The sequence below is a fragment of the Sciurus vulgaris genome (genome assembly GCF_902686455.1).
Source record: "Sciurus vulgaris genome assembly, chromosome: 13".
Taxonomy (NCBI): Eukaryota; Metazoa; Chordata; class Mammalia; order Rodentia; family Sciuridae; genus Sciurus; species Sciurus vulgaris.
The window spans coordinates 38,794,632-38,938,810 of NC_136474.1; the positions used below are offsets into that span (position 1 = coordinate 38,794,632).

General features: G+C 40.3%; 2 long non-coding RNA genes and 2 pseudogenes across 9 annotated transcripts; 3 read left to right on the plus strand and 1 right to left on the minus strand.

The window, feature by feature from the left end:
• Nucleotides 1-2,243: 2,243 nt before the first annotated feature.
• On the plus strand, nt 2,244-4,232 carry LOC306642628 (SREBP regulating gene protein-like; annotated as a pseudogene). The gene has a single exon. The product of its transcript is annotated as an SREBP regulating gene protein-like (transcript).
• A 5,706-nt stretch (nt 4,233-9,938) lies between these two features.
• Nucleotides 9,939-49,499, minus strand: LOC306642745. Its single transcript, XR_013758660.1, has 3 exons — nt 48,988-49,499; nt 46,096-46,228; nt 9,939-10,071 (listed from the first exon to the last, which is right to left on the minus strand). It is a non-coding gene; the product is annotated as an uncharacterized lncRNA (long non-coding RNA).
• LOC306642729 (small integral membrane protein 14-like) lies at nt 13,746-14,466 on the plus strand (annotated as a pseudogene). Its single transcript has one exon. The product of its transcript is annotated as a small integral membrane protein 14-like (transcript).
• Nucleotides 49,500-66,590: 17,091 nt separating the features above from the next.
• LOC306642735 lies at nt 66,591-120,153 on the plus strand. Of its 6 annotated transcripts, none has more exons than XR_013758638.1 (5): nt 66,591-67,088; nt 71,843-71,938; nt 74,460-74,556; nt 116,748-116,888; nt 119,650-120,153. It is a non-coding gene; the product is annotated as an uncharacterized lncRNA (long non-coding RNA). The 6 variants fall into 6 exon arrangements; XR_013758639.1 differs by having other exon boundaries at nt 74,483-74,556; XR_013758640.1 differs by lacking the exon at nt 116,748-116,888 and having other exon boundaries at nt 74,483-74,556.
• The last annotated feature ends 24,026 nt before the right edge of the window (nt 120,154-144,179 follow it).

The following is a 144,179-nucleotide window of genomic DNA, read 5'->3' on the forward strand; positions in this document are numbered from 1 at the left end:
TTACGTTTTTAGAGCATATCTGCCATTTTGTTCCCCATTCTGGTCTCTTACAGTCTCACTCCCCCTGAGAGATTTTATCCTTATCCTTAGTAAGGGGAAAACTTGAGAGTTAATGGGTTAAGGAGACATACAAGGAAGCCAAGTGTTGTCCGTTTTACATGAAATTACTTACTGAGACACCTTCACCTTTCTTGCTGTTTGACAGCTGTAGGATTTCTCATGTCAAATCTGATATCATCTTGCACAGTAGCAGGTTCAGGAGTATTACACTTTCTTCCTCCCAGTGGTTTCTCATTGCCTAAGTAGATGTCTCTTTTGAAATCCTACCAATTTACAAGACAGTTGTTTTTGTTCACAAGTTTGTGAACAATCTCTGCAGTTACAATACCCATGCCAGTTATATGAGTGAACAAAGGCTAATACCCTTTGGAAACCAAGAAATCATGTTTATTCATAGCACCATTGAGATTATTACAAGTACCCTCTACTTCTGGTTGAAGTATGTTGGTTCCACTCCTTTTATTGATGCTGAGATGTTATCAGGTTGTTCCTCTCTATCATAGTTTTATGCACTAAGGAAGTATTTATAATCTTACCATTTTACAAAGACAGTTTCATTATTTGCATCACATCTAATCATATGCCTTTGTATTGTCACCATTATTGTCATTTCAGATAATACCTGTGTGGCCTCTTTTGTTTATTACATACAAAATCTTCCCCAAAGATACTATCTGGAAGGTATGTAAACGAGTCATAACCAGTGAACAGTGGATTCTCTACCTCTTCAAGCATTTGGAGAACTAACTTACTCCTGTGCTAAAGATCATTGTTAGATCTTCCTTGAGTGCTTTCGCTACAATCCAACACAAGGGGAACACGTTCAGCGTTGCCAGGCAGCAGTGTGGCACACTCCACAATTCTAAGCAGTATACATAGTCCCAGTAACCTGTTTATAGGACAGTTATTTTCAAACATCAATAATTTGAAATATAGCACATTCCTAGATATAAAATGACAAACTACTTCAAAAAATACCTTCACAAATATATTTCTTACATTACATGTCTGCTATGTACATACTGTTGTTCTATTGAACATTTAGTAAAAGTGACTTTTGCAGTAGTTTGTCATTTTCACAATAAATTTTTTAATATTCCAAATGATCTCATCACTCACCAATCAACTTTCTCAAAAGAATAACACTCTAAAAATACAATATTTACTTCAAAATTAGCCATAAGTGGTCCATTAGTTGCTCAGTTTAATGTATAAGACACCTCTGAAAATAATACATAGGACAATTGACCTACTGGGTTGATAGTAACCACTACTTATCTTGAGGAGTTTACCCCATGCAACTGGTGGAGTTTAAGTGTGCACAAACTCCGCCCTTCTCAGATCATTAGAAATCGAATGCCTTTCTATTTTTGCATATTAGTGTTACCTTAAGGTAGGTATAGCTGTTTGTTATGGCTTAGATATTAGGTATTCCCAAAAGTTCATATGTGAGACAATGCAAGAAAATGTGCAGTTGACATGATTTGGTTATAAGATAATCAAGGATTTATTCCCTTGGTAGGGATGAACTGCGCTAACTATAGACAGGTAGGGTATGGCTGGAGGACGTGGTGTAGTGGGGGTGTGCCTTGACAAGTGGAGCTCTTTCTGCTTCCTGGTTGTCATGGTCTGAGCTGCCTTCCTCCATCAAACCATTTCACTCTGCTGTTCCGCCTCTCCTTGAGCCCTCAGTTAATGTAGGAGGCTGCCTATGAACTGAGACCTCTAAAACCATCAGCATCAAGTAAACTCGATGATCCTCCTCTAAAATTGTTCTTGTCAGTTCTTTTGGTCACAGTGATGGAAAATCTTACTAAAACACTAATCCAGGGAACAAGAGATGTGATTGCCCCTATTACTCCTACAAGAATTCATCCTCTAGCATGCTTACATCAGTGTGTCCTGAGGTCCTTGTTTTTCTAATAGATTGTCATTTGTGCAGGGACAACATGTCAAAAGAAAAACCAGTGCCCTCAAGGGTGGTTTGGTTATAAATGCACTCCCAATTTCATACAACATCTAAAGCCCTGTCTATGTGTCTGGGAACAACCCATTTGTTCATTGGATAGAAGTTAAAGCCTTGCAAGATGCTGGGAAGCAAAGAGCAATTGGGTGACAGAAGACCCGGAGGGTATGTTTAGCTCTTAATAACTTTCTTTCTTTCTTTCTGAATAGCAGCAGGAAGTAATAGAAACCCATATGTGGAATCTGTATGGATGTTTTTTCTTGTTTTAACTGTAAGGTCTGAATAAAAATGATGACTTTTGCTTTGGGACAGAAGTGTGAGTGGGGAGAACATTTGCTTATTTGCTATTATCACAGTAACTGTTGCATTCCCTGCTTTTATGGCATCTTTTTTTATAAAACTGCTTCACCTGTGAGTCATTTAGCCACAGGATTATCTACAGGCACATCTTTAAGTTTTAGCTTGCTATAAAGTTTGTTCAATAATGTCCCCACATTGGCCTTTTAGAGGGGCTCAGTCTAGGAATAGAGTAGCTAGATTTAAAGTTTGACATCCCTGAAAATGTTTGATGTCAGGAGTGTTTAACAGGAGGGATTGATATTTTGTTAGTCTTCCCCCTGTGAACCAGGGGTGATTCTTGACGTCTAAGACTGTCTGGACTTGGAGGGAGGACCTGGACCTCCACATGCTGTCCCAAGGTTAATTGGGAGACTTGTTAACTACCAAAGGACTCATGGCCATTATTTTTAAATGGTGTGGTAACCCTTGACTCATAGGGTCTAGCTGTTTGGAGAAATGAGTTACTAGTCTTGGGATGTCCCCCACTTTTGTGGTTTAGACCCCTAAAGTTAAACCCAGTTTTTTGCCTATGACTTTTCATTTACTCATATGAGGCATATTTGTCTTTGGGTATACTTTCTGTTTGGGCGTTAAAGACTGAGCAGTTGGTGCATTTCTACTGTGAAGGTCACTCAAGGCTCCTCAGGGGTTATTTTTAGGGTCTTAAATTACATGTAAATAAGATTTTATTTCTTAGTAATCTTATATTTGAATGAACACCCAGGAAGGAGACTATCTTTTTTATTTTTCACATATAAATTATTTTACTACTTTCAACATACAACAATTTATGAAAACACATTGTGTTCCATTCCTTCTAGTGCTTTGCTCATTCTATGTGTTTATAATTGTGCACATGCAGTTGGAATTTTACCTCATGTTAGTCTATTTTCAGGCTATGTAACCAAGAACAGATTGCATCTAAAAATAGAGCATGACTCTATTATATTGTCTTTAACTTTTTTTAATTTTTAAATTATTTTTATTGTAAACAAATGGGATACATGTTTCTCTGTACACGAAGTAAAGGCATACTATTTGTGAAGTCATACATTTACAGGGATAATAGTGTTTGAATCATTCTGTTATTTATGAAAACACATTTAAGAGGCCCAAATGTATTGTCTCTTATAGACTGTAATAAGTCAAGAATATTTGAATTCATAATTATCAATGAATGTTTCAATATTTTAACTTACAAGCTGGGCTGTGGACCACAAGGCATTCATTGCAGCAACTGGTGGTGCTGCTGGGCATGAAGGGGCCATGCTACTGGGTCTCAGGCTCTGGTTTTGCTCCACTCTCCAGCTGCAGCACCCCCATCTCAACCAGGATGGTGAACCTGGCTGCCATGGTGTGGCGCTGGCTCCTGGATAGAAGGTCCATGCTGGTCCTGGTCTTCAGGCTCTGACTGGTCTACATCCTCAGCAGCACCTTGAAGCAGGAGGAAAGGACAGTGAGAGATAGAAATCTCCTCCAGGCTCAGGACCACAACCAACCCATTCCATGGAAAGTACAATTTAACTTGGGCAATGGCAGCCAGCCAAGCATTCAGTGCCAGAACGCCTTTCAAGGGAAGCACCTCATCATGGATGACCTATGGTATGTCTGTGAAAGGAAGAATCTACTGACCAATGGCAGCTGTGATGTCAAGTATCCCCAGCACAAAGCAATGCTACTGCAATAGCTGCCTGCAGCACCTAAGAGTACTGTATGTCCTGCTGCCTGCAGCCCAACAAGCAACTCTTCCGGGAGGGAGAGCTTCCTCAACAGCGCAGTTGTGGCATTGCAGAACTTCTTCATGACAGTGGAAGATCACTTCCAATTGTGCTTGGCTAAGTGCAGGACCTTTTCAGGGACCTCATAGCCAAGTACTGCTAAGGAGAGGGCCCACCCAAGGTCTTCCCCATGTGATGGCCCACTACAGTCTGAGAACTGAGACACTGCCAGAGGTTGCACAACCTGGAACCAGACTTAAGGGACCAGGCCAGTCCTGGACAAGGTGGTGTGGGGACACTTTGACTGTGACCACTTCCCTGTTGTCCACTGGCTTCTCCCACCACCTGGCCTGCAGCTGGTGGAACTCTTCTATGAAGCCAACTGGAACCTCTGGCTAGGCCCAGGCAGGAAAGAACTGCAGGATGAGCTGAGAGTGGTGTTGTTGTCCCTGGGAAACTTAGCCTCGGCACCCACACAGGCACCTGGAACTTGTGTCTGTTAGGCACCATGTGTTCACTTCTGTTTTGATCTGGGCTCTTCCCTGTAAAATTATTTTTTAGATTCCTTTGGAATAGTAGGAATGACATAATGTTGTATGTAGGAATATGCCTTACCATTCTAGTCGAATATATTCAAAAATTTTAAAAACATATTTTCACTTACAAATGACTCAGTTTTTTACCTCTCATATAGTTTTCAGATTTTAAAGATATGATACATAGTTTTACAGATATTTATCTTACTTACATTTAACGTATTTTTAATAGTTGATTGTAGATTACCCATGGAAATCAAGATATCAGTCATTTTCAGTTGCTTCATTGTCAGAGAATACAGTAAGAGTCGTCATACCTGAAATACAGAAAACAATAGACACTGCATCCCTCAAACATCCAACAACGATAGACACGGCCTTGGCTGGCCAGCCACCCAGGCTGTGTGCTAACAATTCTGAAAACACCTTTATTTTTAGTACAAGTGGAGATTCAGAAGAGAGAAACTCACCAAAACCTGTAGATGCTCCCTGTAATTGCAAGTGGAGGATTATTTTAAAATTGTTTATAAGACGTGCTTTAAAGTAGGCATGTCAATCACCCGCCACGCCACACATGACGCATGACTCCTCCAGTGTGCTAACAATCTGGGTTCCTGGACCCCTGTGGGCATTTGGACCCTGTCACTTCATGGAAGAATTATGTTCCAGGTAGTACAAGAGGGGCCCAGGTCTTCTCAGTAGGGACAATCAGTCTTCCCATTGCCAGTGTGGCCATAGGAGTCTGACGGGCATATTTTTGTAATCTTTTATGTATCCTGACTGAGGGCCATAAAGGCCTGCACATAAGGGCCTTCTGTCCATTTTCTTTGTTTTTGCAGTAGAGATCTAGTTGTGAATGGTGTTGAAACAAGGAAGTCATCCCTCTTGACCATCAAGCACATATAGAGGCCAAGCAGTGTTGTAGGAAAAAACATTTTTCTTTAGAACATCTAGTTTGAATTTTTCCCAATTATACAATACATACCCTAAAAGGGGCTCTATTGAATTGCTGTCAGTGTTCCCTGTATCTAAGACCACTATAAATTAGGAGTCCCATAATGAGTGGTGCTGGGGAGGGGTGTCCATCCCTGGAACAAGTGTCCATATAAAGAGTGGTAACATTCAGTCTATGGGCTCTGATTATGAACAAGAGCAGCCTGCCATACCAGAGGCTGGGTCCTAGAGGGATCTATTCAGGGTGTCAGGTTTGAAAGAAATCAAGTTTCCTCTCTGGACATTAAAGCAGTGGTTTTACAGTGGCTTATTTTTAGAGGCACCTTTAAAAATTATATTTTCTTGTTTCAAATGAATCTATGATTTAACTTGTAAGTATTACAACTACCTGGGATGGTTTGAGATAATGGATCTATCAAGTGACCCTGCATTAACTTAGTAAAAGTAGCAGGGGGTGCGGGGAAAGAGGTGGGGAGCTACTAACAGCCTCCACACCTCCACAATTAATTCTATGATTGTAGCCTAAGAGTTATTCAGAAACTGTTTACAAGAAATGCTGAATAAAATGTGCCTAACAAACAAAATATCAGCATACATGTGCAGGGCCAGAAGGAAAGGTTATAAGATGAAATGGATGAGCCTGTTGGAGTAAAGAGCCTGCGTGGCACAGCCCAAGTGCAAGGAAAAGACCAAAAAGGCAGCATGAGGTTACAGAATGTGGGCTCCAAGTAAGTACCCCTGATCCCGTGGCTCAGCTACAGGAATTCTCTCAATTTCCCAGATGCTGGAATGACAGCAGTAGAGCTACTGGAAATTGCTGCTAGTGGGCTATGGGAGTTTCTCAACTCCCCAGAAGGCAGAACCAGGGTCAGGGGTCCCTGGATAGCTGCTGAAGAGATGAAGCATGTTTTGGAGACCCAGCTATAGACATTTCCTTCAGTTCTCCAGAAGCTGGAGCCAGTGCTGGTGGGCTATGGTAGTTTCAACTTTCAGAAGCCAGAACTGGCTTTCTGACACCTGAGCCACGGATACTACTATCAACTTCCCAGAAACTGGAGCCAAATTTGTCTCCTTTTAAGCCTCCAAAGCAGAGGGAGAGCCAGGTGGGCCAGAAACAGAGAGGAGAAAGGAAAGATGAGCATATTCCAAGGCAGAAAGAACCCATGTGCTTGCATGGGTGAAGAGTTCCACTCCATCAGGTGTCAAGGACATCAACCATCACCCTACTGCCATGTGAATCTGAATGGTTCAGAAATTTCTCAGCAACTGTTAAGGGAACAAGCTGGTGAACCGGGCTTCTGCCTTTTATCCTTGTCAGTGAGGGAGGTTAAGTGAGTGAGCAGAGCAAAAGAATAGGATGCATTGCTAGCAGTGTGTTCTGGGTAGACTAGAGGCTTATCCTGTCCTAGTGAGTCTGGAGGAAATAATCAGGTCGGGGTGGTTAGGGTTAGACTTGGCCTAAAGAAGGCTTTCACAGCAGATGATGGGAGCCTTCAAGGAGCACTGGGCCAAGAAGCTGAAAGTGGCACCTCCATCTTGCAGGAGGCTTCCTGGCCTGGTCTGTCCTGCTGGCCACCTCACTGGTAGAGCCCCCTCCTACACTCCCAGGAACTCCTGCTGCTGCCATCCACAGCTGGTACACCAAGTCTCTAGTTCCATGTGGCTGACAATTACTCAGGGCCATAGCAGTGACTGCTTTCATGTGCACTCTTTAGATTTAGCCCTTCCTTAACCATTCACAGGCTTGGAAACAGGAGCGGGACTGCACATCAGGGGTACAGCTCAAAATTCCAGCACTTCTCCAACATTTCCCTTAACCTGGATATTGTCTACTAATGACAGGTCCCTTTGCACAACTGAAAAGGACTGATTTCAGTTTGTTCTTGTTTGGCTTTTTCTTCCAAATTTGCAACTGGTACTGGTACTAGTTTTTCTGAGAGAAGCACCCAAAGTCATTGAGTCTATTCAGGCCTTGGATAGCCTGAGGGGGTCATCAGCCACCATGGCTGGATGCATCCAGCATTTCCCAGGCCAGATGTGCCCTCCCTCAGGATAGGTTTATGCTGATGCCTTTCTTAGGTTCTTCTCCTTGCTTCCAGATTGCTCATTGACCTCTCAGTGGCTCCAAGTGACACAGGAACTGTGCTATTCTGTGTTGTTTCCTGGTCTTTGGTTCCACAATGCCTGAATTGAGGCAGTGGTCCAGACTGACCAGGGAAATGGCAGAAGTCTATTACTGTTGTCCATGTGGCAGAACCATTGAGAAATGAATTGCAGGTCAAGGTTTGTAAATAGGAGATTACAGTCCTCTCTTGATTTAGCTACAAAATCATTTGCCAGGACCTAGAATAGAGCGTCAATGCTGCTCACGGTGTGGAGGATCTGAGATGGTGTTTTGCCAATCATGGGCCAGACATAGCCATGAACTGGCTGCAGTTTGGCTCTATGAGGCCATGTAGGGTGGAGTCTTTCTGAGTGCAAGTGGCCCCAGCGGAGACAGGCAGCTTCTCCATCCCTGGAATGGCATACTGGGACGAGCCATGCTGAGGTGGTCATGGCACTGCTGACATCTCATTCCTCAGTGGTATTTTCTGCATTTAGTGTGGCACAGGACATTGTCACAAGTTCCCCTGGGTTTCTCAGAGGTGCCAGCTAACACCCAGAGAGTGTAACAATGGGGATGAGTATCTGACAGGCTGTCTCACTGCAGGGGGTATCTTGGCCAGAGCCCATTTTGGCTTGTGGGTGGCTCCTGGCTGTGTGTTCCTTCTGTACACATCTGCCATTGGTACTGACTGAATCATACCTGATTTTTTTGTTGTTTTGTTTTTTATTTTCCATGCCACAAGGAAAAGCAAGTTTCCATTTTATACCTAACTTGTGGATTGTCTAGTCCCCTGCTGTGTATCTTCAGTACCCACAACCAAGTGTTTGTGGTGGATCCCCCAACTGTGCATCAGAACATCTGATGCATCTCTTTGTGAGGGTTATTAACCATGGGCTCTTCTTTCCCAAGTTGCTTGATCCCATTGGCTCTTGAAAGCCACCAATGTGCTATAGACTCCCTTCCTGTAGGAATTTCCCAAAGGCCTCTGTGCGATGCATAGTAACAGTCACCAGTGACTAACCCCAGGGAGCTTCCACATCCACCAGCACTACACTGCAGAGAGGGATGAGGCGGGACCAGGCAGCGGCAGCTTCCAGAGTGGCTACCAGGCCCCTGCAGGCATCTTCAACTCTGCAGTGAGACTGAAGTTCTAGGCTAGGCCAGGCCTAATGGGTGGGTAGCCAAGCCCCTCTGAGCTCCTCTGTCCTGATAGCCATGGAGCAGCCTGGAGTTATCCCATTTTACAGAAATGGAAACAAATCCAGAAACTCCCAAGAGCTTCAGTGACTTGCTCAAGGCTCCATGAGAAAAACCCTGGAGGAAGACCCAGGTCTTGAGGGCAGGTCTCCTCTTGTCACCCTCCATAGGGGGAAAGAAGAGAAGTGGGGAAGAGGCTGGAGTGCTTAGGACCTGGGAGAACTGCTCTGAGAGGCCCTTTCTTACAGCCTCCCCAACCCCAATGAGGCCCTGGCTCCTCATGGCACACCCAACCCCTTTCGTTTTGCCCACATTCTGGGTCTCAGTTTCCCTAGGAAGGAGAAATGACTGCCTTCCCCATTGGACGGTTAGGACAAGGGACAAATGCATAGATGCTCAGAAGGTAATCACTATCATAATTTTGAGGACACCTGGGTGAGAAGTAGGGCCCTTCTGACATCCTTGGCTGCCCCTCCACAGTCTCCATGCTAGACCTCCACATCCTCTTGGTTCCTCCTTTCTCCATCTCCCACAGTCACTGTGTTGAATCACTGATGCCGCCAGCCCTCCTTGGGGATCCTCAGAGTCCCTCAGCTGACTCTATGGGAAGTGTCAATGATTCCTGGGCCTTCCTCTGAGGAAGAGCTCAGCCAGGGCCCCAGAGAGAAACTTAATCTACCCTGATCCCCTCTTCCCTGCAAAATACAAGCTGACCCAGTGACCCAGGCAGCCATCTGGCTCTGCCACAGCTAGGTCTTCAGAGGTCCCTGCAGGCAGATGACAGGGCTGCCTCTGCATCCCTACCTGTGCTGCCAGGCCTGAGTCTGGCACATGCATGGCCTCTCTCCACCTGGCCTGGCCTTCCCTGGGCAGCCTCAGATTTCCTGTGGCCTTTGCAATAACTTCCAGCTTTTTTCTGTTACTAAGAGAGGAGCTGGGCCAGTGGTTAAGGCCCCTTGCACGGGGGTTGGGGGGAACTGGAGGGGCTCTTCACAGCCTGTGGTGACAAGAGATGATGAGGGACATGCTCACAACCTGTAGTGACGGAGGTGGTGGAGGTTGAGAAATGCCCCGTGACCACCTACCTGACCCAATTGAGGAGGAAACTATACTCTTCATCACTGCTGGTTTGCCTGCCTGCAAGAACCTGTCATTATGAGATTGGGACTGCATATTTTTCTGAATCCAGCATTCCTAGAACAAAACAGAAAAGAAACAATGAGATAACTTTGGGCCCATCTCATGAAACCGGATTACATGTTTTAGGTCTCTTCAAATCCTTTGTGGGAAGGGATGGGAAAAGAGGGAAGAAATGAACAAAGGAACTAAATAAGTAGTTTAATTCTTTGAGAAAGGTTATGTAACACCAGTGGTCAGTGGGTCAACACTGGAACACTCAGGAAGGCTGAGAGATGTCCTTTCCATGGAAGCAGATGGCAGGCGGAACTGTTGGGCCAAGTGATGTGCATGTGGGAGCCTCATGCCTTAGAGAGCTGTTATGAAGACATTAGTGCTCAATATTTTTCATCTCCATGAGGACTGATACTCTGCATAGAAACCCAATCTTGACATGGGTTAGGGATTGAATATAAAACACAGAGTCCTGATCAGAGAGGAGAGTCAAGGCCGTGTTGTGAGAGCCAGACCTGTTTTTCTAGACTGCCTTTGAACCTCTACAGGCCCCAGTCCACTCAGTAAACTCTTCACCTCCTGTGCTTGTTCAGTGAGTGAGCACCTACTTTGTGCGAGGCTCGGTGCTAATCTCAGAGGAACAACTCGGGCATGGCCCTGGCACCCCTGCCACTGCACTCTAGCAATGCCTCGGCTTCCTTACTGGCTCAGGGGACGCTGAACCTGCCCTGTTGGAAACACGCTATGGCCTTCTTGTGGCAACCTTGCTACCATTTCAGAGGTGGTCTCAAACTTGCCTGCTCCAGGCGGTATACACCTAATCTCTCCTGTCACCTCCTTCTACAGGGACATTTCTTGCTGTCTTTCAGCACTCACTGCTTGTTTAGTTCCTGTTCTTGAGATCCCAAATGGCTCTTTGACCCCATCTAGAAAACCTTTGGCCCCATCCTTATTCTCTAAGATCCAATCACATGACTCATTGTCTTGCTGACCACACCATGGGCTCCATGTGGGCAAATTTGTCTTGAACCACCTGTGAGTGTCCACTCTGTGTGTGCCAGGGACAGTGTTGGATAGCCAGTGCACAGCAACTGTCAGTTGAGTGAGCATGTGAGGGGTCACAGCCAGCCTCTGGAGGGAGTGCTGCTTTCAGTGGTCAGTCACACTGTTCAGTGTCCCACAGAAGAGGCTTGTTGCTCAAATGGCTGTGACCTCAGGATGGTGTTGCATCCATGTCTGTTTCTCCCAGTGCATACTGAGCTTTGCAAACATCAGCACAGGGCCTGGCAGAAAGCAGGCTTAGTGTGTATCTCTGGAATCTTCCACGCTATCTGCTCCTCTGTACCTCAGCACCTGTCAGAACATCTGGCACACAGCAGGCAGGCAGCAGACACTGAAGGGAGTTGATTGGACCCTTTCTATGCCTGTTGTCACTCCGCATGTGCACGTACACACACACACACACACACATACACATATGCACTCACATGACCATTATTTGAGCTTCTCACAGTGACAGACTTTAGAAATGGCACTCATGATTTCTCTCCTCTACTGCCCTCGAAAGGACAGAAGCCAAATCTTTCTTGATGATAGTAATTTGGACAACCTTAGCTTAGGTGACTCTGCCTTATAAAGTATATTAAAATTTGTATATTTCCCTGGAAAGGATGGAAGTTCTCCTCATTGTAGAATTCTAACTATAATCGTTCTCATTTTTAATTAACTGTAAGTATTAATTTGCATGACAACCAGTGTGCAGTTTAAAGTACTTTTATACTCAGATTATCAGATGAAGAATGTTTGATCAATGTCAGTATTGAAGGGGTGAGTGATAATTTTGAACTGGCAATAAGTTTTGTAGGTTGTTTACTTGATGAACAAAAACCTACTGAGTGCTCACTATGAGCAAAGCATAATTTTGAAGCTCTGAGGAAGAAACAAACACCCAGATCTACTAAGCAAACACTTAGGGAACATTTACTGAGGGCAGGCTCTGTGCTAGTAGAGAAAGAGAGCGTGGTGACATATGAGCTCTCAGAGACCTTAGTGGGAAGAGTCCTTAGTGAGCAGAGGACACATTTTTAGTTATGAGTTGTGTGCCTGAGAATGCTCAAAGTGACCTGGACAGAGTGGAGAGGGCACAAAGAGGGAAAGGCAGAGCTTTTCACAGATGAACATCACTCTGTATTAGTTATCTATTGCTTTGTGTCTATTTACTGCCCAACTTAACTGCTTAGAACAAGATTTCAGTCAGCAGGCACCAAAGCAGAACAGCATCACAGAAGGGCATATCAGAGGAAAGCTGCTCAGCTCATGGCTGCCAGGAAGCAGAAAGAGAGAAGTAGGAACAGGTGACAAGGAATACCTTCCAGGGTTCACCCCCAGTGACCTACTTCCTCCAGCAAAGTCCCACCACCTCCCTGAAGTTCATTAAGCTCTGGACGGATTAATCCATTGATGAGATCAGAGCCTTCATGATTCAATCACTTTCCAACGACCCTACGTCTGAACATTGCTGCACTGGGGTCAAGATTTCAACACAAAGACTTTGGGGACTTGCCAGATCCACACCACAACAAGCAACCAACATGTTCATTCACACAGTTAACCTGAGGGTCAGGAATTGGAGGGGCGTAGCTGGCTGATTCCGCCACAAGTTTTCTCATGAGGCTGCAGTCAACTGAGCCCTCCCTTGAGTGGTGTGGGCAGGCTTCCACTGCCCACTGGCCTCTCCATAGGGTTGACTGAGTGTCCTCAAGACACTGCAACTGGCTAAAAACAGAGCTGATGACCCAATTGTGGGGCAAAGGGGTGTGTCACATTGTCTTTTATAACCTGATCTGGAAAGGGACATAGTCACTTTACCGTATGCTATATTGGTCACACTGACCATCTTGTAAAGTGAGGGTGGAGATTACACAAAGGGGAGACACATTCCAGGAGATGGGAATCATTGAGTCACTGTGTCCATCTGGCTTTCACACCCTCCTCTGACTGAGGAGAGAAGAAATGCAGAAGGGCCCACCATGTGGGATACAGTCACTGGCCAGGTGACAGTGAGAGCTGGCCACATCCCGGGGCAGCACTCATTTACATGATGCAGGATCCTTGCCTAGGCTTCCTGGATAACTAATCATTCAGATGCTTCCAAACCTGAGTTCACCACCTGAGATTCATAATGTTACAATACATACACTATAATATAACGTAATAATATGTAATAATATTAATATAGTTACATTTAACATATTATTATTATCATAATAAATTGAAATTTGAGGGAGTTTGAAAGCCAGTATGACCCAGCCATTTCTTGGTATTTATTTAAGAGAATTAAAACTACTACAGCAGTACTGCAGACCCACATTTAGCACCACAATTCACAATAGCCAAGTTATGAAACCAGCCTGTTATGAAACCATCAACAGATCAATGGTTAAAGAAAATATGATGAATATATATGCACAGTGGAGTTTATTCAGTCATCAAGAATGAAATTATAGCATTTGCAGGAAAATGGATGGAACATGAGAGCACAGGTTGAGTAAAATAAGCCAGAGTCAGAAAATGAATTGTCCTATGTTTACTCTGGGAACTTGGGGGAAGACAGGGAGGGCAAGAGGAGGAACTAGGGAACAAAATTGCCCAATTTTTATGTTGTTCTGTCATGCACATGTACACATAGGTAAGGAGGAATCCCAGTATTATAGTGTTATACATAATACAATGTCCCAATTAAAAAAAATAAAAGATGATCCCCAAGGCCTCTTACTTTTTATGCACCATTCTTTCTCTTTTCTCTGTCCCCCAGCACCCCGGAATTGCGCAAAAGGACAAAGGAAAGTGTGGCCCAGCACCCCTTCTGGAGAAGAGGCCAAAAGCTGCCCAGCACAGGGGGTGGTGTGCGCACTGGGCAGCCGGGGCCTGCGGGGTCTCGAGAGGCTGCAACATGATGTGCCAAGCTCCACAGGAACCGACAGTTCGGGGTCTGGTGACTAAGACTGAAGTGGTCCAACAAATCCAAAGAGAGGACGGGGAGGACACGGGTGGCCAGGAGCACTTGCATCAGCTGAGTCTCGAGTAACCGCAGCATTCTGGAAGCCCTGGGTGGTCTTTCTGCGGAGTCTGGGTCTAGCCCCCACTCTCCAGTCCCATGGGTTTTTGTCTGGGTGCATTTAAACAGTCAAGTAACTCAAACTGGGGAATCAGAGCAGAAGGTGGATTCGATCACAGTGAATGTGTCTGCTGTCATGAACATGCAAGGAGAAGACTGGTCAATGTGTACCATGATTCTGGTGACAGTGGCATCAGCATTACTATGATCTTGAAGGCCTGAATGGTTATTGTGATTATCTTGTTCTTGTTGAGACGTCCTTATCAAAAAGGATCCAAATTTTTGGAAAGCCAACCAGTCCTCATCATGGACAGGATCCACCAGCTCCTCCTGTGGACTAACTTTGTGACACAGGAGGTGGAAATAGCACCTTGCAAGACCAAGAGAACTTTTAACCCCATTAGAACTGTTTCTCATTTTGCATCTGCAATATGGGATGGCACTGTCTTCATGAACTTCTAGAAATTTTACTTGCAAACTTATTTTTGCTTCCTGTGTTATCACCATTCCTATTTGCAGTATATTTGAGTAAATGATTATATTTAAAAAGTTATGTGGGGCTTCTTTGGTTGTCCTAAACTTTAAACATTCCACTCATCCTATTTGTCTGACCACAATTTTTGGGTGATTTGTGACTTTGTTGAAAGAAATTTGAGTTTTCTGCATTTAAGTATTATAAGTGGTTTTGATAGGTTTTTTAAGGTTTTTGTCTTCATAAGATATTTATAAAGTTATTTGGGGTGTTTTGGGATTATATGAAAGAACACGAGAACCACACTGTTTCCATTTACTTTGGTAGTTTATTAGGGGGTGGCAGCTTTCTCTAGTTCTTGGGATGTTAGCAACTCTTGGAGTATTTTACAGATTAGAGCTGAAATCTCTATCATTTATTGTAGCCAACTTATGTGGCTAGAATAGGAGAAGTAAATTTATTTTAATAATATTTTTACATCTATTAAAAATGTCTAATGCTAAGAATGTTTTGCCTTTTGCAGTGCTGGGCATTGAACCCAGGGCCTAGTGCATGCTAGGCAAATGCTCTGCCACGGAACTATCTCCCCAGCTGAGAATACTTTAAATGAACATGACTAATCGATAGGGTAGATGACTTACAGTCCAACATATGACTTTTGCCAGCCACTATACCCTAGTCTTACAAGGTTCATGAAAGGAGGGGAAAGGTTCATTCTTTCCTTTTTTGCTAGGAATAATCTATCCAGGAATAACTTAAGCTATAATTTATTTTATAAATGATTGCATCTCAGGAAGCCTCTCTTCTGTTTCAACACTTCCCTGTTAAAGTGAAACTATCTTACTTCTATATTGGGGATTACTAGCTTACTGACATTTGAATGCCTATTTATTTACTTCATCTTATTTGAAGAAAATTTTGAGACTTTTGTTATCCTTCCAACTTCAAAAAAAAAAAAAATTAATGAAGTCTCGGTTTATTCCAAGGGAAAAGGGGGAAAATGAGAAACAAGAATGCTTTTCTCACCCCTTACCTCATTCCTGTTTGGTAATGGGATGAATTGGGGTGGAAAGGAACATTGATATAAGTGAATTTTGAAATGCATAAAAAGGGAAAAGATTACATTGCTTTTGGCCAGTTTGGAAAAAAGTAAATGCAAATGGCATTAAAAAAGTCTGCATAACCCACATGGTTATGGACTGTTTTTCCTTAACAATTGACTATATATGATTTATGGGACTAGAAGATATTTTGTTATCAATGTAAGCATTTTTACCCCCTAGGTCAGTCCAGCTTTTCACTAGATAGATCTGAGAAACTAATTGTGTGAACTAAATACATTTCTCCATATTATTGTACTGTTTAGTAGTCTGATACAATTGTGTGACACTCATAGGGTGTTCCCCCTTTATGGTGATGACATTATAGGCCATAAACACTGTAAAGGCATCATCTCATTATATAATCCAATACTGACGCTTGCATTCCTCCTTGTGCTTCTTGGTTTCCTGCTCAACTTCTTGAAATAATATAACTAAGTCTTAATTACTTGTGATGATAAAGGGGTAATGTTAACACAGGTAAGTTAAATCCTGGATAAATGAACACCACAGAGTAAATATTCATCTTGCAGTGGCCCACTGTAAGCCTTCCCAACTCTATCCAGAGCTAGTAAAGTATTTAAAGTAGAAAGGTCTGAATTAGTAAATATGAACTAACTGCCTGTTGCAGTCCTTTATCTTCCCATGCCCCTTGAACACTGAAGGCTCATCCATATACCCTAAGGTCTCATCCCTAACTTGCTAGAAAACCAATCCTGGGAGAGATGCTGGTATATTCACTGAGTCTGGCACATAATCGAGAATTGGCTTCTGTTGAAGAAGCGGCCAAAATAGGGATAAAAATGTCTAGTATTAGAGACCTGAAAAATTGGAATTCTTAATCTTCATTGTTCATTTTTGTCTCATACACTGAATTGACATTAAATACATTATCCTTTTCTATATAAATCTTCTATTATGTTGGTAATACAAGTTCTTAATGAAGTATTTAGTCCTGGGATTTTTACTTTTAAAATGTCTCCGCATTCCTAAAACGTCAGTGTACGGCACATAAATTGTTCTTGTTAACCTAACTAGTGATTCATGTTATTATATTTAATTTTAAAGTTCCAACATGGGTCCTCTAAATTGAGCACATTCGTAAATCATTATTTACCTTGTAATCATTCATTTGAAATAGGGCTATAATCCTTTAAAAATAATCTGCATAAAAGAAAGATGAGGCTTACATTTTTATATCTCTGAACTCAAATGCTGTTAAGAGTTTGAGGGTTGGGGATGTAACTCAGTGGTAGAATGCTTGACCTGCATGTGCAAGGGCCTGGGTTCAGTCCTCACCATAGTCAAAAGAAAAAAAAAAGAGGTTGTAAGCACAGAAGGAAGGGGAGCTGACCTCAACAGATTCAGAGAACCCTTTATTCCTTCACTGACTCGGGGGCAGTTGGGGTCCACTTTCCAAATGGGAAAATGGCCGTCAGTTACAAAAGGGATTTTGGTTTTATAGGGTATATGTAATCATTGGAAGTGATGTATGTACAGTTTGACTATGAGGGGCTAGTTGAACAGATTAAAACTAGCCTGGGACAGTGGTTGTAAAAAGGTTGAAACTCGTGGTCGTCTGGGGAGTTAAGAGCGTAGATCCCGAGGAGTGAGTACTCAAATCTTGCCCATTGGTATTTGCTGCATTTCCATTTAGGACTAATTTGCCAAGGGAATCATGGGTTAGGGCCCAGCATTCAGTATCTGCCCCTTTCCCCAGGGCCCATTGTTCCTTGGCTAGTTTCCCCTCCCTACTCCTGAGCTGCACCTCTCTACATTTTTCTCATGGGCTATTTTGCAGGAATATTTGTTTCATATTCCTTCATTCCAGACTCTGAAAAGAGGGAAAGAATTGGGGTGTTGGGTCTGATCTAGTTGCTTCAAGCTGAGAAGAGACAAAGTAGGGGTATCCCTCCTCTCAGAATTCTAGAAAAGAGCATGGAGACCCTGGTGGGGAAAGGTGTGGGGTTCCAGCCCTGAGGTCATCATAGGTGGGATCCCCTTTGTGGTCTCAGTGACTCAGGAGGTGAGCAGGAAAATGGCATCCACGTGTTTGGGAGGCAGCTAGGGCCAAGCAGTTAAATTTATTAAGAAATTGTTCCTATACAGAATTCAGCATAGGCAGGAGAAAGGTTACTACAAGTACCGTGAAATCAGGCAATTATAGGAAAGGTGATGATTGACTGATTTGATAATACTAAAAGAATAATTTCAGCAGATAATGCAGTTGGGACCCTATTGTCCTTAGGGCCATGGGTCCTACTCAGATTTAGGGAGCACTCTCCATGATTCCAGGAGTGTGGGTCCTTCAGAGCATAGCAAGCATGATTAGCCTTGAAATCATAGTTTACTGGTGCTTTAATCATTTCCATCCTGCTTGACAAATTATGCAAGATAAGGACCAAGAAAATTGACAGTATAGTTATAACTAGTAACCCAGCTACATGTGTAGAAAAGTATTTAGAAGGGTTCAGAGAAGAAATTCCTTCAGCTAAACTGTCCCAAACTTCTTTATCATTAAGAGTAGGCACTTTTGCATGGGCCATGGCCAGAACATGAGATTGTAATTTTAACACATCTAAAGAGACATTATGAAAAGTGTCTAGTCCCATTATGTGACTGCATACATTTTGCCACTGAATGTCAGTATCATTGTATGGAACCCTAGTAACACAAAATTGGGTAATGCTATAATGACACTGGGGTCTCTAGGCCCATCGTAAATCTTGCACTTGTTCACCTAGCCATTAACAGAATTTTTTAAATGTTAAATTTCACCTAAAATTTCCTGATCTATATGTACTTGAGTTTTCCAGGTCTCAGTAAAATTCTTTTGAAATGTTGAAGGAAATGGGCTGTCCATGCCTGCTGGTGCAGTGCCACCACTGCAGTAGTTGCAGAGGCAATTATCCCAGTCAAGATATCAATGCCAGCTATCAGCCACCAGATGAAACATTTAGTACAGCCTTTCAGGTGTCATAGCAACACTTCCATAAATGCTACTGAAGGTGTTTCTTGACATGGTTCTTATAATTTTACAGGGATTCAAGAGGCTACTGGTCTTTTGAGTAACATAACAGTTTGTCCTGAACTTTGCTGTACAGTCTGATTGATAACATTGTTGTAACATGCAGTTTTCACATTTAACATGATCTATATTTTGTGAGGCATCATGTCGTATTTTAATGGGTATGGACTATAAAACGGGTTTAATACACATGCTGTGAGGTAGGATTTCTTAAGAAAGGAAATATTGAAAATAGGTAACATTTTCAGGGTTACAATATCTAAAATCACCATTCCAAATTCAAAAAAACTCCTGAGTCAGACCCATTTTGCAGATAGTATCCTGAATTGGCTCAAAGTCCATTCTCAAGGCCATAGATGATAATTCTCCCTTGGACCAATGAATCCTGGAGGTGGAATGTAAAACAGTTCTATAGACCTGCTCTAAGTTATCCCCTTAAGATAATCTCCATCCTAAAACTCTAGTTCTGGCATCAATCAGTTACCTGTGAAGACCTCGGTCTATAACCTGCTTTCCTGCAACAAAGATTTTGGGGATGGGATATAACACATTCAGGCCACTGTAATAATTCATGGGAAGGATCCCAGTGTTCTTGGTAAGAGCCATGCAGGAAAGCCTCTGCCAGTGAGGAAAATAAGCCTGGCCTTTTGATCCTGTTTCCCAGGGACATATGTAAGCCAAGTCTGAAGCCCAGTGTGGTAACAATGTGAGTTATTGAGGGAGATGTAAAGTAGGTGATGGGAGGATAACCCTTTATAATTAAACAAAAACTGTTGGGAAGACCCAGCAGTTAACAAAGGACCAAGCGGGAAGGAGGTGGAATTGATGTAAACAGAAGCGGGCAGCTCAAACCAGGCTACTGGGTGAGCAATGGTCGGTTGTGGGATGTGGAACCAGTAAGTTTCTCTGCCATTGGTCATGCTCACCGTCGTACATATTATGAAGATCAGCACGAGGAATCTATTAGTACATTGAATAATGAGTTGACCCATTTTTCTCAAGTTTTCCTTGATTATTTCTGTTGCTTTCTTTTTTTTTTTTTTTATTGTAAACAAATGGGATACATGTTGTTTCTCTGTTTGTACATGGCGTAAAGGCATACCATTTGTGTAATCATAAATTTACATAGAGCAATGTTGTTTGATTCATTCTGTTATTTTTTTCCCTTCCCCCCACCCCTCCCACCCTTCTTTACCCTCTATACAGTAGTTCCTTCCTCCATACTTGCCCCCCTCCCTAACCCTAACTCTAATCCTTCCCTCCCCCCCATTATGTGTCAACCTCCACTTATTAGCGATATCATTCGTCCTTTGGCTTTTTGAGATTGGCTTATCTCACTTAGCATGATATTCTCCAATTTCATCCATTTGCCTGCAAATGTCATAATTTTATCATTCTTTATGGCTGAGTAATATTCCATAGTATATATATACCACAGTTTCTTTATCCACTCATCAATTGAAGGGCATCTAGGTTGGTTCCACAGTCTGGCTATTGTGAATTGAGCAGCTATGAACATTGATGTGGCTGTATTTCTGTAGTATGCAGATTTTAGGTCCTTTGGGTATAGGCCAAGGAGTGGGATAGCTGGGTCAAATGGTGGTTCCATTCCAAGTTTTCTAAGGAATCTCCACACTGCTTTCCATAGTGGCTGCACTAATTTGCAGCCCCACCAGCAGTGTATGAGTGTACCTTTCTCCCCACATCCTCGCCAACACCTGTTGTTGCTCGTATTCTTGATAATCGCCATTCTAATTGGGGTGAGATGGAACCTTAGGGTGGTTTTGATTTGCATTTCTCTTATTACTAGAGATGTTGAACATTTTTCCATATGTTTGTTGATTGCTTGTAGATCTTCTTCTGTGAAGTGTCTATTCATTTCCTTAGCTCATTTGTTGACTGGACTGTTTGAATTCTTGGAGTAGAGTTTTTTGAGTTCTTTATAGATTCTGGAGATTAGTGCTCTATCTGAAGTATGATTGGCAAAGATATTCTCCCACTCTGTAGGCTCTTTCTTCGCATTGCTGATAGTTTCCTTTGCTGAGAGAAAGCTTTTTAGTTTGAATCTATCCCAGTGGTTGATTCTAGCTTTTATTTCTTGTGCTATGGGAGTCCTGTTAAGGAAGTCTGGTCCTAGACCAACAAGATGAAGATTTGGACCTACTTTTTCTTCTATAATCTGCAGGGTCTCTGGTCTGATTCCGAGGTCCTTAATCCATTTTGAGTTTAGTTTCGTGCATGGTGAGAGATATGGGTTTAGTTTCATTCTGTTGCATATGGATTTCCAATTCTCCCAGCACCATTTGTTGAAGAGGCTATCTTTTCTCCATTGCATATTTTTGGCCCCTTTGTCTAGTATGAGAAAATTGTATTTATTTGGGTTTGTGTCCGTGTCCTCTATTCTGTACCATTGATCTACCTTTCTATTTTGGTACCAATACCATGCCGTTTTTGTTACTATTGCTTTGTAGTAGAGTTGAAGATCTGGTATTGCAATACCCCCTGTTTCACTCTTCCTGCTAAGGATTAAAAAGAAAGATCCAACAATATGTTGCCTGCAAGAGACTCACCTCATAGAAAAGGATACCCATAGATTAAAGGTGAAAGGATGGGGAAAAACATACCATGCACATGGACTCAGCAAAAAAGCTGGAGTATCCATCCTCATTTCCGATAATGTGGACTTCAAGCCAAAGTTAGTCAGAAGGGATAAAGAAGGTCATTTCATACTGCTTAAGGGAAGCATAAATCAGCAAGATATAACAATCATAAACATCTATGCCCCAAACAGTGGCTCATCTATGTATGTCAAACAAATCCTTCTCAATTTCAGAAACCAAATAGACCACAACACAATAATACTAGGTGATTTTAACACGCCGCTCTCACCACTGGACAGATCTTCCAGACAAAAATTGAGCAAAGAAACCATAGATCTCAACAACACAATCAATAATTTAGACTTAACGGACATTTATAGAATATTCCATCCAACCAAGAGTGAATACACTTTCTTCTCAGCAGCACATGGATCCTTCTCTAAAATAGACCATATATTATGCCACAAAGCTAATGTTAGCAAATACAAGAAGATAGAGACACTAGCATGTATTCTATCAGATCATAATGGATTGAAGTTAGAAATAAATGAAAGAGTAAAACACAGAAACTATTCCAACATCTGGAGATTAAACAATATGCTATTATATGATGAATGGATAACAGAAGATATTAGGAAGGAAATTAAAAAATTCTTAGAGGTAAATGAGAACAAAGAAACATCATATCAAAACCTCTGGGACACTCTGTTGCTTTCTTAAGCTGTCCCCATGGCATGGGGTGTGTCTTCCAGGTTCAAGGCATTAACTTTTTCACCTACAGGGACAGGATTCTCATTCGGCCATTTTTGTCTGCACTGTACTGGGTCCAGAGTGGCTGCTTGTGAAGTAAAGACAATATGCAGAAAACACAGAGAGATGAAAGCAATTTGAGTAGGGGTTAAGTCAATAAAAGTCCCTTGAAACCAAAGATCCCAAATGAGGTCTAATGCTTGAGGAGAAAGATGAAGGGGGAGTGAATATAATAAATTTAATTCACCTCTGAGTGCTTTAGGAAAAGGTGAGAAGGGGCTAGAGAAAAGGACCTTAGGATTTTTGAGGCTGTGTGGCTCAGCAGCTTCCTCAGGAGTGGCAGGAAGGTGGGTGATGTGGAGTGGGATGGGGCCTGTAGAAAGGGAATGGGAAGAGGCATTAGCAGGAACAAGCTTCAAGTTGCTTAGATGGATCCAGGAGGGGTGGTCTTCTAACCTGGCTGCAGTGGGAGTGGTTAAAACTACCTCCAACGGACCTGTCCGTTTTTCTTTTAGGGGGCTACAGGTTGGGAAGGGAAGAGGTAAACTAAATCTCCTATGGAAATAGGGTGAGGGGCCCCTGAAGATTGGGACTGGGGAAGATGGATGTGGGCATACTTCCAGAGGGCAGCCCTGGGGTGAGCTAGGAGGGGTTTCAGAACATCAGGAGGAATACTAGGTGACTGAGGTAGAATGGTGGATGGGGAAGGGGTCGCCAATAAAGAAGTTCAAAGGGGCTGAGCATAAGGGTTTCTGGGGTAGTGCTTGGATCCAGAGGAGGGGCAAAGGGAGGAGCTTAAGCCAATCTAAGAGAGTGTCTACAGATAATTGGGTTAGACCTGCCTTCAGGTCCTCTTTGTCCTCTCAATTTTCCTGAAGATTGTGGATGGTAGGAAATGTGTGGAAGTTCCACTTTATATTTAAAATTTTTGCCAATTCTTGGGTAATAGATGAAGTAAACTTGGGACCATTATCAGATTGGAGGGAGGCAGAAAATCCAAAGCATGGAATTATTTCCTGGGAAAGTAAGGCTGGAACTGTAGAGTCCCTTATTGTTAATTGGAAAGACTTCAACCCATCCAGTAAACGTGTCTACCAAGATGAAAAGATATTTTGTTCTTCATACAGAAGGCATGTGGGTGAAGTTATGTCACCAGTCCATGGTTGGAAGGACTCCTAGCCTGCTGTGTAGGAAATGGTGGTGGTCTCACATTAGAGTTGGAGTTAGTCTTGAGAAGGGCTGTGCATGATGGGAAAATTTGCTGGTGATACTGTAAATCTGAAGGAGATAGGTTTAGTGAATTCTTTAGGAATATTTAGAGAGAACAAGTATCCAGGTGAAATAAATTATGGAGGTAAGACAAGAGGGTGTCGGTCTCATCAGGGGGAAACTGGAGTTTTGTTGGCATGGAATATAAAACCCTCTGGGGTGGTGGCTAGACTGAGCAGTTTACATAGGAAGCCTGTCTGCCCTCCTGCATCCCCGAATTAATGTAATTTTTATCTGCCTGATGGCCTTCACAGTGTAAGATTGCTACCCTATGGGGTAAAAGTGCAGCTTCAAGCAACTCTGTTATGTAACTAGCATTAAGAATTGGGGTTCCTGTTTGAGTTAGGAAGCCTTTCTCTCCAGATTAAGATGTTTAAATGAATAATACTGTATGTGTACTTAGACTCAGTAAAAAATATTGACTGATTTCTCCCTTGCTAATGATAAAGCTCAGGTGAGGGCCATTAACTCAGCTTGCCGGGATGTGGCTCCTGGTGGTAAGGGAGATAACTCTAATATCTGGGAGAGGATTAAAGGAGAATTTGTTGTAGCTTCTCCTTGAATTATAGCATAACCGGAGCTTCCATTTATGAACCAGTCTGTGGAGTCAGGTAAATGTTGATCTGTTATATGAGAAGATGGACTCATCATAAAGTGCAGAATGTCAGAACAAGAGTGAGACATGACAGGGACAGGGGGAAGTTTTGTTGGAAGAAGACTGGCAGGGTTTAGTGAGGAGTCTTACTGAAACCATACTCAGGGCATCCAGGAGTTGTGCATACAATAATTGGACTCTGGTTGGGGGAAGGGATAAAAATTAATGAAACTGAGAAGATCTGGGAGGGAGTGTGTTGTAACAACTGTAATGGGTTGATACAATGCAAATTTTCTCACCTGAGGAATCAGGACAACTGCTGTTGCTAACACCTTGAGCCACTGGGGGCAGCCTAGATAAACTAAGTCTAATTCTTTGGATAGGAATGCAAATGGGGTGAGGGATATTTGCTGCCTTCTGGTGAAGAGCTCCCAAGGCTTGTACACGTTCTGAGTGGAGTGACAGAAAAAAGGGTTGTTAGAGCTTGGTAAATATAGAGTTGAGGATTTGAGATGAGAATTCTGGAGAGTAGAAATGGTCGAGGAAAAAGAACGGGAAAATGAAAGAGGTTCTGAAAGGTTCCCATTGGAAGCTTCATAGAGGGATTTGGCTATGAGGGAGAATTTTGGTATCCAGATATGAAAATGATTAAAAAGGCCTAAGAGAGACAGTGTGTCCCTTTTGGCGGTTGGTAGGGGAATGTCTTTTGAAGTTTGGAGTATTTCCGAGGGTATGGTGTGGGAGGTGGGGCTAACCGGATGCCTAAATATTGTACCTGAGGGGTTCAGAACTAGGCCTTAGATTGAGAAACCCAGTAACCCCGGAGGACACAGGGAGTTAATCAGGATGCTGTGTGACAATAGTAGAATTTTCAGAAGGGCTACATAGGAGGGGGAATTCACATACTGTATAAGGTGGCTAGGGGATAAATTAAGGGTGGCCAGGTCATGCTGGAGAGCCTGGCCATAGTAGTGGGGGCTATCTCAGAAGCCCTGTGGGAGAACAGTCCAGGTGAACTGCTGCGAGTAGTTAGTGCCTGGGTCTTTCCAGGAAAAGGTGAAAAGTGGGTGTGAGGCAGGATGGAGGGGAATAGTAAAAAAGGCGCCCTTCAGGTCTAATACTGAGAAATGTGTGGTGGAGGCTGGGATATAAGATAAAAGGGTGTAGGGCTTGGGGACTACAGGGTATGTGGGAAAAATTGCCTCATCAAATTTTCTGAGGTCCTGCACTAGTTGAAACTGTTGGATTTCTTTACTCTGAGGATGGGGGAGTTCTGAGGCGAGTGGGTTACTGTGGGTAGCCATCCTTATTTAGCAGACTCAAACTAGGTTGAGACATGGGGTGCAGATGTCTGGCTTTTAGGAACTGAGTACCATGGAAGAATCTCCGAGATTGCCAGGAAGCCTGTGGCACACTGCGTGGGAGTGGTTCCCTGTCTGCTTCTGTGATAGTCCTCAAAGAATGTGGCTCATTTAACTCCACCTCATCCTGTTCATCACAGAAGCCCCTCCCCTTCTGGGCCCCTTTACCTGTGTGACTATAAAATAAAGGAGAGTTGGGCTACTCCATGTTGTTAGAGGCCAGAGCTGGTATGGCCAGACCTCTCATGCCCCACTCATTTACTGATTAGATTAGCTTATGAGTGACTGATTTATATCCAATATCATCCTCTGGCAGTTAATCCTTCTCTCATGCACAAGGTATGTGGCTGAGAGACCCCCACAGGTTGGTATGAGGAATTTGGCTTGTAATAAATGGGAGATGATGGGTTTCAAACCTTTAAGTGTTGAGGGGGTTAAAGAATATTGGGGGAGGGTTGCAGAATGGGTGGGGTCTCTCAGTTGGGTATGAACTGGGGAATTGTGTTTTGCTATTTGGGGCTGAGAAGTATCCCAGACTGTGGTGTTAATCCCAGCCAGTAAAGGACAATTGGGAGGCTTAGGGGTGCAGGGACCAGGTCCAGGCCAGTATGTATTTAAAAGATAGTAGTGGACTTTAAAGGGGGAATGATAATGGTGGCTTTTAATTTGTGAAGGAGATCTTGACCCAATAGGAGGATGGGGCAACTTGGCATAAGTATATAGGAATGGGATAATGAAAGGGATCCAAATGTACACAAAGGGGGGGTATTTGAAGTGGATATGTAGGGGTTCCTGAGACTCCCACAATTGGGGTATTTGATTTAAACCATATCCATGTCATTCATTCAAGAGCAAAAGGCTTGCCCCACTACTGACCACAAATGAGACTGCATGGCTGTGACCCAGGGATGGTGGACCTTCAATGTGCCATTTGAGGTGGCAGGGTCATTTGAGCCCATGCCCCATCATTCCAACTCCATGAGTGGGATTTGGGAATTGGGTGTCTGTACCGGGCAAAGGGGTATTTTCCCTGGGAACAATCTACCATCCAATGTTCCTATTGTGCACACTTGGGACAGGGTTTGGCGGGGTTCCTAGTATTAGGGCTGGCTTTTGCCCAGTGTCCCTGTGGCCCACATTGGAAGCAGGGTCCGGGAGATATATTGGTGTGGCCATGAGTCATGAAGATATTATGTCCTTGGACTCTGGATGGCAGAGGCCAGGAGCAGATATTTAGCTTTAAGATGCTGCTCTTTCTCCTTTTTGGTCTCATATTCCTGGTTGTTAAAAACTTTGAAAGCTGCATCTAAGAGTAACTGCTGAGTAGATGTAGGACTTCTCTGTCTGAGTTTCTTGTGGATGTCAGGTGCAGACCCACTGATGAAGTTTAAATGAAGAAAACAACTGCCACCAGGACTGCTGATGTCCAAATTTGTATTTGGTGATGGCCTCAGTAAGTCAGGCCAAAAACAGAGTGGGATTTTCATCAGGTCTCTGTGTAATTTCCTTTATTTTTTCCCAATTAACTCGAGTGTGAGAATTCGTTGTCATTCCTTCAAGGAGGCAAGTGATCATGTGCAGGAGACTGAGGACCCCAGGGTGTTGAGCCTGACAAGTCCAATTAGGTTCAACTGTAGGGACAGCAATTTCTGCTGCGGGATGGATATTAGGGTTCTGGCATATAGAAGGTCCACATGATCTCTTGCAGCCTGCCAAACTCGAGTGCATTCATTGTTGGTCACAGTGGATGTTCCTATATAGTACACGTGTGCCCAAGTAAGGTGGTAGGCCTGAGTCAAGGAGGTGAACTCCTTCCTATATTTAGCAGGGTTTTAAGAAAAAGGTTCCAATCTATCTTCTATTTGGGACTTCTCTCTCATGGAGAAGGGAACATGAACCCAGACCATACCTTCAGTTCCTGTCACCTCCCAGAGGGAACATGGGTTTTGGTGGGAGATTATTAGACCTTCGATGGGGAGTGTAGAGGAGGGGATTGCAGGGGAGACAAGCAACTAGTGTGTGGGGTCTGAGGAGGTGGATCTGATGGCAGGGCACCTGAACTTTGTTGGGAGGAGTCAGCTATGGGGCAGTGGGAGTTTTCTGAGGGGCACCAGATGGGGTAGCCTTGGAATTTTGGGGTGGGGGGCCTGATGTGGGGGCCATGGGAACCCGGGATCTGTAAGGAGGAGGTTCATCTATTTCTGGGGCTATAAATGAGGAAGAGAGTTGAGAGTCTGTAAGAATTAATTGCAAAATGGGACAAGGTTTTCATAATGGGGGGTTGAGGGAAGGACAAGAAAGGCTTTGAGGTATGGGACCTGACACCATTTGCCATTTTGCAATAAATGTTTTTTTTAATTTTTGGAAAATTTCTTTTTTTTTTTTTTTCTTTTTTCTTTTTTTGGAAAATTTCTTGATCAAAGGTTCCATATTGGGACCATTGGTGCTTTTTACATAATTTTTAGTGTGGCCAAATTCAAGAGCTGAGCTTAATGAGGCATTTAATTTTGAGGACAGTTTATGAGTAAAGGTCTCAAAATTGCCAATGGGACAGCCCAAGGGGAGTCTCATGGAATTGACTAAGTGATTCTCATGTTTTGGAGGGGGTGATCGCGGTGTTAGATTAAAACCAAAGCATTCCCTGGATTCTTTCCTACACTGAGCTAGACAGTGCCACCAGAAATGGGGGAACGCCTTCACCCCAATTTCAATGTTGGAGGGACTCCCAGGGTACCATGGTCCAAAAGGTGGGGTCTCAGGGCAGGGCATCTGTCTGCTGGAGACAACAATGATGGGGGGAACTTCAGGGTCCCATGGGCCAAAAGGCAGGGGTCTCAGGGCAGGGTGCCTATCTGCTAGAGACTTGATGGATGGATGACAGATGGAGTTTTAACTTTCTGGAGAATTTAAATATTGGTGTTGGATGCAGGAAAAAAAATGACAAAGGGGCCTCTAAACTGGAGGTCTGCAGGGTATCTGGAAAGGAAGGATCAGGGAGAGGGTGGCAAGGGTGTGGGAAGGGGGTCAGAAAGAGGGTGCCTCCAGCACCAACAAAGGACTCGATACAAATCCTTGCATTGTCCATGTGGCATAGGCTTCGAAAACCTAGCCCAGGATTGGGTCAGTTATGGGTCTTGTACCAGCAGCTGTTAAGCCAAAGTGGACTCAGAGGGTGTGGAGGGTCTCTTTCCATGGGGTAAGGTGTTGCCAGTTTGAGGATTCAGCCATATTGCAAGTGGTGGCTGGGGGGACTCCCGACAAGGACCATAGGGGTATCAGATTCTCAACAGTCACTCCTGGGTCTCATCAGATATTTAATTTAACTGCAGGGGAAGGGGAAAAGGAAAGGGAAAGAGTCAATTTTACCTTACACACATTTTCCGGTCAGGGAACCAAAATGTAAGCACAAAAGGACTGGAAGCACACCTCAATGGATTCAGAGAACCCTTTATTCCTCCACTGACTCGGGTGCCATTGAGGTCCACTTTCCAGATGGGAAAATGGCTGTCAGTTACAGAAGGGATTGTGGCTTCATAGGGTACAACCATGTCATCATTTGAAGCCGTGTATGTACAGGTTTGACTGTTAGGGGTTAGTTGAACAGATTCAAACTTTAATTTAGGACAGTAGTTGAAAAAAGGTTGAAACTTGTTGTCTGGGGAGTTAAGAGACCAGATCCTGGGGAGTGAGTACTCAAATCTTGTCCATTGGTATTTGCTGTGCTTCTGTTTAGGACTAATTTGCCATAGGGGAGGATCATAATTTAGGGTCCAGCATTCAGCATTTGCCCCTTTCCCCAGGGTCCATTGTTCCTTGGCTAGTTTCCCCTTCCTTCCCCTGAGCTGCACCTCTCCATTTTTCTTCAGGGGCTATTTTACAGGAATATTGTTTTCCATAACCCTTCAGAGGTTATTGTGTTTTAGAGTCATTTAATGTTCCTAACACAATGGTAATCTTGGCTTTGCTTTTCATATGGAAAAGTTTAAAATTGGAACTCTGTATTGAAAAAGATTTTATCACGTATTTCTGTAAGCATTGCCACCATGGTCAGTGAGTCATATTTTACAACTTGCAGACTTTCTATAACATAACCATGGAGTAGATGGTGATTGTTAGCATCTTTGTGTTATGTGATATTGTAACGGTGGTCTACTTCACCTTTTGAATATAGCTCTGAGGCTTATTTAAAAGGGATATGTTTTCCTTTTCCTCTTCGCCCTCTCCCTCTCCCTAAACTGGGGGTGGGGAACAAGATTACCCTGAGTTATCTGTGCTCCACAGGAAGGAGATACCTGCCAGAGGATCTAGGAAGTGACTATCTCCCAAATTAATAAGTGAATGTTAACACACCATCAGGGTGAGCTGGGACCCCCTCCAGAACACACCTGGCCTTTGGATAGCTCCTTTAAAATTCCTATTTTTCCTGATGGATAGAATCACAGGCTCTGGGATAGAAATCCCCTGTGCTTCTCCTTTGCTAGCAAAGCAATAAAAATTTTTTTCAAAACCATGTCCTCGGTATCGAATTGGCATCAGGGACAAGGACTGAGTTTTCAGTTATAAATTTGATATTCCAGGTGGGCCTTGGATGGAATCAGAGGAATTGTTCCTGTTAAGTAAAGGGAGGGACCAAGGGACTCCCAGCAGCCACCAAAGTCAGGGAATTCCTGCCTTCTTTCCCTGCACTGTAAGGATTGCTCCATCTTGGTCTACTTTGAGAAAAAGGAAACTGAATGCAATAAACTTAAGACACCTTGGCCATTCAGTAAGTTCCCCTGGTGTGCACACCAAGATTCTTGACTCTACACATCTGGGTCCCCTTTGTGGGAATATCTGGTCCCTATCCATGGGAACATCAGTGACACCACTTGGTGTAGAAGTCACAGTTGAAGGGGAGTTGGGAACTTGGGAGAATTTCTCCTTATCTAGTCTGTTTTAAAGATTTCCATCTGTTGGCCATGGTTTGAGGATTCTCTCTGTTTGTCTGTCTCTATGTTCTTTGTCCATTTCTGGCCCCTTAAGTCATGGGCAAAACTGTGTTGACCCTATAGATTGTATCTTGGGAAAGATCTTCACTGAATGGGCCACTTGCTGATGTAAACATGTCTAAGAAAAAATAATGTTTTACTGTAACAATTGGGTCTTTAAATGGTTTTCCTGAATTATTATAGAATCTCACAATTCCGAGTTTGTCTGTCAGAGATAAAATAAGTGAAAGATTCTGTATGTACAGGAATGTATGCAATTACGTAATGAATCTTAAAGGCAAAAATTAAGTTGGATTAAAAAGGTACTCCCTCTAATATGTGAGGATAGTAAGACAGCAAAGGAAAATTAAAGAAAAAAAAATTCTTTTTTTCTTTTCGACCCAGTGCTAACAGTCTGAGTACTACTTCTCAGCTTGGTCCCAGGCAGCTGCAAATCATCGTGCTGTGGGTCAGGAACACCAGTCCTAAGACAAATGAGAAAAAACAAAATCGCAAGAAAACTACCTGGTCTATATAGAGAAATGGGCAAAGAGGACCTGGTCTGTACCATGCTTTCCAGCCACTCTGTGCCCTCGGGAATAAAACCAGCATTTGAGAACAAAGCTCAGTCTGCCACTTCTGCAGATAAATGAAATCCGTTATTGGCATCAGATCTGCCATTTTTGGTGAGAAGCCATTTTACATAGGGGGCTCCTATGTTTTGATTCTGAGCCAATGCTGCTTAGCTTCCTGTAAAACATGACTACTACTAAGATGTCAACCGGAACCCAGCCCATGACGCAAGCACTAAGCATGCATAAAAGTTCCTATTGCAGGCTATAAAACTGCTCTGAAAGAACCAAAATGTTGCTGTCTCACCAGGGGGGACAGCATTGTCGGTTAGCCTGTATATGCTAATGACAATAAATCCCTTGTGTGAAATTCCAGTGTGTGGCATGGTGCTTGGACTCTATTAGGATTTTGCATGTGTCCTTTCGTATGTGAGCTGTAGGTCTTACTCATTTTCTTTCTGTGTTCTTGTCTCATGGGTTCAAAGAACGAAGTCCACAGATGTTGGTATAGGACAAAAGGAAAAGAAATATAATTAGCTTTGACTGAGAGGGAGAAGGTGGAACACCCTGTGATGTGAGGGGGAAACTAGCAAACAACTTTTCCACTTGAGTATACCAGTTCAGGGACTTAGGCTTCTGGATAAATGTATTGCTCAGAATCCACACTGACAGACATTAAAAGCGTTAAGGCCAGTTGTTGGAATCTATGTTGTACAGATATTGGGAATGTACCAAGGCTCTTGGCTTGTCCCATGACTTTCTATTTCGCTGTGCACTTTTAGTCCTTAAGTCTGAAATTCTTGTAACCTGCATTTGAGTTCAACCCCATTTCCATTTTCCCTGCCACTCTGGGACAAAGGAGTGGATTGGAATGCTTAACCTCATAGGGTTGCCTTTATGTTTGGGAAAAAAAAAAAAAAAAAAAAAAAAAAACACCTATCTGGAGCCCAATGCATTCATGTCTGCTGTAATTAACTAGCCTATCTTAGTGGGGATGGAATACAAATGCTGCCAATCACAAAGAATGAAACAATGGGTTCCAATATTATTAATTTATAACCTGGGGACAAAGTAGTCTCCCCTTATTATGATCTGCCCTATCTGACCAGGGGACACTTCTGGGTGCAGCCCTGCCTGTTGCCCACAGAGCTAAAGTACAAAAGCCTCCCTGAGTCCCCATGAATTCAAGCACCTGTGTCTTGGACCTGCTGATTTCTGGAGTGAGGTCACTAACAATCTCTGTATAGGTCAATGTGATGTCACTTCACTAGACAGAGTGCATTAGATACGTAGGTGTATAAAGACAGAGTCTCTGGGTATAATTGACATTGGGGAACTCAAAGTTGATGGCATTATGATGATGATAAGGGAGACTGGTCAAACAATAACCCGTGTTCCAACACCTTGAGTGCGAACTGGAAGAAAAAAAGATTTAAGGCACAGTTTTTTAAATATGCCAGATTCTCTGATCCCTCTCCTGGGATAAAATTTGTTGTGTAAACTAAATACACAGATAACATACTCACCCCAAAATTAACTACTTCATTTGCAAGTGCTTTCCAGGAAAAGAAAATAGAACTTGCTCTGCTGGAGGTCTACTAGAAGTGAGTAAGGCCTTTAAAGCCAAAGGGACCTTGAGAAAGGTGATCACTGTTATCTTAACCAAGATTTGTTTTAGGAGGAAACAGCTTGCCCCACGGGGGAAAAAACATAATCCCTTGAGGCAGACGCATTCATTCTCTTCTGTACAGATGTTTAAATTGTAGAATGACTCAGCTTTGCCAGATACCCTACTCTGCCTCTTCTGCCTATTAAAAAAAATTCACACTCATGAGTACCAATTTGTGCAGGATTTGAGAGCTATAAAAATACTAAAGTGTGATGTGCATTGCTTTTAGGATTTTTCTTTGTAAGAGAAACAGATGACTTAAGATCTTGACCAAGCTTGATTTTCATGAATAACCTAAATATACATGACTAGAAGTATAGATAGAACTGAAACTAAATGTTTGTCAGAGTCTTATCTAAGTGTTCTGTAAAAGTTTCTAAACTGAAAGTTCATTTCCATTTAAGCAGTAAGTGCTATCTTCTATATACTGCATCTGGCATAAAAGGGCAACACTGTCATTTAAAAACCTGCCTTGTATCTGTCTGCTTTGACATAGTCTAATTCTGATTATTAACACTATTTCCTAAGTATATAAGAAGTTTAAGGCTCTCCTTGATTTTTGCTAGTACTGCTAAATTCTGCAAGTCTGTAAATATCTGTGTATTCGGGATTTTACTGTGGAAATTAAACCTAGTTCATAAAAGGACACCTGTGTAATGGCAATACTATTAGTTTTTCATATAGTAAGTATACTCATGTTCTTCTAGTATACGAATTTTAAGATATAAAGCTTGGAAGAGCACGTGGCAGAGACCTAGCAGCACTCAAATGGAGAGGTGCAACTCAAGGCAAAGGTTTATAACACGCCATTTCTGGACATCACTGGAAGATAATCATATGGCGGTTATCAGATGCCATACTATGTGATCAGGGGCAAAACCCTAAGAGCTGCTGTACCACTTTCAGCTCACTCAGCTTTTAACATAACAGTCACATACTAACCCTCTGTGCCTCTCAAGCCTACCTCAGGAACCTGTATCTGTCTTGCTGAAGTTCAGCCCTCACCCTGCATGGCAACTTTTCACTACAGACAAGAGACTTCTGGCCTCTGGACCACAGATGCTGTCATCCATGCAGGTGGGCAACTCCTCCTTAGTCTGTGGAGGCGCAGAGGTGATGGAAGCAGTGCTGGAGTCGACTCCACACTGAGACTGGCAGCCTTCCCCTTTTCCTCTCAGAAGCCATCAAGTGAGCACGTAGGGAATAAGGCAACACAGCAGCAACTTCCAGTTCTGGTCTGTTTTGAGTCAGCAAGGTGAGTCAGACTGGTAAGGGCAATGCTGGGAAGCATCAAGCCAGTTCCCCTTGGACAATGCAGTGAACAAGAACAGGCTTTGTTTGAGGAGTCTCTGGTCCAATCCCACATAGTGCTAGAAAGCAGGAGGAGGGATGCTTTCATGATTCCCAGATACCTAGGATTTGTTATATTGGCTAACAGAGGCTACTAGACCAATTTGGAATTCATGGCATGAACATCATGGGACTTGAAAAACTATTTATGCATCTAAAAATGAAAAGACTAAGATTGCCAACGTCAACTATCTCTTTCTTTCCATTAATTTGTGCCATATTTCAAGCCTACTTATGTGCTTGATAGGCTTTTAAAGGATCCAGAGGTACGCATGTATCCTCTCTGTGTTCTGACCTTCAGTGAGGAGGGCCCTTGAACTGGGTCATCATCAAGACAGTGCACCAGGATCTGGGGTATGATTTTATTCTTTCTCTAAATGCCTGTGGTGAGAAACGTGGAACACTGGTCACAGGGCAAGTCGTGGACATTTCTGGTGGTTTCTTTCCAGTTCATTAGTTAGATATTGCATCTATCTTTTTCTATGGCTATTCCACTTCAACCAAAAGACCATAATGGGTCAGAGTGGAGGCTCTGGAGACAGGGGACACAGATTTAATTCTTGGTTCTGTCACTTACTGACCATGTGACTTTAAATTATTGCCTCTCGTTCTTGGATTTCTTGGAGTTAAAACAGAGTAACTGGACATATGTCACAGAATTGTTACAAGGCCTGAGTTTGAAAATACTCATTAAAGTATTTAACAGTTCTGCCCTGTACGGGCCAGATATTTAACACTTAATACACATTGGCTGCTTCCATGGTTGTCATCATCAAATAAGTAAAAAGAAATACAATTGGAAAGAATACTTTTAAAAAGTCTATTCATGTTCATTCATAGATGTCTAATAAGTAACTAAAATTACCCAAGGTAAATCTTGCTTCAATCTTTTTGGTGATCGTGGGATCAATAAACTTGTTTGAAAACATGAATGGGCTCTATAAAGATTTGTTCTGGAGTCATTCATAACATATACAATCACATGAGTGTTCCACAATAGAGGAGGCAGAAGAAATGTTATCACAAGGCTCAATCTTCTTCACCAAAGACTTAAGTCCAGGGAAGAGAAATTTCATGAAGTAGACAGTGGAAGCAAGATCAGAATTCTGGGCTGAGAATATATGCAGTGGTGGAGGACTGGACTAACAAACACAGTATGTGCAAGTCCCTGCAGTCAGTCCCCAGCAACACACACACACACACACACACACAAATAAGGTCTTATGACTTGCCTCAGTAATGAGATGAAGCAAATAAGTCAAAGACAGTCAAGCCTCTTTGTGTAGCTGGGGTGAGGGACCTCTCAATGGGCAGAACAACATGAGCACCCACTAGTTCACTCTTTAATACAAGACATCAAATGTTTATCAAATGCCCAGTCTGGGTTAGGAATGGAAGAACCAAAGATGGTTAAGCCATAGGTTGTACTCAAAGAGTTTCTAGTCAACTGAGAGTCACCAAGTCTAGTCTGCAGAGAAAGGCACCAGAAACAGGGCAAATAGAGAATAATTTGTGTTTCACAACAAGTACTTCACTCAAATGAGAGGAACAGGAGCCCTAAGTTTTAGGCAGCATGTACTGAATTTATTTTCTTTCTTTTAATCAAACCCATAAAACTGAAACTTTACAATGCCAGAGTCTGCATGTGGGAGCTCTGGGGATTTGACTTGAAGCACAGTGAGACTTTAGAATGCTGGACACGTTCGTATTCAGTTTGCGGATTACCTGTGCCAATGTCACTATTACTAGGTAAAGAAGACAAAAAATTGACAGCCCTGAAAGCCATCAGTTTAACAGTACCTGTATTTCACTCCCTAGCATTGTAAAATAATGCAGGAGAGCATACTGTTTTCTTCACTTGAGATTGCGATAATCAGGGCATCATCACCATGATCTGAGCACATGTTCTGGCTGGTTCCAGGTCGATGGCCATCCTGCCTACCTCCAGGGTATGATGCTAACAATGCAGGAGGTGCTTTTCTAAGGCAGTTTTGTTTTCTCACTGTCACCACTGTCAGCAGCAATGCTACAAGACTCCAGGTTGCATGATTCACATGATTCAAATGTAGCACAGTGCACTCCTTGGCCTCAGGTATTGCATAAATATTCTCTTGCTGTCAGCTGAACAACATAACTCTCCCAGCCATGCCAGACCTATCAGTCCAATGAAAAAAGGCTTGATGACAAGCCCGGTGTTCAATGACCATGGAGTGGCCCAGTGCTCTGAGGCTGACCACTGATTATGACAGACAGGGCAGTGCCCAGAGTTCACAACCTGTCCAGGTACCTTCTGCCCCCAAATAGCTAGATACTTTTTATTTGATAAAGTAAACATAGTGCTGGGAACTGTGTTGTATGCTTTTAATCCCTATTGCTCATATAAATAAGTCACTGAACTCTAAGCACCAGTAAGCAATTAGGACATCTAGAAACTAAGCCTGTCCCATCAGGCTCCCAAGCAGGTGTGTGTTGGCCTGGCCTCAGGAGTGGGCTGGGGCAGCACTCAGGCAGCTGGAAGGTGCTGCAGCTCTCTGAGGGAGGGTGGCAGGGCTGTGGTACTACGTGTGTTAGATGTACCATGCTGGACCCTGCTGTGCTTCAGCCAAAAGCAGCAGAAGACCAAGTAGGGTCACAATGCTGTGGATGGGACAGACACTGGACAACTCAGAAATTTCACAGCCCTGGAGATTGTTTTAATTATCTTCTTTAAAAATGGATCATAAAGGGTGGGGTTGGGCAGAGTCTTCCCTTGGTAATTATGGGGGTTGGTCCCAGAAGCCTCTGTGTATGTTCAAGTCCTTTATGTAACACTGCATAGTACTAGCATATAATATACATCTTCCTGTAGATTTTAAATGATCTCAGATGACTTAGATCACCGAATATAATGCAAAGGCAGTGTGTCTAGTTGTTACCAGTTTGTTCAGGGAAGAATGACAAGAAATGTGTCTGTACATATTAAGGAGAGATGCAATCTTTTTCCTAATGTTTTTTGGTGTTTGGTTGGTGGAATTCATAAAATTGGAAGAAATGTGGAAATGAAGAGGTGACTGCATAGGGAAAGAGACTATTGCCTTAGTCTCAGGTGATAGCAGCTTCATAAATCTTACTCCTTTGCAAAGGCAGCAGAAAAGAGCACATGAAGAAATTCATACCCAGGTGTTAGCAGCAGTCTGCTATTGCATGAGTCCCAGGTTTCCTGCTTTCTCACATGGACTGGATGAGGCAGCAGGTGGCCCTGGGCATTCAGGTCTCTAAATAATCTCTCAGGAAGGAGAGTCTGGATGGGAGCTTTCCTTTCTGGAACCATACACAGAAACCAGCACCATGAGTGACAACCCACCACTCTATCCTTCACCAGGGGGTTCTTTTCAAAGATCATAAAGATGATTCAAGGAAACAGGCTTTAAGAAATTTAACCTTCTGAGAAAAGTGGCCTAACACAACTATTTGAAGATGAAGAATCCAAAGGATTCCAGCTTGGAACAGAGGGAGATTCAGGAATCAACAGCAAATCAAAGTGCAGAACGTGGGATTGAACTCTGATGGTCAATGGAAGTGTGCTCATTCACGACCACCTGGCCACAGCACCCACAAGATAACTGGAGCACAGACATCCTTGTGTTTCCAAGTAGGAACCATCCATTCAAACGTTGCAGGCCTGTTGAGCTACCTGAGGGCATTATAGAGCACTGGTAAGTGTGTGAAAAGGAGGAAATGTGGATGAGGAAAGGGCCTACCTCCATCCCCTAGTTTAAGTCACCAGCTATGACCAGAAACATAGGTAAAAAGAGATTTTTAAAATGTAGTCACTTATATTTTCTGGCTCAACTTATCTTAAAATAGAATGAGAATCACAAACTGGTGACTGAATACTTATTTGGTCAATACCACATTAAAAATTGGTTAATTTCTGGTTAATTTCTAAGATAGCTCAGTTGGTAGAGTGCTTGCCTTGTAAGCACAAGGCCCTCGGTTCGATCCTCAGCACCCAAAAAAAAAAAAAAAAAAAATTGGTTATTTTGCAACAAATAAAATTTGAAGATTTAATCAAAGGAATCAAGATTCCTTTCTTCTTGGTGGGAAGATGGGTGACATTGCTGTATGTGACTGAAATTGGAATGAGAATGACTTCTAGACACACGCTCTGTGCCAGGAGCTCACCTGTACTCCCCTGGGTCATCCTTAGGGGCCCCGTATGGGCAGTTATTTCTAATACATTCAGGACCAGAACCTTCCCTTAACAAATCATAAAAGAAAAATCTTGACAGTTGTGACTCTAACACTATGGCATGTGACAGCATTTCAAATACTGCAGTCTTAAAGCTATGGTAAACCATGACAAAGTGATGATGGTGCTGTGCTTTTAGTCAATGAACACAGAAAGATCCTGAGTTTTACAGAGCAAGGGGCCCTGTGAGTTTTATACCCAGGAGTCACTGCAGCAGGGTGGTAAGGATTCAGATACTTTTGCATTTAATCCAGCTTCAGCCATGTACTACTTATGTGCCCTGGGACCAGTTTCTGAGCTTCTAAATCCTTAAGGTATTATGTATCAATGATGTACATACATCAACTACTTTAATCCTCACTGCTCCCCCATGAAATACACTTCATCCACTTCATCCCATTTCACAGATGCAAATTAGTACATCAGGTTAAAACCTCATTTATATTCATACTTCTTCCAAGTAGAAACCTGGAAGGTGATATTCTAAAGGCATGTCCCCTAGCATTCTCTGACAATTTCCTCCAACAAAGGGATGCTTGGTACGTATATTTCCCACCCTTTTAAAATAAAATAATTCTTATAAAGAATTCCAAAAGGATCCCCCAATGAAGCATAGTTAAATAAATCATTAAGCTCGGTTCAGAAATGGGGATTAATGCAGGAGCTACAGTAATCACATAAAGTCCAGGTTAGGAGAGGCTTTTATACAGGTCTATTTGTTCAACCTATCCTTAACTACCAGCCTATTCAGTTATTATGTAGAAACCTGAAGGACAGAAGTTAATTGATAGGTGGAAATGACATGCCCATTGTACATCTGTGTGCACATAGGTCCCATTTCAAGCATGCCAGAGCACCCGCCAGGGCAGAAAGGTGTCAGGATCTGGTTCTTAGATATGACGCCATGTTAAATTCACATATTTAAAATAATATTCAGGAAGAAATGTCTGCATGACTTCCTCCTCGTAGTTTCAAGAACTGTGATTTTGGAACAGGGCTTTGAATTAAGCATTCAGAACTTAAAAGATGTTTTTTGCAAAGAAGTCACTCTTAGCCATAGTGGGGGAAATTCTGTCTCCTTTGTAAAAACGCAAAGGAAGGGAACTAGAGTTAAGGTCGACTTGCCTCCAGCCACATACCACAGGCATCTCTTATCTTTTTGTTTCATGATAACTTCAGCAATATATCCCATCTTTAGTGCAATTTTTTTCATGGTAATACTAGTATTGTTTAAATATAACAGAATGGGCACTAAATATTTAATAATTTATGCTTTATTTGTAAAATGTATGTTGGTTAATGAGTTAAGGAGACAGGGGCACAGTGTTTCAGGATTAAAACATATAGTGTATTCACCTGTAACCAGGGTTGATGTAATAGAAGCTACCATTTGCCTTGTTGCCCAATAAGTCATATCTCTTAAATTATTTCCCAATAATCACACTTCTGTCATTTCAATGTATCAAAATGGCTAAGACAGGAATATTATTGTAATTAATACAAATGTTCTCAAACTTATGAAGGATTTATCGTAATTTTAGAAACAATAGTAAATACAATTAATCATGGTAATACTGACGGTGCTTATTTACTAATGTCTGTGGAACATATAATTGAGATGAATTGTTCTTGTGAAAAGTGTTGAAAATGCAGGTATTTTCATTTATATAAGTATATTTAATGATCCATGGGTAAAATATGGTGAGAAATGTCTTCTACTCGAGTTAATATACACTAATTTTGAGAGTACATTGCCATGGGGCTCTTTATGAAATCTTAATATTACAGATCTTTATCTCCCATACTTCCTTAATAGTCACTGCATCAAAATATTGCACCCTCAAAAGAACACATATTTTAGGATAGGAAAAATAAGAAATTGCTTTGCCCATAGAATAAAATAAAACAAATGTACAGGCCTCATAAAACGTTTTAAAGAAAAGAGGTTTTCATATTTTATTAGTCCAGGCAAGGGTCAAATGTTTTAATACTCAGAGACAAAAAACTATTAATCATTGATTTGTGAGACTTTGTGGGACATTAAAACTGAAGGTCATGTCAGTTTTTAGTCATTATTGCCTATATGCATAAGAATTCCAGGAATTAGTATGCGCTGAACAGATTTCACTTTTCTACCTTCTCCAACTATTTTTGAAGAAGGCACCCCCCACTTCTCTCTCTCTCTCTCTCTCTCTCTCTCTGGTCTTGAGTGTCTTTATGGTCAATGCATATATTTGAGTTGACTGACACAGAATGCTGTGGGTAGAGGAAAAGACGGCCCACACAGGAATGAGCTCAGTTTGGTGGAAATAGGTTCTACCAGAAGAAATGATTAATTATGTCTAGAAATCCAACCTGAGGCTGTGCTTGCCTTTCCCCCTCATTCCACTTTTTCACTTCCCCACTGCTTCTCATTTTCAATTGAGGGCCTCCTGTGGGACAGGGGGAGACGTGGCTGAAAGATCAACTACTCACCAACGAACATCTCTGGGCCTGATGTGACTGAACAAAGAGCATTTGGCAGACCTACTGGGTAGGCTTAAATAATGAAACATGCTTGCTACACATCCAGCAACTTATCTGTGAACAATGTCATGTTTAACTATTCTGTTTAAAAGCACTACTTTTAAAATATAGATGTGAATTTGGGTGAGAAATCCTGAACTATTAGAAGTTTTAAGAATTTCTGTTAAATATGACAATTTGTACCACATGATTATTCAGGCTTAAATTTCACAGGAGTTATTTATTCTAAGAATGAGATATTAGCTAATTTGCCTTATGGAAAATATAGTCTATATTTTAAAAAAAGCAAATACAGAAGTGGTGCACGCTGTGAAGACGGCCCTTTAAAGAATACTGAGTAGTGAATAATTAAAATCTGACAGGACTTACGGGTACTAAGCCTAAAGTTGTATCAAGGCCATATGTTACTGTAGGCAATCCCTTCACAATGTCTAATTTATAACATGACCTCTGTGACTACCTGAGAGACCAAGGTAGAAAGATGAATTAATCCATCAGAAATAGACCCTCAGAGGATTAGTTAACATTTAGCTAAAGTCACAAGGGCAACTGGATTACTAGCTTCAAGCAATTCCTCTCAGAGAGCTTGCTACATGACACAAAGATCCAGTACGTTCCCAGAATTCACAATAAATCACTCAAAAATCTTCAGTTGAATATCCAGCCATGGGAGACCTTATTGTTTCTTAGGTTTAGGTTTTGAGATATACTACTATTACAAAAATAAAGAGATAATTGGTACCAAAAATCAGGTATCTACATAAACATCAAGATGACTAACATCTAGGAAAAAAATCATAAGAGGTGAGAGATAAGGAAGAGAAGAGAAAAAATTAAATATAAGAAATTTGGGGGAAGAAAAGAGAAGAAGGAGCTTATGAAAAGTTCAAGAGAGGTACAGGTGAAAAGGAAAAAAGCATTCAAAGGGATTGCAGCAATTAAATGAAGAGTGGAAAATGAGAAAAAAAGGATAAAGCTCACGACAAGGTACAAAGAACACGAAATCACAAAGACCCTACACCAGTGGTGTATACAGCTATGAAAGGGCCACATTTCATTCTGGATCTGAACGTGAAGAAAAGACACATGGAGGAAGAAGAAAACCAGTGCATATTTGGATATCAATTCACCCCTTGTAAATTGCTATCACCCAGGTTTATCTTCATTCTGTTTTTTATTTTTATTTTTATTTATTGTAAACAAATGGGACACATGTTGTTTCTCTGTTTGTACGTGGCGTAAAGGCATACCATTTGTGTAATCATAAATTTACATAGGGTAATGTTGTTTGATTCATTCTGTTTTTTTTCCCTTCCCCCCACCTCTCCCACCCCTCTTTTCCCTCTATACAGTCCTTCCTTCCTTCATTCTTGCCCCCTCCCTAAACCTAACTCTAACCCTAACCCTAACACTAACCCCTCCCTCCCCCCATAATGTGTCGTCATCATCCACTTATTAGCGATATCATTCCTCCTTTGGTATTTTGAGATTGGCTTATCTCACTTAGCATGATATTCTCCAGTTTCATTCATTTGCCTGCAATTGCCATAATTTTATCATTCTTTATGGCTGAATAATATTCCATTGTATATATATATATACACACCACAGTTTCTTTATCCACTCATCAATTGAAGGACATCTAGGTTGGTTCCTCAATCTGGCTATGGTGAATTGAGCAGCTATGAACATTGATGTGGCTGTATCTCTGTAGTATGCTGATTTTAAGTCCTTTGGGTATAGGCCAAGGAGTGGGATAGCTGGGTCAATTGGTGGGTCCATTCCAAGTTTTCTAAGGAATCTCCACACTGCTTTCCAGAGTGGCTGCACTAATTTGCAGCCCCACCAGCAATGTATGAGTGTACCTTTCTCCCCACATCCTCGCCAACACCTGTTCTTGCTTGTATTCTTGATAATCGCCACTCTAATTGGAGTGAGATGGAATCTTAGGGTGGTTTTGATTTGCATTTCTCTTATTACTGGAGATGTTGAACATTTTTCCATGTGTTTGTTGATTGCTTGCAGATCTTCTTCTGTGAGAAATCTGTTCATTTCCTTAGCCCATTTGTCGATTGGATTATTTGTATTCTTGGTGTAGAGTTTTTTGAGTTCTTTATAGATACTGGAGATTAGTGCTCTATCTGAAGTATGATTGGCAAAGATTTTCTCCCACTCTGTAGGCTCTTTCTTCCCATTGCTGACAGTTTCCTTTGCTGAGAGAAAGCTTTTTAGTTTGAATCTATCCCAGTTATTGATTCTTGCTTTTATTTCTTGTGCTATGGGAGTCCGGTTGAGGAAGCCTGGTCCTAAGCCGACATGTTGAAGATCTGGACCTACTTTTTCTTCTATAATCTGCAGGGTCTCTGGTCTGATTCCGAGGTCCTTAATCCATTTTGAGTTTAGTTACATGCATGGTAACAGATATGGGTTTAGTTTCATTCTGTTGGATTTCCAATTCTCCCAGCACCATTTGTTGAAGAGGCTATCTTTTCTCTATTGCATATTTTTGGCACCTTTGTCTAGTATGAGAAAATTGTATTCATTTGGGTTTGTGTCCGTGTCCTCTATTTTGTACCATTGATCTACGTTTCTATTTTGGTACCAATACCATGCCATTCTTGTTACGATTGCTTTGTAGTAGAGTTGAAGATCTGGTATTGTGATACCCCCTGCTTCACTCTTCCTGCTAAGGATTGCTTTAGCTATTCTGGGTTTCTTATTCTTCCAGATGAATTTCATAATTGCTTGCTCTATTTCTGTAAGGTACGTCATTGGGATTTTAATTGAAATTGCGTTGAATCTGAATAGCACTTTAGGTAGTATGGCCATTTTGACAATATTCTTTCTTCCTATCCAAGAACATGGGAGATCTTTCCATCTTCTAAGGTTTTCTTTAATTTCTTTCTTTAGCGTTCTGTAGTTCTCATTGTGGAGGTCTTTCACTTCTTTTGTCAGATTGATTCCCAAGTATTTTATTTTTTTAGAGGCTATTGTGAACGGGGTAGTTTTCCTCATTATTCTTTCCAAAGATTCATCACTTATGTATAAAAAATGCATTAGATTTATGTGCATTGATCTTATATCCCGCTACTTTAGTGAATTCACTTATGAGTTCTAAAAGTTTTCTGGTGGAATTTCCTGGTTCCTCTAAATTGATAAACCTTTAACCACACTATCCAAGAGAAGACGAGAGAAAACCCAAATCACTAAAATTCAGAATGAACAAGGAAACATCACAACAGACACGATTGAAATACAAAACATAATTAGAAGCTATTTGGAAAATCTATACTCCAACAAAATAGAAAATTTCGAAAACATCAACAGATTTCTAGAGACATATGAATTCCCTAAACTGAACGAGGAGGACATACACAATTTAAATAGACCAATTTCAAGTAATGAAATAGAAGAAGTCATCAAAAGCCTACCAACAAAGAAAAGTCCGGGACCAGATGGGTTCTCAGCCGAGTTCTACAAAACCTTTAAAGAAGAGCTCATTCCAATACTTCTCAAAGTATTCCATAAAATAGAAGAGGAGGGAACCCTCCCAAACTCATTCTATGAAGCCAATATCACACTGATACCTAAACCAGACAGAGACACATTGAGGAAAGAAAACTGCAGACCAATATGCTTAATGAACATCGACGCGAAAATTCTCAATAAAATGTTAGCAAATCGCATACAAAAACATATTAAAAAGACAGTGCACCAGGATCAAGTGTGTTTCATCCCAGGGATGCAAGGTTGGTTCAACATCAGGAAATCAATAAATGTAATTCACCATATCAATAGACTTAAAGTCAAGAATCACATGATAATTTCAATGGATGCAGAAAAAGCAGTTGATAGAATACAGCACCCCTTCACGCTCAAAACACTAGAAAAAATAGGGATAGTGGGAACATTCCTTAACATTGTAAAGGCCATCTATGCTAAGCCCATGGCTAATATCATTCTAAATGGTGAAAAACTGAAAGCATTCCCCCTAAAAACTGGAACAAGGCAGGGATGCCCTCTTTCACCACTTCTATTCAATATTGTCCTTGAAACTCTAGGCAGAGCAATTAGACAGACCAAAGAAATTAAAGGGATACGAATAGGAAAAGAAGAACTCAAACTATCCCTGTTTGCTGATGATATGATTATATACTTAGAGGAACCAGGAAATTCCTTATCTTCATTCTTGATGCTGCTGCTCCTCACTCTATAACTCCCTCATGTGAACCCACGGCTTCAGCTGCAGAAGTGTTGAAGGCGTGTGGACTATGGATAAGATTCCTCCACAGGAACATGCCCACCTACCAGGGCACACCTCCCTTAATGGAACCCTGAACTTGGCATGTGCACAGCTGAACTCACCGTCCTTGCTCCTCACATGGGCTCCAGTTCCTCCTCCACTCCACATTTTGGTGGATGGTGCTGTCTCCACTAACTTGCCCATGCCAGGAGCCACACTCTCTCTCTACTGTTTGTGCTCTCTCCAAATGGCTAATAAAATTTTCCTCTCAACTGTTTCTCAGGTTGCCTCTTCACTCAACTGGTCTTCCTGACTTGAGAACTTCCCCTCCTCACTTAGTTCAACTTCCTACCATAAAATCTGGATCATGTTTCTATCTGCTTAAAGGACACGAGAAGATTTTAGGACCCAGTCCAGCCTCCCATCATGACAAGGTATGACTTTCAAGACCTTCCTGGGAAACCTCTTCTCCTTCACCACCTACTATCCATGACCTCACTCCCACTCCACGACAGGATCTGTAGTCAAACCACAGAGAAAAGTTCAAGACCCATGTATTGCCTCTGTTTTGGAGATTATCCTATCATTTTTGTACCTTCTATATTTTTAAGTTGGTCATTTCTATACAGATTAAAGATTTTATTGCTAAGTATGGTTTTACTTGTTTTACAGAGCAAAATGTTTCAATATGGAAGGTAAGAATTGCTTTCTACAACCATATCGATTGATCTCTTTCTCCAGATGACCCTTTGGCTAGTCAGAGCCAGATCATAACATTTAACTAGCACACTAACTTGTCCTTAATAAGTGTTGATATTCTGCTATTTTTCCTTGGAGCAACACTCTGGGCTCATCTTCCTTATAAAATAATGAGAACAAGTCCTTTCTCATACCCTTGAAAACCTCAAATATACTAGCATGTTAGTAACAATTACTACTAATTCCCTAGCAGGGAAATAACTTTTCAGATTTTCAAGGCTTTATACATGATAAGGCACATAATTCTTATACTATTATGGCATGATATGTTTTGTATATTCAATCAAAACCACAGCCATTTGCTCTAAATTTCTTTCCCATAGCTGTGAACATTACATGATGAAAAAGTAGGCAATCACAGAGTCACAGATGTGTCCCGGTCATCAATGCCAACTTCGTAACGGAATACTTTCACACATGAAGCGACCTGACAAACAATGAGAGAGAATTACATTTTTGGCAACAGCTGGGGACTCACCTTTCCTTCAGTACCAACAAAATTCCAAGAGATATAACAATGAACAGCAAGGTGCCAGCTATGACTCCAGCAATGTTAACTGTGTGGTCTGTTTGTTTCTCAGTTTCTGGAACTGATTTTAGAGTGGCAGCTCCTAAAGGGGGAAGGAAATGAAACAGGAGAGAGAGTGGATAAGGTAATGAAGATGTTACATTTAAGGTTTGTTCTCTGCATTTAACAGAGTAGTAAGACTTACCCGACCCAGCAGCTGGATGAGCTTTGTTTTTTTTTTGAAAGGTGTCATGTGCACTGAAAGGATTGTAATTGTTCACATTGTTCCTCAATATTTTACTAAATCACAGCATACGCATGTCTCACCCTTTTATCAGAGACTCATCTCAAATACACTTTTAAAATATTTTAAAATATTATTTGTCTTTGCTGCTAGTCTATCATTCAAATGCTTGCTAACAACACAATAGCCTTTCCTAAACCTTTATCTAACTTTAATTTACTGGAATATTTTCCTTAATTATTTTTCATAAATGAAGCAACAATTCCATAACATATTAGCCAAAACACATGGAAAAGTAAGATTATCTCATTTACCATTCATTTTACCAGCAATTGTGTTTCAATACAATAGAGATTTTTCTCCTTGCCCTTGGAAATGAAAATTGAGGTCACATCTGGTAGGCAAAAGATTCCTTCTAAGCAATTTTTTCACAAAGTGGGCAGCAGCTGGTGATCACACCACTGGGATGCACGTTTAATATCGGTCTAAATGAGATAACCAGGGACATGTCTCAGTTCTCCTGGTTTCCCATTTCCAACTCCCTGTTTGTCTTGTTTAAGATATAATGTGGTGCAATGTCAAATCCATGTTTCACAAAACATCCCTTTCCTCTGCTAAATGAGTTCATGATGAAAATATTAGGAATACAATGTTGAATTCACTAAACAGAAATCACTTTTTTAGGGCTTCTCCTTGTCGGACCAGGATGGAACAGTGCTTAGTGTTTGAGCTACCATGCCAATCCATAGTAGGTAGAGAAAAGTATTTCATGTCCAAACTTCTGAGCTTAGACTCCTCTTTGTGCTTTTGTTGGTAAAAACACAATTAAGATTGATCAGGGGCTGGGGTTGTGGCCCAGTGGAAGAGCAATTGCCTAGCATGTGTGAGGCAGTGTGTTTGATTCTCAACACCACATATAAGTAAAGGTTCATCGACAACTAAAAATATATGTTAAAAATTTTTTTAAAGACTGAATCTGCTTTTCCTCTCCTTCTGTTGTGGTTTCCACTTAGGGATCCTTGATTCCTGACAACTTAACCCTCATCACATCTTTGCCCTTGTGCACAGCAAACAGGACAAATTCTCATGTGAGTCATGGCTGAGAAATAGGGGGTGTCTAGCTACCACTGTCCATGTGGACCTTCATTCCTTTGGGAACATGCAAATCACGTTTCTTCCTGAACACACTCATATTGAGATTTTTTGCAAGAAGCCTTGCATCCTGAACATGGTTGTGGCCTGACCTGACAAAGCTGGTCAAGGTCAGGTGAGGGACCTGCCAAGTGAAAGTTCCAAGGCCATGTCTATCTGAGATTCTATCACAGAGGCACATTTCAAAGAAGGGATAGTCATAATGACAGCACACTTTAAGTAAAAATCTTTACAGGTCATTTTTGTTTCTGACAAGGTCCAGATATCCTGCTATTCTGTTTGAATGAATATCCCTTGGCTAGTTGTCTAGATAGATGTTGAAAGTGTTCATGCTAATTATTTTTATGGCCATTATACATCTGAAATATCCAACAAACCACTGGAATATACAAGCAGATGGTCATCTTGGAGGAAACTGTTTGGTTAAATCAATTGTTAAGAAGAATCTAAAAGTGAAATAGGAATGTGATCAACAAGAATAAAAAATTTAAAAGGAATAAGGGAAAAGAAATATTTTGAATTCAGAAACTGAAAAAGTCAAATGATTTTCCAATTTGATTTTGTATCCAATTTAAGGGCATACATTTTTATAAAAATGACATGGGTTTTATTCTTCCAAATGTTCACATACTGGAAACCATTCCATTTGTCTCACTAAGTTAGCATGTTACCACTTCTCCAAACATATTTTCTAAATACATAAATAAATGATGGAAGATTTTTTTTCTTTTCTTTCTATTTTGGTAACTAAATTATGTTAGTAAATGCAACAGTTGGGAAAATGTTTAGAAAAGTTTTAGTTAAAAAAAATTAAAAATTAAAAAATAGTAAGATACAACCCATACATTGAAAATACTCAGTGACAGATGATTGTGTTCCATTAATAGTCACATTTGCTTCTGTTGAGTGAATAACTGCCTATCTTTACTCAGCATTGCACTTAGGCTCAGGAAGAACCATTCATGACTCATCTGCTTTGGGACAAAGAGAGGTGGTCACCCTTGCCTTTTTGCTCCCTGTTGGGAAAAGGCAATCACATCCTTATGCAGCCATTGTCAGCTCCATATTCTTTAGGATTCTCTTTTAACTCACTTCCCTTTGCAGATCAAGAAAATAAAATGCTCTCTCTTTGCATGGAACAGGTGAAACGTGATTATGATAGCAATCATTTGAAAATGGCACCGGTGCAAGATGAGGCTAAAACACTGAGAGGGACTGGAGTGGAGAGATCTGGGAAAGTGGTGAGACATGATGTTGGAGGTGACCTCTGCAGAATACAGCAAGGATTCTGCTTTTTCTCTACTTGAGATGGGAGCTACAGCAGAATTCTCAGTAGAGGAGGATGGTGATCTGCCTCGTATTTAAGAGGTTCACCCTGGCACCAGGTGGCACAGCAGACTGTAGGGGTTCCAGTGTCATAACATGGACATTAATTTTAAGGAAAGCACAGTAACTCAAGCACAAACCTAGGATAGTTGGAACATAATGGTGGCAGTTGGGTTAGGGAGATGAGGTCCAACTTGAGACATCTTTTGACAGTGGGGCCACAGGTCAGTGACCTAGACGTAGGGGGCTTCAGAGTAACATCCACTTGCACTTGGCAGGAGCTGCATGAGAGACAAAGGTGCCATTTACTGAAGAGAGTCGGGAGTGTGGGAGGAATAGGTTTGGAGGGTGGGTGGGGAAACCAGGAATTTAGTTTTTAGACCACTCAGGTTTGAGGTACTGACATTCAAAGGAGATATTAAACAGGCAGTTGGATATACTGGGGAGAGATCTGAGTTTGCGACAAATTTTGGCGTTCCCATAATTAAAGAAAATGGTGTGTAATGCCACAAGCCCGCATGAGGACACTTAGGAAGTGAACACAGAAAGAGAGGGTGAGTCATGAGTCATGGTGGGCCAGCCAGCTGAGGAAGGAGGGAGACTGGCCAGGAGGAGGAGGTGAACATAGACAAAGAGGGGCCTTCCTGTAGAGCAGTCAGAAGGTATGCAGGGATGGAGAGATTTTTTTTTTTTTTTTAAAAGATGGGAGATGTCAGAGCATCTTTGAATATAAATTCTAATGATCCAGCAGAGAGAAATTTGTCGACCATACAGGAGGAAAAAGGAGATGCCTGTAGGAGCAAGGTCTTAGAAGGGGCAGGAAGGTGGGCCCCAGCATGCAGGCAGGTAGAGGAAATGTCCTGGGCCAGGGGCAGACACTTCATGTAGATGAGCAGCAGCAAGGACAGCTCATAGGCACAATGGTTTGAAGGCAAGTTGACTCAGTTGTCTAGGAACAGAGCATTCCAATGATCCCCTGTGATGGCTTCATTGTCCTAGTGGAAATGCAGCAAGAGGATGAGGGGAGATGGGAGGTGAAGAAGTGGAGGATATTCAAGAGGGGAGGAGACATGTTGGAAGAGTGATCTGAACAGCCAGGGGTGAATGTGCAAGGCTGGAGGCTGGGAGGTGTGGAATTATAGGTGGTGACCTTGAGTTCAGAGGACAAGGAAGAAGGGTTTCAGGAGAACAACAGAGAAAAAGAGTCAAGGTTTACAGGTGGTAAGGGAACAGAGAGATGGGGTGAAATGAGGGGTGGACTACTGGTTCTTGAGAAAAGGGCACAGTGAGGTCTGTCTTGATATCCTCAATTTTGACAGTGACAGACAGATATGAGGGTTGGGGACAGGGGCTGTGGCTTGGCCAGAAGTTCTTTGACTTGTATTCATGCCTCACAAACAGGGTGAAGGACAAGGAGGGAAAAAAAGGCAGAGTGTGAGACTTACTTGGAGTTGCATTCCAGAGGTGGGAGGGATTTGACCAGTGGCCATTTCAGTAGCAGAACATCCAGATGTTACCCCTTACCACCTGCATACAATGGTCACAGTACTGGACTTATGCACAGCAACCCTGTTCATGTGACACAGTCTTCAAAGGACCACCCTACATTAAGTTCCTCACATGCTCCAGGTATCATAACGAGGCTCTGTGAGGCAATTAGGGGAAAAGAAGCCTGCATTTTCATGCTGCAAGGAGCACGCCACCAAATGCAACAGAAATCATCATCCAAGTGCCAGAAGTGAGCTACAGAGCCAGAGTGTGGAAACACGAGAGAGAATTTGGAAAGGCTTCTTGTCAGAGGTTGCAATAATGAGTGAATTTGAAGGATTTCCACAAAATGGTAGAAAGGGTGCCCCGTAAGACCAGACAGAGAAGTGTCTGTGGTCATACACTAGCTTTGCTTTCTGAAGCCTGGGTACAGGTCTGGGAGTAGTGGAGGCGTAGTCTTGGAACTTGGGCTTAATGGTGAGAGGGGCTTTGCCCACTGGAAAGAACAGTCTGTATTAAATTTAATAAACGAGGAACCTTTTGAGGTTCAATGGGGTTATGCCTTGAGGAGAATCCACAGGATCCACGGGCTCACTGAGGAAGGGACAGAAGGGAATTCAGGAAGTAGTGGGAATGTCACTGCCCCTGTCAGATGAGAAGCTTACAACTTCTAAGGTGAGAGGGTGCCTGGGACTAGAAGTACACAAGGGACTCCTTGGGTGCACAACCAGCTACACACAGGTGGGGACACCCACAGATAGTGCGTGGGTCTCACCGCGTCAGGGATTGGGGCATGGGCAGTGCTGTCTGTGGGACCAAGTGCTTTCTCCTGGGAACAAGCATGTTTGGGTTCAGTGTTTGAATCAAACCCAAGCAACAAATTACATGGTTCTCACTACATGCCTAAGGAATGACAGACCAGGGGCCACAATACCACTCCTGGTGCTTGAGGGAGAATTAAAGAGGGGGTGGGGCAGGAACAAAGGGAACTACTGAAAAGAAAAAGTGAGATAGAGAAACCTGATAAGAGGAAGGAAGAAGAGAAGAAAAGAGAATAAAGTGGAAGCTATGGACACATGGAAGAATGCAGCTTCTCCAAGTGTTTCAAACACCACTTCCTCCACAGATACTCTAGTATTTCAACTGAGCAGTCCTCCACCAGTTTGTAGCAGCATTTTAATGAATTTATGCAGTTGGTCATCTATTTTAATTAATTTTCATAATTTTACTTTTACCAAGGAAACAAGCAGAAATCCTTGAAATGAAGGAAACAATAAACCAAATTAAAAATTCAGTGGAAAGTATCATCAGCAAACTAGACCACTTAGAAGACAGAATCTCAGACAATGAAGACAAAATATATGCTCTTGAAAATAAAGTCAACTGCACAGAGAAGATGGTGAGAAACCCTCAACAGAACTTCCGATAAATATGGGACAACATGAAAATGCCAAATTTAAGATTTATTGGAATTGATGAGTGTATGGAGATATAAACCAAAGGAATGCACAATCTTTTCAATGACATAATATCAGAAAACCTCCCAAATCAAAAGAATGAAATGGAAAATCAACTACAAGAAAAGGCATACAACTTCAGCATTGGACAGGATAATTAGCCCAAAAGGGACCTTACCCCACTTTGAAAAATGGCCCCACTACATCTGGCTACAACAGCAAAAGGCTATTCTCTACAATTGGCTGAAAGTGCCTCCTGCAATTCACCAGTTACCCAGGACTTGGAATGCCAAACAGCCTCCGAGTTGCTTAAGCTTTCACACAAGTACAGACCAGAGCTGAGCAGGAGAAGAAGCAGAGGCTGTTGGCCTGCGTAAAGAAGGCTGCTGGAAAATGGAATGTGCCCATGAAGAGACCTCTGGTCCTTTGAGCAGGGATCAATACCGTAACCCCTTGGTGGAGATCAAGTAGGCTCAGTTGGTGGTGATTGCACATGACATGGCAAATAAAAGGTATACAGATTGGGAAAGAAGAAATAAAAACTGTTTGCAAATGATGTGATCACTTACATGGACTATCTTAAAGAACACACACACACACCCACACACCCACACACACAATCTCAGAACTAATATACAATGAGAGCAAGGTTGTGCAAGATCTGAGGTTAATATAGAAAACTGGGTCACCTTCCTATATGCCATCAATGAACAAGTAGAATTTGAAATTTAAAACAGTACCATTTTACATCAGCACACTTCCCCCTCCCCAAATAAAAATCTAACAAAAATGATCAAGATCTGTATGAGGAAAACTACTAAGAGAATGCCAGAAATCAAAGAACTAAATAAACGAGATGTGAAATGTTCTTGAGTACAAAGTGCTATGGTTTAGAGGTGCTTTGCCCTCCAAGGGTTTTTGTGTGTGTCACAAGAGGAGATATTAAGAGTACTGGGACCTTTAAGAGGTGGGGTCTAGTGGGAGGTTGTTACTGGCTCTTCCCTGTGCTGTGTTTTCCTGTCATGTGATCTCTTCCTCTTGCACACACTGCTGTGATTATAATGCTATCTAACATAGGGTTAACATCAATGGTGAGCTTTTGCCAGTGCCATGAACTTGGAATGTCCTGAACCATAAGTTAAATAAATCTCCTTTCTTTATAACTTACCCAACCTTGGGTATCTCATTATGGTAATGGAAACTGAACAAACAGAAGCAGACTTAATGTTGTCAAGATTTCAGTTCTTTCCCATCCCATTCCATGCAATCTCAATCAAAATTCCAACAAGTCATTTTATGGATAATGACAAAGTGGATCTAAAGTTGACCTCGAGAGATAGAAGACCCAGAATAGCCAACATGATCATTGAAGGAGCAGAACAATATTGGAGAACTGACACTCCCTGACTTCAAGACTTACTGTAAAGCTACATTGCAACATCAACACAATAGTAAAAGATGTTCTTTTAAACAAGTGGTATTGAAATGACTAGACTACATGCTTCTAGAACAAGACTACATGCAAAAGAATATGGACACAGATTTCACACCTTTCACAAAAATGAACACAAAGTTGGCATGGTGGTGCATGCTCGTAATCCCACTTACATTGGTGGCTGAGACAGGAGGATCAAAAATTCTAGACCAACCTGGCAACTTAGCAAGACCCTGTCTCAAATTAAAAATATAAAAAGGACTGAGGATGTTGCTCAATGGTAAAGTACCCCTTCATCCAATTCCCAGTACCAGAAAAGAAATCAATATAAAATGGATCACAGGCCTAAATATAAAATGCAAAACTATGAAACTGCTAGAAGATAACATAGCAGGAAAATCTAAATGACCTCAGGTTTGGTTGTTTAGCTACAACACCAAAGGCATGGCTCATGAAAGAAAGAATTGATAAGATGGACTTCATTAAAATTTTATGTTCTGTGGCATCTTACATAATTCAAATAACCAATAACTGGGTTATTAGTGAGTAACCACTAAACATCACTATAAAATAAAAATAAGTTATCATCCTTCAGGTTCCAAATCAGCCAAGATTTTTAAAAATAAAGTTTAGTGTTACAAGAATCCAAGTTTACACAAACTTTCATAGACATAATGGAAGAGAAAATGAATTTATTCACTGTTAGGTAGCTTCTAACTTGCTTAAAAATGTCTATGAGCAAGGATATTTGGGCAATGAAATTACTCTAGCTGTTACTAAATGGAGAATTCATGTCGTTATACATTTGTCCAAGCCCACAGAAGGTCAAACACCAAGGGTGAGTCTTAACATGATGATATTATGCCAATGTAGCAGATGTAACAGTTAAGTATGTGACACTGATAATGAGGGAGGCTATGCAGAGTGCATTTAAGAGTTCTCTGTATCTTCCTCTCAGTTTGCAGTGAACCTGAAACTTCTCTATAAAAAAAGATTTTCTAAAAAAATGTGTGGAGATTGTGAGTTATTGATGGAGATTATAAGGGCAGGAGAAAGTTATCCCACATTTTGGCCCTCCCAAGTTATCTTTGGCTGCTCCTATAGCTCTTCTGGGTCACTGTGGGATTCCCTTCCCTGGACTTACAGTGTCTGTCAACAGAAGCTTCCTGTTTTTGAGGGCACTACTAATACCTAGGAACATATGGAAGTTTAACCACACTGGTTCCTGGGATTCAAGATGGTAACTGTCTGAATTTATCTGGGTCCCGCAGTAGAACATTGTATGGGGACTTCGTGGTGGGATTTCCCCTCACTGAAAACTTTACAGGGGTAGATACATAATGACCTGACCAAGACTGCACCCTGAGCACCAGGAGATAAGAGGCACCAGTAAAGAGGGGCAGGGAAAAGTTTTAAGATTGAATTTTGCGTTTCCCAAATGAACCAAACAAATTAGGCATGAGATGATTATCATGAAACAATTAGAATTCCTTGGTCTTTTACATGAGTTTCCTAAGGTTACTCTAGCAAAGTACCAGAATGGTTGGCTAAGAGCAACAGAAACTTATTCTTTCAGGTCTGGAAGCCAGAAATCTGTAATTCAGGTGTCACCTGGGCAATGTGTGCTGTGAAACTGTAGGAGGAATCCTTCATTACCATTTCAAGATCCTGATATTTTGCTGGCAGTCCCTGGCGTTCCTTGACTTCTAGCCATAGAACTTCTTTCTCTGTCTCTATGTGTCTATATCCCTTCTCTTCTCATAGGATCACTAGTGACATGGTATTGAGGGCCCACCCTTCTCCAGTATGACCTCATCTTAATTTAATTATATCTGCAATGATCCTACTTTCAAATGAGGCTGCATTCAGAAGTGCTCTGGTTAGGATTTCAATATATCTTTCTGGGGTACATAAATACAACTGTAACATCCTTCCTGTATTTTTGTTGAATTTCATATGTTTTTTCCTTTTGAATTACACATGTCAGGGGAGGTAGTAGTTAAAAGAACACACTATTTAGTGCTTTGGGCTTGTTATGGTTTAGAATTGTCCCTCAAAGTTCCGTGCGTTAGAGGTTTGGTTGCCAATGACACTAGTGGAAGGTGGTGGGACCTTTAAGAGTTGGGCCTTGGGGAAGGGAGCCTGATCATTGGGGGCATGGCCTTGAAGAGGACACAGGGGCCCCCTGACCTTTCCATCCCCTGCTTTTGCTCCTTAGCAGCCATGAGATGAGAGCTTTGTTCTACCACCTGCTCCCCCCCCATGACATGCTTCATCACAAGCAATGGGCCATTTAACTATGGAGTGAAAGAATAAGCCAAAAAAATTCTTCCTTCTTTTAAGTTGATTATCTCCAGTATTTTGTCACAGCAATGGAAAGCTGATATATATTTTTCAAGGTCTTGATTCTCCCTGGAACTTCACAGACAAAATAACATGACAATTGTTGAGAGCTTTGAGCATCATTGACACACTGGTTTTACCCCTCCTTATTGATGATCACCCAGCATTCTCTTTCTCTGTGGGGAGGAATAATCCTCCATCTGTTCAAAACTGAGACCTCAGCCTCTTGCAATGACAGGAGGGTTGGGATTTTGTCCTCTCAGTTATTCTCTCAAGAAGAGTCAAACTTTTTCTTTCCATGAATTATTACCTAAACTCCCAAGTACAAATCAGGAATTCTTATTTTAATGTACATATATTTTATGCATTCATACTTGAAACATTTCTCTTATGTCATGAGGGAAAAGGTCATTTTGTTTTAGCGTTATTTAGAAGTGTGACATTTGGATCTATGCTGCAGATTCATCATTAGTCATGAACTTTTCTAGGAAGTCAACTATGAATATGCATATCGATGAAAATTTTGCTCTTTCATTTTTTCAAGCAATACTCACTGACTTCTGTGTATCAGGCACAATTGTAGGTGCTAGTGCATTCTGGAGTGACTGACCTTCATCATTGGTTTGAAGCAGGGAACATGCTTGAAACTGTACCCTAGGGAACACTACCCCAACCACTACCAATTAATTTTTAATTATTCTAGTGAGGAATGATATGTCATTTGGGGCAAGAGGATCTTCAGTCCTGCAAGCCATACCACACTCATCTGCCTATTAGGACAGTAAATGCTATAAGTCAGAATGGACCAAATTAAAAATCTTAAAATGAGCTTTGTGCAATTGCAGTTTTCCTGAAAAATCATGCATGTATCAAATTAATTCTTTACTTTCATTCCATGTATTAGGATTCAAAACAGACTGCAAGGGTTACTGGTTGGTTTTGCCTGACAATTAGATGAAAAGCAGGTTACTAGTCTCATTCTTCTAGAACACAAAAGAAACAGTTCCATGTCCTGTGGTGCTGGGAGTGGTAGAGTATTTTCTCCTGGGTTCCATCCCCAGCAGCACTCCCCTGCCCTCCAGAAATCTGTTCAAACATTTTTCAACTTGTGATACTGTGATTGCTTATGCAAAGCAAATATTTCTTTTATGAATGTAAACTTCTTTCAACTCACCTTGAAGGCAATGATGGATTTTCACAGATCAGGTTTGCAGTAAAACAAACATGCACTATGCGTTACCAAATGTAGTTCTAAATACAGCTGAAATCTGATGGGTAGTGTGATCATTCTCTTCAAGTGTGCCAGCTCCTATCATATTTAGAACCCTCTATTCAGAAGTGTTCAAGTTCATGCTAAGGTATTTGCTAAACAAATCCCAGGCAAGGTATCAACACAATGATTTATATCCACAAATCCTTTCAAACACAAATGGCAAAACATGCTACTGAGTCCTTAATTCCTACAATTTCAGAATTTCAATCTCTTTATTATTATTATTATTATTATTTAGCTTTTAATTATTTACAGACTGCATTTTGATTCGTCGTACACAAATGGGGTACATAATTTCATTTCTATGGTTGTACACAATGTAGATTCATACCATTTGTGTAATCATACATGTACATAGGGTAATGATGTCTGTGTCATTCCACCATTTTTCATACCCCCCTCCCTCTCATTTCCTTCTACACATTCTAAAGTTCCCCCATTATTCTCTTATTCCCCACTCTCCACCCCCATTATATACCATTCTTCACTTATCAGGGAAAACATTCAGCCTTTGGTTTTTGGGGCTTGGTTTATTTCACTTAGCATGATATTCTCCAATTCCATTCATTTATCTGCAAATGCCATAATATTCTTCTTCTTTATGGCTGAATAGTATTCCATTGTGTATATATACCAGAGTTTCTTTATCCATTCATTTGTTGAAGGGCATCTGGGTTGGTTCCACAATCTAGCTATTGTGAACTGAGCTGCTATAAACATTGATATGGCTGTGTTACTGTAGTTGGCTGATTTTAGGTTCCTTGGGTATAAACCAAGGAGTGGGATAACTGGGTCAAAAGGTGGGTCCATTCCAAGTGTTCTGAGGATTCTCCACGCTGCTTTCCAGAGTGGCTGGACCAATTTGCAACTCCACCAGCAATGTAAAAGTGTGTCTTTTTCCCCACATCCACGCCAACATCTATAATTGTTTGTGTTTTTGATAAAAGCCATTCTAATTAGAGTAAGATGAAATCTTAGAGTTATTTTAACTTGCATTTCTTTAATTACTAGAGATGTTGAACACTTTTTCACATATTTATTAATTGCCTGTGTGTCTTCTTCTGTAAAGTAGTAGGATATAAAATCAATACACATAAATCTAATGCATTTATATTCATAAGTGATGAATCCTCTGAAAAAGAAATTAGGAAAACCACTCCATTCACAGTGGCCTCAAAAAAAAAATACTTGGGAATTAATATAACAAAAGAGGTGAAAGACCTCTACAATGAAAACTACAGAATATTAAAGAAAGAAATTGAAGAAAGCGTTCGAAGATGGAAAGCTCTCCCATGTTCTTGGATAGGCAGAATTAACATTGTCAAAATGGCCATTTTACCAAAGGCACTATAAAGATTCAGTGCAATTCCAATTAAAATCCCAATGACATTCCTTATAGAAATATAGAAAGCAATCATGAACTTCATCTGGAAGAACAAGAGACCTTGAACAGCCAAAACAATCCTGAATAGAAAAAGTGAAACAGGGGGAGGTTTCAAGATGGCAGCCTAGAGGGTGGCTGCATTTCATGTTGCTCCAGGACTCAGGATTCAAAAGAGGAGATATTGAGACACTTGGGACCAACTCAAAGCAGCCGGGTGACTCTCACCCGTTGGGAAGCCATCCCAGATGGGATGGTGGTCCCGGAACGCAGGGAACTATGTGAAGTAGAGCTGCCGGCGAGACGCCCCTCCCCCCGCTGGAGCAGTGAGCTCGGACAACTGAGAGCGCTGTAAAGGAAGCCGCTCGGCACAGCGCTGGTACTCGGAGCAACCACTGGGGCTCCGGCGGCTGCCCAGGGGAGGAGTGGCGAGGAGAGCTGTGTGGACTCAGGACCCCGGGGCCTGCCCTGAGGAGGAGGAGGAGGAGTGTGGCCACTTGGATTCGGAGTGACTGCACCAGAGCTACAGGCGGTTGCCAGAGGAGAAGCTCCGCGGCGAGCTGTTTGGACTCAGAACAACGCTTCTGAACCCCGGGGCCTGCCCTGAGGACGAGGAGGAGAAGGAGCGGGGCCGCTTGGATTTGGAGTGACTACACCAGAGCTACAGGCGGTTGCCAGAGGAGAAGCCGTGCGGCGAGCTGTTTGGACTCGGACCACTTCTGAGCACCGGGGCCTGCCCGGAGGAGTAGGAGGAGGAGGAGGAGGAGCGCGGCGGGTCGTTTGGACTCGCAGTGACTGCATTAGCGCTCCAGGCGGCTGCTCAGAGGAGAAGGCGAGTGGTGAGTTGTTTGGACTTAAAGTGACAGCGCCTGAACACAGGGGGGCTGCCTGGAGGAGAAGCGTGGTGGGTCGCTTGGTCTTGAGTGGCCGCACCAGAGCTCCGGGCGGTTGCCCAGAGGACCCGTGCTGCGGGTCACGTGGATTCAGAGCCACTCAGAGCGACCGCTCCTGAACACTCGGGGGGTTATCTGGAGAAGGAGGAGGAACGGGGAGGGTCACTTCGACTCGGAGTGATTGATTGCCCAAGGCTACGGGTGGTTGGTGGGAGGTGGAGGCACGCAGTGAGTTTCTTGGACTCCTAGTGACTGCACCAGAATACTGGGCGGCTGTCTGGAGGAAGAGGTGTGTGGCGGGTCTCTGGGTCTCAGAGCGATTGTACGGGGCCCCAGGTGGCTGCTCAGAGGAGGGGCCGCATAGCCAGGCGATTAGGTGCAGAGTAGGGTCGGATCTAGGAGGCTTCTGGGTGGAAGAGCCGCACAGAGACAGGCTTAGGGAGGAGCGAAGGCTCCAGGCCTGCGGGCAGATTCTCTGAAGAGGGGCAGCCTAAGGAGATTCATCTGTGAAGGGTGAGGCTCCCAGGCCCAGGAGGTAGGGCCGGGACCCTGGGAACTTTGCAGAGGAAGGCAGCCCAGCCCAGGCGGTAGCTGTAAATTGAGGGGAACCTCTAGGAGGGAACTGACCAGCGAGACCTCCCCACCGGGTGAGTCTTCCCTGCCGGGTGAGGTTTCCCCACAAGGACGGTAAAACTAGAGACTCAGGCCCAAACAGGCCTTGCCTCAGCCCGCAGCCTAGGTCCCCTTTGGATGACCATTGGTCAACAAGTGGAGGCACCTCTGCCCACTAGCAGGGAATATACCCCACCTGAAGGCCACCACTCCTAGAGAGGCAGCTTCCTTGTGGAGCACCGCATTATCAACTTCCTCCAAGACTTCAGCCTACTGAAGGCTAAGGGGGGATATATATAGAAATCTTCAGGGACATTGTAAGTCAATAGAGGAAATCTGCAATATCTCAGCGGTCCACTGATACCTGAACAATATGAGAAAACAAGGAAAGAAAATGCTGCAAACAAATCTAGATGTTACATCAATAAAACCCAATGACAGCATGGCAGAAGAAATGACAGAAAAGGAGTTCAGAATGTACATAATTAAAATGATCAGAGAAGCAAACGATGAGATGAAAGAGCAAATGCATGCACTGAATGATCGCACCAATCAACAGTTAAAAGAGCAAATACAGGAAGCAAAAGATCATTTCAATAAAGAGTTAGAGATATTGAAAAAAAACCAAACAGAAATCCTTGACATGAAGGAAACAATAAACCAAATTAAGAACTCCATAGAAAGCATATCCAATAGGATAGAACACCTGGAAGACAGAACCTCATACATTGAAGACAAAATATTTAACCTTGAAAACAAAGTTGAACAAACAGAGAAGATGGTAAGAAATCATGAACAGAATCTACAAGAACTATGGGATATCATGAAAAGGCCAAATTTAAGAATTATTGGGATTGAGGAAGGCCTAGAGAAACAAGCCAAAGGAATGAAAAATTTATTCAATGAAATAATATCAGAAAATTTCCCAAATCTGAAGAAAGAAATGGAAAATCAAGTTCAAGAGGCTTATAGGACTTCAAATATACAAAATTACAACAGACCCACACCAAGGCACATTATAATGAAAATACCTAACATACAAAATAAAGACAGAATTTTAAAGGCTGTGAGAGAAAAGAACCAAATTACATTCAGGGGGAAACCAATACGGATATCAGCAGACTTTTCAATCCAGACCCTAAAAGCTAGAAGGGCCTGGAACAACATTTTTCAAGCCCTGAAAGAAAATGGATGCCAACCAAGAATCTTATACCCAGCAAAACGTACCTTCAAATTTGATGATGAAATAAAATCCTTCCATGATAAACAAAAGCTAAAAGAATTTACAAAAAGAAAGCCAGCATTACAGAACATTCTCAGCAAAATATTCCATGAGGAAGAGATGAAAAACAAAGAAGCAAATCAGCAAAGGGAGGAATTATCCTAAAGGAATCGTCAAATAAAGGAGGAAACAAGTTGTGTCAAACAAATAAATAAATAAAATTTAAAAAATGAACCAAATGACCAGGAAACCAAATCATATCTCAATAATAACCCTGAATGTTAATGGCCTGAATTCATCAATCAAAAGACATAGACTGGCAGATTGGATTAAAAAGAAAGATCCAACAATATGTTGCCTGCAAGAGACTCACCTCATAGAAAAAGATACCCATAGACTAAAGGTGAAAGGATGGGGAAAAACATACCATGCGCATGGACTCAGCAAAAAAGCTAGAGTATCCATCCTCATTTCAGATAATGTGGACTTCAAGCCAAAGTTAGTCAGAAGGGATAAAGAAGGTCATTTCATACTGCTTAAGGGAAGCATAAATTAGCAAGATATAACAATCATAAACATCTATGCCCCAAACAGTGGCTCATCCATGTATGTCAAACAAATCCTTCTCAATTTCAGAAACCAAACAGACCATAACACAATAATACTAGGTGATTTTAACACGCCTCTCTCACCACGGGACAGATCTTCCAGACAAAAATTGAACAAAGAAACCATAGATCTCAATAACACAATCAATAATTTAGACTTAACGGACATTTATAGAATATACCATCCAACCAAGAGCGAATACACTTTCTTCTCAGCAGCACATGGATCCTTCTCTAAAATAGACCATATATTATGCCACAAAGGTAATGTTAGCAAATACAAGAAGATAGAGACACTACCATGTATTCTATCAGATCATAATGGATTGAAGTTAGAAATAAATGAAAGAGTAAAACACAGAAACTATTCCAACATCTGGAGATTAAACAATATGCTATTATATGATGAATGGATAACAGAAGATATTAGGAAGGAAATTAAAAAATTCTTAGAGGTAAATGAGAACAAAGAAACATCATATCAAAATCTCTGGGACACTATGAAAGCAGTACTTAGAGGGAAATTTATTTCATGGAGCGCATTTAATAAAAGAAGTAAAACTCAACAAATAAACGACCTAACACTACAGCTCAAAGCCCTAGAAAAAGAAGAACAGAACAGCACCAAAAGTAGTAGAAGACAGGAAATAGTTAAACTCAGAGCTGAAATCAATGAAATTGAAACAAAAGAAACAACACAAAAAATTGACAAAATAAATAGTTGGTTCTTCGAAAAAATAAACAAAATCGATAAACCTTTAGCCACACTAACAAAGAGAAGACGAGAGAAAACCCAAATCATTAAAATTCGGAATGAACAAGGAAATATCACAACAGACACGATTGAAATACAAAACATAATTAGAAGCTATTTTGAAAATCTATACTCCAACAAAATAGAAAATTTCAAAGACATCAACAGGTTTCTAGAGACATATGAATTCCCTAAACTGAACGAGGAGGACATAAACAATTTAAATAGACCAATTTCAAGTACTGAAATAGAAGAAGTCATCAAAAGCCTACCAACAAAGAAAAGTCCGGGACCAGATGGGTTCTCAGCCGAGTTCTACAAAACCTTTAAAGAAGAGCTCATTCCAATACTTCTCAAAGTATTCCATAAAATAGAAGAGGAGGGAACCCTCCCAAACTCATTCTATGAAGCCAATATCACACTGATACCTAAACCAGACAGAGACTCATCAAGGAAAGAAAATTTCAGACCAATATCCTTAATGAACATTGATGCAAAAAATTCTCAACAAAATTTTAGCAAATCGCATACAAAAACATATTAAAAAGATAGTGCACCATGATCAAGTGGGCTTCATCCCAGGTATGCAAGGTTGGTTCAACATCAGGAAATCAATAAACGTAATTCACCATATTAATAGACTTAAAGTCAAGAATCACATGATTATTTCAATAGATGCAGAAAAAGCATTTGATAAAATAAAACACCCCTTCATGCTCCAAACACTAGAAAAAATAGGGATAGTGGGAACATTCCTTAACATTGTAAAGGCCATTTATGCTAAGCCCATGGCTAATATCATTCTAAATGGTGAAAAACTGAAAGCATTCCCCCTAAAAACTGGAACAAGGCAGGGATACCCTCTTTCACCACTTCTATTCAACATCGTTCTTGAGACTCTGGCCAGAGCAATTAGACAAACCAAAGAAATTAAAGGGATATGAATTGGAAAAGAAGAACTCAAACTATCCCTGTTCGCTGATGACATGATTATATATTTAGAGGAACCTGGAAATTCCACCAGAAAACTATTAGAACTCATAAGTGAATTCAGTAAAGTAGCAGGTTACAAGATCAATGCTCATAAATCCAACACATTTTTATACATAAGTGATGAATCTTCAGAAAGAGAAATTAGGAAAACTACCCCATTCAAAATAGCCTCGAAAAAAATAAAATACTTGGGAATGAATCTCACAAAAGAGGTGAAAGACCTCTACAATGAGAGCTATACAACACTTAAGAAAGAAATTAAAGAACACCTTAGAAGATGGAAAGATCTTCCATGTTCTTGGATAGGAAGAATTAATATTGTCAAAATGGCCATACTACCTAAAGTGCTATACAGATTCAATGCAATTCCAATTAAAATCCCAATGACGTACCTTACAGAAATAGAGCAAGCAATTATGAAATTCATCTGGAAGAATAAGAAACCCAGAATAGCTAAAGCAATCCTTAGCAGGAAGAGTGAAACAGGGAGTATTGCAATACCAGATCTTCAACTCTACTACAAAGCAATAGTAACAAAAACGGCATGGTATTGGTACCAAAATAGAAAGGTAGATCAATGGTACAGAATAGAGGACACGGACACAAACCCAAATAAATACAATTTTCTCATACTAGACAAAGGGGCCAAAAATATGCAATGGACAAAAGATAGCCTCTTCAACAAATGGTGCTGGGAGAATTGGAAATCCATATGCAACAGAATGAAACTAAACCCATATCTCTCACCATGCACGAAACTAAACTCAAAATGGATTAAGGACCTCGGAATCAGACCAGAGACCCTGCAGATTATAGAAGAAAAAGTAGGTCCAAATCTTCACCTTGTTGGTCTAGGATCAGACTTCCTTAACAGGACTCCCATAGCACAAGAAATAAAAGCTAGAATCAACCACTGGGATAGATTCAAACTAAAAAGCTTTCTCTCAGCAAAGGAAACTATCAGCAATGTGAAGAAAGAGCCTACAGAGTGGGAGAAAATCTTTGCCAATCATACTTCAGATAGAGCACTAATCTCCAGAATCTATAGAGAACTCAAAAAACTCTACTCCAAGAATTCAAATAATCCAGTCGACAAATGGACTAAGGAAATGAATAGACACTTCACAGAAGATCTACAAGCAATCAACAAACATATGGAAAAATGTTCAACATCTCTAGTAATAAGAGAAATGCAAATCAAAACCACCCTAAGATTCCATCTCACCCCAATTAGAATGGTGATTATCAAGAATACGAGCAACAACAGGTGTTGGCGAGGATGTGGGGGAAAGGCACACTCATACATTGCTGGTGGTGCTGCAAATTAGTGCAGCCACTCTGGAAAGCAGTGTGGAGATTCCTTAGAAAACTCGGAATGGACCCTCCATTTGACCCAGCTCTCCCACTCCTTGGCCTATACCCAAAGGACTTAAAATCAGCATATTACAGAGATACAGCCACATCAATGTTCATAGCTGCTCAATTCACAATAGCCAGATTGTGGAACCAACCTAGATGCCCTTCAATTGATGAGTGGATAAAGAAACTGTGGTATATATATACAATGGAATATTACTCAGCCATAAAGAATGATAAAATTATGGCATTTGCAGGCAAATGGATGAAATTGGAGAATATCATGCTAAGTGAGATAAGCCAATCTCAAAAAGCCAAAGGATGAATGATATCGCTAATAAGTGGAGGATGACACATAATGGGGGAGAGGGAAGGGTTAGTGTTAGGGGTAGAGTTAGGGTTAGGGAGGGGGGCAAGTATGGAAGAAGGAAGTACTGTATAGAGGGTAAAGAGGGGTGGGAGTGGTGGGGGGAAGGGAAAAAATAACAGAATGAATCAAACAACATTACTCTATGTAAATTTATGATTACACAAATGGTATGCCTTTGCGCCATGTACAAGCAGAGAAACAGCATGTGTCCCATTTGTTTACAATAAAAAAAGAAAAAGAAAAAGTGAAACAGGAGGTATCACAGTACCAGACATTAAACTACACAACAGAGCAATAGTAACAAAAACAGCATGATATTGGCACCAAAATAGCAGGCAGACCAATGGTACAGAACAGAAGACACAGAGACAAAACCACATAAATACAGTCATCTCATACTAGACAAAGGAGCCAAAAACATACAACGGAGCCTGTTCAACAAATGGTGCTGGAAAAACTGGGAATACATATGCAGTAAAATGAAATTAAACCTCTATCTCTCAAACTGCACAAAATTCAACTCCAAATGGATCAAAGACATAGGAATTAGACCAGAGACCCTGCACCTAACAGAAGGCAAAGTAGGCCTGAATCTTTATCATGTTGGCTTAGGATTAGACTTCCTCAATAAAACTCCCAAAGCACAAGAAAACAAAGCAAGAATCAATAAATGGGATGGACTCAAACTAAAAAGCTTTTTCTCAGCAAAGGATACAATCAAGAATATGAAGAGAGAGCCTACAGAGTGGGAGAAAATCTTTTCCACACACACTTCAGATAGAGTACTAATCTCCAAAATTCATAAAGAACTTACAAAACTTTACAATAAAAATACAAAGAACCCAATCAATAAATGGGCCAAGGAACTGGACACTTTACAGAATTTCAATGTCTTATCCAGTTTTAGTGTTGACTCATTTGCTTCTCGAAGGGTGCATGCCATTTATTACTTAAAATTTTAAAAATTAAACGGAATAAAATTTTCTGAGCTTTGAGAGTCAGCAATGGAGTTAAGATAACTCATTTCCTGTGATTCCGTGGAAAGTGCAATACAGAGGAGACATGGAAAGACCAAGCAGTCCGCGAGGGCTTCCTCCCCTAAACGGTGTTTATGCATGAAAGTGGGTCTAGACAAAAACATAACGTTGGCACTGCGTGATGCAGGAAGCCTGGCTTCAGGACCTTTGCGGAACCCTGCAAGACACTGAGTTTAGTTCAGTGATTCAAGAGACCATTCAGTAGAGAGAGAAAGAGAGCTAATAAAAGCACATAGTGTTTGGGGGCCGTGCAGAGTGAAAGTACGGAAAGGAGTGAAAAGAGAAAGGACAGAAGAAACATAAAAGCCAAAATAGCCGACAGAAAGAAGAGGGAAGCGAAATCTGGCGAACAAGAGGAAGCAAGAGCAGAAAGGGTGGATAAAAGGCCAGAAGTCTTCAGAGCGGTCCGCAACGGTAGGACTGCAGTCCTCTGGCCGGCAGGGGGCGCGCGCGTGCTCCCCACGGGCTCCTCCCCTCCGCGCATGCTCGTCCTGCCCCTCCTCTTCAGAGACGCTGTTGCAGTTACTGCTCGTTAGCTGCTTCTCTTCCTCTTCTACTGGCTGTGGCCCGTGGCTGGGGCGACTGCGGCGGTGAGCGTGGCGCGGCTTCTTTCTGCTCTCCAGGAGGCGGAGGGAGCTGGACGCGGGAATCAGTCGGCCGCGCGGCAGCATCGCAGAGGCCGCAGGATGCCGGGCCGCCGTCATGGGCGGACGCCCAGTTTGGGGCGAGGCCCCGGGCGCGGCGGAGGCCAAGGAAACTCCGGGGATCGCGGCTCGCGGCCGGGGTCAGCGCGGTGGGCAGTTGGCCGAGCGCCAGCCGTTTGCTTGCGTGGATCCGGAGCGGTGGTGGCGGTAGGCAGGCCCCGGTGTAGATAGCCAGACACGTCGGAAGAAGCAGCCCCTATGGCCGGCGGACTTCAAGCTGCAGGTCATCCTCATGGGCTCCCGCGGGGTGGGAAGACCAGCCTGAGGGAGCATTTCACCGAGGACACCTTCTGGAGGCCTGCAAGTCCACCGTGGGTAAGACATACTTAAACAAGCTCCACAGTGCAGTGTTCCTTAACTATTTTTTGCCGGGTAGTTCGTAGTGTGTGCTTACTTCACTCTTTAACTTACTGTATTACTCTTACGAGACTGGTGTTGATTTTAGGCTTGAAGAAGTTGTACTGGATTAAGACTCTCACAACCCAGTCATTTGTCCTCTGAACCCTCTTGCATTATCTCACACATGAGCTTTTGGGGGACACCTCATATCCAAACCATAACAGTGCCCAAAAGAGTTTCATAGGTTTTAGTAATACACCTAGAAACAAACCTACAAAACCAATTATGTAGAGAGAAACAGGAAATTTTGCACAGTAAATGTTGGCATCTAAACATTTATTTTAGTCTAAAAGGAGTATTTTGCAGAAGAGTGTAAATGAAATGTAAACATCATCATTTGGTCTAGAGGAAAGGGGGCTCATGGGGACAACAGGAAGACTATGCCTAATTTTAGTATAAAAAGTTATAAAAACTATGAAGGAGTAAAGTCAATCTAGAAGATATATGGCAAGTACCTGCGAACCAGAGTGAGCCAGGTAAAGGACACTGATTTGTGCAGCAGGAAAACCTATGCCAGCCTAAGAAGGAATTTGTCGACATATAGGAGCCACTGAAATCTATTAACAGAAAACACTAATGTCATCATTTAAGTCATCACTTTCGACAACCCTTCTAAAAAGGTGTCTTTTGTTGTACCTCTAATGCCAATTTTCTCTTCTTTTACTGTCACCAACTAAAATTACAGTGGACTAGGGAACTTTCCCAACCCTGTAATTCTGCCAAAGTCTTTCACCTGAAAGCTATCCTTAGAAAATGCTCTTTTAACAGGTTACCAGTTCTATTTTTGAATCTAGGCTAAACAAAATATTCCCAAGTTTTCACCATTATGGAACAATTCTTAGTGTGATTACTTCTCATTCATTAGTTAATTTGATTGTTTCTTTTAAATGGTAATTTTCTTGGGGTATTCTTACCATTTGAGAAAAAGAAGCAGATCACATCCCAAGTACCTGGCCATCTCAATTTCGTTTTTCTTTGCAGCTGAAACCAAAAATTATTCGTAAAAATTCTACAGTTCTAACATAAGTAGCCTCAGGGGAGAGCAAATGCATCTATCAAATAAGCGAGGTTAAGGATTATTAATGCAGAAGACACTGTTTTCAGTATCACCATGATAACTTCAGTTGGTAAAATGCAGTGGCAGATCTTACCTTTTATATTTCACTTATGCAAAAATGGAAATATACTAAATGTGAAATTATGGATGTAAGTTTTATGGCAGTATCACATTGGAAAATCACATAAAGTTTTATAATAAAAACTTATGCAGTAACCGCTGAAGGGATTTCCAATTCACTGTTGAATAACTGATTTTATAATGCTTATTATAGATTATTGCCAGGAGCATCAGTAGTAATAATGGATCAAAAATTTAGGGCCACTTTTATGTATGTAGCAAGAGCTTTAAAATAATGCATAAACCTCAGGCTTGTCTTTTTTCACATTCACGTTGCACCACCAGTGTCTCCATTTCTCATGGAGTGAACTGCAGACTGAAGAACATGACAGTGTAGCCCAGTGCCTGGCTTTTCTGCAACTGGGCCATCCTGGGGCCACTCTCTTTCCCTCTGCCCTTCTGCCACTTTCTGTGACTCCCACCACCCCCTCCCTCCCTCAGCTCTCAACCTGTCCATCAATAGTCCCATCAGAGCATTTCAGGGCTGACATGCACAAAGGGCACCCCCTGTTCTGGGGTTGTTCAGCTCCTTCACCATCCTACTCCTGGGTCCTCCTCGTTCTGTCTTAGGACAAAGGTCTTAGGACCTTTTGCCTATATATTTGCATACAAAGCACTAGGGACAACAGGAGTCCTCCTGGATTTCAGAACTCTCCCACAAGAGCAGCTCCAGTTTTTCCCACTCAGATTCAGATGGAAACTTTGCTAGTTTCGGGACCAAACTATGGAAATGTGAAGGAAACTGGAGACGGGTATCTGTGGCCAGGGTTCAGATGATCAAGAGATTAGTGTGGAAGCTGGGGTACAGTCTATGAAAGTACTCAGAAGTCATATAACCCAGTGGTTCCCATACCTACCAGCTCATCAGAATCACCATGAGCCATTCTGTGTTTTTAAATGAAATTCCCAGGCCCTTGCTTAGTTCTGTTGACTCATATTTTTGACAGTAGAATACAGATAATTTTTCTAAGTTTTATAATTATTGCATGTGTTACAGACTACACTGTAACAAGGGGAAGAGAATATACCTCTTGGATCTACAGAATCTAAGTTTCATGAAGAACTTTAATGTCATCTAATTTAATCTCTTGTCTCTGACCCAGTCTGCCTCCCTATTACAACTTCCTTGATAGATGGTTGTCTAGCCTCTCCCAGACCATACCCATGGATGGTGTCCAGTTAGGCAGTTCTTATTATTTCAACCCTTGTGATGAGTTGAAATATGCTGCCTTAAGCCACCCACTGGTTCTAGGCAGTTTTCTCAGATTGCATTCCTGATGCCTTACCAGTGCAGAGTAGAGCTGGAAATAGTACTGGATATGTTCTGTATTCTGTGGATTCAGTGTTTGGGGCTTACTGTGCCCCTGGGTTTTTTTTTCCCCTATACCATGTGTAAGTGTACATTTTTAAAACACAGTGTTAGTACCATTACCTTAAAATAGAAAAAAAATAGGAATATAAATGTATTTTAGCTAGTCTGAATGATCTTTTAAGAAAAATCTTTAATATACTGCTGTTCTTTAGTAACATTGTCTTTAGAGACAACCTAATCTTTAGTAACATTGTCTTTAGAGACAACCTAACATTTTTAATCATCCTTTTCCCTGAAACAATAAATTATTTTAAATGTTAAATCATAGTTGAAACCAAATCAAACCTTTTCATCTTTTTGAAGATAATCATTTTAAATCAAAGATAATTTAGCAATATCACAAAACATTCAGAAATGAGAACAAGAGAAAATCCTCGTCCTAATTCTTCTACTTTTAAAAAACTACCATTCATTTTGGTATGTGGGTATAGATTTTTCTCCTCTTTTAAAGAAATATTTTGTTGAGATACACATACAGTTTTGAATCCTGCCTTTTTTACTTAACATCATATCATAAGCATTTTTCTAAGTTATTGTAGTCATCATAACCATTGTTTTTAATTGCACTATATTCTCTCACAAAGCTTAGTGATGGAGAGAACAGACTGTGGAGACAGACTCCCTGGGTTTGTATCTCAGCTCTGCCATTTATTGGCTCAGTGATCCTGAACAAATTATTTGACTTGTTTGTTCCCATTCTATAAAATGAAGATAATGTAATTTATCTCATAGGGTTATACGAATTAAATGTGTCAGTGTATTTATAACTCTTAGTGTGCCTGACATATAGTAAATTCTGTACCTGTTATTTAAAAAATTACCGTATCACCTTATTATTGAGTGCACATATCAAAAATTACATAAGTGTATCTATTTTGGACTTTAGGTTGCTTCTGTTTCTTGTCCCTGTAAAACTTTGATGTCAGTGACAAAGTGTACCTTTTAAGATATACTTCAGAATTATTTTTCATAGGTTATTTTTCTCTAAAGTTTTAAAAACTTTTTAATTGGTTTGTGCTCCACCTGAAGGTATTTGTACTGTATCTACACCTTTTGTATTGCTGGGAAACGTTTTGGATTGTCTTTGGATCAATGTGACACAATATTCACTTAGGGAAAATAATGTTGCTACATGGAAATCAGTAAGTGCATTAGTTTCTTTTACTGTTAACATTATCTCTGAATAGATCCTGAGTTCTGAGATTAATTTTGGTTTTTTGATTATATTTTTAATATTGCTGATTGCCAAAATGTTTGTCCCCATGAAAGAATTAAATACTGTGCTGTCTTGGGAGAGCCAAATAAGAACCATGTGGAGAAAAATTTGAGTGCAAAGCTTGATTGAGTAGTAAAAAGTAACTTGAAGATACATACTTTCAGATGTTTATAGCAGATACTCATTGTTGTGTTATGTTATATTCCTGAAAATATTCTTACTCGAAAATGTTATTAGGCTGACGGAAGTGAAAGCACAGTAGATTATCAGTGCCCATTGATATTTAATATTTTACTTCGTGTGACTTATTATTGAAGGGGGTGTGACAGCTTCTGAAGAATATTAATAATTTGTGTCTAAATTCCAGAGTACATTCTATTCTGCTGGGAAGAATTATTGTGGATGTGCGATGGTAAGTGATTCAGTGAAAAATGATTATTTTTAAAAATGTATATGTGGCCACAAAAATAGGCGGGTGAATTACATACCAGTGGTAACATGAGTTTCTTTTGTTGTTGTTGTTGCTGTTTTGCATTATAATTATATATAATAGTAGGATTTGTTGTTACATATTCTTCATTTGGTCACTTTTGTTCCCCAGTTCCCCTTCAATGATCACATTTTAAAGATAGACATTACTATCTTCATTTTTAGGAAGCAGTCTGGTTTATTAAAACTGATCATTAACGTTAAGCTGTGTTCTAGGTGCAAACTATGAAAGTCAGAAAAATGTAGTAAATTTATCCATGCTGAATTTGTTTTGTTGCAGATAATAATTCTTGTGACAATGGTTTCTTCCTCCATTTTGAGAATCATTTCTTTAGGAAAACACTCAAACTGGTTAAGAAAGTTAGATATTGTTGTAAGACACATTCTGTGTAACATTCAATTCTCTGTATTGTTAGATCTTCTAAGAAGATAATCTAAATCTCAGAGCACAGTCTTCTGTGGACCGATTCAACTCTTTTTGGCCAGGCTTTTTCTTCTATCTGAAAAATCAGGTAAGTTTTCATATGGTAAATAACTTCTTTGCAGAAAGTTTTCTAGTTTTTACTGGATTGAATTCTGTGATAATAATAATAATAATGGTTCTAAAAAGTTGAAAAATAGTATAGAAATTTGTTACTGTATTTTATTTTACTTGTAAACAGTTATACCTGTCCTAATAGGTAAGTTATCCTGAAACAATATTATTGATTCTTTATTTTCAAAGATTATTGATAATAATATGCAGTTGAATCACACTGAAATATGTAGATATGTACCATTGTGTCTGTATTTCTTTCCTTTTTTTTTTTTTTTTTTGATATGAAGGAACCTCAGGGTGCTACATCCTCAATCCTTTTTATAACTTAGAGACAGGATCGAGCTATGTTACCAAAGGGGGCTTCCAACTTGTGATCCTCCTTCTCAGTCTCCAGAGTTGTTGGAATTTTAGGCATGTACTACCACTCCTGGCTCTCCTTTATTCTTGTAGAATAGTTCTAGTCAATTTCAGATTCTAGGTTAGCACTAAATGTAAGATTTCATCTCATGGGAAATAATCTTTATTTTATATCCTGTCTTCCCTTGTTCTATAGATAAATCCAGATATCTAGCTTTTTCGATGGTAATTTAGGTTTTTTCTCTGTCCTTAAGATTTTTTTCTTCGGTTTTCTTTAGTTTTACTATGATGTATCTATGTCTGAGTTTCTTCTTTATTTATCCTGCATGGGATTTGTGGGCATCTTAAATCTGTAGATTATTGTCTTTTATCCCATTTATGAAAATTTTAGCCAATGTTGCTTCAGATGTTGTGTATGCCTCTTGTTCTGTGTCTCTATTTGGATTTCTAGTTAAATATCCATTATACTCTGTCACCAAATTCCCTGTGAACCCTAGATGAATCTTGAAGATGTGAATTTCAGACAGTCTGTTATGGTAGTACATGCCTATAGTCTTACTATAGGCATGGGAGGATTACTTGGGCTCAAAAGTTCAGGACTAGCCTGTGTGCCATAGTGAGACACTGTCTCAAAAAAAAATTTTTTTTACAAAGTATGTATGTGAAAATCAAGTGTGCTTTTATTTCTGACTTGATCTTTTGTCTAATTATGGATTTAGCATTTTATATGTTTTGCTTATTTGACATGAGTTATATTCTTACACAATTGGTTGTCAGTGGATTTGTTCTGAAAATCTTTTTAATAGGTCTTAACCTGCAGAATCATTTTAATCTGGAAAATGACACTGTTTTCAATACTAAGGAGCAAGAAAGCACCCAGGGTCAGAAGTTGAGACCGATAGTAAACCTCACAGAACATCTCTGTAAGTTTGTTGTTGAAATAATTCACATGAATGAGCCTCTTAAGTCCTCAAAATTTAAAAACCTTATTTCTAATTCATAGAAATAATATGTTTTTGTGTAAAAAAGTTCAAACTATTTAAAATAGAAAGTATACCTAATCTGTAATTTAAGGTAGATTACAGAGTATGTGTTTTTCTATTGGAGGGGATTTATACAATAGTTATACTTAATAGTAGTAATGTAAGGTAGATTATGGAGTAGCTATATTTGTGTTTTAAACATTTTTTGAATTTTTTTACACAGAATACATATTGTTTTCTAACCATTCATATTGTTCTCCTCCTAACCTTATAGGACTTTGCATATACTTACAAATTTATGTTGTTTTTTCCAAAATTAGATTATATAATACATACTGCTCTTATATTCATTTTCTTCTTTTGATGTGTTTCTGTATCAGTACATTTAAATGGTTCATGATAAGTCCTTAAAAGGATATGTCATAATCCCACATCATTAGACATTTAGGTAATCTCCAAAACTATAAAAAACTATTAACAATTGCAGTGAATAGTATTGTATATATTATTGTTAAATTATGCAGGTGTTTCCTTAGGTAAGTAAAATTGCTGGGTAAAAATATATACACATTTCAAATTTTTGTAGCTATTGACCAGTTACTTCTCAAAAAGATTATACCAATTTTAAACTGCCATCAGTGGCAGGTGGAGAATGCCTTTCCATTTTCCCAGCCACATGAACACTGGGAATTTTGAATTTTTCAAAATCTTTGCTTACTTGATATAAACATCTGAAAAAAGTCTTATTTGTATTAGTTTACATTTATTTGATTATTATTAGAGTTGAACTTACTACATATTGATTCAAATTTATTTTTCTTCTAAGAATTACTTCTTCATGCAACTTGCCCTTTTCACTATTGTATTGTTTGTCATTGCATGTATTTTCAAAACATTAAGCCATAAACTTTTTTTTTTTTTTTTTTTTTTTTTTTTTCCAGAGAATCCGTTGTCCTGTTAGAAAATCTGGTTTAAATCTTTTCACTATATCTTCATAGTGCTCCTCAGTTTTTGGATTCCTGTCATAGAATTCCCATTGTCTTAAAGATTATATGTCTGGATGTTACTATAACCAGAATTCTCTAATAATGGTTGTCAGTATGTGCATGACCTATTCTAGCATTTATCTTCTGCCTGTTAACTACTTCATGACAGGCTGTCCTTTTTTTAAAATTTAGCACACTGAGGATAGAGAAGAAGGGATGGATGTAGAAGAAGGTGAAATGGGAGATGATGAAGCTCCAAGAACATGGTGAGTTTTTAAGCTCAAGATTTCTTGATTTGCAGAAGATAATCCCTTAGTGATTTACCAAGTACTGGAGTGAGGATATAAACAAGGAGGAAGGACATTATGCTTATAGATTTGTTTTATATGTAACTTTCATATATATGGCTTAAATCCTAAATCAGTAATGGGCTATATCAATGAGTTTTGGAACTGTCTGCAGATAGTACATCATTTACATAGCCTACGTTAGCATATTCCCCGCATTTGAAAAGCCAAACAATGGCAACCTTTGGAGCTTCTCCCCTTCCATTAAACTTGAAGACCTGGTACCTGTGGGTATTTCACTGACATTTAATGAAATGGATGAGAAATAACCTCTTCTCTCTCCTATTTTTTATTACTGTGTCTTTTCTCATCCTCTACATCCTTGAACCTTCCCAAATGTCTTCATTGTGTTAGTTAGAAGCAGTGAGGAAGAGAAAATGGAAACTATGAAGAAAACCACTTTCATTAGCACTCTTTCTATACAGGAAGATGTATTCCTGGCAACCCAAATACAAACACCCATTACCAACATATAGAAGTAGTATAGTTCCAGGCTTAACTGCAATACTTCCCAACTTCCTTGGGCAAGTTACTTCACCTTCCTACAACTCAATTTCAGTATCTTTAAAATATAGTAATGACACTAGTGACTGTAGTTGTTGAAAGGATTAAATAAGCTGATGATCAGAAAAGGCCTGCTGAGGCACTTGGTGGTTATTATTACTGTAGTTGTTGACATTATATAGCTAATTATTAACTATAGTTTTTGTTGTTGTTGTTGTTGATGTTGTTTTGGGGGACATGGGGCATGGGATTGAACCCAGGGGTGCTCTACTACTGATCTACATCTCCATCCCTTTTTTGAGACAGGGTCTTGCTAAGTTGTCAAGGCTGGCCTCAAACTTGCAGTTGTTCTGCCTCAGTCTCCATCATCGTTGGGATTCACGTGTACACCACCACACTCAGCAGCTGTAGTAGTTTTTTAGAAACCCATTTGTTCATTGATAGGGTGGGCCAATTTGGTCAACTCTATATGTGTTGCCTGAAGGGTAAACAGGGCCCCAAGACACAGTTGGTTGGATGCTGCCTAGGCCTGTGGAAACAATTCAACTCTATTGTTAAGAGTCAAAAATTAGTCCCAGCTGCAGAAGAATCCCTTATAGAGTACCCAGTACTCAACTTCCCACCTGTCTATTGCAGTCACTATTTTTTGAATGTAGAAAGTGTGTGGGGAATTACTTAATGGGTATATTAGTAAGTGTTATTAGCACTATGGTATACAAAGCAGAGCAATTACCCATATATCTACAATGTGAGGTCCATTTCACAAATTGACTCAAACAGACATCAATAAAAATTTTTGTGTTAAAATTCCAACATGTAAAGTTCTATAAAATAGCCCAACAGTTTTTTTTTTTTTTAATCCAGTTTTATATTTTGGTAAAATAGCTATACCTTTTTGTTCTTTCTTCCTTTCCTTTTCGTTTCTTTTCTTTTCTTTTTTTTTTTTTTTTTTTTTTTTTTTAAGGCAGGATTTTCCCTGCGTTGCTCAGCCTACTCCTAGGCTCAAGTGATTCTCCTGCCTCAGTTTCCTCAGCAGTTGGAACTACAATTGCACTTGATTGTGCCCAGCTTGAGACATTCAATTTTAGATAGTAACTGTCACTTCTAATTTGTTACTCTTTGCACGTATAATAGCTACATATTCTTGCTGTGGATAAGCAAATTTAAAGGTTTCTGTGGAATGGTAAAGGTGAAAGATAAATTACATTTGATTGAGGAATGAATGAAAAGCGATGAAATGGTAGCATAGAGTGTAGACAACTCTTTAAAGAATTTATCCATGAAGGAAAGAGGAAAAGCCTTTAATAGGGATATTACCGTTAAAGGGGGTTTCTTTCAATTTGTCTTATGGTTTTTCACCCAGCAGAAGTTCTGGCCAATTATACCATTGTGTGGTTTGAGCTTCTGACCTCCCCTTTATTATAATTGAGTCACTGCCCACTACTGTGAAAACAATGAACTATTTCTCATCATGCTGATTAACATAATTAAGTAATTATATAAATAACATACTAGTAAATATGGAAACCTGACAAGTTTGCTGTTTCCACAATAAATTGAATTAGATGGTGATTTGGATCATTTTCTTCTATCAGCTAGATTTCATCAATATTTTAATTTGTTTTTCAATTCACCAAAGGATGATTAGGCATCAGATGACTAATTGACTAAATATTCCCCACTTATATTTTCTGAGTCATTTATAAATATTACACAGCAACAGATTCTACCCAAATAATCTCTTTGGAGGAAATAGGGACACATTTTAATGTTTACTGCCTAACATTGTCATTTCTGTTTCATAAAATCATAGTACAGTTGGAAACCTTGGGAGATACTCTCCCTCCAGGCAAAGTAACACCATTTTGTGCTATTTATGAAGTTCTACGTGTACAGATCCAGCATTTCCCCCTTTGCAGCACAGCATAATATTTAGCCACTTTCATAATAAGAAAAATTTTCCCTTTTTTATACTAAAAATTGTTTTTGCAGCATAGTCTAAACATTGAAATAGGTAGTTTAATAACTGTATTAATATGGTGCAATAAAAATGTTTGAAATTTAAGAGTTCACACATCCTGTTGCTGACAGCATGGCGACTTGAGTTTTCAGATAATGAACTGCTTTCCTAAGCAGCGTCTTAAGTGCACAGAGATTTTAGTGTTCTCATGAAACAACTATTGACAGGTATCTTTATAGAGAAAATATGGAGGTGGATTTGTTTTCACAAAGAAATCATTTGTAATTTTAAGTAAGGGTCTGTCAAAAATATATCTCATACCATTTATAAATTTAAAGTTGTGATTAGTTTAGTCATATTCCAAAGATATATTTTGACACTCATCATCTTAAATTCAGTTTCATAGAAAACCTAGTTTGTTATTACATATCTTCATGGTTGGAAGTTTGCCTATATTTTTATGTATACTCTTTTAATTTGTATGTCTAGATGAGATGCCCATAGATACATCTGACCACAGTGTGTTGACTATAGACAAACTCATCACAGAACATTCTTTTTTGAGTTGAAAGATGAAGGCACTATACAGTAGGGTATGAGTGAGGTTTCATGTGATCCTCCCAATTTAATCAGTACCATGGAGGGAATGCAAAAGCTTTTTAACTATTCTTAGATTCTCCAAAAATTTTTTAAATTAAATTCACATTTTTATAGCTGGATTCTTTTAATTTGGTCCATCTCTTTCTTAGTAATTAGTATGTGTTTTCTTTAACTTTTATATACATTACGGCTACCTTATAGTAACTGGTCGGGTGGAAACTTTTTATTTGAATTTTGGAAGGTTCAACTCCAAAAGTTGTGGATGATCAACTCTAAAGTGACAGGGTATACTTAAAAATCAAAGCATGTCTTATTAGAAAATTAGATCTTTTGTATCATGAGGTATATTCATTCTAATTATGACAATTTAAACTGTATACATTACATTAATTATTTGTAATATAATATTTTCCATAATATGATGTCACCTATGTCTCTCCTTGACAGTGTAACACTGATACTTTCCTCTTACCCACTTATTTTTAAAATTATTTGAATGCCTACTGTTTGTTAGGCATAGACTAATATGTAAGAATTCCAAGTACAGATTCATGAATATATCAACTTTTGAAGATTTTGAGTTTTTTGTTTGCTTGTTTGTCGTTTTTTATAAGCGGAGGACAGGGACTCTGTCTTTAATTGGTTCTTTTCTTGCTATAATTTGGCTAACAGCAGTGTACCCAGAAGTCAGAAAAACATTTATGTGCAAACACATGCTCTATTCTTTTCAAAAAAGTATTAGAGATGTCATATTACAAACCTTACCATGAAAACAAGCTACTCTTTCCATGTTATATTTACTTCAAGGTGAATTTGTTATGAAAAAAAAAAAAAAATCCTTCACTCCGTTTAGTATTTTATTTAACTCAATTTTGTACTGAATGGCAATATGCTTTGTTGGAAGACTTGAGGAAACTGTGAAGGATTTCTAATGTTCTGATAAAATTTCTACCCATATTCAGAAATCTGATTGTTTCCTTTTTTAAGCACTAGTCTCTTGGAGAAGTTTCTCCAGACTGTTTTCCTTTTCATGCTTTTGTTCCAAGAACATCATTTCTAGGCTGTAATGCTACAGAATGAAAGTGTTGGAAATGGGGATACAGCTCAGTTGGTAAAGTGCTTGCCTCGTGTGCACAAGGCCCTGGGTTCAATCCCCAGCACCACCAGAAAAAAAAAAAAAAAAAAAAGGCCAGAATGAACATGTACTGAAAATCGAAAAGGATGTCAAGATGTAAAGCGTCCAAAAACCTCCTCCAGAAAACTTCTAGACCTCATCAATGAATTCAGCAAAATAGCGGGCTACAAAATCAACACGCATAAATCTACAGCATTTTTATACGCAAGCGATGCAACAGCTGAAAGGGAAATGAGGAAAACAACTCCATTTGCAATAGCCTCAAAAAAAATAAAATACTTGGGTATCAATCTAACCAAAGAGGTAAAAGATCTCTACAATGAAAACTACAAAACACTGAAGAAAGAAATTAAGGAAGACCTTACAAGATGGAAAGATCTCCCATGTTCTTGGATAGGCAGAATTAATATTGTCAAAATGGCCATACTACCAAAAGTGCTATGCAGATTCAATGCAATTCCAATTAAAATCCCAATGACGTACCTCACAGAAATAGAGCAAGCAATCATGAAATTCATCTGGAAGAATAAGAAACCCAGAATAGCTAAAGCAATCCTTAGCAGGAAGAATGAAACAGGGGGTATCACAATACCAGAACTTGAACGCTACTACAAAGCAATAGTAACAAAAACGGCATGGTATTGGCACCAAAATAGACAGGTAGATCAATGGTACAGAATAGAGGACACGGACGCAAACCCAAATAAATACAGTTTTATAATACTAGACAAAGGTGCCAAAAATAGGCAATGAAGAAAAGATAGCCTCTTCAACAAATGGTGCTGGGAAAACTGGAAATCCATATGCAACAGAATGAAACTAAACCCCTATCTCTCACCCTGCACAAAAATCAACTCACAATGGATCAAGGACCTTGAAATCAGACCAGAGACCCTGCAGATTATAGAAGAAAAAGTAGGTCCAAATCTTCAACATGTCGGCTTAGGACCAGACTTCCTTAACAGGACTCCCATAGCACAAGAAATAAAAGCAAGAATCAATAACTGGGATAGATTCAAACTAAAAAGCTTTCTCTCAGCAAAGGAAATTATCAGCAATGCGAAGAAAGAGCCTACAGAGTGGGAGAATATCTTTGCCAATCATACTTCAGATAGAGCACTAATCTCCAGACTCTATAAAGAACTCAAAAAACTCTACTCCAAGAATTCAAATAATCCAGTCGACAAATGGGCTAAGGAAATGAATAGACACTTCACAGAAGAAGATCTACAAGCAATCAACAAACATATGGAAAAATGTTCAACATCTCTAGTAATAAGAGAAATGCAAATCAAAACCACCCTAAGATTCCATCTCACCCCAATTAGAATGGCGATTATCAAGAATACGAGCAACAACAGGTGTTGGCGAGGATGTGGGGAGAAAGGTACACTCATACATTGCTGGTGGGGCTGCAAATTAGTGCAGCCACTCTGGAAAGCAGTGTGGAGATTCCTTAGAAAACTCGGAATGGACCCTCCATTTGACCCAGCTATCCCACTCCTTGGCCTATACCCAAAGGACTTAAAATCAGCATACTACAGAGATACAGCCACATCAATGTTCATAGCTGCTCAGTTCACAATAGCCAGACTGTGGAACCAACCTAGATGCCCTTCAATTGATGAGTGGATAAAGAAACTGTGGTATATATATACAATGGAATATTACTCAGCCATAAAGAATGATAAAATTATGGCATTTGCAGGCAAATGGATGAAATTGGAGAATATCATGCTAAGTGAGATAAGCCAATCTCAAAAAGCCAAAGGACGAATGATATCGCTAATAAGTGGATGATGACGACACATTATGGGGGGAGGGAGGGGTTAGTGTTAGGGTTAGAGTTAGGGTTAGGGAGGGGGGCAAGAATGAAGGAAGGAAGGACTGTATAGAGGGAAAGAGGGGTGGGAGGGGTGGGGGGAAGGGAAAAAATAACAATGAATCAAACAACATTGCTCTATGTAAATTTATGATTACACAAATGGTATGCCTTTACGCCATGTACAGAGAAACAACATGTATCCCATTTGTTTACAATAAAAAAATTTAAAAAATGTACATTTCACATTTTAATAATAAATTAACCACAAGAAAACTGTTCCACAGAAAAAAAAAAAAAAAAGAAAAGAAAACTTGGAATGGACCTACCATTTGACCCAGGTATCCCACTCCTCGGCCTATACCCAAAGGACTTAAAATCAGCACACTACAGAGATACAGCCACATCAATGTTCATAGCGGCTCAATTCACAATAGCCAGACTATGGAACCAACCTAGATGCCCTTCAATTGATGAATGGATAAAGAAACTGTGGTATATATATATACAATAGAATATTACTCAGCTATAAAGAATAATAAAATTATGGCATTTGCAGGCAAATGGATGAAATTGGAGAATATCATGCTAAGTGAGATAAGCCAATCTCAAAAATCCAAAAGAGGAATGTTCTCACTGATAAGCGGATGATGACACTTAATGGGGGGTGGGAGTGGGACAAGAATGGAGGAAGGAGGGATGTATTGAGGGAAAAGAGAGGTGGGGGGGTGGGGGGGGGAGGAAAAAAATAATGGAATGAATCAAACATCATTACTCTATGTAAATTTATGAATATGCAAATAGTATGCTGTTACTCCATGTACAAACAGAAACAACATGTATTCCATTTGTTTACAATAAAAATAAATTTTAAAAAAAGATGTAAACTGAATTAAGATTCCTTTTAATTACTTGTATTAAATGCCCAAGAAAACAAATTATATAGTAAGGTCATTCCTTTTTGCTAATATGCTATTATTAACGCTATAAATTTAGAAATAGTAACGTGTACATGCAGCATTCAGAATTTCATAGGGAAAATTTTTTTCTTAAAATAGTCTACATATTGTACATTAGAAGTATATTAAGACCCCCCACCAGAGGTCCCTAAAAAGAAGAAACCTAAAAAACTATATGCTGCCCACATTTATTTGACCCAAACTTGTTTTTCAAAGAATACTGGGATCATGCCAAACAGTGGTAAACACCAGCTCTGTTCCAACACGTACAGCAATTTCTCTGATAACTACATTGCATGAAGATTTCAATTTAGGAACTGTAGGGATTTCAGGTCAGTCAATGTACAGAGGGGCGAAAATGCAATTGCATGCAACTGAAATGCCACTTTGGATATGTGATGTGTTCAATGCATTATTTACTCTTCCATGCATAGCTCCATACATAAGGAGACCCTAAATGTATCACCAACAGATGTTGTCTTTGAAGTATAGGATTGAAATTTCTGACTTTATTTTGTGAAATTTAGTGTTGCTCTCTTTTACAGTACATTTTTGTTGATATTTCAAGGCAGAAATTCTCAAATTTTTATGTCAGAGATCAGATAATAAATATTTTGGACTAGGGATGTATGAAGCCTTGGGTTCAAAACCCAGCATAAATAAATAAATAAATAAATAAATAAATAAATAAATAAATAAATAATTAAATAATTAAATAATTAAATTTGTATTTATTTGGGGCTTTGTGGACCATACGTCAGAACTACTGAACTCTGCCTTGCTACACAACGCAGTCATCAGCAACACCTAAATAATTGATTCTGGATATGTTTCAAAATTTTTTTCGTCCAGACTGGTGATTGAGCCCAGGGTCACTCTACCACACAGCTATATCCCCAGTCCTTTTTGTTTTTATTTCAAGACAGAGTCTTGCTAACTAGCCTCAAACTTTAGATCCTTTGGTCTCAACTTTCTAAGTCACTGAGATTTACAGGCATTTATCACTGTATCTGGCCCACTGACTCATTTTAAAGTAATTTATAATACAATCAATAATTTTGATTGAATTAAAAACAGTATTCGCAAATAAACACTTTACAAAGAGGAACGTAGAGACTAAAGAGGAATGTAGAAACTACATAAAGATCCTTCCTAACATACATTGTAATGTTTAGCCTTGGATTGTGTTTTGAGTTCTTTATAATTTTTCAATGCCTCACTGACCACCGTAGTGATTTTCAAATAACTTTTTGTTCATATCATTTACCTTTTTGGATGATAGAAAAGAACCCTGTTTTATAACATCATTTTTCTCAAAAGGACAGTGGATCAGATCTTCCTGTAAGTAATATAACAATGCAGGAGGAGTATGAGTTGAACAACTGTAATCTATGACCAAGCAAAATTATTATGTATGTAGATCTTGGAATTGCTCCAAACTTTTTAACAAGTCTTAGAAATAACATTTTTCCATGTGTGAAGTATATCCATATGCAAAATAGGATAATATGTCAACTCTAGAAAATTATCTTGGGTAATGCATTGAGAACTCTTTATTCTCTGACCAATTTGTTCATCCTCACTTGGCAAAATTAGAACGGATTCATTAATAACATGTGAAAAACTGTCTCACCATTTTTAACTCAATTACTGCAGTTGTGTAGTTATAAGAAGCAAGGCTGTTTGAAGGATGCAGAGTGATATTTCAAAATATTATGCAGCAGCAGTTTTGGGTTTAATTGTCTGCACATTGGTAGATGATCTACTTTCCTTACTGGCTGCCACATTTCTAATAGTGCCCAGGCTGTTCCATGTAAATTAGTAATTTTTCATGTAAGCCTGTCCTTAGTTTCCCAATATTTTTTCTTTGCATCATTTTCCAGCTGTATCATGTTAGAACTGAGGTTTTAATTTCCTTCTTTTTTCAGTATCTGTTTGTCATAAATGTTAACCACTTGCACACAACTGTAGAGGTGTGCAGACAAACCAAGAAGCCAGCCCAGTCCACTTGGAGAATCTTAATCCTTTCTTCAGTTGCATGTTAACCATGAGATATAGCAAAGGCAATTTAGTAGTTTCTGTTCTGTTTCTAACTAATACTTTGAGACACATTTTTCATTCTCTTTTTTTTTTTTTGTTTTTTTAAAGGTTGACAATATCCTTTTATTGAACAGTGACTGCAAACATTTCTATCAGAGTAAAACACCACTTGAAATATGGAGTCGATCTCAAAAGAAGTCTTTGTAAATTACTATTCCATGTAGGACATACATTATGATTACTACTCCTATTAATATTAATTAAATTTTAGAGAATATTGTAAACTGTTTTTTGGTGATAACTTTCCCTAAAACTCAATATAAATCAGTACAAGGAATTCTGTATCAGTACAGTATTTTTGCCTCATGTTTTTTTTTAAATTCATTTTTATTGTAAACAAATGGGATACATCTTGTTTCTCTCTTTGTACATGAGGTAGAGGCATACCATTTGTGTAATCATACATTTGCCTAGGGTAATAGTTTTTGATTCATTCTGTTATTTTTTTCTCCTCCCACCCTTCCCACCACTCTTATCCCTCTATAGAGTCCCTCCTTCCTCCATTCCTGCCTCCGTCCCACCTCCTATATGTGTCATCATCCACTTATCAGTGAGATCATTCATCCTTTGGTTTTTTGAGATTGGCTTACCTCACTTAGCATGATATTCTTCAACTGCATCCATTTGCCTGCAAATGCCATAATTTTATCATTCTTTATGGCTGAGTAATATTCCATTGTATATATATACCACAGGTTCTTTATCCATTCATCAATTGACGGACATCTAGGTTGGTTCCACAATCTGGCTATTGTGAATTGAGCCGCTATGAACATTGATGTGGCTGTATCTCTGTAGTATGCTGATTTTAAGTCCTTTGGGTATAGGCCAAGGAGTGGGATAGCTGGGTCAAATGGTGGTTCCATTCCAGGTTTTCTAAGGAATCTCCACACTGCTTTCCAGAGTGGCTGCACTAATTTGCAGCCCCACCAGCAATGTATGAGTGTACCTGTTTCCCCACATCCTCTCCAACACCTATTGTTACTTGTATTCTTGATAATTGCCATTCTAATTGGGGTGAGATGGAATCTTAAGGTAGTTTTGATTTGCATTTCTCTTATTACTAAAGATGTTGAACATTTTTTCATGTTTGTCGATTGCTTGTAGATCTTCTTCTGTGAAGTGTCTGTTCATTTCCTTAGCCCATTTGTTGATTGGGTTATTTGTATTCTTCATGTAGAGTTTTTTGAGTTCTTTATATATTGTGGAAATTAGTGCTCTATCTGAAGTATGAGTAGTAAACAGCCTCTCTACATGTAGGCTCTTTCTTCGCATTGCTGATAGTTTCCTTTGCTGAGAGAAAGCTATTTACTTTGAATCTATCCCAGTTATTGATTCTTGCTTTTATTTCTTGAGCTATGGGAGTCCTATTAAGGAAGTCTGATCCTAAGCCAACAAGGTGAAGATTTGGACCTACTTTTTCTTATAAAAGAAGTCTCTGGTCTGATTCCGAGGTCCTTGATCTATTGTGAGTTGATTTTTGTGCAGGGTGAGAGATAGGGGTTTAGTTTCATTCTGTTGCATATGGATTTCCAGTTTTCCCAGCACCGTTTGTTGAAGAAGCTATCTTTTCTCCATTGCATATTTTTGGCCCCTTTGTCTAGTATGAGAAAATTGTATTTATTTGGGTTTGTGTCCATGTCCTCTATTCTGTACCATTGATCTACCTGTCTATTTTGGTGCCGATAAGTTCTGGTATTGTGATACCCCCTGCTTCACTCTTCCTGCTAAGGATTGCTTTAGCTATTCTGGGTTTCTTATTCTTCCAGATGAATTTCATGATTGCTTGTTCTATTTCTGCAAGGTACATCATTGGGATTTTAATTGGAATTGCATTGAATCTGCATAGCACTTTTGGTAGTATGGCCATTTTGACAATATTAGTTCTTCCTATCCAAGAACATGGGAGATCTTTCCATCTTCTAAGGTTTTCTTTAATTTCTTTCTTTAGTGTTCTGTAATTCTCATTGTAGACGTCTTTCACCTCGTTTGTGAGATTGATTCCCAAGTATTTTATTTTTTCCAATGCTATTGTGAATGGGGTAGTTTTCCTAACTTCTCTTTCTGAAGATTCATCACTTATGTATAAAAATGCATTGGATTTATGAGCATTAATCTTATATTCTGCTACTTGACTGAATTCACCTATGAGTTCTAAAAGTTTTCTGGTGGAATTGTCTGGTTCTTCTAAATATATAATCATGTCATCAGCAAATAGGAATACTTTGAGTTCTTCTTTTCCTATTCGTATCCCTTTAATTTCCTTGGTCTATCTAATTGCTCTGGCTAGAGTTTCAAGAACAATGTGGAATAAAAGTGGTGAAAGAGGGCATCCCTGCCTTGTTTTTAGGGGGAATGCTTTCAGTTTTTCACCATTTGGAATGATATTTGCCATGGGCTTAGCATAGATGGCCTTTACAATGTTAAGGAATATTCCCACTATCCTTATTTTTTCCAGTGTTTTGAGCATGAAGTGATGCTGTATTTTATCAAATGCTTTTTCTGCATCTATCGCAATAATCATGTGATTCTTGACTTTAAGTCTATTGACATGGTGAATTACATTTATTGATTTCTGGATGTTGAACCAACCTTGCATCCCTGGGATAAAACCCACTACATCATGATGCACTATCTTTTTAATATATTTTTATATGAAGTTTGCTAAGATTTTGTTGAGCATTTTTGCATCAGTGTTCATTAAGAATATTGGTCTGAAATTTTCTTTCCTCGATGTGTCTCTGTCTGGTTTAGGTACCAGGGTGATATTGGCTTCATAGAATGAGTTTGGGAGGGTTCCCTCCTCTTTTAGTTCATGAAATACTTTGAGAAGTATTGGAATGAGCTCTGCTGAGGACCCATCTGGTCCCAGACTTTTGTTGTTGGTAGGCTTTTGTTGACTTCTTCTATTTCATTACTTGAAATTGATCTATTTAAATTGTGTATGTCCTCCTCGTTCAGTTTAGGTAATTCATATGTCTCTAGAAACCTGTTGATGACTTCGAGATTTTCTATTTCATTGGAGTATAGATTTTCCAAAATAACTTCTAATATGTTTTGTATTTCTATCGTGTCTGTTGTGATATTTCCTTGTTCATTCCGAATTTTAGTAATTTGGGTTTTCTCTCTTCTCCTTGTTAGTTGGCTAAGGGTTTATCAATTTTGTTTATTTTTTCAAAGAACCAACTATTTATTTCGTCAATTTTTCTGATCGTTTCTTTTGTTTCAATTTCATTGATTGTAACTATTTCCTGTCTTCTACTACTTTTGGTGTTGCTCTGTTCTTCTTTTTCTAGGGCTTTGAGCCGTAGTGTTAGGTTGTTTATTTGTTGATTTTTTTCTTCTTTTATTGAATGCGCTCCATGAAATAAATTTTCCTCTGAGAACTGCTTTCATAGTGTCCCAGAGATTTTGATATGTTGTTTCTTTGTTCTCATTTACCTCTAAGAATTTTTTAATTTCCTTCCTGATATCTTCTGTTATCCATTCATCATACAGTAGCATATTATTTAATCTCCAGGTATTGGAGTAGTTTCTGTTTTTTACTCTGTCATTTATTTCTAATTTTAATCCATTATGATCTGGCAGAATACAAGGCACTATCTCTCTCTTCTTGTATTTGCTAACAGTAGCTTTGTGGCATAATATATGTTCTATTTTAGAGAAGGATCCATGTGCTGCTGAGAAGAAAGTATATTTGCTCTTTGTTGGATGGTATACTCTATAAATGTCCATTAAGCCTAAATTATTGATTGTGTTTTTGAGATCTATGGTTTCTTTGTTCAAGTTTTGTTTGGAAGATCTGTCCAGTGGTGAGAGAGGTGTGTTAAAATCACCTAGTATTATTGCGTTGTGGTCTATTTGATTTCTGGAATCGAGAAGGATTTGTTTGACATATATGGATGAGTCACTGTTTGGGGCATACATATTTATGATTGTGATGTCTTGCTGATTTATGCTTCACTTAAGCAGTATGAAATGTCCTTCTTTATCCCTTCTGACAAACTTTGTCTTGAAGTCCACATATCTAAAATGAGGGTGGATACTCCGGCTTTTTTGCTGAGTCCATGTGCATGGTATGTTTTTCCCCATCCTTTCACCTTTAGTCTGTGGAATCTTTCTATGAGATGAGTCTTTTGCAGGCAGCAAGTTGGTGTATCTTTCTTTTTAATCCAATCTGCCAGTCTATGTCTTTTGATTTTGAGTTCAGGCCATTAACATTCAGGGTTATTATTGTGATATGATTTGTATTCCCAGTCATTTGGCTCATTTTTTTTTTTGACACGATTTCTCCTTTATTTGGTTGTTCCTTTAGTGTATTTCCTCTCTTTGCTGATGTACATCATTGTTTTTCATCTCTTCCTCATGGAATATTTTGCTGAGAATGTTCTGTAATGCTGGCTTTTTTTTTTTTTTTTGTAAATTCTTTTAGCTTTTGTTTATCATGGAAGGATTTTATTTCATCTTCAAATCTTAAGGTAAGTTTTGCTGGGTATAAGATTCTTGGTTGGCATCCATCTTCTTTCAGAGCTTGAAAAATGTTGTTCCAGGCCTTTCTAGCTTTTAGTGTCTGGATTGAAAAATCTGCTGATATCTGTATTGATTTCCCCCTGAATGTAATTAGATTCTTTTCTCTCGTGACTTTTAAAATTCTGTCTGTATTTTGTATGTTAGGTATTTTCATAATAATGTGCCTTGGTGTAGGTCTGTTGTAATTTTGTATATTTGGAGTTCTCTTGTACCTGGTTTCCATTTCATTCTTCAGATTTGGGGAATTTTCTGATATTATTTCATTGAATAGATTGTTAATTTTTTTGGTTTGTTTCTCTAAGCCTTCCTCAATCCCAATAATTCTTTAAATTTGGCCTTTTCATGATATCCCATAGTTCTTGTAGATTCTATTCATGATTTCTTACCATCTTCTCTGTTTGGTCAACTTTGTTTTCAAGATTAAATATTTTTTCTTCAGTGTCTGAGGTTCTGTCTTCCTGGTGTTCTATCCTGTTGGTTATGCTTTCTGTGGAGTTTTTAATTTGGTATATCATTTTCTTCATTTCAATGATTTCTGTTTGTTTGTTTTTTTTTCAATATCTCTAACTTTTTATTGAAATGATCTTTTGCTTCCTGTATTTGCTCTTTTAACTGTTGATTGGTGCGATCATTCAGTGCCTGTGTTTGCCCTTTTGTCTCATCCTTCAATGCCTGCATTTGCTCTCTCATCTCCTCTTTTGCTTCTATGATCATTTTGATTATGTACATTCTGAACTCCCTTTCTGACATTTCTTCTGCCATGCTGTCATTGGATATTATTGCTATACCATCTAGATTTGTTTGGGACATTTTCTTCCCTTTTTTTCTCATATTGTTCACGTATCTACCCCTCTAGCAGTGAATCTCTGGGATATTGCAGATTTTCTCTATTGACTAATATTGTCTCTGTAGATTTCCAATAACTCACTTCCTAGCCTTCAGTGGCCTAAAGTCTTGGAGGAACTTGGTAATTCAGTGCTCCACTAGGAAGCTGGCCTTCTACGGGTGGTGGCCTTCAGGTGGGGTATATTCCTTGGTGGCTCTGAGTTGGTCCCGAGTCTCTCAATACCTCCTCTTCTTGACTCCTGGGTCTTGTCAAAGGTCCTCTAGCCTCCAGTAGGTGTCTCAGGAAGGGAGTTGCCCTTCCAATGATGGTGGCCACGCCCTCAGGAGTAATTCAAAATGCCTGCACCAGCCTATAAAGAAGCCTCTGGCTAACTCCGTGATGGCGACAAACCTCGGCTTGGTGGTCAGGTGGGGTTGTTCAATGGTGGCCTCTGTATTTGGCCTAGTGTTGGGCGGGTTGGCTACCTGCCACCCCGCTCCACAAGGCAGGCAGGTTGGGTACCCGCCTGCTACCTCTGCTATGCAAGTGGCCTGAGTGGCTTGTGAGCTTGCTCCCCAACTACGACCAACCAGTGATGGCACCGACCTAGGTGCAGGGGTCAGGTGGGGTCGCTCAGTTATGATGTCTGTCCTGGGCCTGCTGACTGGGCAGGTTATCTGCCCACTGCTTACCTCCAGGGTGTAGGCGACCTGGCTCAACCCCCAGATCACTCCGCCACTGTGACCACCAGTGATGGCACCGACCTAGATGCAGTGTCAGGCGGTGTTGCTCAGTTATGATATCTGTCCTTGGCCTGCTGGCTGGGTGGGATAGCAGCCTGCCACCTACCTTTGCAATGTAGGCAGCCTGGCTCAGCTGCCAGCTCCCTCTGCGACTGCCTATTCTCTTAATGTGATAAAAAAGGTTCCTTATAAGGGTTAATTGGGTTCCAGCTATAATGGTTAAGGGGAGAGCTAATAAAGAGGCAATCACACAGGATGACAAAGAGCAAGAAGTGACTTCCATGGGAAAGCCAGTCCAGTTTATTATCTATTCCAGGGTCATATCAAATTACCTAGGTTACATAGTACAGTTTGCTTTGCGCATGTGCAACTCACATAAATTGCTTGCTTCTCAGAGTCCACTACTACCAAAGGTTATTATGACAAGATAATGTCTCCAGGCCTCAAGGACAGAGGAGTTGCAGAGCATCTCTGAGCCATTCAAATAAGAGCACCTTTTATCCTGAGAAGTGTGCTCAACTCTAAGGATTTTTGCTCCTCTGTAGATTGACTGACCTGAAATCCCCACAGTTCCTAAATTGAAATCTTCATGCAATGTAGTTATCAGAGAAATTGCTCTACATAAATCATTTTTAGTGAAAGGATAATATTCTTCAAGAAGGTGATTTTAGCAAGAAGAGAAAATATTGTGACTTAAATACATTTTAAATAACCTCATAAATTAAAAGCCTGATGTTTGGATCATCAGAATTAGCAACAAATCTCTCTACATCACACTGAATTTCAATTGGAAACAATTTAGTCTTCAGCTTAATATAGACTAACCTGTTTTGTTTTACCTTATTTTTTTTCAATTTATCTCTCCAAGATCTCTGCCCAAACTTGTAACTGTGTCAGAGTTAGAAATCCTACTTCCTAACTCACACTTATTTAAGAAAAAAGAATTCAGAAAATTCAACACCTTGCTGTGTGGTTTTTTCCTTGCCTCCCCTAACCCTTGCCTTTTTATTGTTGGACTAAATTTGAGAGGATTTGATACAGTGATGGGGATTCCTCTTGCTAGCCTAGCTTCAGTCTGGCTTTGTTTTCCCTCATGCATGCTGTCCTGGAAATCCTCCTTTGCCTTAGTTGCAATAACTGTGACTCAACTTACAATACCTTACATTCACATCCTCCCTGCTGCAGAGAACAGCCAACTAACAGGTCAGATGTTCAAGAATAAATGAGTCATCTTTCCCCTCTACGTTTCCTCCTTTGCTTAAGGCCTGTTTACAATGTTTCAGACCTTTGGTACAGACCTGTGATTGTAGAGGTCAAGTGATAAGCTTGGTCTCTTCCCTGTATACATTTATATCTGTGCATTAAGTATGCACATACTGTATGCTGTATGTTTTCATTGTGTGTGTGGTCTGTTGATATGTACCTTTCTAGCCTAATGTGATATCAGGATGAAATTTGCTGGTCTTGCAATAACAATGACATCAATTGACATGATATCAAAATTCATAAAGATGTATTCTCAGTTTTCCAAATTAATCTAAAAAGGCATTGAGACCTGAGAGTGAGAGAGGTTTATTTTCATACTAGTGTCTAGCTTGCACTTTATTAGCAATGCACAATGCAATCTTGCAGTATTATTAAATAAAGCCACCTCAAAACTTTTTAGAGTGACACTGTCCATGTACAATTGTCACAGAGCTTATAGATCCTTGTTTCAAAGTGAAGAGCTTATATAGAGCAGTAGTATCTATGTATATCAAATATACTGATTAATTTAACAAAGTTTAGCAAAGTTGAATGACTTAAATTCATGGAGATGAACTGGGTGCTTACATATTCCCAGAAATTAGCTCATTCACTCTTACTCCCTCTGAAGATGAATAGACATCTCTAAATTCATGCAGGAGAGGAGTCCAGTAAATTGCTCCAAATCCCAGGTGAGTAGGGAGTGGACCCCAGAAGACTTTTGTCCTGCAATCAAAGCAAGTTATCACCAAGATTTCTAATCTAATCACATGGCTAGGACTCAAAATTCTGGTTTCAGAAGGAACTGTGATAGTGTAGGCTATTACATGTAGTTAGACCTGATTAAACCCAAGTAGGAAACACACAACTGCTTTCCCTATAATTTCCAATCCAGCAGTTGTTTTTTGTATAAGAAACTAGGCAAAATCCCCTAACATTTAAGCAAATTGTGAAACTTAATTTAGGATAAGAAATCAAATGTTTAGCTCATTCTGTGAGCTCATTATTTTGGAAAAGAAAGCAACTGAGATTGAGGAAAAATATAGACTGTTCTGATAAGGTAAAGAAATGTAGAATAATTCTACCTCTCCACAGGAATTCTATACCTATTTTTAGTTCACTATTTCAGGCCTAAAATCTCTTGAGTTTTCTGACATGCATATCCCTTGCTTTCCAGTTTCTGTTAAGCATATTTCTTGTAATAAATGAAGTTATCCTCATTATAGAATCTTCCTTATCCTGAACTTCTGATATGTATCTCCCATGAGGAATAGTACCTGAGGCATGGTTTCTGTCCTTAATGGAAATCCTCCTCTCTACCCCTTGACATTTAAAGATTGACTCATGGCACTGTGTGTAAGCTCTGGTGTCCATCTGGAGGGTTATTTGAGATCCTTTAGCAAGTCTGACCCCTTCCTTTCCCATTATATCTGAGCTGGCACCAGTCTTGCCAGAACTTCATTAAAACTGGTTGGCCCCACATCATGAAAGATGTACTTAGTTAAATAATTCCCTTCTTAGACTTTTCCTATAATCTCATCATCAAATGAAGCTTGGTGTTTACTAGGTATGAAGCAAGTGAAGCTTTGACTATTGTATGATGAGGATACCCCAGAAAACAGACACACCCTCAAGACTTTCAGACCCAGCATATGTTGTTATTTGGAACTAGTCTGTGAGGATAGACACTGTCACCACAGTGTACAGCTTACTTTGTTTTATTAGGGATTAAAATGATGAAGGGCCAAAAACAAGTGAAAAAATGACTCCTGTTCTTAATATGTGGCTGGTTTTCATGCTGGCTTATCTTACCAGGAGAGATGCGATGTGTCTTTTGCATTTTCCACCTGTACAAGTCATCAACTTTGATAGCAGTAACATTGTCTTTTTTAATAGATTTATTCCCTAGTCTAAAATGAAAGCCTGAGACTCAGTTCATTCAATCATTTTTGACAGTTATTAAGCACCTTCTGTGTTGAGGTATGGATCAACAGTTTTCACAAAGTCTTGCTTCATGTGTGGTTGCCCAGACATCTTGATATCAGGTTTCTTAGCATCAGTAAACTTCTGTACACACATACTGTTATGAATGAAAAACTCATATCCTACTTGTCATTTAGCAAAGCTAGAAGAGACAGCAGTTTTAGAACTGTTGGGGGAAAATTCAGTGCATGTTTCAAAATCTTTTCCTTCGTGCTGAACAGCTTAGGAAATGGCCAGTAAATCAGTTCTGAACTTTCACATCAGTGACACTTTGAACAGTTGTTTTGTTTATTAGATCAACCCTTCCCTTTCCAGAAGCCAGGAGGTGATATGGGAGGGAAGCATTCTGAAGAGTCTTTAGCTTTTTTGTTGTTCATTTTAACTGTGCTGACTGACATCTTGCCCCTTGAATCCTGTTCAGCACTGCCCTTACACTAAGAAACTTCTATGGGATTGTGAGTCCACCACAATACAGCACTATGTGATTGAATTTTTTGACTGAGTGGCCAGATGCCAGGAGGATTCCAAAGAAGGAGTGCCAGGTATAGAATGCAAGCATGTTTCATAGGAGGTCCTAAAGTTGAACTGGGGATTGTTCTTAAACTGTTGTCCTTGGTCAAAAGTGAGAAATGCATCATGACGTTATGCAAACTCATAGACACATGTGCAGGTTTAACTGAAACAAAAGCTTTACAGATCCTTCTACCTGCACTACCCACTGCGTAAAAAGTACTCTGATGTTTTCTGTTCTATCATACTATTTCATTTTTGAACAAATTCTCTTGCTGCCTACTAAATTGATTTTGTTTTCCACTAATGGGCTTTAACCCACAGGTTTTAAAAATATGTTGCCAAAGCAATAGACTTAGGAGATAGTGAAAAGGAACAGAATGTCCAATTGGAGTGACATTCTCTTTACTTCCATTGTGGGACCTATGTGTGTGTGTATGTCCGCATGCATGTACACATGAATGCACATGCACTCAGAACTACTCTGGAGAGTGCACACTACATTCTAGAAGCAGAAAATGCATCTTCTCCCTACTTTGTTCCCTTTATGTTGTGATTCACTGTTGCATAATCTAGAACTGCCTTGGGAATAAAATGAAAAGTTGAACAGACTAGAAAATTGTCTTTAAGAATTGTCTAATTAATGTTTAGGCCATTTATATTAAGATGTTTCTGTTTAATAACCCAGCAAATTTTGAGATACTGTGGAGGGTGATTTCCTTAAACAGTTTTTTTATGATCCATTTGTTTAACTCATATATATCTATATATATACACATATGTATATATGTGTATATATATATTAAGATCTATAGACTAGAATATTTATAAATATTTATGAAAATATTTATAAAGTGATTCTGGGGTTCAGATACAAGTGTGATCTATGAACATGTAGAGTTACTTGCTAGATATAAAAATTTAGTACTTTCAAGAAAGGGAGAACTAGCCAACCATTACTCCCACAATTTCAAGTTTTAAGAAATATGCATGCCGCATAGTATCTGTATTGTCAAAGATTAAATGCAGACAGACATTAGAGGAGTGAAAGTAGATTTTATTCAGCAACTGCTGACAGTAGGTGAAGGAGCTGAGTTCCATTCTGATGTGTAAGGAGGTAACTGGGCCCTTTAAAGAGTCAATGAGGGAGTAGGGAGAGGGGTGAGTGGAGGCTCAATAAGGAAGTGAAATATAAAAAGCCAGGAAGTTGGTCCAGGAGAAATCCATCTGGGTTTGTGAACTTGTGCTTAAGGAAGTCAGGCTGCTGCACTTGATCCAGAGACTAGAAATGGAGGCCCCATCCTGAGGTGCTGTCAGGACCATGATGAATTTTTTGGGCAACTTTGAGATTTCTCAGGCAGGCTAGCGTCATTCTAGGGGTAGGGCTAGAGCAGTTGGAAACCCTGTTAGTGCTTGTTCTACTCCATAGCTGAGGCCTTGTAGAGAAGGGAGGCCCGCAGGGAGAGAACTTTGTCAGGACAGAGGCAAATGCATTATGAAATAAATCCTAAGGGATTTACTTGTACCCCTATTGTGGCTTTTTAAAAATATTAAAGGTTCCTTAAAAATCTATAAATATGTGTGTGTTTATGTATATGCATATAAAGTTCATAACAGGAAAGGAACAGTATAGAGAACATTCTACATTTTGAGGCCATGCTGGAGCCTTCAACATGCATTTTTCTCCAAAGCCTCTCCACAGTCTCATGAGGGAGGACGATCCTTACATCCTACCATTGGGAAAAGGAAGCTCAATGGCATGGCATTCATCAGCCTGAGCCCCGGAAGTCCCATATTCAGTCAAGACTGGGCAATTAGTTGTATCCCAGGCTTTCTGATTAGAGCCCTGGGTTCTTCCCACTGCAGCATGTTTGATGCACACCTCAACATTCTCAGCTTCTCCTGGACCCTCCTGGCCTCACTTGGGTTTCCACCAATACCCCAGTCTCCTGGGCTCCTGGCCACCTTGCCTTCTGCAACACCTTATGATTATCCCCAGCCCTAAGGAGATCCCTTTACCTGCTTTCTCTGCCCTTTTCCATCCTTCCATGTGTGACTGGAGAAATGATAGGTGTGTGCTGTGGCTCCTCTGCCATGAGTGTTTCCTTCTAATTTCCAAACGTCCTTTCCTCTGTAGGAGTACCCTGCTGCCCTCCACTCCACCCAGGCTCCCCTCTCAGACATATGTGCCAGTGCCCTAAGGTGACTTAGTCAGGATTTTCCTTCCTTCCTTTTCTTCAGGGCACCCTCTCTCTGGTGTCCTGGGGCAGACTTGGAACAGTGACCTTTCTAATGCCTTTGTGGTAGAAGCCATTGGGTCACAGAGAAGGAAAACTTCCTAAGGAACAAAAATCATGAATTAAGTTCAATAGCAGTAGCTTGAGGAAGTTTCTGGGCCTTTCTCCAATGCACGTGTCCTTATCAAATATAAAATTTCACTGTGTCCTAAAACCTATACACATTACACTGTAAGTTTATCCTGCCATCTTTACAAAGGATGTAGCAGAGTACCAGATCTGATATGTCTCCAAGTTCATGGATTATGGCCCTAGGCAAGAGCTCAAACTAGGCAGGGAGGCTCAAGTATAACCTTTAAATTTGTTGATGACTTTCAATTTGGTATGTGAAGGGAGGGGACTTTAAATTTGGTATGTGAAGGGAGGGGAGCTGGTATGTTGGAGAAAGCAAGAATATTAAACCTTTCATTTCACACATGCCTTTACCAATTTCCAGATGAAAGCCCTCCAGAGCGGTCAACTCTATCAACTGGTTCAGTAGTTCTCAAACTGTGTTCTGTGGGGTTCCATGGAAATACCTCCGGACTTGCCTTGCAACAGGGCTCTGATCTGAGGCAGTGACTTCCCTAGGTTCTGATATAGTCAGAGCAGGGACTCTGGAACTAAGCTGCCTCGGTTCAAATCACAGCTCTGCCACCAGCAGACTGACCTTGGGCAAGTTACTACCATCCCTGAAACTTATCAGTTTGCTGAACTGTGAAGTGGAAATTATAGTGGTTTCTGTTCATAAAGTCATTGTCTGGTATCTTTCTACCTTAACACATTCTTTATTTAATTATGGGAAGAATGCAGACTCTTTCCATTACTTCATTGAGCACCCACTTCCTGAGTGCTTTGTGCATATTAGACACTATGTGAGGCTCTGTTGGGGTCTTAAGCCCCCTTGCTCTTCTCAACCAGTGGCAAGGGAAGGGGACACTCCCCAACAAGGTCAGACCAGGATAGGTAAGGCCGACTGACCGCCTGCTCCCAGCCCTCCAGGCGGAGGACAATCAGATGCCTCAGGGAGACCTGTCACAGCAGGAACTCCTTTATTGAGGAAATCACACAGCTTTTATGTGGGGTGGGGGCTAGGCGGGAACCAATCAGCTTAAAGGTCAGCAAGGCATGGGGTGTTCACGCAGGCAAGAGTCCCATAATAAGACTATCTGGCAAGCACTAGCTGATCACGTTTGCGGAACTATTGTTAACCAATCCCTGAGGGTGGTCCAATTCATGGTCATTAACTATTTTTTTTTTTTTTTTTTTTATTGTAAACAAATGGGATACATGTTGTTTCTCTGTTTGTACATGGCGTAAAGGCATACCATTTGTGTAATCATAAATTTACATAGAGCAATGTTATTTGATTCATTCTGTTATTTTTTTCCCTTCCCCCCACCCCTCCCACCCCTCTTTACCCTCTATACAGTAGTTCCTTCCTCTATACTTGCCCCCCTCCCTAACCCTAACTCTAACCCTTCCCTCCCCCCCATTATGTGTCAACCTCCACTTATTAGCGATATCATTCGTCCTTTGGCTTTTTGAGATTGGCTTATCTCACTTAGCATGATATTCTCCAATTTCATCCATTTGCCTGCAAATGTCATAATTTTATCATTCTTTATGGCTGAGTAATATTCCATAGTATATATATACCACATTTTCTTTATCCACTCATCAATTGAAGGGCATCTAGGTTGGTTCCACAGTCTGGCTATTGTGAATTGAGCAGCTATGAACATTGATGTGGCTGTATTTCTGTAGTATGCAGATTTTAAGTCCTTTGGGTATAGGCCAAGGAGTGGGATAGCTGGGTCAAATGGTGGTTCCATTCCAAGTTTTCTAAGGAATCTCCACACTGCTTTCCATAGCGGCTGCACTAATTTGCAGCCCCACCAGCAGTGTATGAGTGTACCTTTCTCCCCACATCCTCGCCAACACCTGTTGTTGCTCGTATTCTTGATAATCGCCATTCTAATTGGGGTGAGATGGAACCTTAGGGTGGTTTTGATTTGCATTTCTCTTATTACTAGAGATGTTGAACATTTTTCCATATGTTTGTTGATTGCTTGTAGATCTTCTTCTGTGAAGTGTCTATTCATTTCCTTAGCCCATTTGTTGACTGGACTGTTTGAATTCTTGGAGTAGAGTTTTTTGAGTTCTTTATAGATTCTGGAGATTAGTGCTCTATCTGAAGTATGATTGGCAAAGATATTCTCCCACTCTGTAGGCTCTTTCTTCGCATTGCTGATAGTTTCCTTTGCTGAGAGAAAGCTTTTTAGTTTGAATCTATCCCAGTGGTTGATTCTAGCTTTTATTTCTTGTGCTATGGGAGTCCTGTTAAGGAAGTCTGGTCCTAGACCAACAAGATGAAGATTTGGACCTACTTTTTCTTCTATAATCTGCAGGGTCTCTGGTCTGATTCCGAGGTCCTTAATCCATTTTGAGTTTAGTTTCGTGCATGGTGAGAGATATGGGTTTAGTTTCATTCTGTTGCATATGGATTTCCAATTCTCCCAGCACCATTTGTTGAAGAGGCTATCTTTTCTCCATTGCATATTTTTGGCCCCTTTGTCTAGTATGAGAAAATTGTATTTATTTGGGTTTGTGTCCGTGTCCTCTATTCTGTACCATTGATCTACCTTTCTATTTTGGTACCAATACCATGCCGTTTTTGTTACTATTGCTTTGTAGTAGAGTTGAAGATCTGGTATTGCAATACCCCCTGTTTCACTCTTCCTGCTAAGGATTGCTTTAGCTATTCTGGGTTTCTTATTCTTCCAGATGAATTTCATATTTGCCTGCTCTATTTCTGTAAGGTACGTCATTGGGATTTTAATTGGAATTGCATTGAATTTGTATAGCACTTTAGGTAGTATGGCCATTTTGACAATATTAATTCTTCCTATCCAAGAACATGGAAGATCTTTCCATCTTCTAAGGTGTTCTTTAATTTCTTTCTTTAGTGTTGTATAGTTCTCATTGTAGAGGTCTTTCACCTCTTTTGTGAGATTGATTCCCAAGTATTTTATTTTTTTCGAGGCTATTGTGAATGGGGTAGTTTTCCTAATTTCTCTTTCTGAAGATTCATCACTTATGTATAAAAATGCGTTGGATTTATGGGCATTGATCTTGTAACCTGCTACTTTACTGAAATCACTTATGAGTTCTAAGAGTTTTCTGGTGGAATTTCCAGGTTCCTCTAAATATATAATCATGTCATCAGCGAACAGGGATAGTTTGAGTTCTTCTTTTCCAATTCGTATCCCTTTAATTTCTTTGGTTTGTCTAATTGCTCTGGCCAGAGTCTCAAGAACGATGTTGAATAGAAGTGGTGAAAGAGGGCATCCCTGCCTTGTTCCAGTTTTTAGGGGGAATGCTTTCAGCTTTTCACCATTTAGAATGATATTAGCCATGGGCTTAGCATAAATGGCCTTTACAATATTAAGGAATGTTCCCACTATCCCTATTTGTTCTAGTGTTTTGAGCATGAAGGGGTGCTGTATTTTATCAAATGCTTTTTCTGCGTCTATTGAAATAATCATGTGATTCTTGACTTTAAGTCTATTAATATGGTGAATTACGTTTATTGATTTCCTGATGTTGAACCAACCTTGCATCCCTGGGATGAAACCCACTTGATCATGGTGCACTATCTTTTTAATATGTTTTTGTATGCGATTTGCTAAAATTTTGTTGAGAATTTTTGCGTCGATGTTCATTAAGGATATTGGTCTGAAATTTTCTTTCCTTGATGAGTCTCTGTCTGGTTTAGGTATCTGTGATATTGGCTTCATAGAATGAGTTTGGGAGGGTTCCCTCCTCTTCTATTTTATGGAATACTTTGAGAAGTATTGGAATGAGCTCTTCCTTAAAGGTTTTGTAGAACTCGGCTGAGAACCCATCTGGTCCCGGACTTTTCTTTGTTGGTAGGCTTTTGATGACTTCTTCTATTTCAGTACTTGAAATTGGTCTATTTAAATTGTTTATGTCCTCCTCATTCAGTTTAGGCAATTCATATGTCTCTAGAAACCTGTTGATGTCTTCGAAATTTTCTATTTTGTTGGAGTATAGATTTTCAAAATAGCTTCTAATTATGTTTTGTATTTCCATCCTGTCTGTAGTGATATTTCCTTGTTCATTCCGAATTTTAGTGATTTGGGTTTTCTCTCGTCTTCTCTTTGTTAGTGTGGCTAAAGGTTTATCAATTTTGTTTATTTTTTCGAAGAACCAACTATTTATTTTGTCAATTTTTTGTATTGTTTCTTTTGTTTCAATTTCATTGATTTCAGCTCTGAGTTTAACAATTTCCTGTCTTCTACTACTTTTGGTGCTGTTCTGTTCTTCTTTTTCTAAGGCTTTGAGCTGTAGTGTTAGGTTGTTTATTTGTTGAGTTTTACTTCTTTTATTAAATGCGCTCCATGAAATAAATTTCCCTCTAAGTACTGCTTTCATAGTGTCCCAGAGGTTTTGATATGATGTTTCTTTGTTCTCATTTACCTCTAAGAATTTTTTAATTTCCTTCTTAATATCTTCTGTTATCCATTCATCATATAATAGCATATTGTTTAACCTCCAGATGTTGGAATAGTTTCTGTGTTTTACTCTTTCATTTATTTCTAACTTCAATCCATTATGATCTGATAGAATACATGCTAGTGTCTCTATCTTCTTGTATTTGCTAACATTAGCTTTGTGGCATAATATATGGTCTATTTTAGAGAAGGATCCATGTGCTGCTGAGAAGAAAGTGTATTCACTCTTGGTTGGATGGAATATTCTATAAATGTCCGTTAAGTCTAAATTATTGATTGTGTTGTTGAGATCTATGGTTTCTTTGCTCAATTTTTGTCTGGAAGATCTGTCCAGTGGTGAGAGCGGCGTGTTAAAATCACCTAGTATTATTGTGTTGTGGTCTATTTGGTTTCTGAAATTGAGAAGGATTTGTTTGACATACATAGATGAGCCACTGTTTGGGGCATAGATGTTTATGATTGTTATATCTTGCTGATTTATGCTTCCCTTAAGCAGTATGAAATGACCTTCTTTATCCCTTCTGACTAACTTTGGCTTGAAGTCCACATTATCGGAAATGAGGATGGATACTCCAGCTTTTTTGCTGAGTCCATGTGCATGGTATGTTTTTCCCCATCCTTTCACCTTTAATCTATGGGTATCTTTTTCTATGAGGTGAGTCTCTTGCAGGCAACATATTGTTGGATCTTTCTTTTTAATCCAGTCTGCCAGTCTATGTCTTTTGATTGATGAATTCAGGCCATTAACGTTCAGGGTTATTATAGAGAAATGATTTGGTTTCCCGGTCATTTGGTTCATTTTTAAAATTTTGTTTATTTATTTGTTTGACACAACTTTTTTCCTCCTTTATTTGACAATTCCTTTAGGATAATTCCTCCCTTTGCTGATTTGCTTCTTTGTTTTTCATCTCTTCCTCATGGAATATTTTGTTGAGAATGTTCTGTAATGCTGGCTTTCTTTTTGTAAATTCTTTTAGCTTTTGTTTATCATGGAAGGATTTTATTTCATCGTCAAATTTGAAGGTAAGTTTTGCTGGGTACAAGATTCTTGGTTGGCATCCATTTTCTTTCAGGGCTTGAAAAATGTTGTTCCAGGACCTTCTAGCTTTTAGGGTCTGGATTGAAAAATCTGCTGATATGCGTATTGGTTTCCCCCTGAATGTAATTTGGTTCTTTTCTCTCACAGCCTTTAAAATTCTGTCTTTATTTTGTATGTTAGGTATTTTCATTATAATGTGCCTTGGTGTGGGTCTGTTGTAATTTTGTGTATTTGGAGTCCTGTAAGCCTCTTGAACTTGATTTTCCATTTCATTCTTCAGATTTGGGAAATTTTCTGATATTATTTCATTGAATAGGTTGTTCATTCCTTTGGCTTGTTTCTCTAGGCCTTCCTCAATCCCAATAATTCTTAAATTTGGCCTTTTCATGATATCCCATAGTTCTTGTAGATTCTGTTCATGATTTCTTACCATCTTCTCTGTTTGTTCAGCTTTGTTTTCAAGGTTAAATATTTTGTCTTCAATGTCTGAGGTTCTGTCTTCCAGGTGTTCTATCCTATTGGATATGCTTTCTATGGAGTTCTTAATTTGGTTTATTGTTTCCTTCATGTCAAGGATTTCTGTTTGGTTTTTTTTCAATATCTCTAACTCTTTATTGAAATGATCTTTTGCTTCCTGTATTTGCTCTTTTAACTGTCGATTGGTGCGATCAATCAATGCTTGCATTTGCTCTTTCATCTCATCATTCAATGCTTGCATTTGCTCTTTCATCTCCTCGTTTGCTTCTCTGATCATTTTAATTATGTACATTCTGAACTCCTTTTCTGTCATTTCTTCTGCCATGCTGTCATTGGGTTTTATTGATGTAACATCTAGATTTGTTTGCAGCATTTTCTTTCCTTGTTTTCTCATGTTGTTCAGATATCAGTGGACCGCTGAGATATTGCAGATTTCCTCTGTTGATTTACAATGACCCTGAAGATTTCTATATATATCCCCTCTTAGCCTTCAGTAGGCTGAAGTCTTGGAGGAGGTTGATAATGCGGTGCTCCACAAGGAAGCTGCCTCTCTAGGAGTGGTGGCCTTCAGGTGGGGTATATTCCCTGCTAGTGGGCAGAGGTGCCTCCACTTGTTGACCAATGGTCATCCAAAGGGGACCTAGGCTGTGGGCTGAGGCAAGGCCTGTTTGGGCCTGAGCCTCTGGTTTTACCGTCCTTGTGGGAAACCTCACCCAGCAGGGAAGACTCACCCGGTGGGGAGGTCTCGCTGGTCAGTTTCCTCCTAGAGGTTCCCCTCAATTTACATCTACTGCCTGGGCTGGGCTGCCTTCCTCTGCAAAGTTTCCAGGGGCCCGGCCCTACCTCCTGGGCCTGGGAGCCTCACCCTTCGCAGATGAATCTCCTTAGGCTGCCCCTCCTCAGAGAATTTGCCCATAGGCCTGGAACCTTCGCTCCGCCCTAAGCCTGTCTCTGTGCGGCTCTTCCACCCAGAAGCCTCCTAGATCCTGGGACCCTGTTCTGCACCTAATCGCCTGGCTGCGTGGCCCCTCCTCTGAGCAGCCACCTGTGGCCCCGAACAATCGCTCTGAGTCCCAGAGACCCGCCACAGGCCTCTTCCTCCAGACAGCTGCCCAGTATGCCGGTGCGGTCACTAGGAGTCCAAGAAACTCACTTCGTGCCTCCTCCTCCCACCAACCACCCGTAGCCCGGGGCAATCAATCACTCCGAGTCGAAGTGACCCTGCCCGTTCCTCCTCCTTCTCCAGATAACCCCCCGGGTGTTCAGGAGCAGTCCCTCTGAGTGGCTCTGAATCCACGTGACCCGCTGCACGGGTCCTCTGGGCCACCGCCCGGAGCTCTGGTGTGGTCCCTCAAGACCAAGTGTCCCACCACGCTTCTCCTCCAGGCAGCCCCCCTGTGTTCAGGAGCTGTCACTTTAAGACCAAATAACTCACCACTCGCCTTCTCCTCTGAGCAGCCGCCTGGAGCGCTAATGCAGTCACTGCGAGTCCAAAGGACCCGCCGCGCTCCTTCTCCTCCTTCTCCTACTCCTCCGGGCAGGCCCCGGGGTTCAGAAGTGGTCAGGGTCCAAACAGCTCGCCACGCAGCCCCTTCTCTGGCAACCGCCTGTAGTTCCCGTATAGTCGCCCGAATCCAAGCGGCTGCTCCTCTTCCTCCTTGTCCTCAGGGCAGGCCCCGGGGTTCAGAAGCGTCGTTCTGATTCCAAACAGCTCGCCGCGCGGCTTCTCCTCTGGCAACCGCCTGCAGCTCTGGCGCAGTCTCTCCGAATCCAAGTGGCCACGCTCCTCTCCTCCTCCTCAGGGCAGGCCCTGGTGTCCTGAGTCCACACAGTTCTCCCCGTCTCTCCTCCCCCGGGCAGCCGCCGGAGCCCCAGTGGCTGCTCTGAGTCCCAGCGCTGTGCCGACCGGCCTCCTCTATGGCGCTCCAGCGGGGGGAGGGGCGTCTCGCCGGCAGTTCTACTTCACAAAGTTTCCTGCGTTCCGGGACCCCCGTCCCATCCGGGATGCCCCCCCAGGGGGTGAGAGTCACCCGGCTACTTTGAGTTGGTCCCAAGCGTCTCAATATCTCCTCTCTTGAATCCTGAGTTCTGGAGCAACACGTAATGCAGCCACCCTCTAGGCCGCCATCTTGAAAACCTCCGGTCATTAACTATTGAAACCGCCTTTGAGGCCTTGATCTTGCTCACTCACCAGGAAGTAAGGAGTCAGCCTGAGTTAGTTAACGTGTCATTAGTCCCAACAAGACTCTTGGGAAATTTCAGTGACCAAAGGATCTGAAACTCAGATACACTGAAAAAACTTACTTTCTGTCTACAAACTTATCCCTAGTCTGTGTTTTAGTTAATAACTTTAGAAACTTCCCAAACCTTTCTGTGTGTGAGAACATACAAACGCACACCAATTTTTTTACTACCATTTATAAACGGGACACTGTCACTTTGATTTTGCACTTAGCATGTCACACATTGACCTTTAAGCCACCACATGCCAATCAAAGACACTCTTTTTAATATTTGCTATTATTCCTCTGTCAGGATATATTATGGTGTATTCACCCAGTCTATGGCTAATGGTCAGAGTGGTTTCATCAGCCCGCTGCCTGAGATGATCTGCTTGAATTGAGATTCATTTGTGTGTAAATCAAAACTGATTAAGGATAATAAAACTCAACTGTGTGTTTGAATATACTGGTACGGAAATATATTTCCCCTTCTTTAACTGCGAACAGTTATGTTCTGACCTCTCGAGTTTGGCCATGAAGAGTCTCAAGAGATTGTTGATTGCATTCATATTAATATTTATACAAATACATAGAAATATTTGTATCGGCCATTACGGGGCCATATTCTACTGTCCTTCAGTGTTTAGCACCTGAAAGACAAAAACTCACTATTATTTTCTGATGGAATGAAGTCATTCATAAATGATAAAATTCCCTTGAAGGCATGAACTCATTTCCAAGCCACTTTTTTTTAATAACATCCCTGCCGCAGAAGTGCTTTCAACTCTAGTAAAAATGTGTGGTGTTTCAAAAAGTACACTAGACCAAGGGTGTTATGTAGACCACCTTTCCAAGTTCCCTCAGACAGATGTATGAAGTGCCTGCCATTCAGTTCTAACAAAGTCAAAGTTGAACCTTTCAGTCCCTGAAATATTTAACTGTATTTAACTGTACTTTGAGTGCTGTTCTCTGCATTTTAGGGAATTTAATTCGTTCCTTCATCCTTTCATTGATGAGCTTCTCATCCCCATGAAGAACTTGTAGTATAATTTTACAGAGAACTGTAGCATGTGCTCTTTGCTCTCAAGGAACTTTCTTGTGGCCTTTGTTAAGACCAACATAAACAGTTCAATAAAGTAACTTCACCAAATTCACTAATATCTTGTAATAATGATTAATGGGTAACAAAATAAGCTAACATATATTCAGTTGTACTGGAAACCATAATAATATCTATACCACAGTCATTTTTTACACCAGATGCTTTGAAAAAACTTTGGGTAAAAATTGAGGGAAGAAAATGTCTCCTTTAGGCTTCCTTTATAAATAAAAATGGTCAAACTCTTCATTACGTTGGTAATCAAGAGATTGGAAATAGTGACTGATTAAAACTACCATTTTCCAACTATCTAGGTATCTTATTTTTTTTCCAATGCAATACCATATAAATATGGGTGATTAATAATCCTTATACATCCTGCTGGGCATTTTGGATTAAATGACACAAGGGATATTAGTGCTGTGTATTTTGGTCATGGGAACCAGTGTAGGAAGAGAGTATGAGGGGAACTTGGTTGGCATTTTAGCAGCTCAAGGTTTGCTTGAGGAGACTGAAATTTTCCTTCCCACTACAAAGAATGTAAAGTAAGGGGAAATTTTTATTTATTTATTTTTTGCAGGACCAGCTGACTGCATTTTAATGGGCTATAGTGTCAACTGTTGATTTATTGCCTTTTTAAAATTCTTTTGTGTGTTATATTTGTCATTTTTTAGTTTCATCTATAATACAGTATGGTTACAAGAAAATGGTGAGAGGATCTGGCAATGCCATGGGAAGCTGTATTCCTTTTTTGTAATTTTTGGGCTTGAAACACTGAGTCAATTATCAAGAATTTGATTTTAGAGATTATGTATTTTAAAGCTGTAAATTGAACTGAAAGAGAATGTTGTTTTCTATTTTTAATACATGTAAAAGACTTTCAATAGACAGACAATTCAATTTTTCAGTATCATTTTGTGTTTTTCCTATCAGCAGTGTGATTAAAGAAAAAGTAAATAATACATTTAACATTTATTTGCTTAATGCATAGAGTTTTCTAGCTTGAAAGCATAAATTGAAATTCTATAATTTGGGAAACCTATCTTTTCATTTTTATATTAATCTGGTGTGTATATACTGAAAGGTAAATTTTGAGCTCAGTGTAAGCCAAGTTTGGTAAAAGATGAAAAATGATATAAAAAAGAAAGTGTTTACAGTTTAAAAAATAGTTGAAGTTTTTCCATTCAAGATTCTGTATTGATAGTTAAATTATCTTTGCTTTCTCTAAGAAGAAATGTATTATTTCCAACATAGTAAAATTAAATGAATACATCCTTGATATTAGTACAAAATGGGAAATAATTTTAAAATATTGATCAAAGCAAAATGATGGGCTGGGGATATGACTCAGTGGTAGAGTGCTTGCCTCACATGCATGAAACCATGAGTTCAAAGTTCAATTCCCAGAATCAAAAACAAACAACAAAAACTGAGTGACATTATTACTTTTTCTTGTTCTATCTCTTTCCTCCAATGGCTAACATGTCTGCCACTCATCAACTGCTATCAAAGTTGTCTTAACTTTGATTTTTATCCCCATAGATACCTTAGAAAAACATTTACTATAATTTAAAATATAAGACTTCAGCATGAATTGTGACATTTGTATGCCTGAGAATCCCATTGAATTTCACTCAGAATTTATAGGCAAAGGGTCATGTTGTACTGCTCTGTGGTTTAACTTTTTGGTTGACTTCAGACTAGTCTTTCTTGTAAATAAATATCTTTAAATTACTGTAAAATGCCTAGTATTTGTGAGAGTTCTTTGGAAAAATTTGGGGACATAATCCAATATATTTATTCCAACTAGAAAGCAAGTCAGAATTTCCTTTATCATCTTCAGACAATAAGATGTAGAGGAGACCATGAATCAAGAAAATATCAAGGATGAATCTAGAATAAATAATACTTGATTTGAAGTAAGATATTTTAAATATCTTACTAAACTTATAAAGAATCAGGGGAAACCAGGCCCGATGAATGAAAGGGGGATAAGTTTAGTCCTGTTCACAGCACTTCATTTGCCCTTTCAATGCTATTAGAGTGAAAATGTGTTTATTGGTATCTCCAGTGGGCTTAAAGACCCAAAGTCTTTAAGATTTGACTTCTACCATTCTATTGCATGAAAAACATCTCCCTGCTGAGTCTGCTAAACAAACTCTACTTTACTTTTATAATTGTCAAGATTGTTTTTAGTGGAAGAGGATGAGATGTCTGATCTTTCTCAAGCCGTGACTTTTCTAGCATAGTCATCATATATTCTTCATCAAATAACCTTTCATTATCTGCAAGGTTGTCTTAAAGGAAAGGGAAGAAGAGAGAGGTCGCTCTCCATTGTTGAACTCTACCATTTGTCCAGCCCTGGCCCATCTCAAATGCTCTGTCAGCTGGAAAGCCAGGACTGCATGGCACTGCAGGACCAAGCATGGTTCAGTTTCTGGGAGCATCCCTTTCTGTGATGATCAATAAGGATGATCAATAATCAGTTTTATTAAAAAATGATATATTATGGAGTAAAAATGTAACTTTGACATGCTTTGTTTACTTATTCATTTATTTTGGGGGGTTCTGGAAATTGAACTTAAGGGCACTTGACCACTGAGCCACATCCCCAGCTCTATTATGTATTTTACTTAGAGACAGTGTCTCACTGAGTTGCTTAGCACCTCGCTTTTGTTGAGATTAGCTTTGAACTCGAGATCCTCCTGCCTCAGCCTCCCAAGTCCCTGGGATTATAGGTGTGCACTACTGCACCCAGCAGCATGCTTTATTTAAACAGATCAAGCAAAGATTTCAAAGAAATTTTAAGCTTGGGGTGAGCCACTTGGTATACAACCAAGCTTCTCACAGACATTTTTTCTTTTTCTTTCCCCTCCTGGTACACAGGAAGGTTAAAGTGAAAAGTCCTTGCCTCCCTTCAGTCAGAACAAAAAGGAACAATGAAGGTCCTCAGTGGAAGAATCCCAATAATTTTCAGTCCCACATTGCACATTTCCTCTGGCAGGTTTCAAGCACATCAGATAGGCATCTGGACCTAACTGTTCTGTCCCTGATCGGGTTAGGGTTAGGATGGTTCACATGGGCAGTCTAGATTCCAGTACACATAATTTGCAAAGCTTGTATTTCATACAGAAAGTAGTGCATTCAGGCCAGGCTTCTGAGCAAATCTCTTGCTCTCTTGAAATCTCAGCTTCTGTATCTGTGGTACAGGGAGAATGCCATTTCTTAACCTCATTATTTCTTAACCTGGGCTATGGGCTAGTGAATAACATAATGGGCATAAAGTTGAGCACACAGATGACCCAGAGTGAAGGCATAGGAAATGGCAGGTGCTGCTATTGTGGCTTTGTTGTTATTCTAATATAGGATTGCTTTATGGCCTTTGAGGCTTTCAAGAGAATTAGGTAATCAGGTCACTGTCAGTCCCAGATTTGACACTGCATCCTGTCACAGAAGTTCAAAATTGAACTCCCAGGAAATGAATGAATTTCTCAGTGGTATATAGGGTGTTATTTACCTGAACACCTTGTGGATGCTGTGGTTTCCAGAGGCACCCAAGCATGATATTCATTCTATTACATATCAAGACCTGTAACGAGTCCCCCGTGATGATACTTTCCATTTGTCAGTCTTGGGTTACAAACACCATCAGCATGATGCAGGCTGATATTTTTCTGCTGGCAATGATGGTGATGATGATCATGATTAGAAAAGGTACAGCATTTTTAAATATAACAGTTTTGTTTGAAGCAGTAATGACCCAGAGCAACGAAAACCCATTGTGTGCTTTCCTGGCCATTTGGGTTCAATTGTCTCCAGGAGTCCTGGGTTTAAATGTGGATATCTTTCTTTGTGTTTATCCTTCAGTAGCATCAGTCAAGAGAGCATGAGAGTGTGCGCTTTTATAAAACACCATTAAGATGGATACATGGGTGAACTCATTAGTAAATGTTCAGTTGCCAAATATAAAGTTGGAAAAGTATAAAGCCATTTGTTAGGGAATGGGAAGTGTTACTTAGAAGTAGGGCACTGACACCCCTTTTCTTCAATATGTTGTTTTGGTTTTTAGAACAGTAAATAATATCTTTGAGAAACAGTAAATATCTTTGAGAAACAGTATTTGAAAATTAGTCTGGCACCTGCCTTGGAGTTAATAAATGACATCTGCTCAGCACATCTATCAGTATCTCTGATGAGCTTTCCTGTTGAGTCTAGTAAATATCCAAGCAACACATCACTCAACCAATGCAATTGATATTCACTTTACTGTGTGTAATTTCCTTCTTGGTATTGCTAATGATGCAGTTATTAATTATGGTTTCTTATTAATTATAGATTATTCAACTTGGAGCTCTTGGTCAAAACACATTGGTACATCAAATTTTGTCTGTAATTTGGTGTAGTTGTCCTTACATTGATGTGTCTTATTTTGCTTGAAATATACATACGTAGCTTCACAGTAAACATGATGAAAAAGAAAGTTATTTTGTTGAATTATCAGTATGGTGGATTGCCCTTATATGTCTGAACAATTTCTTTAGCTATTGGTATATGTCCAGGTACAAATGTAACACATGCATACAGGGAAGACCTCATCAGAGTGATTTATATGTGTCCATTAGCCAGCATAGGGGCCTAGTAAAGGGAATTATTTGTATTTACTTACTTCTTCCATGAATAATAAAGGAGTAAGAAAATACTCTTTTGTTGGGATCCATAGGAATGAGATAACCATTTAATGAAATAAAATTATTCTTACTAGTGTGAATCTTATTTCTGTATTTTTTTTCTTTCCAGACGATCTCGTACCATTGTAATTACTCTTAGGCAGAAATTTTGACTAGTTTAAAGACCTCAAAAACAAATTCCATATATGAGCATGAAAAATGGTTTGTATCCACTTAATCATTAAGAATATTGAGCTCATAGTACTTTATTCTTGACAGCTACTCACTTCTTGTCTCTCTCATATGTACCCAGCTAACTTTCTCCTCATTGTTGGATATATATTTCACTGCTTGGGGGCTGGTATTTTGCCACTGGTATTTATTTCCATGCTTTTTCTTTCTGTTAATCTCATTTTATCATTGATGGAAGTTTGGTCAGTAAATTTCCTGGTAAAGACTTTCATCTGTCATCAGTGTACTGAGAAGACACCCCTTCTCTGGCCACCCCCAGCATCCTCATTAGAGCCCTTGGCTGAAATTGTCCTTCTCTCTTAGCATGTTGTCTTGATGCCTGTGGAATGTGATCCCAAGCTGCCTGCACATGCCTCTCTTCTTGACCACTACTGGGAATCCGTGGAGGAACACAAGGAAATAGCACTTGTTATTGCCTTTACTTTCCACTTATTTTCTTCTTTCCTATTTCTTTTCATGCCCATTGCCCAGTATCTGAGGACTTTGATGTAAGTAGAAAAAAAGAATAGATAGGCTATGAAAAGAGTGCAAATGAGGGAGACAGGAAGATTAAGTGAGGCTTACTCTGAGAAAGTTTTGATTCAGCAAACATGTCCTCGCACATAAGATAAGGGTTTAAGTCATAGGAGGGGCACAAAGGTGTGTTACCAATTTTGTCCTGAGGGTTTTATGGTTTCATATACGTTATAATGAATTTACCAAAATAACTTAATTGAAGCTTAAAAATATGAAATTCTGTGCAGGAGAGTGGAGCAACATGCAACAGAAGTTCCACAGGAGGATGGCTGCTTCCTACATAACCACTAGGCCAAGTGGCCTTTGAAGGATGGGTAGGATTTGAACCAAGAAAAAATGAGTAGGGGGAATTTCCTAAAGAAGGAATAACAGGAATAAAGACTCCAAGAAGAGGAGATGTCAGGCATATAGGGAAATATTTCTTTTCATTGGTACATAGGTGGATGAAAGAACAAAGAAAAAGGAGAGGCATAAAGTTATGAAGAGTTTGTAAACAGCTCAGGGGAGGCCTGATTGCCTTTTGAAATAAGCATTTCTCTTGTTTTGGGTTTTGGTTTTCATTTTTAAATGAAAGAGTGACTGGTTAGAGCAGTGTTTAAGAAGCTCCATAGGACTACAGTCTATAAAAGAGACTAGAAAGGATGTCTGATTGGGAGTCAAGAGCAAAAGTCTGGAAAAGAGATAAAACTAGGGTTAGGGAGTAGAAAAGGGGAAACAGTGAAGGAAGAAAAATACAGCATTCTTAGGCTTGTTGAGATTGGGCATGATATTGGAAAATGACCTATGCCAAGTGACTGTTCTTCAACCCAAAGTTAGAATATACCTCCTTTACATTTTGTTTCAGTTTTATGTGCTGAGGGTCAAAATATTTACATACAACTAAAAATCATTTACTTGCTCTGACTTTTATTGAGTACCCACTAAATTCTATGCACAGAGAGGGAGAACCCTCTCTCAATCTTTCTCTGTAATGAACTGGAACTCCTGCTTTTATGCTTATGTGTTCGAAAGCATTTTTCTGGATTAGAGGTGTTACTCAGTGGTAGAGTGCTTGCCAAGGCCCTGGTTTCCATCCCCAGCACAGGAAAAAAAATGTATTTTTCTACCACCATGCACCGCATGGGGGGCTGTTGTTCACTTTATAGATGCCTTCTGTGTATTTCATGACATTTGTTCAGCAAGGACTTGTCAAGTGACCAGTACATTAAAGACATTGTGTGGAGTCAAAGGTGGTAAAAAGTGCCCTTACTGTTGGAAAACTCCAGTGGGAGAAAATATCAAGACACCTGCTCATTCTCTCCTTGGTTAGAGAAATGAACCTAATTGCTTTCTCCTTCTTCACAGTCCTTCCTGTGACAGTCACTCCTATTTCTTTTTTTTTTTTTTTTTTTTTTTTTGATTCGTTTTCAGGGTCTCTACTCTGGCCAGTAGATTATCCTCTGGAAGGATTCCATGCACACACTGGAGTCAAATCAAATTGACACTATTACCAGATCTTTCTCTTCTGTCTTTTGCCAGGAAAGCTCTCAGATATTCATCCTATTTTTATTTCAGGATTTTATTTTCTTACTGCATCATTCTGCCATTTTTATTTTTCATTCTTGTGTGATATTTTCCTCTTTACAACTGATCAAGAAACTTAAATCTTGATCTTATTTTACAATGTTGTCAGTCATCACCCAGACCTTCTGTTGTATATTGGGGAACACTGTGATACAATGAACTAGAGTGGGCTTTGGTTTCATAGTCAGACCAGTGGAATGGAGAATGTGGCCCCATGGCCTTGTTTCCCAGCAATTTAGGAGGATGAGCTATTGGCCCTGATAGCTTCTAACTTTAGTTTCCCCCTTTGTAAAGCAGTATTAACATACCTCATCATATATTAAATGAAAGTTCGGTAAGATTCCTAGCATATAATAGGTATTCAAAAAGACCAGCCTTCTTCTTTCTTACATAAGCAGTCGGAAAACTGATCAGCATACTATAAATGCCTTTATAATTGAAAGTATCATCTAATCAGTGCATACTGAATCTGATCATAAGCTAGGCTATGATTCCATCAGGTTCACCTCTTAAGTATGAAGAAGAGTCTTTCCAAATAGTGCAATGGTAGAAATTACCTAACTGACAAAGCAAGATGTTATATCAAGAGGTCTTTTAAAAATAATAGCTGAGTAAATTCTGCACCCCTTTTTTTGCCATAGTCTGAAACACTTCATCAGAGATATTTAGGAGCAATGCCACTTTGTTTGGATTTCTCTTCATGTTGCTTAGGGATGTTGCTTAAGATGTTAGATATGAATTCCTCAGACCTCACCCAGATCTTTGATCTCAAATCTGTAGGGAACGTAACCATGTACATGCTTCAAAACCTCCCCAAATGATTCTTAAACTTATATCACAGAATAGATTAAAAAGAATGCCACAATGTTTTATTTATTAAACCACTTCATTCAGGAAAAATTGTATGTTTACTGAATGAGAACCTGAGGATGTCAGGATCCCTACTCTCTTATGCCCCCTCCCCCAGTCCTCATTACATTTCAAGGGCCATGTAAATATCACCTCCCATATCCACATACACTTTACTGCACTCCTTGCACATTGTTGAAACCTTAGAAATATTGACACTTCTAGCAAGCATGTGAAATTTATTATGTATTCTCACTTTTTGATAAGATAGTGAATGGCAAATTCGAAGGCATAGAAAAGGCCCTAAGGAGGTTCTCAATCTGTTAGAACTTTCCTCAGAAAGATGTTGTATCCTTTCTCCCACACAGTTAGTTTTAGAAGCCTAAGCATGAGCTAAACTGACCAAAAGCATAAAGTCTAGAAGAAAATTTAAAGGACAAAGTATATAGTGATTTTAATGCTTCAAAGTAAATTGTTGGAAATGTCCACTCTTAACTAAATCATTCTCAAAACTCATCAATTTCAGATGCAGGTGCTCAGATCCCCTTAACTGATTATTCACTTTATAGAAAAGGTGCACACAGTTGATAACATAGTATTGACAAGTTGTTTCCTCATTTATTTCTTGACTAAGATGTGAGAAATTCAAATGGAAAAGAAAGTGTTTCATCAGAATAGTAATAGCACAATAATTCTCTTGGAACATTTAATGTCCAGATAGCAAATGATAAGCCTTTGATAGATCATCTTATTCACAGGGTGTCAGCCACATCAGTAAATGAAAATAATGACTGTCATGAAATTAGAACAAAAACAAAAAGATTAATTTTTAGAGAGGATATTTATATCAAACAATTCAGCCTTTCAGTGTTATGTGAGAAGGTATATTTCTGATAATAACTTATAAGCGATACTTGGCTCTGTATGCCCTACAGTGGAAATAAAGGACAAAGGAAGAGGTATAAATTCAAAAATATAAACAGGTTACAAATAGTACATGAAGTGTGAATATAGATTATTCCAGGAGTTGTGATTGACTTTACATTCCCAGGAAGAAAAACAGTGATATGTAATTTAAATGAAAAATCTTGAAGATTGTCTGTGATTATGTGTAATGTTAAGGTATAGCTGAAAAAAAAATTTAAGGAATTTCATTTCTCTGAGTAACATGACATGAATGAAGTGTTTCATGTCTAAAACCAGAAGGCTACTGTTTTTAAGATAAAGAAGAGAAAGACCTCTGCAAAGAGAAAAGGGTAAAAGTAAAATTATGAAAATTAATTAAAATAGATGACCAACTGCATAAATTCATAAAAATGCTGCTATAAACTGGTGGAGGACTGCTCAGTTGAAATACTAGAGTATCTGTGGGGGCCAGTGGTATTTGAAACACTTGGAAAAGCTGCATTCTTTCATGTGTCCATAGCTTCCACTTTATTCTCTTTTCTTCTCTTCTTCCATCCTCTATAGGTTTCTCAATCTCACTTTTTCTTTTCAGTAGTTCCCTTTGTTCCTGCCCCACCCCCTCTTTAATTCTCCCTCAAGCACCAGGAGTGGTATTGTGGCCCCTGGTCTGTCATTCCTTGGCATGTAGTGAGAACCATGTAATTTGTTGCTTGGGTTTGATTCAAACACTGAACCCAAACATGCTTGTTCCCAGGAGAAAGCACTTGGTCCCACAGACAGCACTGCCCATGCCCCAATCCCTGACGCGGTGAGACCCACGCACTATCTGTGGGTGTCCCCACCTGTATGTAGCTGGTTGTGCACCCAAGGAGTCCCTTGTGTACTTCTAGTCCCAGGCACCCTCTTACCTTAGAAGTTGTAAGCTTCTCATCTGACAGGGGCAGTGACATTCCACTACTTCCTGAATTCCCTTCTGTCCCTTCCTCAGTGAGCCCGTGGATCCTGTGGATTCTCCTCAAGGCATAACCCCATTGAACCTCAAAAGGCTCCTCATTTATTAAATTTAATACAGACTGTTCTTTCCAGTGGGCAAAGCCCATCTCACCATTAAGCCCAAGTTCTAAGTCTACGCCTCCACTACTCCCAGACCTGTACCCAGGCTTCAGAAAGCAAAGCTAGTGTATAACCACAGACACTTCTCTGTCTGGTCTTACGGGGCACCCTTTCTACCATTTTGTGGAAATCCTTCAAACTCACTCATTATTGCAACCTCTGACAAGAAGCCTTTCCAAATTCTCTCTCATGTTTCCACACTCTGGCTCTGTAGCTCACTTCTGGCACTTGGATGATGATTTCTGTTGCATTTGGTGGCGTGCTCCTTGCAGCATGAAAATGCAGGCTTCTTTTCCCCTAATTGCCTCACAGAGCCTCGTTATGATACCTGGAGCATGTGAGGAACTTAATGCAGGGTGGTCCTTTGAAGACTGTGTCACATGAACAGGGTTGCTGTGCATAAGTCCAGTACTGTGACCATTGTATGCAGATGGTAAGGGGTAACATCTGGATGTTCTGCTACTGAAATGGCCACTGGTCAAATCCCTCCCACCTCTGGAATGCAACTCCAAGTAAGTCTCACACTCTGCCTTTTTTTCCCTCCTTGTCCTTCACCCTATTTGTGAGGCATGAATACAAGTCAAAGAACTTCTGGCCAAGCCACAGCCCCTGTCCCCAACCCTCATATCTGTCTGTCACTGTCAAAATTGAGGATATCAAGACAGACCTCACTGTGCCCTTTTCTCAAGAACCAGTAGTCCACCCCTCATTTCACCCCATCTCTCTGTTCCCTTACCACCTGTAAACCTTGACTCTTTTTCTCTGTTGTTCTCCTGAAACCCTTCTTCCTTGTCCTCTGAACTCAAGGTCACCACCTATAATTCCACACCTCCCAGCCTCCAGCCTTGCACATTCACCCCTGGCTGTTCAGATCACTCTTCCAACATGTCTCCTCCCCTCTTGAATATCCTCCACTTCTTCACCTCCCATCTCCCCTCATCCTCTTGCTGCATTTCCACTAGGACAATGAAGCCATCACAGGGGATCATTGGAATGCTCTGTTCCTAGACAACTGAGTCAACTTGCCTTCAAACCATTGTGCCTATGAGCTGTCCTTGCTGCTGCTCATCTACATGAAGTGTCTGCCCCTGGCCCAGGACATTTCCTCTACCTGCCTGCATGCTGGGGCCCACCTTCCTGCCCCTTCTAAGACCTTGCTCCTACAGGCATCTCCTTTTTCCTCCTGTATGGTCGACAAATTTCTCTCTGCTGGATCATTAGCATTTACATTCAAAGATGCTCTGACATCTCCCATCTTTTTTAAAAAAAAAAAAAATCTCTCCATCCCTGCATACCTTCTGACTGCTCTACAGGAAGGCCCCTCTTTGTCTATGTTCACCTCCTCCTCCTGGCCAGTCTCCCTCCTTCCTCAGCTGGCTGGCCCACCATGACTCATGACTCACCCTCTCTTTCTGTGTTCACTTCCTAAGTGTCCTCATGCGGGCTTGTGGCATTACACACCATTTTCTTTAATTATGGGAACGCCAAAATTTGTCGCAAACTCAGATCTCTCCCCAGTATATCCAACTGCCTGTTTAATATCTCCTTTGAATGTCAGTACCTCAAACCTGAGTGGTCTAAAAACTAAATTCCTGGTTTCCCCACCCACCCTCCAAACCTATTCCTCCCACACTCCCGACTCTCTTCAGTAAATGGCACCTTTGTCTCTCATGCAGCTCCTGCCAAGTGCAAGTGGATGTTACTCTGAAGCCCCCTACGTCTAGGTCACTGACCTGTGGCCCCACTGTCAAAAGATGTCTCAAGTTGGACCTCATCTCCCTAACCCAACTGCCACCATTATGTTCCAACTATCCTAGGTTTGTGCTTGAGTTACTGTGCTTTCCTTAAAATTAATGTCCATGTTATGACACTGGAACCCCTACAGTCTGCTGTGCCACCTGGTGCCAGGGTGAACCTCTTAAATACGAGGCAGATCACCATCCTCCTCTACTGAGAATTCTGCTGTAGCTCCCATCTCAAGTAGGGAAAAAGCAGAATCCTTGCTGTATTCTGCAGAGGTCACCTCCAACATCATGTCTCACCACTTTCCCAGATCTCTCCACTCCAGTCCCTCTCAGTGTTTTAGCCTCATCTTGCACCGGTGCCATTTTTCAAATGATTGCTATCATAATCACGTTTCACCTGTTCCATGCAAAGAGAGAGCATTTTATTTTCTTGATCTGCAAAGGGAAGTGAGTTAAAAGAGAATCCTAAAGAATATGGAGCTGACAATGGCTGCATAAGGATGTGATTGCCTTTTCCCAACAGGGAGCAAAAAGGCAAGGGTGACCACCTCTCTTTGTCCCAAAGCAGATGAGTCATGAATGGTTCTTCCTGAGCCTAAGTGCAATGCTGAGTAAAGATAGGCAGTTATTCACTCAACAGAAGCAAATGTGACTATTAATGGAACACAATCATCTGTCACTGAGTATTTTCAATGTATGGGTTGTATCTTACTATTTTTTAATTTTTAATTTTTTTTAACTAAAACTTTTCTAAACATTTTCCCAACTGTTGCATTTACTAACATAATTTAGTTACCAAAATAGAAAGAAAAGAAAAAAAATCTTCCATCATTTATTTATGTATTTAGAAAATATGTTTGGAGAAGTGGTAACATGCTAACTTAGTGAGACAAATGGAATGGTTTCCAGTATGTGAACATTTGGAAGAATAAAACCCATGTCATTTTTATAAAAATGTATGCCCTTAAATTGGATACAAAATCAAATTGGAAAATCATTTGACTTTTTCAGTTTCTGAATTCAAAATATTTCTTTTCCCTTATTCCTTTTAAATTTTTTATTCTTGTTGATCACATTCCTATTTCACTTTTAGATTCTTCTTAACAATTGATTTAACCAAACAGTTTCCTCCAAGATGACCATCTGCTTGTATATTCCAGTGGTTTGTTGGATATTTCAGATGTATAATGGCCATAAAAATAATTAGCATGAACACTTTCAACATCTATCTAGACAACTAGCCAAGGGATATTCATTCAAACAGAATAGCAGGATATCTGGACCTTGTCAGAAACAAAAATGACCTGTAAAGATTTTTACTTAAAGTGTGCTGTCATTATGACTATCCCTTCTTTGAAATGTGCCTCTGTGATAGAATCTCAGATAGACATGGCCTTGGAACTTTCACTTGGCAGGTCCCTCACCTGACCTTGACCAGCTTTGTCAGGTCAGGCCACAACCATGTTCAGGATGCAAGGCTTCTTGCAAAAAATCTCAATATGAGTGTGTTCAGGAAGAAACGTGATTTGCATGTTCCCAAAGGAATGAAGGTCCACATGGACAGTGGTAGCTAGACACCCCCTATTTCTCAGCCATGACTCACATGAGAATTTGTCCTGTTTGCTGTGCACAAGGGCAAAGATGTGATGAGGGTTAAGTTGTCAGGAATCAAGGATCCCTAAGTGGAAACCACAACAGAAGGAGAGGAAAAGCAGATTCAGTCTTTAAAAAAATTTTTAACATATATTTTTAGTTGTCGATGAACCTTTACTTATATGTGGTGTTGAGAATCAAACACACTGCCTCACACATGCTAGGCAATTGCTCTTCCACTGGGCCACAACCCCAGCCCCTGATCAATCTTAATTGTGTTTTTACCAACAAAAGCACAAAGAGGAGTCTAAGCTCAGAAGTTTGGACATGAAATACTTTTCTCTACCTACTATGGATTGGCATGGTAGCTCAAACACTAAGCACTGTTCCATCCTGGTCCGACAAGGAGAAGCCCTAAAAAAGTGATTTCTGTTTAGTGAATTCAACATTGTATTCCTAATATTTTCATCATGAACTCATTTAGCAGAGGAAAGGGATGTTTTGTGAAACATGGATTTGACATTGCACCACATTATATCTTAAACAAGACAAACAGGGAGTTGGAAATGGGAAACCAGGAGAACTGAGACATGTCCCTGGTTATCTCATTTAGACCGATATTAAACGTGCATCCCAGTGGTGTGATCACCAGCTGCTGCCCACTTTGTGAAAAAATTGCTTAGAAGGAATCTTTTGCCTACCAGATGTGACCTCAATTTTCATTTCCAAGGGCAAGGAGAAAAATCTCTATTGTATTGAAACACAATTGCTGGTAAAATGAATGGTAAATGAGATAATCTTACTTTTCCATGTGTTTTGGCTAATATGTTATGGAATTGTTGCTTCATTTATGAAAAATAATTAAGGAAAATATTCCAGTAAATTAAAGTTAGATAAAGGTTTAGGAAAGGCTATTGTGTTGTTAGCAAGCATTTGAATGATAGACTAGCAGCAAAGACAAATAATATTTTAAAATATTTTAAAAGTGTATTTGAGATGAGTCTCTGATAAAAGGGTGAGACATGCGTATGCTGTGATTTAGTAAAATATTGAGGAACAATGTGAACAATTACAATCCTTTCAGTGCACATGACACCTTTCAAAAAAAAAAACAAAGCTCATCCAGCTGCTGGGTCGGGTAAGTCTTACTACTCTGTTAAATGCAGAGAACAAACCTTAAATGTAACATCTTCATTACCTTATCCACTCTCTCTCCTGTTTCATTTCCTTCCCCCTTTAGGAGCTGCCACTCTAAAATCAGTTCCAGAAACTGAGAAACAAACAGACCACACAGTTAACATTGCTGGAGTCATAGCTGGCACCTTGCTGTTCATTGTTATATCTCTTGGAATTTTGTTGGTACTGAAGGAAAGGTGAGTCCCCAGCTGTTGCCAAAAATGTAATTCTCTCTCATTGTTTGTCAGGTCGCTTCATGTGTGAAAGTATTCCGTTACGGAGTTGGCATTGATGACCGGGACACATCTGTGACTCTGTGATTGCCTACTTTTTCATCATGTAATGTTCACAGCTATGGGAAAGAAATTTAGAGCAAATGGCTGTGGTTTTGATTGAATATACAAAACATATCATGCCATAATAGTATAAGAATTATGTGCCTTATCATGTATAAAGCCTTGAAAATCTGAAAAGTTATTTCCCTGCTAGGGAATTAGTAGTAATTGTTACTAACATGCTAGTATATTTGAGGTTTTCAAGGGTATGAGAAAGGACTTGTTCTCATTATTTTATAAGGAAGATGAGCCCAGAGTGTTGCTCCAAGGAAAAATAGCAGAATATCAACACTTATTAAGGACAAGTTAGTGTGCTAGTTAAATGTTATGATCTGGCTCTGACTAGCCAAAGGGTCATCTGGAGAAAGAGATCAATCGATATGGTTGTAGAAAGCAATTCTTACCTTCCATATTGAAACATTTTGCTCTGTAAAACAAGTAAAACCATACTTAGCAATAAAATCTTTAATCTGTATAGAAATGACCAACTTAAAAATATAGAAGGTACAAAAATGATAGGATAATCTCCAAAACAGAGGCAATACATGGGTCTTGAACTTTTCTCTGTGGTTTGACTACAGATCCTGTCGTGGAGTGGGAGTGAGGTCATGGATAGTAGGTGGTGAAGGAGAAGAGGTTTCCCAGGAAGGTCTTGAAAGTCATACCTTGTCATGATGGGAGGCTGGACTGGGTCCTAAAATCTTCTCGTGTCCTTTAAGCAGATAGAAACATGATCCAGATTTTATGGTAGGAAGTTGAACTAAGTGAGGAGGGGAAGTTCTCAAGTCAGGAAGACCAGTTGAGTGAAGAGGCAACCTGAGAAACAGTTGAGAGGAAAATTTTATTAGCCATTTGGAGAGAGCACAAACAGTAGAGAGAGAGTGTGGCTCCTGGCATGGGCAAGTTAGTGGAGACAGCACCATCCACCAAAATGTGGAGTGGAGGAGGAACTGGAGCCCATGTGAGGAGCAAGGACGGTGAGTTCAGCTGTGCACATGCCAAGTTCAGGGTTCCATTAAGGGAGGTGTGCCCTGGTAGGTGGGCATGTTCCTGTGGAGGAATCTTATCCATAGTCCACACGCCTTCAACACTTCTGCAGCTGAAGCCGTGGGTTCACATGAGGGAGTTATAGAGTGAGGAGCAGCAGCATCAAGAATGAAGATAAGGAATTTCCTGGTTCCTCTAAGTATATAATCATATCATCAGCAAACAGGGATAGTTTGAGTTCTTCTTTTCCTATTCGTATCCCTTTAATTTCTTTGGTCTGTCTAATTGCTCTGCCTAGAGTTTCAAGGACAATATTGAATAGAAGTGGTGAAAGAGGGCATCCCTGCCTTGTTCCAGTTTTTAGGGGGAATGCTTTCAGTTTTTCACCATTTAGAATGATATTAGCCATGGGCTTAGCATAGATGGCCTTTACAATGTTAAGGAATGTTCCCACTATCCCTATTTTTTCTAGTGTTTTGAGCGTGAAGGGGTGCTGTATTCTATCAACTGCTTTTTCTGCATCCATTGAAATTATCATGTGATTCTTGACTTTAAGTCTATTGATATGGTGAATTACATTTATTGATTTCCTGATGTTGAACCAACCTTGCATCCCTGGGATGAAACACACTTGATCCTGGTGCACTGTCTTTTTAATATGTTTTTGTATGCGATTTGCTAACATTTTATTGAGAATTTTCGCGTCGATGTTCATTAAGCATATTGGTCTGCAGTTTTCTTTCCTCAATGTGTCTCTGTCTGGTTTAGGTATCAGTGTGATATTGGCTTCATAGAATGAGTTTGGGAGGGTTCCCTCCTCTTCTATTTTATGGAATACTTTGAGAAGTATTGGAATGAGCTCTTCTTTAAAGGTTTTGTAGAACTCGGCTGAGAACCCATCTGGTCCCGGACTTTTCTTTGTTGGTAGGCTTTTGATGACTTCTTCTATTTCAGTACTTGAAATTGGTCTATTTAAATTGTGTATGTCCTCCTCGTTCAGTTTAGGGAATTCATATGTCTCTAGAAATCTGTTGATGTTTTCGAAATTTTCTATTTTGTTGGAGTATAGATTTTCCAAATAGCTTCTAATTATGTTTTGTATTTCAATCGTGTCTGTTGTGATGTTTCCTTGTTCATTCTGAATTTTAGTGATTTGGGTTTTCTCTCGTCTTCTCTTGGATAGTGTGGTTAAAGGTTTATCAATTTAGAGGAACCAGGAAATTCCACCAGAAAACTTTTAGAACTCATAAGTGAATTCACTAAAGTAGCGGGATATAAGATCAATGCACATAAATCTAATGCATTTTTTATACATAAGTGATGAATCTTTGGAAAGAATAATGAGGAAAACTACCCCGTTCACAATAGCCTCTAAAAAAATAAAATACTTGGGAATCAATCTGACAAAAGAAGTGAAAGACCTCTACAATGAGAACTACAGAACGCTAAAGAAAGAAATTAAAGAAAACCTTAGAAGATGGAAAGATCTCCCATGTTCTTGGATAGGAAGAAAGAATATTGTCAAAATGGCCATACTACCTAAAGTGCTATTCAGATTCAACGCAATTTCAATTAAAATCCCAATGACGTACCTTACAGAAATAGAGCAAGCAATTATGAAATTCATCTGGAAGAATAAGAAACCCAGAATAGCTAAAGCAATCCTTAGCAGGAAGAGTGAAGCAGGGGGTATCACAATACCAGATCTTCAACTCTACTACAAAGCAATCGTAACAAGAATGGCATGGTATTGGTACCAAAATAGAAACGTAGATCAATGGTACAAAATAGAGGACACGGACACAAACCCAAATAAATACAATTTTCTCATACTAGACAAAGGTGCCAAAAATATGCAATAGAGAAAAGACAGCCTCTTCAACAAATGGTGCTGGGAGAATTGGAAATCCAACAGAATGAAACTAAACCCATATCTGTTACCATGCATGTAACTAAACTCAAAATGGATTAAGGACCTTGGAATCAGACCAGAGACCCTGCAGATTATAGAAGAAAAAGTAGGTCCAGATCTTCAACATGTCGGCTTAGGACCAGGCTTCCTCAACCGGACTCCCATAGCACAAGAAATAAAAGCAAGAATCAATAACTGGGATAGATTCAAACTAAAAAGCTTTCTCTCAGCAAAGGAAACTGTCAGCAATGGGAAGAAAGAGCCTACAGAGTGGGAGAAAATCTTTGCCAATCATACTTCAGATAGAGCACTAATCTCCAGTATCTCTAAAGAACTCAAAAAACTCTACACCAAGAATACAAATAATCCAATCGACAAATGGGCTAAGGAAATGAACAGATTTCTCACAGAAGAAGATCTACAAGCAATCAACAAACACATGGAAAAATGTTCAACATCTCCAGTAATAAGAGAAATGCAAATCAAAACCACCCTAAGATTCCATCTCACTCCAATTAGAGTGGCGATTATCAAGAATACAAGCAAGAACAGGTGTTGGCGAGGATGTGGGGAGAAAGGTACACTCATACATTGCTGGTGGGGCTGCAAATTAGTGCAGCCACTCTGGAAAGCAGTGTGGAGATTCCTTAGAAAACTTGGAATGGACCCACCAATTGACCCAGCTATCCCACTCCTTGGCCTATACCCAAAGGACTTAAAATCAGCATACTACAGAGATACAGCCACATCAATGTTCATAGCTGCTCAATTCACCATAGCCAGATTGAGGAACCAACCTAGATGTCCTTCAATTGATGAGTGGATAAAGAAACTGTGGTGTGTATATATATATACAATGGAATATTACTCAGCTATAAAGAATGATAAAATTATGGCAATTGCAGGCAAATGAATGAAACTGGAGAATATCATGCTAAGTGAGATAAGCCAATCTCAAAAAGCCAAAGGACGAATGATATCGCTAATAAGTGGATGATGACGACACATTATGGGGGGAGGGAGGGGTTAGGGTTAGGGTTAGGGTTAGAGTTAGGTTTAGGGAGGGGGCAAGAATGAAGGACGGAAGGACTGTATAGAGGGAAAAGAGGGGTGGGAGAGGTGGGGGGAAGGGAAAAAAAACAGAATGAATCAAACAACATTACCCTATGTAAATTTATGATTACACAAATGGTATGCCTTTACGCCACGTACAAACAGAGAAACAACATGTGTCCCATTTGTTTAAAATAAATAAAAATAAAAATAAAAAACAGAATGAAGATAAACCTGGGTGATAGCAATTTACAAGGGGTGAATTGATATCCAAATATGCACTGGTTTTCTTCTTCCTCCATGTGTCTTTTCTTCACGTTCAGATCCAGAATGAAATGTGGCCCTTTCATAGCTGTATACACCACTGGTGTAGGGTCTTTGTGATTTCGTGTTCTTTGTACCTTGTCGTGAGCTTTATCCTTTTTTTCTCATTTTCCACTGTTCATTTAATTGCTGCAATCCCTTTGAATGCTTTTTTCCTTTTCACCTGTACCTCTCTTGAACTTTTCATAAGCTCCTTCTTCTCTTTTCTTCCCCCAAATTTCTTATATTTAATTTTTTCTCTTCTCTTCCTTATCTCTCACCTCTTATGATTTTTTTCCTAGATGTTAGTCATCTTGATGTTTATGTAGATACCTGATTTTTGGTACCAATTATCTCTTTATTTTTGTAATACTAGTATATCTCAAAACCTAAACCTAAGAAACAATAAGGTCTCCCATGGCTGGATATTCAACTGAAGATTTTTGAGTGATTTATTGTGAATTCTGGGAACGTACTGGATCTTTGTGTCATGTAGCAAGCTCTCTGAGAGGAATTGCTTGAAGCTAGTAATCCAGTTGCCCTTGTGACTTTAGCTAAATGTTAACTAATCCTCTGAGGGTCTATTTCTGATGGATTAATTCATCTTTCTACCTTGGTCTCTCAGGTAGTCACAGAGGTCATGTTATAAATTAGACATTGTGAAGGGATTGCCTACAGTAACATATGGCCTTGATACAACTTTAGGCTTAGTACCCGTAAGTCCTGTCAGATTTTAATTATTCACTACTCAGTATTCTTTAAAGGGCCGTCTTCGCAGCGTGCACCACTTCTGTATTTGCTTTTTTTAAAATATAGACTATATTTTCCATAAGGCAAATTAGCTAATATCTCATTCTTAGAATAAATAACTCCTGTGAAATTTAAGCCTGAATAATCATGTGGTACAAATTGTCATATTTAACAGAAATTCTTAAAACTTCTAATAGTTCAGGATTTCTCACCCAAATTCACATCTATATTTTAAAAGTAGTGCTTTTAAACAGAATAGATAAACATGACATTGTTCACAGATAAGTTGCTGGATGTGTAGCAAGCATGTTTCATTATTTAAGCCTACCCAGTAGGTCTGCCAAATGCTCTTTGTTCAGTCACATCAGGCCCAGAGATGTTCGTTGGTGAGTAGTTGATCTTTCAGCCACGTCTCCCCCTGTCCCACAGGAGGCCCTCAATTGAAAATGAGAAGCAGTGGGGAAGTGAACAAGTGGAATGAGGGGGAAAGGCAAGCACAGCCTCAGGTTGGATTTCTAGACATAATTAATCATTTCTTCTGGTAGAACCTATTTCCACCAAACTGAGCTCATTCCTGTGTGGGCCGTCTTTTCCTCTACCCACAGCATTCTGTGTCAGTCAACTCAAATATATGCATTGACCATAAAGACACTCAAGACCAGAGAGAGAGAGAGAGAGAGAGAGAGAGAAGTGGGGGGTGCCTTCTTCAAAAATAGTTGGAGGAGGTAGAAAAGTGAAATCTGTTCAGCGCATACTAATTCCTGGAATTCTTATGCATATAGGCAATAATGACTAAAAACTGACATGACCTTCAGTTTTAATGTCCCACAAAGTCTCACAAATCAATGATTAATAGTTTTTTGTCTCTGAGTATTAAAACATTTGACCCTTGCCTGGACTAATAAAATATGAAAACCTCTTTTCTTTAAAACGTTTTATGAGGCCTGTACATTTGTTTTATTTTATTCTATGGGCAAAGCAATTTCTTATTTTTCCTATCCTAAAATATGTGTTCTTTTGAGGGTGCAATATTTTGATGCAGTGACTATTAAGGAAGTATGGGAGATAAAGATCTGTAATATTAAGATTTCATAAAGAGCCCCATGGCAATGTACTCTCAAAATTAGTGTATATTAACTCGAGTAGAAGACATTTCTCACCATATTTTACCCATGGATCATTAAATATACTTATATAAATGAAAATACCTGCATTTTCAACACTTTTCACAAGAACAATTCATCTCAATTATATGTTCCACAGACATTAGTAAATAAGCACCGTCAGTATTACCATGATTAATTGTATTTACTATTGTTTCTAAAATTACGATAAATCCTTCATAAGTTTGAGAACATTTGTATTAATTACAATAATATTCCTGTCTTAGCCATTTTGATACATTGAAATGACAGAAGTGTGATTATTGGGAAATAATTTAAGAGATATGACTTATTGGGCAACAAGGCAAATGGTAGCTTCTATTACATAAACCCTGGTTACAGGTGAATACACTATATGTTTTAATCCTGAAACACTGTGCCCCTGTCTCCTTAACTCATTAACCAACATACATTTTACAAATAAAGCATAAATTATTAAATATTTAGTGCCCATTCTGTTATATTTAAACAATACTAGTATTACCATGAAAAAAATTGCACTAAAGATGGGATATATTGCTGAAGTTATCATGAAACAAAAAGATAAGAGATGCCTGTGGTATGTGGCTGGAGGCAAGTCGACCTTAACTCTAGTTCCCTTCCTTTGCGTTTTTACAAAGGAGACAGAATTTCCCCCACTATGGCTAAGAGTGACTTCTTTGCAAAAAACATCTTTTAAGTTCTGAATGCTTAATTCAAAGCCCTGTTCCAAAATCACAGTTCTTGAAACTACGAGGAGGAAGTCATGCAGACATTTCTTCCTGAATATTATTTTAAATATGTGAATTTAACATGGCGTCATATCTAAGAACCAGATCCTGACACCTTTCTGCCCTGGCGGGTGCTCTGGCATGCTTGAAATGGGACCTATGTGCACACAGATGTACAATGGGCATGTCATTTCCACCTATCAATTAACTTCTGTCCTTCAGGTTTCTACATAATAACTGAATAGGCTGGTAGTTAAGGATAGGTTGAACAAATAGACCTGTATAAAAGCCTCTCCTAACCTGGACTTTATGTGATTACTGTAGCTCCTGCATTAATCCCCATTTCTGAACCGAGCTTAATGATTTATTTAACTATGCTTCATTGGGGGATCCTTTTGGAATTCTTTATAAGAATTATTTTATTTTAAAAGGGTGGGAAATATACGTACCAAGCATCCCTTTGTTGGAGGAAATTGTCAGAGAATGCTAGGGGACATGCCTTTAGAATATCACCTTCCAGGTTTCTACTTGGAAGAAGTATGAATATAAATGAGGTTTTAACCTGATGTACTAATTTGCATCTGTGAAATGGGATGAAGTGGATGAAGTGTATTTCATGGGGGAGCAGTGAGGATTAAAGTAGTTGATGTATGTACATCATTGATACATAATACCTTAAGGATTTAGAAGCTCAGAAACTGGTCCCAGGGCACATAAGTAGTACATGGCTGAAGCTGGATTAAATGCAAAAGTATCTGAATCCTTACCACCCTGCTGCAGTGACTCCTGGGTATAAAACTCACAGGGCCCCTTGCTCTGTAAAACTCAGGATCTTTCTGTGTTCATTGACTAAAAGCACAGCACCATCATCACTTTGTCATGGTTTACCATAGCTTTAAGACTGCAGTATTTGAAATGCTGTCACATGCCATAGTGTTAGAGTCACAACTGTCAAGATTTTTCTTTTATGATTTGTTAAGGGAAGGTTCTGGTCCTGAATGTATTAGAAATAACTGCCCACACGGGGCCCCTAAGGATGACCCAGGGGGAGTACAGGTGAGCTCCTGGCACAGAGCGTGTGTCTAGAAGTCATTCTCATTCCAATTTCAGTCACATACAGCAATGTCACCCATCTTCCCACCAAGAAGAAAGGAATCTTGATTCCTTTGATTAAATCTTCAAATTTTATTTGTTGCAAAATAACCAATTTTTTTTTTTTTTTTTTTTTTTTTGGGTGCTGAGGATCGAACCGAGGGCCTTGTGCTTACAAGGCAAGCACTCTACCAACTGAGCTATCTTAGAAATTAACCAGAAATTAACCAATTTTTAATGTGGTACTGACCAAATAAGTATTCAGTCACCAGTTTGTGATTCTCATTCTATTTTAAGATAAGTTGAGCCAGAAAATATAAGTGACTACATTTTAAAAATCTCTTTTTACCTATGTTTCTGGTCATAGCTGGTGACTTAAACTAGGGGATGGAGGTAGGCCCTTTCCTCATCCACATTTCCTCCTTTTCACACACTTACCAGTACTCTATAATGCCCTCAGGTAGCTCAACAGGCCTGCAACGTTTGAATGGATGGTTCCTACTTGGAAACACAAGGATGTCTGTGCTCCAGTTATCTTGTGGGTGCTGTGGCCAGGTGGTCGTGAATGAGCACACTTCCATTGACCATCAGAGTTCAATCCCATGTTCTGCACTTTGATTTGCTGTTGATTCCTGAATCTCCCTCTGTTCCAAGCTGGAATCCTTTGGATTCTTCATCTTCAAATAGTTGTGTTAAGCCACTTTTCTCAGAAGGTTAAATTTCTTAAAGCCTGTTTCCTTGAATCATCTTTATGATCTTTGAAAAGAACCCCCTGGTGAAGGATAGAGTGGTGGGTTGTCACTCATGGTGCTGGTTTCTGTGTATGGTTCCAGAAAGGAAAGCTCCCATCCAGATTCTCCTTCCTGAGAGATTATTTAGAGACCTGAATGCCCAGGGCCACCTGCTGCCTCATCTAGCCCATGTGAGAAAGCAGGAAACCTGGGACTCATGCAATAGCAGACTGCTGCTAACACCTGGGTATGAATTTCTTCATGTGCTCTTTTCTGCTGCCTTTGCAAAGGAGTAAGATTTATGAAGCTGCTATCACCTGAGACTAAGGCAATAGTCTCTTTCCCTATGCAGTCACCTCTTCATTTCCACATTTCTTCCAATTTTATGAATTCCACCAACCAAACACCAAAAAACATTAGGAAAAAGATTGCATCTCTCCTTAATATGTACAGACACATTTCTTGTCATTCTTCCCTGAACAAACTGGTAACAACTAGACACACTGCCTTTGCATTATATTCGGTGATCTAAGTCATCTGAGATCATTTAAAATCTACAGGAAGATGTATATTATATGCTAGTACTATGCAGTGTTACATAAAGGACTTGAACATACACAGAGGCTTCTGGGACCAACCCCCATAATTACCAAGGGAAGACTCTGCCCAACCCCACCCTTTATGATCCATTTTTAAAGAAGATAATTAAAACAATCTCCAGGGCTGTGAAATTTCTGAGTTGTCCAGTGTCTGTCCCATCCACAGCATTGTGACCCTACTTGGTCTTCTGCTGCTTTTGGCTGAAGCACAGCAGGGTCCAGCATGGTACATCTAACACACGTAGTACCACAGCCCTGCCACCCTCCCTCAGAGAGCTGCAGCACCTTCCAGCTGCCTGAGTGCTGCCCCAGCCCACTCCTGAGGCCAGGCCAACACACACCTGCTTGGGAGCCTGATGGGACAGGCTTAGTTTCTAGATGTCCTAATTGCTTACTGGTGCTTAGAGTTCAGTGACTTATTTATATGAGCAATAGGGATTAAAAGCATACAACACAGTTCCCAGCACTATGTTTACTTTATCAAATAAAAGTATCTAGCTATTTGGGGGCAGAAGGTACCTGGACAGGTTGTGAACTCTGGGCACTGCCCTGTCTGTCATAATCAGTGGTCAGCCTCAGAGCACTGGGCCACTCCATGGTCATTGAACACCGGGCTTGTCATCAAGCCTTTTTTCATTGGACTGATAGGTCTGGCATGGCTGGGAGAGTTATGTTGTTCAGCTGACAGCAAGAGAATATTTATGCAATACCTGAGGCCAAGGAGTGCACTGTGCTACATTTGAATCATGTGAATCATGCAACCTGGAGTCTTGTAGCATTGCTGCTGACAGTGGTGACAGTGAGAAAACAAAACTGCCTTAGAAAAGCACCTCCTGCATTGTTAGCATCATACCCTGGAGGTAGGCAGGATGGCCATCGACCTGGAACCAGCCAGAACATGTGCTCAGATCATGGTGATGATGCCCTGATTATCGCAATCTCAAGTGAAGAAAACAGTATGCTCTCCTGCATTATTTTACAATGCTAGGGAGTGAAATACAGGTACTGTTAAACTGATGGCTTTCAGGGCTGTCAATTTTTTGTCTTCTTACCTAGTAATAGTGACATTGGCACAGGTAATCCGCAAACTGAATACGAACGTGTCCAGCATTCTAAAGTCTCACTGTGCTTCAAGTCAAATCCCCAGAGCTCCCACATGCAGACTCTGGCATTGTAAAGTTTCAGTTTTATGGGTTTGATTAAAAGAAAGAAAATAAATTCAGTACATGCTGCCTAAAACTTAGGGCTCCTGTTCCTCTCATTTGAATGAAGTACTTGTTGTGAAACACAAATTATTCTCTATTTGCCCTGTTTCTGGTGCCTTTCTCTGCAGACTAGACTTGGTGACTCTCAGTTGACTAGAAACTCTTTGAGTACAACCTATGGCTTAACCATCTTTGGTTCTTCCATTCCTAACCCAGACTGGGCATTTGATAAACATTTGATGTCTTGTATTAAAGAGTGAACTAGTGGGTGCTCATGTTGTTCTGCCCATTGAGAGGTCCCTCACCCCAGCTACACAAAGAGGCTTGACTGTCTTTGACTTATTTGCTTCATCTCATTACTGAGGCAAGTCATAAGACCTTATTTGTGTGTGTGTGTGTGTGTGTGTGTGTTGCTGGGGACTGACTGCAGGGACTTGCACATACTGTGTTTGTTAGTCCAGTCCTCCACCACTGCATATATTCTCAGCCCAGAATTCTGATCTTGCTTCCACTGTCTACTTCATGAAATTTCTCTTCCCTGGACTTAAGTCTTTGGTGAAGAAGATTGAGCCTTGTGATAACATTTCTTCTGCCTCCTCTATTGTGGAACACTCATGTGATTGTATATGTTATGAATGACTCCAGAACAAATCTTTATAGAGCCCATTCATGTTTTCAAACAAGTTTATTGACCCCACGATCACCAAAAAGATTGAAGCAAGATTTACCTTGGGTAATTTTAGTTACTTATTAGACATCTATGAATGAACATGAATAGACTTTTTAAAAGTATTCTTTCCAATTGTATTACTTTTTACTTATTTGATGATGACAACCATGAAAGCAGCCAATGTGTATTAAGTGTTAAATATCTGGCCCGTACAGGGCAGAACTGTTAAATACTTTAATGAGTATTTTCAAACTCAGGCCTTGTAACAATTCTGTGACATATGTCCAGTTACTCTGTTTTAACTCCAAGAAATCCAAGAACGAGAGGCAATAATTTAAAGTCACATGGTCAGTAAGTGACAGAACCAAGAATTAAATCTGTGTCCCCTGTCTCCAGAGCCTCCACTCTGACCCATTATGGTCTTTTGGTTGAAGTGGAATAGCCATAGAAAAAGATAGATGCAATATCTAACTAATGAACTGGAAAGAAACCACCAGAAATGTCCACGACTTGCCCTGTGACCAGTGTTCCACGTTTCTCACCACAGGCATTTAGAGAAAGAATAAAATCATACCCCAGATCCTGGTGCACTGTCTTGATGATGACCCAGTTCAAGGGCCCTCCTCACTGAAGGTCAGAACACAGAGAGGATACATGCGTACCTCTGGATCCTTTAAAAGCCTATCAAGCACATAAGTAGGCTTGAAATATGGCACAAATTAATGGAAAGAAAGAGATAGTTGACGTTGGCAATCTTAGTCTTTTCATTTTTAGATGCATAAATAGTTTTTCAAGTCCCATGATGTTCATACCATGAATTCCAAATTGGTCTAGTAGCCTCTGTTAGCCAATATAACAAATCCTAGGTATCTGGGAATCATGACAGCATCCCTCCTCCTGCTTTCTAGCACTATGTGGGATTGGACCAGAGACTCCTCAAACAAAGCCTGTTCTTGTTCACTGCATTGTCCAAGGGGACCTGGCTTGATGCTTCCCAGCATTGCCCTTACCAGTCTGACTCACCTTGCTGACTCAAAACAGACCAGAACTGGAAGTTGCTGCTGTGTTGCCTTATTCCCTACGTGCTCACTTGATGGCTTCTGAAAGGAAAAGGGGAAGGCTGCCAGTCTCAGTGTGGAGTCGACTCCAGCACTGCTTCCATCACCTCTGCGCCTCCACAGACTAAGGAGGAGTTGCCCACCTGCATGGATGACAGCATCTGTGGTCCAGAGGCCAGAAGACTCTTGTCTGTAGTGAAAAGTTGCCATGCAGGGTGAGGGCTGAACTTCAGCAAGACAGATACAGGTTCCTGAGGTAGGCTTGAGAGGCACAGAGGGTTAGTATGTGACTGTTATGTGAAAAGCTGGGTGAGCTGAAAGTGGTACAGCAGCTCTTACGGTTTTGCCCCTGACCACATAGTATGGCATCTGATAACCGCCATATGATTATCTTCCAGTGATGTCCAGAAATGGCGTGTTATAAACCTTTGCCTTGAGTTGCACCTCTCCATTTGAGTGCTGCTAGGTCTCTGCCACGTGCTCTTCCAAGCTTTATATCTTAAAATTCGTATACTAGAAGAACATGAGTATACTTACTATATGAAAAACTAATAGTATTGCCATTACACAGATGTCCTTTTATGAACTAGGTTTAATTTCCACAGTAAAATCCCGAATACACAGATATTTACAGACTTGCAGAATTTAGCAGTACTAGCAAAAATCAAGGAGAGCCTTAAACTTCTTATATACTTAGGAAATAGTGTTAATAATCAGAATTAGATATGTCAAAGCAGACAGATACAAGGCAGGTTTTTAAATGACAGTGTTGCCCTTTTATGCCAGATGCAGTATATAGAAGATAGCACTTACTGCTTAAATGGAAATGAACTTTCAGTTTAGAAACTTTTACAGAACACTTAGATAAGACTCTGACAAACATTTAGTTTCAGTTCTATCTATACTTCTAGTCATGTATATTTAGGTTATTCATGAAAATCAAGCTTGGTCAAGATCTTAAGTCATCTGTTTCTCTGACAAAGAAAAATCCTAAAAGCAATGCACATCACACTTTAGTATTTTTATAGCTCTCAAATCCTGCACAAATTGGTGCTCATGAGTGTGAATTTTTTTTAATAGGCAGAAGAGGCAGAGTAGGATATCTGGCAAAGCTGAGTCATTCTACAATTTAAACATCTGTACAGAAGAGAATGAATGTGTCTGCCTCAAGGGATTATGTTTTTTCCCCCGTGGGGCAAGCTGTTTCCTCCTAAAACAAATCTTGGTTAAGATAACAGTGATCACCTTTCTCAAGGTCCCTTTGGCTTTAAAGGCCTTACTCACTTCTAGTAGACCTCCAGCAGAGCAAGTTCTATTTTCTTTTCCTGGAAAGCACTTGCAAATGAAGTAGTTAATTTTGGGGTGAGTATGTTATCTGTGTATTTAGTTTACACAACAAATTTTATCCCAGGAGAGGGATCAGAGAATCTGGCATATTTAAAAAACTGTGCCTTAAATCTTTTTTTCTTCCAGTTCGCACTCAAGGTGTTGGAACACGGGTTATTGTTTGACCAGTCTCCCTTATCATCATCATAATGCCATCAACTTTGAGTTCCCCAATGCAATTATACCCAGAGACTCTGTCTTATACACCTACGTATCTAATGCACTCTGTCTAGTGAAGTGACATCACATTGACCTATACAGAGATTGTTAGTGACCTCACTCCAGAAATCAGCAGGTCCAAGACACAGGTGCTTGAATTCATGGGGACTCAGGGAGGCTTTTGTACTTTAGCTCTGTGGGCAACAGGCAGGGCTGCACCCAGAAGTGTCCCCTGGTCAGATAGGGCAGATCATAATAAGGGGAGACTACTTTGTCCCCAGGTTATAAATTAATAATATTGGAACCCATTGTTTCATTCTTTGTGATTGGCAGCATTTGTATTCCATCCCCACTAAGATAGGCTAGTTAATTACAGCAGACATGAATGCATTGGGCTCCAGATAGGTGTTTTTTTTTTTTTTTTCCAAACATAAAGGCAACCCTATGAGGTTAAGCATTCCAATCCACTCCTTTGTCCCAGAGTGGCAGGGAAAATGGAAATGGGGTTGAACTCAAATGCAGGTTACAAGAATTTCAGACTTAAGGACTAAAAGTGCACAGCGAAATAGAAAGTCATGGGACAAGCCAAGAGCCTTGGTACATTCCCAATATCTGTACAACATAGATTCCAACAACTGGCCTTAACGCTTTTAATGTCTGTCAGTGTGGATTCTGAGCAATGCATTTATCCAGAAGCCTAAGTCCCTGAATTGGTATACTCAAGTGGAAAAGTTGTTTGCTAGTTTCCCCCTCACATCACAGGGTGTTCCACCTTCTCCCTCTCAGTCAAAGCTAATTATATTTCTTTTCCTTTTGTCCTATACCAACATCTGTGGACTTCGTTCTTTGAACCCATGAGACAAGAACACAGAAAGAAAATGAGTAAGACCTACAGCTCACATACGAAAGGACACATGCAAAATCCTAATAGAGTCCAAGCACCATGCCACACACTGGAATTTCACACAAGGGATTTATTGTCATTAGCATATACAGGCTAACCGACAATGCTGTCCCCCCTGGTGAGACAGCAACATTTTGGTTCTTTCAGAGCAGTTTTATAGCCTGCAATAGGAACTTTTATGCATGCTTAGTGCTTGCGTCATGGGCTGGGTTCCGGTTGACATCTTAGTAGTAGTCATGTTTTACAGGAAGCTAAGCAGCATTGGCTCAGAATCAAAACATAGGAGCCCCCTATGTAAAATGGCTTCTCACCAAAAATGGCAGATCTGATGCCAATAACGGATTTCATTTATCTGCAGAAGTGGCAGACTGAACTTTGTTCTCAAATGCTGGTTTTATTCCCGAGGGCACAGAGTGGCTGGAAAGCATGGTACAGACCAGGTCCTCTTTGCCCATTTCTCTATATAGACCAGGTAGTTTTCTTGCGATTTTTGTTTTTTCTCATTTGTCTTAGGACTGGTGTTCCTGACCCACAGCACGATGATTTGCAGCTGCCTGGGACCAAGCTGAGAAGTAGTACTCAGACTGTTAGCACTGGGTCGAAAAGAAAAAAAGAATTTTTTTTCTTTAATTTTCCTTTGCTGTCTTACTATCCTCACATATTAGAGGGAGTACCTTTTTAATCCAACTTAATTTTTGCCTTTAAGATTCATTACGTAATTGCATACATTCCTGTACATACAGAATCTTTCACTTATTTATCTCTGACAGACAAACTCGGAATTGTGAGATTCTATAATAATTCAGGAAAACCATTTAAAGACCCAATTGTTACAGTAAAACATTATTTTTTCTTAGACATGTTTACATCAGCAAGTGGCCCATTCAGTGAAGATCTTTCCCAAGATACAATCTATAGGGTCAACACAGTTTTGCCCATGACTTAAGGGGCCAGAAATGGACAAAGAACATAGAGACAGACAAACAGAGAGAATCCTCAAACCATGGCCAACAGATGGAAATCTTTAAAACAGACTAGATAAGGAGAAATTCTCCCAAGTTCCCAACTCCCCTTCAACTGTGACTTCTACACCAAGTGGTGTCACTGATGTTCCCATGGATAGGGACCAGATATTCCCACAAAGGGGACCCAGATGTGTAGAGTCAAGAATCTTGGTGTGCACACCAGGGGAACTTACTGAATGGCCAAGGTGTCTTAAGTTTATTGCATTCAGTTTCCTTTTTCTCAAAGTAGACCAAGATGGAGCAATCCTTACAGTGCAGGGAAAGAAGGCAGGAATTCCCTGACTTTGGTGGCTGCTGGGAGTCCCTTGGTCCCTCCCTTTACTTAACAGGAACAATTCCTCTGATTCCATCCAAGGCCCACCTGGAATATCAAATTTATAACTGAAAACTCAGTCCTTGTCCCTGATGCCAATTCGATACCGAGGACATGGTTTTGAAAAAAATTTTTATTGCTTTGCTAGCAAAGGAGAAGCACAGGGGATTTCTATCCCAGAGCCTGTGATTCTATCCATCAGGAAAAATAGGAATTTTAAAGGAGCTATCCAAAGGCCAGGTGTGTTCTGGAGGGGGTCCCAGCTCACCCTGATGGTGTGTTAACATTCACTTATTAATTTGGGAGATAGTCACTCCTAGATCCTCTGGCAGGTATCTCCTTCCTGTGGAGCACAGATAACTCAGGGTAATCTTGTTCCCCACCCCCAGTTTAGGGAGAGGGAGAGGGCGAAGAGGAAAAGGAAAACATATCCCTTTTAAATAAGCCTCAGAGCTATATTCAAAAGGTGAAGTAGACCACCGTTACAATATCACATAACACAAAGATGCTAACAATCACCATCTACTCCATGGTTATGTTATAGAAAGTCTGCAAGTTGTAAAATATGACTCACTGACCATGGTGGCAATGCTTACAGAAATACGTGATAAAATCTTTTTCAATACAGAGTTCCAATTTTAAACTTTTCCATATGAAAAGCAAAGCCAAGATTACCATTGTGTTAGGAACATTAAATGACTCTAAAACACAATAACCTCTGAAGGGTTATGGAAAACAATATTCCTGTAAAATAGCCCCTGAAGAAAAATGGAGAGGTGCAGCTCAGGGGAAGGAAGGGGAAACTAGCCAAGGAACAATGGACCCTGGGGAAAGGGGCAAATGCTGAATGCTGGACCCTAAATTATGATCCTCCCCTATGGCAAATTAGTCCTAAACAGAAGCACAGCAAATACCAATGGACAAGATTTGAGTACTCACTCCCCAGGATCTGGTCTCTTAACTCCCCAGACAACAAGTTTCAACCTTTTTTCAACTACTGTCCTAAATTAAAGTTTGAATCTGTTCAACTAACCCCTAACAGTCAAACCTGTACATACACGGCTTCAAATGATGACATGGTTGTACCCTATGAAGCCACAATCCCTTCTGTAACTGACAGCCATTTTCCCATCTGGAAAGTGGACCTCAATGGCACCCGAGTCAGTGGAGGAATAAAGGGTTCTCTGAATCCATTGAGGTGTGCTTCCATTCCTTTTGTGCTTACATTTTGGTTCCCTGACCGGAAAATGTGTGTAAGGTAAAATTGACTCTTTCCCTTTCCTTTTCCCCTTCCCCTGCAGTTAAATTAAATATCTGATGAGACCCAGGAGTGACTGTTGAGAATCTGATACCCCTATGGTCCTTGTCGGGAATCCCCCCAGCCACCACTTGCAATATGGCTGAATCCTCAAACTGGCAACACCTTACCCCATGGAAAGAGACCCTCCACACCCTCTGAGTCCACTTTGGCTTAACAGCTGCTGGTACAAGACCCATAACTGACCCAATCCTGGGCTGGGTTTTCGAAGCCTATGCCACATGGACAATGCAAGGATTTGTATCGAGTCCTTTGTTGGTGCTGGAGGCACCCTCTTTCTGACCCCCTTCCCACACCCTTGCCACCCTCTCCCTGATCCTTCCTTTCCGGATACCCTGCAGACCTCCAGTTTAGAGGCCCCTTTGTCATTTTTTTTTCCTGCATCCAACACCAATATTTAAATTCTCCAGAAAGGTAAAACTCCATCTGTCATCCATCCATCAAGTCTCTAGCAGATAGGCACCCTGCCCTGAGACCCCTGCCTTTTGGCCCATGGGACCCTGAAGTTCCCCCCATCATTGTTGTCTCCAGCAGACAGATGCCCTGCCCTGAGACCCCACCTTTTGGACCATGGTACCCTGGGAGTCCCTCCAACATTGAAATTGGGGTGAAGGCGTTCCCCCATTTCTGGTGGCACTGTCTAGCTCAGTGTAGGAAAGAATCCAGGGAATGCTTTGGTTTTAATCTAACACCGCGATCACCCCCTCCAAAACATGAGAATCACTTAGTCAATTCCATGAGACTCCCCTTGGGCTGTCCCATTGGCAATTTTGAGACCTTTACTCATAAACTGTCCTCAAAATTAAATGCCTCATTAAGCTCAGCTCTTGAATTTGGCCACACTAAAAATTATGTAAAAAGCACCAATGGTCCCAATATGGAACCTTTGATCAAGAAATTTTCCAAAAAAAGAAAAAAAGAAAAAAAAAAAAAGAAATTTTCCAAAAATTAAACAAAAAACATTATTGCAAAATGGCAAATGGTGTCAGGTCCCCTACCTCAAAGCCTTTCTTGTCCCTTCCCTCAACCCCCCATTATGAAAACCTTGTCCCATTTTGCAATTAATTCTTACAGACTCTCAACTCTCTTCCTCATTTATAGCCCCAGAAATAGATGAACCTCCTCCTTACAGATCCCGGGTTCCCATGGCCCCCACATCAGGCCCCCCACCCCAAAATTCCAAGGCTACCCCATCTGGTGCCCCTCAGAAAACTCCCACTGCCCCATAGCTGACTCCTCCCAACAAAGTTCAGGTGCCCTGCCATCAGATCCACCTCCTCAGACCCACACACTAGTTGCTTGTCTCCCCTGCAATCCCCTCCTCTACACTCCCCATCGAAGGTCTAATAATCTCCCACCAAAACCCATGTTCCCTCTGGGAGGGTGGACAGGAACTGAAGGTATGGTCTGGGTTCATGTTCCCTTCTCCATGAGAGAGAAGTCCCAAATAGAAGATAGATTGGAACCTTTTTCTTAAAACCCCTGCTAAATATAGGAAGGAGTTCACCTCCTTGACTCAGGCCTACCACCTTACTTGGGCACACGTGTACTATATAGGAACATCCACTGTGACCAACAATGAATGCACTCGAGTTTGGCAGGCTGCAAGAGATCATGTGGACCTTCTATATGCCAGAACCCTAATATCCATCCCGCAGCAGAAATTGCTGTCCCTACAGTTGAACCTAATTGGACTTGTCAGGCTCAACACCCTGGGGTCCTCAGTCTCCTGCACATGATCACTTGCCTCCTTGAAGGAATGACAACGAATTCTCACACTCGAGTTAATTGGGAAAAAATAAAGGAAATTACACAGAGACCTGATGAAAATCCCACTCTGTTTTTGGCCTGACTTACTGAGGCCATCACCAAATACAAATTGGACATCAGCATCCTGGTGGCAGTTGTTTTCTTCATTTAAACTTCATCAGTGGGTCTGCACCTGACATCCACAAGAAACTCAGACAGAGGAGTCCTACATCTACTCAGCAGTTACTCTTAGATGCAGCTTTCAAGTTTTTAACAAACCAGGAATATGAGACCAAAAAAAGGAGAAAGAGCAGCATCTTAAAGCTAAATATCTGCTCCTGGGCCTCTGCCATCCAGAGTCCAAGGACATAATATCTTCATGACTCATGGCCACACCAATATAATCTCCGCGACCCTGCTTCCAATGTGGGGCCACAGGGACACTGGGCAAAAGCCAGCCCTAATACTAGGAACCCCGCCAAACCCTGTCCCAAGTGTGCACAATAGGAACATTGGATGGTAGATTGTTCCCAGGGAAAATACCCCTTTGCCCAGGTACAGACACCCAATTCCCAAATCCCACTCATGGAGTTGGAATGATGGGGCATGGGCTCAAATGACCCTGCCACCTCAAATGGCACATTGAAGGTCCACCATCCCTGGGTCACAGCCATGCAGTCTCATTTGTGGTCAGTAGTGGGGCAAGCCTTTTGCTCTTGAATGAATGACATGGATATGGTTTAAATCAAATACCCCCAATTGTGGAGTCTCAGGAACCCCTACATATCCACTTCAAATACCCCCCCTTTGTGTACATTTGGATCCCTTTTCATTATCCCATTCCTATATAATTATGCCAAGTTGCCCCATCCTCCTATTGGGTCAAGATCTCCTTCACAAATTAAAAGCCACCATTATCATTCCCCCTTTAAAGTCCACATACTATCTTTTAAATACATACTGGCCTGGACCTGGTCCCTGCACCCTAAGCCTCCCAATTGTCCTTTACTGGCTGGGATTAACACCACAGTCTGGGATACTTCTCAGCCCCAAATAGCAAAAACACAATTTCCCCAGTTCATACCCAACTGAGAGACCCCACCCATTCTGCAACCCTCCCCCAATATTCTTTAACCCCCTCAACACTTAAAGGTTTGAAACCCATCATCTCCCATTTATTACAAGCCAAATTCCTCATACCAACCTGTGGGGGTCTCTCAGCCACATACCTTGTGCATGAGAGAAGGATTAACTGCCAGAGGATGATATTGGATATAAATCAGTCACTCATAAAGTAATCTAATCAATAAATGAGTGGGGCATGAGAGGTCTGGCCATACCAGCTCTGGCCTCTAACAACATGGAGTAGCCCAACTCTCCTTTATTTTATAGTCACACAGGTAAAGGGGCCCAGAAGGGGGGTGCTTCTGTGATGAACAGGATGAGGTGGAGGTAAATGAGCCACATTCTTTGAGGACTATCACAGAAGCAGACAGGGAACCACTCCCACGCAGTGTGCCACAGGCTTCCTGGCAATCTCGGAGATTCTTCCATGGTACTCAGTTCCTAAAAGCCAGACATCTGCACCCCATGTCTCAACCTAGTTTGATTCTGCTAAATAAGGATGGCTACCCACAGTAACCCACTCGCCTCAGAACTCCCCCATCCTCAGAGTAAAGAAATCCAACAGTTTCAACTAGTGCAGGACCTCAGAAAATTCGATGAGGCAATTTTTCCCACATACCCTGTAGTCCCCAAGCCCTACACCCTTTTATCTTATATCCCAGCCTCCACCACACATTTCTCAGTATTAGACCTGAAGGGCGCCTTTTTTACTATTCCCCTCCATCCTGCCTCACACCCACTTTTCACCTTTTCCTGGAAAGACCCAGGCACTAACTACTCGCAGCAGTTCACCTGGACTGTTCTCCCACCGGGCTTCTGAGATAGCCCCCACTACTATGGCCAGGCTCTCCAGCGTGACCTGGCCACCCTTAATTTATCCCCTAGCCACCTTATACAGTATGTGAATTCCCCCTCCTATGTAGCCCTTCTTCTGAAAATTCTACTATTGTCACACAGCATCCTGATTAACTCCCTGTGTCCTCCGGGGTTACTGGGTTTCTCAATCTAAGGCCCAGTTCTGAACCCCTCAGGTACAATATTTAGGCATCCGGTTAGCCCCACCTCCCACACCATACCCTCGGAAATACTCCAAACTTCAAAAGACATTCCCCTACCAACCGCCAAAAGGGACACACTGTCTCTCTTAGGCCTTTTTAATCATTTTCATATCTGGATACCAAAATTCTCCCTCATAGCCAAATCCCTCTATGAAGCTTCCAATGGGAACCTTTCAGAACCTCTTTCATTTTCCCGTTCTTTTTCCTCGACCATTTCTACTCTCCAGAATTCTCATCTCAAATCCTCAACTCTATATTTACCAAGCTCTAACAACCCTTTTTTCTGTCACTCCACTCAGAACGTGTACAAGCCTTGGGAGCTCTTCACCAGAAGGCAGCAAATATCCCTCACCCCATTTGCATTCCTATCCAAAGAATTAGACTTAGTTTATCTAGGCTGCCCCCAGTGGCTCAAGGTGTTAGCAACAGCAGTTGTCCTGATTCCTCAGGTGAGAAAATTTGCATTGTATCAACCCATTACAGTTGTTACAACACACTCCCTCCCAGATCTTCTCAGTTTCATTAATTTTTATCCCTTCCCCCAACCAGAGTCCAATTATTGTATGCACAACTCCTGGATGCCCTGAGTACGGTTTCAGTAAGACTCCTCACTAAACCCTGCCAGTCTTCTTCCAACAAAACTTCCCCCTGTCCCTGTCATGTCTCACTCTTGTTCTGACATTCTGCACTTTATGATGAGTCCATCTTCTCATATAACAGATCAACATTTACCTGACTCCACAGACTGGTTCATAAATGGAAGCTCCGGTTATGCTATAATTCAAGGAGAAGCTACAACAAATTCTCCTTTAATCCTCTCCCAGATATTAGAGTTATCTCCCTTGCCACCAGGAGCCACATCCCGGCAAGCTGAGTTAATGGCCCTCACCTGAGCTTTATCATTAGCAAGGGAGAAATCAGTCAATATTTTTTACTGAGTCTAAGTACACATACAGTATTATTCATTTAAACATCTTAATCTGGAGAGAAAGGCTTCCTAACTCAAACAGGAACCCCAATTCTTAATGCTAGTTACATAACAGAGTTGCTTGAAGCTGCACTTTTACCCCATAGGGTAGCAATCTTACACTGTGAAGGCCATCAGGCAGATAAAAATACATTAATTCGGGGATGCAGGAGGGCAGACAGGCTTCCTATGTAAACTGCTCAGTCTAGCCACCACCCCAGAGGGTTTTATATTCCATGCCAACAAAACTCCAGTTTCCCCCTGATGAGACCGACACCCTCTTGTCTTACCTCCATAATTTATTTCACCTGGATACTTGTTCTCTCTAAATATTCCTAAAGAATTCACTAAACCTATCTCCTTCAGATTTACAGTATCACCAGCAAATTTTCCCATCCTGCACAGCCCTTCTCAAGACTAACTCCAACTCTAATGTGAGACCACCACCATTTCCTACACAGCAGGCTAGGAGTCCTTCCAACCATGGACTGGTGACATAACTCACCCACATGCCTTCTGTATGAAGAACAAAATATCTTTTCATCTTGGTAGACACGTTTACTGGATGGGTTGAAGTCTTTCCAATTAACAATAAGGGACTCTACAGTTCCAGCCTTACTTTCCCAGGAAATAATTCCATGCTTTGGATTTTCTGCCTCCCTCCAATCTGATAATGGTCCCAAGTTTACTTCATCTATTACCCAAGAATTGGCAAAAATTTTAAATATAAAGTGGAACTTCCACACATTTCCTACCATCCACAATCTTCAGGAAAATTGAGAGGACAAAGAGGACCTGAAGGCAGGTCTAACCCAATTATCTGTAGACACTCTCTTAGATTGGCTTAAGCTCCTCCCTTTGCCCCCTCTGGATCCAAGCACTACCCCAGAAACCCTTATGCTCAGCCCCTTTGAACTTCTTTATTGGCGACCCCTTCCCCATCCACCATTCTACCTCAGTCACCTAGTATTCCTCCTGATGTTCTGAAACCCCTCCTAGCTCACCCCAGGGCTGCCCTCTGGAAGTATGCCCACATCCATCTTCCCCAGTCCCAATCTTCAGGGGCCCCTCACCCTATTTCCATAGGAGATTTAGTTTACCTCTTCCCTTCCCAACCTGTAGCCCCCTAAAAGAAAAACGGACAGGTCCGTTGGAGGTAGTTTTAACCACTCCCACTGCAGCCAGGTTAGAAGACCACCCCTCCTGGATCCATCTAAGCAACTTGAAGCTTGTTCCTGCTAATGCCTCTTCCCATTTCCCTTTCTACAGGCCCCATCCCACTCCACATCACCCACCTTCCTGCCACTCCTGAGGAAGCTGCTGAGCCACACAGCCTCAAAAATCCTAAGGTCCTTTTCTCTAGCCCCTTCTCACCTTTTCCTAAAGCACTCAGAGGTGAATTAAATTTATTATATTCACTCCCCCTTCATCTTCTCCTCAAGCATTAGACCTCATTTGGGATCTTTGGTTTCAAGGGACTTTTATTGACTTAACCCCTACTCAAATTGCTTTCATCTCTCTGTGTTTTCTGCATATTGTCTTTACTTCACAAGCAGCCACTCTGGACCCAGTACAGTGCAGACAAAAATGGCCGAATGAGAATCCTGTCCCTGTAGGTGAAAAAGTTAATGCCTTGAACCTGGAAGACACACCCCATGCCATGGGGACAGCTTAAGAAAGCAACAGAAATAATCAAGGAAAACTTGAGAAAAATGGGTCAACTCATTATTCAATGTACTAATAGATTCCTCGTGCTGATCTTCATATATACGACTGTGAGCATGACCAATGGCAGAGAAACTTACTGGTCCCACATCCCACAACCGACCATTGCTCACCCAGTAGCCTGGTTTGAGCTGCCCGCTTCTGTTTACATCAATTCCACCTCCTTCCCGCTTGGTCCTTTGTTAACTGCTGGGTCTTCCCAACAGTTTTTGTTTAATTATAAAGGGTTATCCTCCCCACCTACTTTACATCTCCCTCAATAACTCACATTGTTACCACACTGGGCTTCAGACTTGG